Genomic DNA, 144,179 nt, shown 5'->3' with positions numbered 1-144,179 from the left:
GGAAAGTGGAACACAGAAACCAATCCTAACTTACGTTTTGTATCCACTGATCACAAACTTCCCACACAGTCAGCACTGTCGTGTTTTTGGAAATAGGCACTCAGATCCCCTTTATTAGATTTTCTCCTCTTCCACGGTGGAATCTTGTCAAAGGTAACTGGGACAGTTTCTTTGCTGATCTTGATAGCAGCATAAGATGGATTCCTCCTGTTGTTAACAACTACTGTAGATTTGTTGAAGCAATACTTGCCACTGCAAAATGACACATTCTTAGAGGAGTCAGAAAGGAGTATATACCCGGATGGAATGAAACATTTGAAAAACTCTACAGTAATTTTCAAAAGAATGGAGAAACGGATGTTGCTGATGAACTCATGAACAACTTCGATGAAGCCAGATGGAACAAGTGGACAGAAACTATGGATTTAAAACATTCTAACAGGCAGGCTTGGAGCCTCTTAACACGTTGACTGCCAGGACACATAGCAAGAAATGTCCCAGTGGCCAAATAATTTTTTCTTCTATGCATGTAGTAAATCAGCAATAAAGCAAAATTCCAAGTGATATTTCACTTAAGTGTTCAATGTACGTACGAAATACAATAAAAATTCCCAGCACCCCGAGGTACCCCCATGGCCCCACAGAAAAGTTCACTGCATGGTTTTGCCTAGCCCTAGATGGCCAGAGCGGTACAGTCTAGCAGTACTGGAAGCTTGCATTGCTTGATAGTACACATTGTAGATAATAGAGCGAGTCACGATTTGTTTACTAGAGCTTAGGATTACAATCTCAAGGCACTCATTCTTTTACAGTAGGGTGTGTGTGAAATAATTGTGAGATATTTCTAAGTTATTTTACCAGTGAACAGAGAGGTTAGTTATAAAAATGAAACCATTTTCTTCTCAAACTTGGAAGATAATGAACCTAGCTCTTCAGTATGAGAATTCTTGTAAGTAGTGTCCATGTCAAACTGATCTATTGCGATTTGCAAAACAACAACTCTTCACAAAGTTACATATGAAATATATTTATTTCCTACTTACTCCTTGCCAAATGCTTGGTGGTAATGTAAAATGTTGCTATGTTGTCAATGAATGTTGTCAATTTAGAAAATGCAAATACGCTCATGTTTACGCTATATTTATTGCGATAAGCTTAGAAATCAGCTCAGGTATGGGTGCAACAATTTGGAAGGAATCAGTGTGGCCTATTGATTAGGTAAGCATAAGCTTGGGGTGAAAATGGGAAATCACAGAAAACCATAACCAGGTTTCCTGACAGTAGGATTCAAATGCACAATCTTCAAAATCTTGAGCTTTGCGAGTTAGCTAACTCGGCACACCTAAGCGCATTGCTAAACTGATTGGACAAATACTCACATATTGCCAATAAAAGGAGGTTGGATTAATAAAAAATAAATACTATATTTTGGAAACCAAGCACGCCAGGATTTGCTCCGAGCCCAAAGCGGTACGCTAGCATAGCGAATTCAACAGCTCAGTGGTCCGCCGGCCCGCCAGAGAAAGTCTAATAGCAACACCTGTCAGCGGTACTTTGTACCGCCATGGCCTCATGAGACACTCACTCAGTGGTACAATGTACCGCTCTAGCAGCTGACATGTTAAAGAAGTTGGGGAGATCACCTCGAATTCCACAGCCCAAATCTGCTGTATCACCTGATCAAGTTGTCGAATGGATTGCTGGATTGTCTAAAGTGAAAACCCAAGAAAGAACTCAATCGGTTAATAAGAACTAACCTTCATGAAAAGACATAATATTGGTTCATCAAATATTTCTGGCCCTTTCACCGAAGAAGAGCTCCTGTCGGTTCTGAAGATAACAAAGAACCGCAAAGCACCTGGTTTTGATGGCATTCACCTTGAATTACTCAAGCATTGCGAGAAGTACACAAGGAAATGGTTGTTACAGTTTTTCTCAAATATTCTGATTACAGGCACACTTCCTCCAGAGTTCAAACGAACCAAGATTCTGGCTATTCTGAAAACAGGTAAACCTTCTGATTGCCCTGAAAGTTACTATCTAATTGCTCTAATGAGTGTTTGTTACAAACTTCTGGAACGGCTCATTTACAATAGAATAAGCCCTATAAATTTACGATCACTCCCAGCAGGACAAGCTGGTTTTAGACCTAACCTTAGTTGTGAAGACCAAGTTCTTGCGTTAACAACCGACATTGAAGCAGGTTTTGAAAAATGACTGAAGAGTATTGCAGTGTACATAGAACTTACAGCCACTTATAATACGGTTTGGAGAGAGGGAGTTGTGTATGAGTTTTTCAAACTTGAAGAATGCGGAGTAATGTCACAACTCATAAACAACATGCTATCAGAATGATCCAGGAAGTTATGGATAACAAACATAGTAAAGTTAAAAAGCTCAATGATCTGTGCCCTCTCCATTGCTGTTTGATATGTGCATTGCCGATATACCTAGCACTACATCACATCAATATGCTTATGCGGATGATCTGGCAATACTTACTCAGCAATCCAATGTGAATGAGACAGAAGCAATTCTAAACAGAGATCTTGAAATTTTGAGCAAGTACTTTGATAAGTGGTGTTTGATACCTAGCACCAGTAAAACAGAAACCTGTCTCTTTCACCTTAATAACTGGCAGGCAAACATAACTTTGAATATTTCCCTCAATAACTCTCCTCTACCACACAATCCTAACCCCAAGTACCTTGGAGTAACACTATGCTTCAAGAAACATTTAATGAATACCCCTGCTAAGCTGAAGACCAGGAACAATATCATTCAGAAACTTGCAGGTTCTGCATTGAGAGCATCAGCATTGGGACTGATATAGTCTACAGCTGAGTATTGTTCTTCTGAATAGCCCTTATGTTAAAGATATTGATGCTGTTCTGAATCAGACGATACGCACTGTCAGATCTACTCCTCCTTTTTAGGTGCCAGTCTTGAGTCACATAACACCCCCAAGAATACGCAGAGAAAACGACCTAATATGCAAGTTCAGGAAGATAACAATGAACCCAAGTCTTGCCATTCATGAAGACATGGTTGTTAGATATGGACGACTGAAATCAAGATCTCCACCCATTCAAACTGCAAGGAAACTCATCAACAGGAACTTTAACGGTTCTGACGAATGGCAATTGGAGTGGACCAAAACAGCTCCAGATGAATGACAGAACCTCTTTAGTCTCAACATCCACCTACTGGTTTTAATCTCCCCAGACGTACTTGGGTTCTTCTCAACAGAGTCTGTACCAATCATGGACAATGTGGGTCATTGTTGCATAAGTGGGGTATGCACTCCTCCCCTGAGTGCGACTGTGGTGAGAAGAAACAGACAATCTATCATATTGTCATTGAATATCCAAAGAGGTCATACTCCCGTCAGCTGAAGGCATTTCTGTGCTTCTGACTGGGTTGTACAATGGTTAGACAGTTTAGATTTGAGTTTGTAAACTATTTTTTGAGATTGGTTGATTGTTTGAAGTGTTATATTGATTCTTATGTTTTTGAAAGTTTTTATGTTGTTATACAGTAGCCATAAGATAAATAAACTGAAAATCTGATTATGAAATCCCCTTTGTGGTCTGAAACCACAATGGTTTTCATCCAACTTCCTCTCAGCGACTGATCACACCCTCCCTTCCAAGATGCCAGTGGATACTTTGCCAGGTATACTAATCAATGAGATACCTCGATTGTTGTTGCAATCCTTCCTATTCTCTTGCTTATAGATAGGTTAAATTACTGCTTTTGTGCAATCTGAAAGTATCTTACCAACACCCCATGTTAATCTTACAACTCTATGAAGCCATTTCATCCCTGCCTTCCCACTATACTTCACCATTTCAGGTCTAATTTCATCTATTCCTGCAGATTTAGGACAATGGAGAATATTTAAAAACCTTCCCACTTCCTCAAGCGTAATTTTAGCGACATCCTCCTCCGCCCCATGAGCTTGGCTGTTCGCAACACCACTAGGAAGATTTCCTTTTATGTTGAGAAGATGTTCAAAATATTCCCTCCACCTGTTCAGTGATTCCCTGGGATCTATTATGAACTCACCTGAATCACTCAAAACACTGTTCATTTCCTTTTCCCCTCCTTCCTAAGATTCTTTATTACTGTCCAGAACGGTTTCCCTGCTACTTGACCTAGCCTTTCCAGGTTATTACCAAAATCTTCCCATGACTTCTTTTTTGGATTCAACAACTATTTGTTTCACTCTCTTTCTTTCATCTATGTACCATTCCCTGTCTGAAGCCATTTCTGACAAGCCTCCTTTTTACATTTACAAGCTGCTCTCCCTTCATCATTCCACCAGGATGTTTTTTCCCATCTTTACACACAGTTGTTCCTAGACTGTTTCTACTACAACATATCTGTATGCCACCCATTCTATATCCTGAACCAGCTTACTGTCCACTGTTCGATACTTCTCACTAATCATATCCAAGTACATCTGTCTAACTTGCTCGTCCTGGAGATATTTTACTCTTATTCATTTGCAGACAGATTTCACTTTCTCTACCCTAGGCCTAAGAGATACTTAGTTCACTACAGATCAAATAGTGGTCAATATCATCGAAAAATACCTGAAAAACCTGTACATTTCCAACAGACTTCCTGAATTCGAAGTCGGTAAAGATAGTCTATTATGGATCTGCTACAGCTAGCCTCCCATGTGTAGCATTGAATAGCCTTATGCTTGAAGTATGTATTCGTAACTGCTAAACCCATACTAGCACAGAAGTCCAGTAAACGCTTCCCATTCCCATTAGCTTCCATATCTTCTCCACATTCACCAATCACCTTTTTGTATCCTTCAGTTCTGTTTGCAACTCTCGCATTGAAATCGCCCATTAGCACTATCCTATCCTTGCTGTTGCCCCTGACTATGATGTCGCTCAATGCTTTATACAACTTGCCTATTTCATCCTCACATGGTGAATACACTGAGACAATTCACGTCCTAATTCCTCCAATTGCCAAATCTACCCACATCATTCGCTCATTTACATGCCTAACAGAAACTATGTTGCGTGCAATAATATTCCTGATGAACAGCCCTTCCCCTTTTAACACCTGTCAAGTACACTTTATAATCTCCTGTCTCTTCTTTGTTATCTCCCCTTACCCGAATATCACTTACTCCTAGAACATCAAGATGCATCCTGTCTGCTGACTCAGCCAGTTCTACTTTCTTCCATAAACCCTACTAATATTTATAGCTCCCCATCGAATTCTATTTCGTTCACCAAGTTGTTTGCAAGGAGTACATCGCTTGTCAAATGGGAGTGGAACTCTGTTACTTCCATAGGTCCGAGGCTTGCTTAAAATGTTCTGAGCTTGGTAAATTCATGAAGCAGGATGCTACCCTACTTACACATTGTCCAAGTGAGGATCTCTCCTCTAATGGGTTAGGGACCACTGGTGGATTATACAATCTTAGCCGCCTGAGCACAAGGAGGACCATGACTCAGCATATGTCCGAGATGCCCACTCCCATTCCATAGCAACTGGTATCCCGACTCTCAGCACCACTTACTAGGCCACTCAGCCATTACCCAAAGTTCACGAACTACGACACGACTACAGTAACGCACAGCATGAAGCACAGACACACAAAAAAGCACTACTTAATCGCTATAGAAAATGACTGTCCTGTGTTTTTACCTATACTTGCCGAATACTTACCTCATTCTCTCGTTCGACACCTACCTGGAAGAACTTGTAAGCCTCCAGTTGATACCTCCCATTCCCCTATACAAGCATGTGACTATGAAAGTATCCAGGAGACGCAAATAACCATCATGAACATTACTGAATGAATGCACGTTTGCACAACGTACTTGTGCTCCTCTTATTCGTAAGCATAGAAAAATTAACAGAAAAAAATTGTTACGAGGTCTACACAACCACGAGGCTGAGGCGCGTGACCAGTCTCAAGGAAAATAATGGATTGTCAGATAACAATATTTCAGTTATTCATACATTAATCATGCTTACTTTACAGGAGTCATCATCATTCCTTCAACAGTACCATTTTACGTGAATTTTCCACCTACAGATTAAGTAATGCAATCTTCGATTAATGAACGTTGCAATAATATTCATATAAAAACAGAACTGAGTATTTTGGAAAACTCAGAGTAGGACAATTGCTGTAAACTGACAATGTTTGGAGGGACAAACTGAGACAGTGAGATTTTGGAAGTTTTAAGAATTCAGAGGTTGAATATCAGCACAAATCACATACGATACATGTTATTGTTATCCATTTTTAATTCTAAGTTTCAAAGATTCACTTTGATTCAAACTTGACCGAGCAAGTGGCTGTGTGGTTTGCGCCATGCAGCAGTCAGCTTGCATTCGGAAGATAGTGGGTTTGAACCCCACTGTCGGCAGCCCTGCAGTTAGTTTGTTGTGGTATCCCTTTTTCACACCAGGCCATGGTCACTTGCTTCCTGCCCCAAGTCCTTTACTATCATCGCCATAAAACCTCATCCGTGTCAGTGCACCTAAAGCAAATTGTAAAAAAAGTAAAAGTTCACTCTTTGTACTGTGCAACAAATGCAAAGATTCTCAAACAATTGCTTGAAAACAAAAATGCCAAGATCTAGTTTCTATACTCGGAGAGTTAAATATTAGCACAAATTTAAGTATAATATCCACTTTGTTCATGTGGGAGAAAATCCATTCAACCGATAAACAGATTATTACCTACAATAATTTTTTTCAATTTGTTTTACAGCGCACTGACAAGTCTTACGGTGACGATGGGAAAGGAAATGACCGTAGTCTTAGTTATGGGTCAGCCCCACCATTTGCCTGGTGTGAAAATGGGAATTCAGCCTCAGGGCTGTCGACATGTGGTTCGAACCCGCTATCTCCCGAATGCAAGCTCTCAGCTGCGCCACCCTAATCGCACGGCTAACTCGCCTGGCAAATTACTGCATACCCCAGATTGACTGCATGCAGTAGAACAGAATATGTGATCGAACTACTCAAGAACAAGAAATAACTGATTTGTTTGACAGCCATCGCTAGAGCAGTGAGACGTCAGCAATTGTGAAGCAAACCTTTATCTTCACCGAATGGACAAAACATCCAACCACAGGATTGTTGTGTGTAGTCTGTGACGCCTGGTTGTTTACCTATAATTACCAAGATACTTACCAAGGATACCCATTTACATTACCAAATTTCCTGGTTCACCCTCGCCCCATGACACTAATGGCAACGGAACAGTAAAAAGTTAAATACAAAACAAAGTACACAGTTTATATTTTTAAATAACCAACACATTTATTCAAAAGTGAAGTTTACATTTCCTGTTAGGCGAATGTTTACACTGGAAAGTCACAAATGTTACATAATATACAGATAAACCTAGTTGAAAAACACCAAAACATCTTTTTCACCCGGCAGCAGATCACTTGTCGAGGGCGACGATTGGCAATCACCGACACCTGAAAGAAAACGTAAATTAATAGGGTAAAATTATTTCCCATACTCTGGCAATACTAATCATATGTCAAGTCCAAAATGAAATCCTTAATGTATAAAGAGTTGATACAATCCTTAGGTGCAATGAAAGATCAACAAGGAGAAGAAACCGAGGAATGAAGGGGTTAAGACCCATCAAGAAAGGATCATGACAGGTGGGAGTTCCCACTGGAAATTTAAGATCTTTCAGACAATTATCACCTAAGGATTACAAACTTGGCATCTTCTTTAATTAGGTTTAAATTTTCAAATAGGGTTCATAATAATTTATCGGTCCCTACCAGGGAAAACAATCAAGTTGAAAGAAGATAATTATGATTGATTTCTTTATGGAATTGGATTTCAAGGATAATTGGTACAACACGATGAATAGTTACAAAGGGTTCACATTTAACATTGAGCAGGAAATGACTTAAAAGACAGATAGCAAAGTAATGCAAGATACAGTGTGGGTCCGTGCCAGCAGCATACGTTTCTCTGCCTGTTAGCCTGTGGGTGGTGAAAAACCCACACGTTTCTTAGTAAGTAACAAGTGTCAATTTCTGTTGCCACATATAAAAACAATTTACACTATAAAGATGATGTGAAAGAGTCATTTACAAGGAAGTTATTCCCTTGCCAGTGACCATTTGTCAAGGAAGTGGTCCCTTCGAACGTCACAGTAAAACAAACGTATTCAGACATTGATGACCTCAAGAATTTATCTTATCACACAGTTCGAACTGTTCCGTGAACAGGATGATCTCTGCCCGCGCATATGGTGTCCCTTCTACATTGCCGTATTTCTTGAGCACACGATTTCCCGGCATAGCAGAGGATCCCCAACATTCTGTGATACACCTACATTTGACCCAGTTCACGCTTCCACACTATAGCTGCACAGGTAAATCAACACTTCACAACAAGTTTAAAACCTGAGGTAACAGTAGCACACAAGGAACGTCCTTGCAGTGTTAACGCTGGTTTTATTTTCTAAATCTGATTACCATTCTTGCATAAGCCAGCACCCTGTGCTCTTGATAGTAACAAGCTTCAGCAGTTATATACCCTCTCCCAGGGAATACAGGAAGGTGTAATCCCACCATTACCCATCTCCTCCAGTAAGCCAAGATCACAATAGTTTTGATTTTTTAAACATTTTTACGCTTTCATCTACTCCCAGTGTCAAAACATATCAAAACCATTTCCTGAAAATTAGCAATTAAGAAAACAAATATTTTATTTAATGAAAAACCCTTACCACAATGCTGGTTAAGATGAAAACTGAAGGTTTACTTTAACAAGAGAAGCGGTGTGTCAATCAATTCAATTCATAGATTTAAGTTTCAGACCTCATCTAGGACGGGGAATGGCCACAAACATCAATATTCTTTAGCAAAACTTCACACGTAACACAACATAATTCTTACAAGATTTTTGCCCGAGGTGCTATCTCACTTCAAATGAAACCTTCAAGCTCTCCCATCTATTGAAAAGTAATACAAAATACAGAAAAAATAACACCCTACAAACTATTTTCTCACAGCATCATATAGGATAAAGCACATGCACACTTACTTTTTTTACAATTTGCTTTGCATCGAACCGACACAGATAGGTCTTATGGGGAACAGGGCTTGGAGTTGGAAGGAAGGACGCAGCCGTGGCCTTAATTAAGGTACAGCCCCAGCATTCATCTGGTGTGAAAATGGGAAACCACGGAAAATCATCTTCAAGGCTGCCGACAGTGGGGCTCGAACGCAAGCTCACAGCCACTGCACGGCCCAACTCGTTCGGTGTACACACTACTTGGAGGTCGCCTCTCTTTTACGGCCTCATTGGACCACTTCAATACATCATTCTCTGGTCATCTTTAATGGGTTTTGTTTCCAAAATGCCCAGTAGCTTTTCATTTGTTCTGGTCTTTTCTGTCGTTCCACATCTGTAAGTACCCATTTCATTGCATGTCATTTGTCTCTTTTTGGTTTAAATCTTATCTCTATGTTTTTCAGTTTCTCTACATTTGCAGTTTTGTTTTACAAATCATCCTGAGTTATTTGTAGTTCTTCCATATGCTCCCTAATTTCCTAAATCCATCCTACTTGTTGCTTGAGATTCCAGTTTCTCTATAAATTTTCTTGGTAATCTGGTTCCTAACTAATACAAGATTAAGAAAAGCTAGGAAATACCTTACAACCTATTTTCTGTCATTACAGCTTTGAGAATAAAGTAAACACTACTTACAGGTCTTATCACTTCATACACAACCGTCAAGTTTATTCAAGATAAAGAAAAACTAGGAAATTCCATACAATTCAGTACACACTATTTACATCAGGTGGTTTCCTATATGTCTAAAACTAATACAAGATAGAAAAAACTAAAGTACCCAACATTAATAACCATAATTACTGTAGGTTTCAAGTCACTTTTTAACTTATATATGCGCAATATTTTTATGTTAGGTCAAATTGCCAGTGATTACGAATCGGTGATATGCCATTGCCTCCCTCGCAGCTTCCCAAAGAGTAGAACCTGTTGGTAGAGGGAAGCTAGGGGAAAGGTGTGTGTGGCACTGTTTAACCGAGAGGGAGAGGCGATGTGTAGTTATAGACTGTCTTTATGTGTAGTAGAAAATGAATACACCGAGAACAATTCCGGAATAAGTTCATGTGCGGTAACGAATTAAAGATGAATCCTGTACTTTGTAGAACTTTATGTTTAATGATAGATCATACCCTACATAACGGTCCTGCCCGGCATTAATACCGGGTGCCGGTGCCCAAATTCAAAGAATTTGGTAGGGATAAGTATTGCCTTTGCTGGCAGGACATAGTGTTTACAGTGCACTGTGTCTTCTGGTATGGGCTAGAGTAATTTTGTTACTTTCATTGATCTGTCTCTGTCGAATACTTGGCTTTGACAATATGAAAGTGACTGAGGTATGAGTGATGCTAGTAATGCCATTCCTTCTGCAGCCAGTCCCTGCTATGAATGGTGTTAAAATGTTGCTCATAGGGTCGGTTGGTGCATGCATTTCAGTGGGCTTGGCAGACTGATATGTAATAGCAACTTCTGGCGCGGTGAGGAAAGCAACGGGAAACTACCTCACTCCTCCTTTCCCTAGTACGCCTCTTCAGTGATGCCTAGGCCATCTATGACAGCTGATGGCGGAGCTGTTGAGGATGCAACCAGCCTTAGGGCTGATGACTGAACATACACATACAAGTATAACCTAACCCACATTCCAGACCTTTAAGTCAGAGATTACCTCCAGTGGGATTCATTAAAAGCTAAATTTTACAAGAAGAATGAAGTAATCGTCTCTCTCCTTTATTAATGAGGATGCTTGCTGTTTAAAGGGGCCTAACATCTAGGCCATTGTCCTAGTCATTTCCTTGAGAGACTATTGCACTCGCTGCAGTGTTAATTGCTTCTGGCATAGTCTGTGCCCTGGAAGTTTTTTTTACCTTGTGCATTTAAAGTGCCTCTGAAGTTCAATTTTCTTACTAACATTGCTCTTGGTCTGTGGTAAAGTTGCAATATGCTGTTCAGAAGCATTCAGAAGAGGAACTAACCGTTTCAGACTTTGACTGCAGATGTTGTATTGCTCTACATCATTAACTTTAAGGAGAACATTATTAAATTGCCGAGTCAAGTCTGCTCTTAATCTGGCAATATCGACTACTGCAGGCCTACTTATTAATTCACCATTGCCAACTTCATTTAAAATGGCATTTCTTTCGGCAGCAACAATATGTTCTTTGCCCATATTAGCATTTCCTGAAGACTGAATGTTACACTTAGAAGGTGCTAATGTACGACATACCAAGTGTATATGCTTGCACATGTTCCACTTAATGCTTGCATCAATGCAAGTGCAACTAAATTTGTGTATGCAAGCCTTGCAGTGTGTACATGTAATGGAACAACTGCAGTCTGGTTGCACAAGCCTCACGGTATAATATAACTGTGGAACATTTGACGAGGCAATAGCCCAACCACCGTCTCCATTTTCCGATACCAAATTGGACCTCAATTGTAACGATTTCTTATGACGATCCCTAAGATCCCTTAACTTTGCAGTCACTTTTCCTTTCTCTATAACAACCCGACGGTCAAACAATTTAGTTTTAACCAATTGGATTATAGCATGAATTGCTTTGTCTAGTCGTTTTACTGGTTGTCCTTTCAATAACACGTGTTTCAGAGTTCTATGCATTGCCTCTAAATGCATGTTAATGTTAATGCCGGAATTCAATCTGTGACAACATGCCCACGCCTTACAGCATCTTGCATACCGCTGCTGGAAATACAAGCCAAAATCCTTTGTCTCCTCATCCTCCAATAACTGACGTGTAATTTCATCTATCCCGGTGTTAAATGTGGCTTCATCTGTCTCGTGCAGAAGAGATCTCAATCTCTCGAAAGTTAGTTTTTTCTTTTCTGTGTCCTTAATTTTTGTCAGATTTCTTTTCCATGCCATGTGCAAAACAAACGCATATTGGATTCACCCATAACTTCTTGCCATGCATTATAGAACGATTCTGCCATGTCCGACATGAATACGTTACAACTGATCACTCCAGTTCTCTCTTTGATGCAAGTAAAAAATACTCGGAACGTTGCAGAAACTATTTTGCTACCTATAAAAAAGGCACACGGCAGCCCTTGCCTAAGATCATCTAAAACAAGTACCGTAATCATCTCGAACCCATATGCATTCAAACCACGAGTGCTGTCCACACAGATACAGTCCGAGCAAAATTTCTGCAGCAACTCCAGCTGTGCCTCCGTGAATATGGCTAGAAAGAAATCATTTCTCGACAAAAATGGGTATTCAGGTAGGACCACGTTCTGAGGCTTGCAAAACAGAACGCTATTAGATCCCAGCTGTTTCTCTGTTTCTACCCATGCATCCACACTTATTGCATCATTAGGATGTCCAGCAGCATCACTATTTAGGGAGAAAGCCCTTTGGATATTGTAAAGGTCTTGTTTTGTGATTAAGTGCTCTCGCCTGAGATTATCTTTACTTACGGACGATCTTACTTGATCTAAAATATCACCGTGAGACACTTTCATTGCAATTTTTGTTGCTAAATCACTGCGTTCAGCTGGGCCTAAAGAAAGTTTTGCCAGTTCATTTTGGTGTCCTATACGAGTACTGCAAAATTCTACTGCTACGTGCCCATTTTTAAAAACTGCATTAATTTTAGCAGGACAATAACAACCTGTTTTTGAAGTTCCTTGTATTTCTGATTCTCTTTGTCTACTTTCTGGCAAAACATTTGTCCTATACTTCCCCGATCTATGGCAATAAAATGTTACAACAAAAGAATTATCACATAAGAGTCTTGCCCTGTTTGTGTATCACAAATGATGCATTGTCCTTATGCTCAACCTTCTGCTTCCACGTAGAAAATTCTGATTCCGATAGAAATTCGTGACTTTCTGTCTTGATTGTAATATCATGGGCCTCACACACATGCTTCTTGTAAATGTCAAGGTCATAACAATCTTGCTGGCAAATTGCACACTTAAACAGGCACGATACAGTTTCTACTGGATTATATTCACCTCCGGGATGAATATTAGAAATGTGTCTTTACAAATTGAACGCTCTGGGGAAAGATTTGTCACAAAATTGACAGCTAAACAGATTAACTGGCGGGTTCATTACAGGCCTAGTTTCTTGTGGATTATATTCCATTCCAGGATGAATTATAGAAATGTCTTTTCAGATTGTACATTCTGGGAAAAGTTTTGTCACAAATTCGGCAGCTCACGGGAGGTGGCATTTCGTTCACGGAATTTTACCTCAATACAAAAATAAAAATAGCCATGCAGACACAATGGAGTGCTGTAAGAAACGCTACTTACCAACCCTGTGTCAAAATACAGAACACAATAAACACACACAGCGTACAAAACACGAAATAAAAATACTTTCACTGCATTTTCCTAAAAAAGAGGAGGAAAAAAATACTATGTTCAAAAGTCAGAACACATTGAGTACCTGCAACAGAAGAAAGCATCACTATACGTTAAATTACATAACTGGCACCTAATACGAGGCATTACAATCTCTGGATTTTACCGCAAAAAAATTAAAACAACCACGCTCAGAACACGTGGAAATGTGCGAAACGCTACTTCCACCATCTAGAAACAGGGATGATCAGAACACGTGGTGTAAAACTATACTCAAAACTACCATTCACTTAATTTTACCAAAAATAAAAAAATAGCTCTTATAGTAGAGCACTTTAAATACACGAACCCTTCCTTGGCAAAAAATATGAAGTCTGCTCCCACTAACTACGAATTAAACACGGAAAACAGCGATATTCGAAAGTCATAACCTGCAACAGAAGAAAGCATCACTATACGTTAAATTAAATAATGGCAGTAAACACGAGGCGGATTTAAAATAGCCCCGCTCAGAACATGTGGAGTGCAGTGAAACGCTACTGCCGCAAAATAAAAGCACTCGTTAGTACGAACTCTACCCAAAAATACAAAAATGAAAACAGGGATGGTCAGAACACGAGGTGTAAAAGAAATACTTACAAACACACATTCACAGAATTTTACCACAAATAAAATAAAAATTAAGCCTTCGTTCATAAAGCACTTGATCCAAATGCAGAAGCGTTACGGTGGACAAAGTTTCTTCTTCTTTATGGTTTAATGCGCTTCGCTTCAGATTTTTGAATTTTGCTCCCACTACCTGTCCACTACGGTCCACTACTGCGAATTTTGGCTCCTCCCCGTGGTCGGACCAAAGCCTACTAGATACTAGAAGGCCTGGACAGAAAGCCAATTTCTTGCATTAAAAGCGGGGTGATAGTTTTTCTCTTTTCCACCGCTAGGTTCGCGTTTATGTTCTATGGTTTGGCGTTAATTCTATGATGATGTGTGTTACTGCAACATGTTTTATGAGAAGAAATAATATATTAAACTTTATTTTATTCGGTAAGGCCTTACCTAACTTGAAATATGAAGAGTTTTGTAGTTTTTTAATTTATTTGGTCTCACGATTTGCAATATATGGTTGGTTGCTGAGATGCATTTACAGTAACATTTGTTTAGTTATGTGCTTCCAAATTATCGTCAAGGTGGTGGTGGTGATTGTTTTAAGAGGAAGTACAACTAGGCAACCATCCTCTATATAACACTAATTAGAGAGAAAAACTGGAAGGGGTCCGGCACTTCGAAAAATGAAAGTATCGGCCAAAGGAAGACAAGGGCCACGAAGGGCGTGAAAATAAAAGACTCCCTAGCCCTCGGAAACCTAATAGCGTAGGGGTCGACACAGAAATAGAGTTGAGCAAGGAAGGTCGGATAGGATAGATGAAAGTCAGGAGCCTGGCACAAGTAAGTGGAAGAAATGCCAGGACTCAGTTAACGGCCCCGTGGTTGCCAACACAGTCAAAATGTCAGAGCCTCTGGGGCCAATTACCATCAAGTTTCTCTTTCCATTCTGTAGGTTAAGATGGTTTATTGTCGGGCTGAGTGAGTCAGATGGTTGAGGTGCTGGCCTTCCGACCCCAACTCGGCAGGTTCGATCCTGGCTCAATCCGGTGGTATTTGAAGGTGCTCAAATACGTCAGCCTCCTGCTGGTAGATTTACTGGCACGTAAAGTAACTCCCACGGGACAAAATTCCGGCGCCTCGGCGTCTCCGAAAACCGAAAAAGTAGTTAGTGGGACGTAAAGCCAATAACATTATTTATTATTAACATTATTATGATGGTTAATTTTGCGTGCCTAACTGCACATCTGACACAACGAAGAAATATACACAGATATAAATGTTCATCTTTTTCCTAAAGATCCGAGTTTACGGGAGAAATGGAGGCCTGCTATTTCTGGACAGGGCAGCAGAAAAGTACCTCTTCCGGCTCCTAATGATAACTTCAGAACATGTAGCTTGCACTTTGTCGAATCAGATTACGGTGTAAGTACTATGAGGGGAATTCTGCCTCCCCGACAAAGTGCCGATGCAAATTCTTCTTATTAAAAATGTATTAATATTTACAACGTGGGCGTTAGGATATCTCAGAAAATGTAAACTTGTCCGAAAGCTGAAATTCCTTACCTCTCCAAAGTTTAAAGAGACGTTTCAGTGCCGAGACTGTGATCAAGCACACATCACATACGTTATATTTACATATTTCAGGCCTGTCCTTGATAATAATGCAAAGAAAGTGACTAATGACTGTGATTTATTAAACAAATTCAAGAGCAAGCCTCTGAGCAGAAAAGTGTTGAAATTATAGAATTAGGGCAAAATCGGGTCAGTACTTCTATTTAGGCCTATTTCCCTATTCTTTACTCCTTTGTGATAAACAAGTGCAAAATGAAAGAACTCTATGAAGTGTAGTGTGTTCTAAGTTGTTTTGTATATCTATATCTCATTCACACCGGACATCATGATAATACAAATGTATTATTTCGCGTTATTGTATGAATCTTCAATATAAGGATATAGACAGAACATGAGAACAACAGAACATAAACGCGATCCAAGCGGCCATTGCCTGAACTACATCGTTCGCCCAGAAATGTGTCGGCTTGTCCAGGCCTTCTATTATAGCGTAGGCAACGGTCGGACTCCGCCCAAGTCCTCTTGATTCACCTCCACCAATCACGAACTCTGAAGCCACCATAGAAGATAAAGAGCGGTTATATAGGACTACATCACAGACATTGCTCGTGGGTAGAGGAGCAGGGGCTGCGAGTAACGTCACGTGTTCTGACCATCCATGTTTTCATTTTTGGATTTTTGGACAACTGATCAGTGTAGCATGGAACTAACAAGAGAACAGGCTGCAGCTCTATTGCTGCTAAGTGACAATGTTAAAACCAAGTTAAAACGAATGAGAAGTGATATATATCGAATTAATTAATTAAGATCTATTTATGGGGAGTATAAAAACCTTTTTACACAGTTACTTGCAGACGAAAACAGAATTTTCGAATATTTCTGGACGAGTTCGGATACGTTTCATTTTATTTTGTTAAAAATTGAACACAGGCGATGTTCCTATTGGAAAGATCTTTAATTCGCTTATCCCATATCGGAGAATTAAGTTGAACCACTGAAATCAAATCCTCGATATCCATCGTTAACAAAATGCCAAATACACTCAACACGAAAATCAACAGCCTGCGCGGCAGGTTGCCTGAAACCAGGATGAACAAATCATTTCAGTAAACATCTGAGTCAGACCTTAGCCTACAAGGAATACAAAGCCTGCTCACTCGCAGTGCTCTCTTCAGAAAGAGTGTCCGCCTGGCAGTGCGCGTCTTGACCACTGCAGCGCTAGTATACCACCTCATATCAGCACTCGCTAGCATTGCTGACGGGAGTTAAAACCTGCACAAATGTACCTCTACACTATACTTCCTGTATATTATATACGTTACTGAGCAGAATGAAGCAGAAAATAATAAATGTTCACCGTTTATCCCTAGGAGTTCAATTCAGCTGGGGATTTTCATTTCAGATAACACACATAACTGTTGAAATTTATGTCTGTCATTTAAAAGGATATAAGGTCTGCACTAGATATTTTTACTACCGCACCGTAAATTTTCAGTGAAAAGGAAAGACTTTAACCATTTTTCTTGATATTTTCTTCTCATAAATTGTTTTTCTTCTCGAGAATAATTCTCGGCGATACTCATCTGTCATGCCATTAGCGTAGTTAGTGACAGAGGGGCGCAGAAACTTCTGCAGTTGTATTCTGCTTAGTTCCTCAGGATGATCACTTTTCCCACACTGTAGAATAGGATTTTTAGCAATACGTGGCAACAGTATTTCGGTTAATGTTTGTGCTATTTTTGGACTGCACAGCGTTACCGATAACATTTCGTCCTTTACTTGCCCCAGTTTCATCAGCAGTGAAACAAAACTTGGTTTTCGATACCTCAGATGTGAGACCACCTCTGCCTTTGATTTTTATTAATGACGTTAGTTGAGATGGACTCTGGATATTACTAATTTTATCAGCACACTATTGACATGGCATGTGGTCTTCGACAACTCATACCAAATACCCTCCAATATATGCCATTGCAGCACTCGACGGAGCGGTCACTAAGGTTCAATAACTTATCTTTGGTACCACCTACACAGCAGAATAAGGAAATTATTATCATCAGAACAGGAGCAATAATAATGAGTAACCTAATTTTTGCCGTTACAAAGTCTGCGTATTTACTGTACCATACCTTGTCTGCTTATTGCTTTAATCCATAATTCCCTAGTTGACTCTTGGCAAGGAAATTCATGGAAACTACTTCCAGGAATTTTATTTCTAAAGCCTTGTTTACAAAACGGTACGCAGCAGTACACCAGTGTAATATAATTGACGTATTTTAACAATACCCTTTTCCCGTTTTGTCAGTGTGTGAATTAAGCCGAAAGTGTCAGGTTCTAAATCATCCTCAATTTACAAGAGTTTACCCATTTCTCATCTGATGGTAAAATTATATTCTGTGACGTTTGCAGCAAAGAGGTGAGTGATTTTTTTAAAATATATATTTCCCCTTAACGAATTATAACGAATTTAGCAAAATCAACATGGTATTTTCAATAATGCATATTAAGATAAGTAAAACTGCAGATGCCTAAAAGTATTGTAGAGCCTATTTGAGAGTCTGTTTTAGGCAGCTAAAATAACATTTTAGCACCTAAAAATCCGAGGTCTAGTAATCACTATATCAAGTTCCTGTGGTGGTTGGAAGTGTAGTGTGTTGTCTGAATATGAAAGGAAAAGTGTTGGAACAAGCACAAACACCAGTCCCCGAGCCAGAAGAATTAAGTAGACGTGATTATAATCACCAATTCGGCCGGCAATCGAATCCGGGACATTCTGAATCGAAGACCTTCTACCGCCTTACCGACTATCAGCAGAAGAAGTTAAACATAGACAAGAAAATAAAGTCAATAGACACAAAAATCATTAATGTTAATCACTTACCGTTACATAGGTTTACCCAACAGGTACCCAGAGACCATGAACCCTAAAATTACCCTTGGTATGGCAATAAGTTGTTTCAACACTACTAAAGAAAACAAGATGTTCTTTGAGAACAAGGTACATAATATTTTATTTAATAAATAAAGGGTAAAAGTAGACATAATCAGTATAAAATGAATGAATGAACGCACTCGAAAAGAAACTACAATCTACATAAAATGCAAAGGTGATGCGAGAATATAAAATGTTCGGCCGAACGAAAAGAAAATAATATTCTTCCAATATTTCTTAAAAACCTCCCAGAAATTGAGGACTTAGTAACCTGTTTACACTTCAGCAGAGACCATTTCTTTACTTACATTATTCTCTTAATAGTTTCAAACAATTTAATTTACTTTCATTATTATAATTATTATTAATTTGAACAGTACCAGCTACAATCCAGAGATTCCACCAGAATTCAGTACGTATCTCACTGCCAGAGAAAGGTAATAAATCATACCACCCAGGCAGAGTATAGAATAAAACAATTCCCAGAGAAAAATAAGAAGGAAAAAAAAGAAGGAAAAGGCAAGTAAAACAAGTTAATACGCCACCAGGATGTAGAGCCAGCCCAAGACATATAATTAGAAAACGACGTAAAACAGAAACCCACCCATGAAAATAACAATAATAAAATAGTAGCAGAGATCAACCCAACCGGTTACTATGGAAACGTAAACATCCCGTGCGTCCATAGCAACCACCAAAATCAAACAAGAGCAACAATGGTACAAATACCGGAGGGAAATAAACCCCAAAAAACAAAATTAAAAAGAAGCCTAGCAGAATAAATAAAATTAACCAGAATTAGAATGTGGCAGAAAAACATTTCACTGAAATTCAGGCGAAACCTCTCGTGCTCTATAGTTTATAAACCGCGTAGTTACTTTTCCAATTACACATAACTTTCCGAAAACGTTAGATAGATATAAACCAATTTGCCTTTTCAAATTAGAAGAAATATGAAATCATAATTCTTTTTGGAAGTAACCTTCTTAAATTTCACTACCCACGCCGTTCAGAAACAGTTAGGCGATATTATCAAAATACAATAGGGAACCCGAATTAAAGAATGCCCTAACTAAAATCAAAGAAGATGAGGATGGACGCTTTTAGAAGTTTCTCACACCAGGAATCTTGAGACACACCGTTTGTACACCACCTTCAATAGAATCCAGAGGCCAAAGGAATAGAATTTATGAAGAGACTTACATGTTGGCTGAAGCTGCAGAAACACGTTACTTACGTAGAGGTTCAAGCACTTTACACATCATAAGAAAACTAAATAGCTCAGAGGACGTTCAGCTGAAAAGTGTTTGAGAAGATTTTTGAGGGCAAGCCCTCATACAAATGCCATCTATCCAGGCTTCATGTCGCATTTAGAAACCAAATGCCGGAGCGGAGTAATCACACGTCCTTCCTCCATCATACTCAAGGCAAGACTCATGGCGGACCACACCGATAATGAGCATGGCCCCACAGCACGGAAAGCGAAAGTCATAGACTCGCCCACCAACTTAGGGCACGTAATTTTACCAGACCAAGATTAAGGATTGCAAGAGAAAACATTACAGCAATATAATCTCATGGTGACAATGACGAAGATGGTATCAATTAAATAAAGTGGGTAAGGCCACGTAGAAGGTACTTGTAGAATACAAGACTGAAATAATTCTGAATGACACAATTAAAAAAAAAACACAAATGCAGTATTCGAAATATGGTTGGGGAGAGCTAATACTCGTCACCAACGTCACAACCTCAACGCTGACGATTCAGCCAAGGATTCGGACAAAATAAAATCATTATTGAGTTTCATTATTTCTACCAGTATTAACATTCAACTTTCGTAGTAGACGTCACCAGTAAGCATACAACGTGTAGAAATACCGCCAACCGAGGTGTTCATGTGAGGTTGAATTGCAGCGCCTCTAGCGGCAAATATAACATCTATAGTGCGGACAGCTATGAGTGGCTATTGGGCAGGCTTTGTATTCCTTGTAGGCTAAGGTCAGACTACCAGTGCGCAGGCTTCCTGCGCGCAGGTGCATTATGGCCAGTCCCGCTTAGCAACAAAGGATATACTTATACCGACTCGGCGCCGACTGTCTGACTCAGAAAACCAACGTGCACCTTGGACGTACCCTTATGCTCGTATAGCTGAGACGGCGTACCCAGCGGCATTCAAAGAGTTCGGCAAACGTTTGATCTCCCTGGCCACTCACTTGCCTAGTAGAGGGTGATTTATGACGGCAGTGGGCTTTAAAACGGAAGTTTGCATTCCCTTTCAGAAATCCTCACAGCTCTGTTGCCAATGCACCTCTTGTTAAATAGACGTCAGTCTCTCTTTTCAGCTCAGACAATTCACACTTGCTTTGTTCGCTGTTTGAAAGTTTTGGATTATTTCTTTGCTTCGTTAATTAATATTTGTGAAGTGTGTTGTTTTTCACTTCGCTTCACGCAGTAATGAGGAGGCCGTGGGAATCACACCTGGAAATTATCGCATCAGAAAATCCTGAATTAAATCTGCCAGTGCAGGCAAACGATCCTCAACCGAGCACCGGTAACAGTGATATTCGACCGAGTAGTACTGGTTCCGTGTCCGCGAGTGATACTCAGCCGAGCAGCAGTGGTTCCGCGCCCGCGAGTGATACTCAGCCGAGCAGCAGTGGTTCCGTGTCCGCGAGTGATACTCAGCCAGATAGCAGTGGTTCCGTGCCCACGATTGATATTCAGCCGAGCAGCAGTAGTTCCGCGCCCGCGAGTGATACTCAGCCGGGTAGTAGTCGTTCCGCGGAGAAAAGAAAGGCGACTAAAACTTTAAGTAAGCAAAGTCAACGGCTGGTATGTAACGCATACGAATACGTTATGAAGAACAACGTTCGCAATGGTTATATTTCTGAGACAGCTAAAATGTTGAAACTTAACAGGAAAACTGTAAGTAAAATAGTAAAGAGGGGACCTACAACTCCGAAAAAGTGTGGTAATAATAGGGTATTCTTTAATAAAATTGATGATTTTTGCTGTGACTTGGTGAGACGCGAGGTATATGCGTTCTTTACTAAAAGTAAGTCACTAACCGTACAGGAACTGTTAAAACATTTGAAAAATGTGTGTGGCTTTCCTTATGAATAAACTACTCTACGACAGCTGTTGAAAAAACTTGGGTTTTGTTTCCGTATTCTGAAGAAAAAGCACATTGTAATGGAATCTGCTAGAATAGTAGCTTGGCGATATAAATTCATAGACCGTCTCCGGAAGTTGCGTTCCGAGGGATGCAGAGTTGTCTATCTAGATTAAACTTGGTACGATGCTCATGAAATTGTGAAGAAAGGGTGGGATGATGGAACTTGTAATTGCATACTGAAAGCACCAACATCGCGAGGCAAGCGTATTATGGTATTGCATGCTGGAGGCAGTGAGGGCTCTGTTGAGAATTGCCTTTATTTATCGGCTAAAAACATTGGAGACTGCAAAGCTGATAGCCATGACGAAATGACAGCTCAAGTTTTCGAAAACTGGTTTAGGTCTCATCTTCTAGAGAACCTACCACGTGACCGAAAATGTGTAATCGTGATGGACAACGCAAGGTATCATTCGCGGCAGCTGATTAGTTTTCCTTCCATGAACACTAATATTAAGGACATTATTAAGTTTATGGAGTACAATTATCATTCCCGTGCCAAAACCTGTACCCATCAAGGCAGTTATGTTGCAGGAAATCAAACCAGCCAATATCAGTAAAAGGTACGCTGTAAAGGAGATCGCAGCCTCACGTGGACACGAAGTTTTGCGACTCCCTCCATATCACTGTATTTTCAACCCCATGATCTGGTTTCAGCTGAAGACGTATGTTAGGAAAAATAATGTCACGCCAACTTTGAGTGCTAGTGTGTGTCAAGTTCTTCGTGAAGGAGCTAGAACGATCGGTCCTGAGAGGTGGTCTGCTTGTGTTGGAAGCACCATTAAGACAGAAGAGAAGTACATGAAACACGACACGGATAGCAACCAAGATAGATTTGTAATTCACCTAGCAGACAATGACGAGGACGACGAATAGAGGTAAGGTAAATACTGCATTTGTTTTAAAAGTAGCTACGTTTGCTGGCTATTTTTGTCCGAACTACATACTCCGATATTTATTATTATTATTATTATTATTATTATTATTATTATTATTATTATTATTATTATTATTATTATTAATCTGCTTACCCTCCAAGGTTGGTTTTTCCCCCTGACTCAGAGGGATCCTACCTCTACCACCTCAAGGGCAGTGTCCTGGAGCGTGAGACATTTGGTCGCGGGGTACTACCGGGGAGAATGACCAGTACCTCGCCCAGGCAGTCTCACCTGCTATGCTGAACAGGGGCCTTGGTGGGGGATGGGAAGATGGGAAAGGATAGCCAAGGAAGAGGGAAGGAAGTGGCCGTGGCCTTAAGTTAGGTACCATCCCGGCATTTGCCTGGAGGAGAAGAGGGAAAACACGGAAAACCACTTCCAGGATGGCTGAAGTGGTAATCGAACCCACCTGTACTCAGTTGACCTCCTGAGGCTGAGTGGACCCCGTTTCAGCCCTCGTACCACTTTTCAAATTTCGTGGCAGAGCCGGGAATCGAACCCTGGCCTCCGGGGGTGGCAGCTAATCACACTAACCACTACACCACAGAGACGGAAAATTATTATTATTATTATTATTATTATTATTATTATTATTATTATTATTATTATTATTATTATCCCAGTCCCTAGTTCGTGATTTTACTTTTCCTTTGCCAGGCGAGTTGGTTGTGCGGTTAGGGGCGCGTAGCTGTGAGCTTGCATCGGGGAGATAATGGGTTCAAGCTCCACTGTCGGCAGCTCTGAAGATGGTTCACCGTGGTTTACCATTTTCACACCAGGCAAATGCTGGGGAAGTACCTTAATTAAGGCCACGGGCACTTCCTTCCCACTCCTAGACATTTCCTAGCCCATAGTCGCCATGACACCTATCTGTGTCGGTGTGACATAAAACAAATTGTAAAAAATTGTTGCATTTTTCATTTATTTACTGAAAGCGAGACATTGATATTAGCAGCATAAAATTAATATTTTAATGAGCCTACTTTGGTATCAATTTAAGTTTAGTCTTTGTCGAGTTTATTTGCCAATGCCTTCTTTCTTTCTTTCTTTCTTTCTTTCTTTCTTTCTTTCTTTCTTTCTTTCTTTCTTTCTTTCTTCCTTTCAACATCTGCGACCAACGCACGGGTTAAGCACGAAACAAATTATTCTGCGATATTGGTTTGTGCTGTGGTTTATTATCAAGTTTTTATATTTATATTTTGACTTTGGAATAAATTAAATTTTAACATGTTAAAATAATCTACGCAAAATATGACAACATTGCTTTTGACAGAGCTCACTTGCCTTTTAAACGACACGCGTCTCTTGTGTCCAGAGGAAAGGAGCCGACTGTCAACCCTCATTATCACTAGGGCGGGCAGACTGACAACCCTCATTATTACCAGGGTGGGCCAAGTTTTGAGATCAGAAGATACCGCTTGGGTATGCGTTGAGCGTCAGGATTATACGTTTGAAGGACAACGACAATAGCGCACAGCAGCTTAAACGAACTCCTGCAGATGCTTCACCAGAGCAACAAAACAAGGTTTTTGGGCATCAAACTCCTCCTCTGTCCTGATTTATAATCAGTTCCATTTAGTGGTGTCTAGGCAGTAAGATGTTGCTGACACAAATGTCACACTCCATCCTCTCCTCAACAACACGAACCTAGTACCCGCAAATTAGGATTTGATTTCCTGTTTCTAGGTTGATTGTAATATTATCGTCTGGATATCTGAGGTTGTCCAAAATGTCTAAACACGAAGACGTTTGTTTTGTGATATCCGTCACAATTCGTATCACAAGGAATCCACTATCCTCCACTGCTTTAAACACCTTCTGGAAAAAATCCACAGCCTGTTTCCAATCATTCGACCGGGTCAGGAATGGAATGAATGAAGCCCCATCTAGCAGTGAGGATAGGAATTGTGCCGGCTGCCGAAGCCTATCGCACTCCTCCGGGGCAATGATTAATGAATGACAGATGACATGAAATGATATTCGAGAATGTTGCTGGAATGAAATATGACAAGGAAAACCGGAGTATTCGAAGAAAAAACTGTTCCGCCTCTGCTTTGTCCAGCACAAAGCTCACAGCGATGAGAGGCCGGCGGGCTGCCGCCTGACCCGCGGAGGCTCCACCACCTTCTGAGATAAGGTGAAAAGGCACAGATGCCGGAGTAATCCGAGGATATCCAATTTCTTCCTTTATTAGGTCCTTGCCTAGATAAAGCCGACAGCCGCTTTTCCCTTAATTCCTTTCTAGACACTATTTCTTCTTCTTCTTCTTCTTCTTAATCTGTTTACCTTCCAGGTTCGGCTTTTCCCTCGGACTCAGCGAGAGATCCCACCTCTACCGCCTCAAGGGCAGTCGGGGATACAACTGGGGAGGGTGACCAGTACCTCGCCCTGGCGGCCTCACCTGCTATGCTGAATAGGGGCCTTGTAGGGGGATGGGAAGATTGGAAGGGATAGACAAGGAAGTGGGAAGGAAGCTGCCGTGGCCTTAAGTTATCCCAGCATTTGCCTAGAGGAGAAGTGGGTAAACCACGGAAACCACTTCCAGGATGGCTGAGGTGAGAATCGAACCCACCTCTACTCAGTTGAAATCCCGGGGCTGAGTGGACCCCGTTCCAGCCCTCGTACCACTTTTCAAATTTCGTGGCAGAGCCGGGAATCGAACCCGGGCCTCCGAGGGTGGCAGCTAATCACACTATCCACTGCCAACTACCTTGCCGAGATTGACAAAATAGTACACAACATTTGAATATTTCGGGGAAAGAATCTGAAGTTTCAGTTCTACGAAAAATGTACCTTGCACGAACGGAAAGAAACAATTACCAACACCTTAAAATCACTTTTGAAATATCTATAAGCATAATATGATTAATTCATTTCACAGTTCTATACAAAATATCTCTTGTACGAACAGGTGTGACCAGATACGTTTACTCATTGTACGAAATAACTCAAGTTTTCACACACATTCATGCACCAATAACACAGTGCTACACCCACACTGACAGCGAAGATTGTGCGTCTACTGCTGCACTCTTACGGCGACTTGGAGAAATATTTGTAGTCGCGCCTACTAGTGGCATAGAGCAGGCAGTATAAGAGGATCAGCCTCGAGATACTTCCGACAAGCGCCGCTGGAGTTCTCTTTACTGAGCTGTCTCGCCCGCTCATTGCTACACGTTCCAGTACGAAACCTATAAAAATTCATTAAAACCAGTGGCGTATACTGAGAGCTACCAAGGCTATCAGTGAAGCCCAAACCTCAAATGCTAACGATGGGAATGTAAAACACATTATAATGTAAGCATCTGACACACTGTTCCGTTTACAAACCTTGAAAGCAATGAGAAAAAACGCCGGAGACTGATATTGCAGCCCAGACTCTCGACCCTTCCCCTCTACTCACCGCACGCGGCTTGCTGCTGTATGTCTGATAGGCGCGGGAACCGAGGAGGATAGGTGTGCTAGGCTTCGGTCCGTCAGATCGCCACTACTATCAACCACGCGTTAACTCATCGTATATACGTCCTCACCTCATCTTTCTGACTTCGTTATATAGATAACAGAGTGCTGGTATTTCACTCCCATTTACTTTCACATCCTTGTAGGAATACACGGTCAGGCGCTGTTATAGGGGTAATATAGTCTTATTTTTATAGGTAGATCTGCTAAAATGAAATGCAGTCTTTCAGGTTTATTGTTCTCTTTTGTTGGTTGGAATCGAACCCATGACCATCGGTCGGACGCCAACACTGATCTCCTGAGGAAGCCAATTAACCAGTGAACGATGGGTACGACCGCTGTAAAATTCATCCCTTTTATTTAATAATAATAATAATAATAATAATAATAATAATAATAATAATAATAATAGTGCATGACATCTGTATAGGCTTGGTGGTGAAATAATGACGTTAAAATGAATGGCGAAGACGTCACAAACACCCAGTCCCCAAGCCAGGAGAAATAACAATATAAGGGGTTGATTCTGTAAAATGAACCGGGGCCATCGGACCAAAGGCAAGCATTCTATCCATTTAGCCACAAATCCAGACTTTACCATCTCGACTGATTAGGTGTTGAATATTGGCAGTGGCAGCGGCCAGGGCAGTAGCTTGTGAAGCACCCTTGACAACACAGGAGGCTTCACCGTTGGCTATTGGCTGCAGCTCAAAACGCTTAAAGCTTGACGTTCACTAAACCAACTATCGAAAAGGGGTAAATTAAGTCTAGCGGTAGTCCACGTCTTGATCCCAGCATACGCCACTGACTAAAACTAGCAATTTCAAAACAGATGTGAGATAAAAGAACAGACTAAGAGCAGTTGTATGACTTACTTTCTACAAGGTATTCTTACACTTTGCTTAAACGAAATAAGTATTTCACTAAAATAATAAGCAGAGAAGTCTATTAGCGAGTTTGTCACTTCTTCCCGTTTTCTCTAATTCTGCCTCCGTGTATCCGATAAACTGATCGAGATTGCGGTCATAAATAACTTTGGGTTTAATCGCCATCTTCTAAATTATCAGCTATCCTACCTTTCGCTCCACACATCTGATGTTGCGACATTCGTTTTGAAGCTACTGTTTGGAGACCGATGTTATGCCCATTTCCCCATTAGAAAATTCTATATAATTTTTCAGCATCTTCTGATGTGGTACAGTTAGGCAGTGTGAACCATGTTTATCGCATGTTCCACGATTTGATATTTAATTATGTAAATGGCTTCCTTCAGTTTTGTGTGTCAGTCTAATGACGTCCAGTAGGGAGCAGCACACGCTATGTTTTTATCTGTGAGGTCGTTCGTTTTGCTGAGCGATAATTTTTACTCTGTGGAGTTCTTCTTCTGTTCTATGTGGGGCAGATACTAACAATGGCTGCCGCTATGTTTGGTGTGGCCTTTTTATGCTTTAAATATTCATTCAATGTGTTCAAGCCTGGACATTTCACGCTAACTGCTATTCGATTTTACCATTGATAATCACAGGTATGTGATAGTCGGTTTATGTTTAAATTTGGTGACGATTTATTCCCGTATGTTACGGTCGATGGCATACATCTTTCCGCTTCGTCATACGATGTGCTTTGAATGAATGTGTTTGTGGTCTTGTAGTGATAATTAAATAAGTCTCTCTCTGGTTATGATTTGGTGCACTGCGTGCTTTAATACTGCGTGATCCTCATGATGTGCCCCTTGTCTCGACCGCAGGAGATACCAATCCAGGTTGTACAAGGCGCAACATGCCAGTGATGTGAATAAAGTAATGTCCTATTCTAACCTTGTGCACGCCGCACGCAAACATTTGAGTACGTGAGACCCACTGATAATGACCGTGGAGTCATAATTTATGGTTTGTATTTGACTACGAAATCTGAACGGCCGTTCGTGTTTTATTTTCCCGATACCCTGATTGTGTATGCGTGAATGTGGTATGCATGGGAGTTTGGATGTGTGGGGGAGGAAAGGATGATATGTCGATCGACCTGTGTATTTATCTTTCAAATTCTGCGCCTTGTTTGGTTCTCAGCGCAGAGCTATATATTTTATTTATTATTCATGGCTGATGCTCAGCTTGAGTACCCGCCATGTTGGTTTCATATTTGCGCATGGGCGTACCTATTCTATTCTTTGATCTGTCTTGGCTTTGATTGGTCCATGGAGGCTGTGCTCAGTCGCATCTGTCGTTATTCTTATCTGCCTTTTGTTCTCCGGCACGGCTTATTGTTGTGCTAACGTTTCGCATTGTTAGTTGCCTGATGTAATATGTGGTGCAGTGCCTTGGATATTTGAATCCTGGTAAAACGGGCGACCTGGCTGAATATTTTATGATGAAAGGAAGCTGCTGGTATTGTAATAGCGATGTGTCGAGGAGCAGTGAGCATTTTAAACTACGTATTAATATTTTTGAATAGTATTAGCTTGAGTTTTCACGCCATGTTTCAACTATGTGAAAAAGAACAAGGTATGAGTATAACGATTCATTTCCTTATTCATTTTGTGTGATTTTCTTTTCTTGGTTTAATTTTTTTCTCTCATATTTATTTAATAAATCCCCTGTTTAAACCATTTCTCCTTTTATTTCAAATAGATGTAGTCTTGCCCTTGGTACCTGATTACAAGGGGGGTTTTCAGCTCAAGGTTATGTCTGCGCCTTGCCCAGTCGGCACGATCCGGGCCTCAAATATTGTTCCCCATGAATATTTCACTAAGGTATTGCTTGGATCACTGATTTATGTAGTGATAGATGGGAGGGTGTGGCTCAAGTGCAAGGATCTCAAATCTGTATTCGGTAGGTGCTTTCCTATGCCAGAGGACGCAAATTTTTAGCGTCGTCTCTCCGTCTTTCACTCTTTCTTCCCGTAGGATTCAGTTTGTTCTAATAGGAATAAAGCTCCTAAATGATCATTTGTACAATTATTTTCAGTTTGGTTTACTTTTTGGTCAAGTTCAGATACTTTAAATCATTTTTCTGATTTGTTTACCGTATCCTACTTCTCCATATAAAGACTGTTTTCCGTAATCTGGCATTTGAAATGTCATTAATATATATTTAGATTTAACATAGATACTTGTAGCGTTTCCTTTTTTTTTGCTAGTAGCTTTACGTCGCACCGACACAGATAGGTCTTATGGCGACCATGGGACAGGAAAGGTCTAGGAATGGGAAGGAAGCGGCCGTGGCATTAATTAAGGTACAGCCCCATCCTGGTGTGAAAATGGGAAACCACGGAAAACCATCTTCAGGGCTGCCGAGAGTGGGGTTCGAACCCATTATCTCCCGGATGCGAGCTCACGGCTGCATGCTCGTAATCGCACGGCCAACTCGCCAGGTTAGCATATCCTTGACATAGAAACGAGACTTGTAAGTACTTCTTTTCTGTTTGTGGGTGACGTAGATCAGTTATATGCTGAAGATATGGTACGTTCACCGTTATCTGAATCAGAAATTTTACTAAATTTTGATGGCAATACGTCATTTCTTGGAGCTGGAGACTTCCGGCGTTTGACATATTTCTGTTGTGAACAGGATATACACTAAAAACACAAGGAACTTCGTTGGGGAGAATTCGCTTGATTGATATACTTACACAGAAATCTGATGCATTAAAATGCATGCTGCATACTCGATTGCCTGCATTTCTCTCTTAAACCGCAGTCCGAAGGGAAATTATGGAACGTCACATTTTCTTGCTTTTTAGCGGTATCCGAAGTACATAGAGGTATACAACAGTGCACCATACTTTTTAACCTCACGGACACTCACCGACAGACACAATACGCACAATAAATTGCATGAAATCAACACAACATCACAATTACTCCGTACATCACCATGTTAAAGTCCGCCCAGAGCAGAACAGGAACCTGACATCTAGAGGCTAAACCGTGAACTCCGTCGGGCCGTCTTTTCAGCGGCAAATTAGTAGCTATGTTCCGGCATTGTATATCTCGTAGGCGACGGTCAGGGTCGTTCATGATCTAACTAGTTCATTTGAACTTCTTCTCCTTCCGTGAGTCTTATGGGCTCTTTTATTGTTACCCAGTCACTACACTTATTAATAAAAGGAATCACACGCAACAATAGGGAGCTTTGAACACATATACAGCTGAAATTTTTCACATATAGAATAAGATATATTGAACTGATGAACAATGTTAGCAGACCCTACACGGTCAATAATATTGATCAGTAATACTGAGTCAATAATACTGACAGTACGCATCAATATTGTAGCGACCTCACATGATCATTATTACTGTCAATATTTTGGTCAGTACTAGTGCACTTGCTTACCATTGTGGTATTCTCACTTTACAAATAAAAAGTCAATAACCGTCATTACGGAATGAGATTTATAACATGCAATTGTAGTATTCTATCAAAATGGATCGTAAATGACGGGCATGTGTAGCTATCATATTAGCACTCTGCACGAAACGCAGTGTTAAAATTAAAAGATGGGTTGAAGATTAGCTTAGGAAGAGAGAATAGCATTCTCATATGAAGTTTTTGAGGGAAATACAATATACCGAAGCATAAGATAATCAGAACTATCTCCGAATGAGTGAGGGTATTTTTGCGAAATTAATAGGAATGGTAGAGCATTTTCTAATAAGGCAAAATACAAACATGAGGACCTGTTTATCGGTGGCAGAGAGGTGTCTTGCAAATAGTAGAAATTTTTAAGATTTAAAGTTTTAGCTATAATGTCACCAGTTTCCATCAGTACAGCAGTTGTGGAAACATGTGATGTATTGTGTTACGTTTATTCTGGCAGCGTTTCATATAGCTCGATAAACTTCTGAAATAGGCCTACTTGGTGGTCCCACAAGCACCTCTACTTGGCCTTGATGAGAAAGGCATTTGTCGTCCATCGCTGCTCCGTTAATACTGGCAAAAATAATGACGACCGCGCTCACACGGTCAGTATAACTGTCAGTATCCCCACCACTCTATAGTACTGAAGCTCTCAGATCAGGAAATCCGGATTTGCTTCAGTACTGGCCTTCATTCCATCATTCCAGTTCACACACGATCAGTATTACTGTCATTATTTTTTGGTACTGTCAGTTTTATTGACCGTGTATGGTCTACTTTAGGATTGCCAAGTTATTCATAGATCACGCACACAATTCAAACTGGAAGCATGAGCGCACTGTCTGATGGTAGACAAATGAAGCATGAAGGTTACAAAATCTTCTTCGTCTGGTAATTTGAACTGGCTTGTCAGTTTTCACCCCGTTCAATACATAAGTATTAAACACTTCACTACACTATTAACCACTATTTACGATGGTGGATAAAACACTGTACCACAATTTCCGTATGTGCCATAAACTGGGAAAGTCTGAGTAAAGGATGTATAGGGGATCGCTCATGAGGATATAGGATTAATGCAACTATGCGGAAAGTACTATGACCCAATAACATCTAAGAGTAGGGAAAATCAACAAATAGTCATAAGGGTAAAGAAACAGGATAAAGCACATGGACACAAGGTTCAAGTCTTCACGCCAAAGTGATCCATCTTGGCGTCTTATTACCACACGAACATGACCGGATCTACAATTGAGAATAACGATAAGACATGTATCAACAACATTAAAGGAGGTCATTTTGAGGAGAGGAGAATACTAATAGGAGTGTTGACATTTATGGATTGGTCAAGGAATATGTGAAAAATACCGGAAGGGTGTGTTTTTAAGATCGACGTGATAGCCTAAACCCGTAACGCGTGATGTTAGATCTGGTTGACAAATGTAAAACGCACCAAAATACGTGTGGTAGGAATGACAAAAGGTAGTATTGCAACGAGCAGCGCAGGAGCTGCAGTGGCTACAGAGAGAAAAAATAAGAGAAAAAGACCCTACACAAAACCAGAATTGGCGTATAATGCGACGGAAAAGTGAGAAGTGGTCATGAACAAGACTATTGGTGAGCAATGGTTACAAAATCAATTGAGCGTCATCTATAAATTGATTAATAACATGCATGTTGGCGGGGGAGAGGTCAGATAACAAAGAGGCAATACTAGTAGGGAAAGGAATTTTCATCCGTGTAAGACTAGTGAGTAATTTACGACGAGAGAGATAATATGCAGGGCATTGAAAAAATAAATGATTAAGACGCCCGTCTGAATTACCGGACACACAATAAGGCAGATTAACTAAACGAAAACGGAATTTATATTGCGGGGTAAGAGCATGATAGAACCTTAATTGGATAATGTTAGTAATATGACGCCGTGAATATGTACGCTTGGAAAACGAAAGTTTCGTTGGAATGGATTGTTGAAGCTGATAAGTACCTTTAAAACTTGCGGGTTGGTTCCAAACTTCTTGCCAAAACTGGTAGGTAGTTTCTTTAAGACGAGGATAGAAATCAAGGGGCGGTATGGCTACTGTAAGAGGAGGGGTGTGGAGACGGCTGGCTTCTTTGGCAGCAAAATTAGCTTGATCATCGAATATACTTCATTATGATTAGGCAGAGATTCAGAAACCTGGTGTTGGATTGCAAAACTTTCCCAGGAGCAGACGTGGACTCTGACCACAACTTGTTGGACATGAAATGCCATCTGAAGTTGAAGAAATTGAAGAAAGGAAAGAATGCAAAAAGATGGGATCTAGACAAGTCGAAAGAAAAGAGTGTGTGGGATTGTTTCAAGAAACATGTTGCACAAGGACTAAATGAAAAGGCTGAAGGAAACACTATAGAGGAAGAGTGGAGAGTCATAAAAAATGAAGTCAGTAGCGCTGCTGAAGAAATGTTAGGAAGGAAGAAAAGATCAACTAAGAATCAGTGGATAACTCAGGAGATACTAGACCTGATTGATAAACGACGAAAATACAAGAATGCTAGAAATGAAGAGGGCAGAAAAGAATACAGGCGATTAAAGAATCAAGTGGATAGAAAGTGCAAGGTAGCTAAGGAAGAATGGCTGAAGGATAAGTGCAAGGATGTCGAAGGCTGTGTGGTCCTGGGAAAGGTAGATGCTGCATACAGGAAAATCAAAGAAACTTTTGGAGAAAGGAAATATAGGTGTATGGATATTAAGAGCTCAGATGGAAAGCCACTTCTAGGGAAAGAAGACAAAGCAGAAAGATGGCAGGAGCATATCCAACAGTTGTATCAAGGTAAAGATGTAGATAATTTGGTTCTGGAACAAGAAGAGGCTGTTCATGCTGAAGAAATGGGAGACCCAATTTTGAGGTCAGAGTTTGACTGAGCTGTGAGTGACCTCAATAGGAACAAGGCACCTGGAATTGATGGTATTCCCTCTGAACTACTGACTGCCTTAGGAGAAACCAGCATGGCAAGGTTATTTCATTTTGTGTGCAAGATGTATGAGACAGGAGAAGTCCCATCCGATTTTCGGCAGAATGTTGTTATACCTATTCCGAAGAAAGCCGGTGCTGACAGGTGTGAAAGCTACCGCACCATTAGTTTAGTATCTCATGCCTGCAAAATTTTAACACGTATTATTTACAGAAGAATGGAAAAACAAGTTGAAGCTGAGTTGGGAGAAGATCAATTTGGCTTCAGAAGAAATGTAGGAACACGTGAAGCAATCCTGACTCTACGTCTGATCTTGGAGGATCGAATCAAGAAGGACAAGCCCACGTACATGGCATTCGTAGATCTAGAAAAGGCATTCGATAATGTTGATTGGACCAAGCTATTTATGATTCTGAAGATGATAGGGATCAGATACCGAGAACGAAGAATTATCTACAATCTGTATAAAAATCAGTCTGCAGTGATAAGAATCGAGGGCTTTGAAAAAGAAGCAGCAATCCAGAAAGGAGTGAGGCAAGGCTGCAGTTTGTCCCCTCTCCTTTTCAATGTTTACATAGAACAGGCAGTAAAGGAAATCAAACTGAAATTTGGAAAGGGAATCACAGTCCAAGGAGAGGAAATCAAAACCTTGAGATTTGCCGATGATATTGTTATTTTATCTGAGGCTGCAGAAGATCTCGAGAAGTTGCTGAATGGTATGGATGAAGTTTTGGGTAAGGAGTACAAGATGAAAATAAATAAGTCCAAAACAAACGTAATGGAGTGCAGTCGAACGAAGGCAGGTGATGTAGGAAATATTAGATTAGGAAACGAAGTATTAAAGGAAGTAGATGAGTATTGGTACTTGGGTAGTAAAATAACTAACGATGGCAGAAGTACGGAGGACATAAAATGCAGACTAGCACAAGCAAGGAAGAGCTTTCTTAAGAAAAGAAATTTGCTCACTTCAAACATTGATATCAGAATTAGAAAGATGTTTTTGAAGACTTTCGTGTGGAGCGTGGCATTGTATGGAAGTGAAACCTGGACGATAACTAGCTCAGAAAGAAAGAGAATAGAAGCTTTTGTAATGTGGTGTTACAGAAGAATGCTGAAGGTGAGATGGATAGATCGAATCACGAATGAAGAGATTCAGAATCGAATTGGTGAGAGGAGATCGATTTGGCTCAATTTGTCGAGAAGAAGAGATAGAATGATAGGACACATCTTAAGACACCCAGGACTTGTTCAGTTGGTTTTTGAAGGAAGTGTAGGTGGTAAGAACGGAAGGGGTAGACCAAGGTATGACTATGACAAGCAGATTAGAGCAGATGTAGGATGCGGTAGTTATGTAGAAATGAAAAGGTTAGCACATGATAGGGTGGCATGGAGAGCTGCATCAAACCAGTCTATGGACTGATGACTCAAACACAACACACATTACCCACAATGTTAGAATGTCCAGGTACCCATACAAGCGTTATATATACTCCATCTTATTCAAGTTTGTAGAGTAGCGATTTGACATTATATAAATACCAATTTAAAGAGGGGGTAAATAACGTTAATGTCTGTAAAACGCTTTGAGCATATGTATAAACGGTAACTTTTGAGAAGGAATGTTGTTGTGTATAAATTAAAGCTTGTTGGATGGCAAACAAATCAGCAGAGAAAATGGAAAAGAGTAGCCGGGAGATGGAATCGTCAATCCTGCGGGAATTGCAAATAAAGAAAGCAGCACCAGCTCCTTGGGAATGCTTTGAGCCGTCAGTATAGATATTAACATCACGGGCAGAAGGGTTATGCGTAGTTTTTTCAACGGAGGAAAAGGAAGACCGGAATCAGGGGTCGTTTCAGAGAATAAAGATTTATGAGGAATTATAATATTTGGTGTATACTGTAGGCTAGCAAAGGGAATGGAATACATTGGAAGTGAAGGAGTCTTGAGAAGCGAAGTTCAGAATCCTTTTAGGGAAATATAAGCAGTATATATAGCCGGTACTCGTCCTGAACGGGGTGGGCATTGTTGATAATATTCCCGTAAGAGCTGCAAATTCGGTATTATGGGGGAAGACGAAAAGGCAAGACGTTTAAGCAAGTATTTCTGTGCAAGCATGTGCCGTCTAATTTCAAGTGGGAATTCACCTGTTTCTACTAGTAACGCGTTGGTCGGGGTAGTCTTAAGAGCTCCGATGCAGAGACGTAAGGCGTGAAATTGTAAAGTATGAAGCGGCGTAAGTGATTTGACCGATGCAATGTCTATTATATGAGCGCAATAATTCATATAGGTGCGGATAGTCGCATTATATAATGAGGGGGCAGTGTTGGGATCGGCTTCCCATTGACGACGTACGACAGTTTTAAGAACTTTAAGATACCAGTCAGCTTTTTGACATATCGAATTAATATGACGTTGCCAAGTGGGTTTTTGGTAATAGATTACGCCAAGATATTTATGATGAGTAGTAAAGGAAATGCTGTAGCCATCGAAGGTAAGTGGAAAGAGCGCTTATGAGTAAAAAGCATTGCAATAGAAAGCTGAAGTACATTGTCATGAAAGCACGTTTTTACTTTACTCATTAATTCTCTAATCAGTATTCATGTATCATGAGATGTATATAAAACTATGTCGTCCACGTAAATGAGCACTCGGGCATACTGAGAAATTAGGTGTTCTAAGTCACGAATATAGAGTGCAAATAAAATTCCACTTAATATGTCGCCCTGGGGCAAACCGTTACAAGTAGGGCGGCTAGGTAATTGATGACGTGAAGATTTAACTGTTAATGAACGATATGTATATAATATTCGTAAAATGACTAAAAAGGCGGGAGGTAGGCCTTGCGCAACGAGTTTTTCCCAGAGAAGATGTAGAGGGGCAGAGTCGTAGGCACATTTTATATCCAAAAATATTGCAAATGTACTCAGTTTACGAAGCTTGGCATGAAGAATGTCTGTAGTCAAAATATTGATGTACTTCTTCCATTTAGGAAGGCATATTGGTACTTGGGAATTAAATTATAATATTCTATAGTCCACAACAACCGCTGTAGGAGAATTTTTAAGAAAGTTTTGCGAACGATTCCACGATAGCTGTCCGGATCCACTGGAGGTTTTTTAGGTTTGAGAATAGGGATTAGGAAAAACTCATTCCACTGAGGAGGAATATTAGTAGTAAGTAATATATCGTTGTAAAGATGGAGAAGTAGTGACAGTGCGTTCGAAGGTAATAAGCGGAGCATGTGATATGTAATGTAGTCCTGACCTTGGGAAGATCTGGATGCTGAATGAAGGACAGCTTTTACTTCACTTAATTGGGTGGGTTTTAAAAGGGCCGAGTATTGAAACTGTGGATTATAGGTGGGGAGTTCAAATATTGGCAAAGAATAATCAGGGGTCAAGGAATGAACGAAAGCAATGATAGTATCGCGTGGTATGACCCTTTGCGGATGGTGTTCCATAAATGAAGAGGAGACATGTGGGAATTGAGGGAAGATATAAACAGCCTCCACGTGGCATGTCGTTTCTGATTGAAAATGAGTTTGGTTTTAGCAATATTGTGTTTCAGCCGTAAATAATTGTGACAGGTTAAGGGTCGTCGATACGTGCGGAATAAAAGCTTACGTGTTAGTATAAGTTGGTGGCACTCATTATCCCACCAATGAATATATCGGAAAGGGCGGGGGCGGAAGTCACGAAGGGTTTGCGGTGATGATAACTATCAAGATATTGGTTAAGAAGTGTAAGACGGGACTCGTATGTGAAAACGGGTTCTGAGTCGCATCGAAAGTGATATTGGAGGTATGAGGTATATGTCTGTCATCAAAAAACGCATTGATCGAACATTATTTGCGGACAGGGGGGATGAGGGGATTGTACGGGTCTGCCAACACCATATGTAATCCAGATAGGATAATGGTCACTGGTGAATATATCCGAGATCGTTGTCCACGTAAGCATGGTAGTCAAAATTGAACGACAAAAGGTGAGATCAACAGCACTAGGGGATGACCCAGGTAAAGCGATTCTCGTGGGCGATCCATCATTAAGAAGGGTTAAATCATAATGCTGTAAAGGTAAGATGAGATATGAGCCTCGAGGAGTATCATTGTTGCCACCCCATGCTGCATGATGCAGGTTAGAGTCGGCCAAAAAAGACAATATTCGATAAATGATCGAACTGATGGAAAAATTGAGACCATTTTGTGCTCATGATATGGACATCGGGGGGGGGGGGGAACAACAATAAAGATTAATAAGGTGTAGCTGGTGATAAGAAATGCCGACAATATAGGTATGGGGGATGTAATAATGAATGAATAAGGGTTGGTAAGGTATAGAGCGATTAATAAAAAAGGCAGCCCCACCGTATCCTGGGCCGTCATGATTGTAATCTGGTGGTGAAAAGTCTATTTGTGTCGTGAACCACGTTTCCTGCAAAGCAAGAATATGTGTACCGGTGTCATTTATAATTGATTGGAGTCCGTATTTTTCATTGAGGACGCTCCTCGCATTCCACTGAACTATATTGGTCGTAAAAGTTTAAAATGTCACATAAACGATCTCGTAATTAATAGACGACAGAAGTTATGGAGGGATGTTCTCCTAAAGCTTGGATTAGAAGTAGAAGTATGTTTTGTACGTCTTGCAGAAGATGCACTTTTGGCGGTGGACTGGGTGCTCGAAGTGTGATAATGGAGCTATAGGACGAATAACGTCAGCAGTAGGAGTAGAGGGTTGAGGCTGTTGAGGAGGGGGGGAGCATTTACACACACAGGCGGTATACTCGGAATATGTGGTTCTCGAAGAATAGCAATATGGCCAGCTCGATCATACCCAGGCATGTGTGTAGGTCTAGGCGAGTGCATTAACACTTGGGTTAACTTACGCCTCCTCGGATTTTCACCGGGAAGGGAGTATGATTCCATTGAGAGAGGGGGGAAGTGCTACGGATATTGGGTAGGATTATATTCAGGGGGAGAAACTTTTGATTTAGCTTAAGGAAAAGAAATGTTTTCTCTACTCATTTTTTTGACCATTTATCGGTGCTTGTGATCCAGGCATGTGAAGTGTCCCGTTGGATGTTCCCCTCTGCAGTGGGCATATACCCTAATCTGTTCCGTGCACTGGTCTGTAGCGTACTGCATTGAACAGCTGCCGCATCTAAAGGATTGAAGGATTGAGCTCGACACTGCCGTGCGGTATGTCCATATCGCTGGCATTTTTTACAGATAATGGGGGCAAAAATGAACGGTTCTACATCTAAATAGACACTATAGAGTAACACTTGGCGTGGAAGATTTTGAGCTCGAAAAACCGCCTTAATAGAACGAGTGGGTATGTATTCAGTGGTGTCATTGGGAACAACCTTACGATGAAGCCTATGAACGGATTTGACCTTGGGAGTTAATTTCAGGTGCTGGAGAATGCCCTCTTCCGTCAGGCTCTTATCCACTCCACGGATAATACCAACACGAAATATGTGTGAACTTGGTAAGTAGGCACTGGCATGTATGGTTTCAAGTAGATTATGGCGTAAACATTCGTTTGCCTGAACAGCATAACTAAATTCTACCCGCAAACGATTTCTCCCTTTCCGCGTGATAGAATGTACGGACATGTTCTTTTCATGAAAGAGTCAGCCTAAAGCCATAGGATGGAGTTGCCCGACATTTTTCTCAGTTAAAGATTCTACTAAGACGATATATGGCCAGTATTGTTCCCGAGTATAAAATTCCTGTGTAGCGGGAAGTTGGGGCGTTTGACTACGTTGATCAGTTTGATTATCAAGTACTTGCTTTTGAGGAAGCTGGCCAGTAGACTGGTTATCCAAAGACTCATCGTCCATGGGCACTGTAACCTCTTTACCTATAGGCAACTGTAAATTGTCCAACAGGACCTCCCCTCCACTGGAGGCCGCCATCACACGTATTACGTACTGCGAAATGTATACTATAGGTGAGACGCACTGACTGTCACCACAAAGCACATACGAAGTAAACTACGAGGGCAGATCAGAAAATAAGTTGCACTTCCCAGTTATGGCCATTTATTACACCACCTATACAACAACAACACGACTATAACGACATACACTGTAACGTCACTCTTCCACATAGTTTCCAAGAGACTCCAAACATTTCTGCGAACGCACAACCAACTTGTCGATGCCGGATGCATAGAAATTTCCTCCAGCGTTCTGCAACCACTCGGAGACAGTGGCCTTCACCTCCTCATCGGTCTGGAAACGTCGACCACTGAGCTCCGTTTTGAGCTTACCGAACAGATGAAAGTCACATGGCGCTATGTCGGGACTGTAGGGTGGATGTTGCCAGACCTCCCACTTGAAACGCTGCAGCAGTTCCCTTGTTTGGCGGGCCTTCTGAGGTGTTGCGTTATCGTGCAACAAAATCACACCGGCGCTCTATTTCTCCTGGCGCTTCTCTTTAATCGCTTTACGCAACCGTTGCAACGTTTGACAATACTACGCCGCGTTGATCGTCGTTCCTTTCGGCATGAATTTCACTTGCAGCAAACCCTCCATGTCAAAGAACACTGTCGCCATAACCTTACCGTCTGAAGGTTGAATCTTGCCCTTCTTTCGTTGTGGTGATGTGGGGTGCACCCATTCCATTGATGTTCGCTTCGTTTCGAGGGTGAAATGGTGGACCCACGTTTCGTCGCCTGTGACGATTCGCCGCAGAAACCCGTTGCCTTCTGCGGCATAGCGTTTCAAAAATGCCAGGAAGGATTGGAAACGTTGTCCCTTGTGCTCATCGGTGAGAAGATGTGGGACCCATCTTTGACACAGCTTACGATATCCAAGGCCCTCGTGAACAATGGCGAACACACTGCCATACGACATGTTCAGCTGCGTCACTATTTCTCTCAGTTTAGTGCGCCGGTTCTGTCTAATGATCGCATTCACACTGTTGACCTTTGCACGGGTCCTGGACCACAATAAATAAACTTGATATTTCCACCTATTCAATACGATTTTAATGCTGTTATTCAGTTACAACATGTTAAATTTCACAGGACTATTTTCAACGCGTACCTGCGTCATCTTCAGCTATTTTCGGAAAATAGGCAACCTTAAAATTCATGACACGTCTTAAAATGTTTGGTATGAAAACCCATTAAATCTATAATTAAAACCTTGACTCATTAAAACCTATTATGACAAGTAAAAACTTGCATGCCAGTCGTACAATAAAAGTTCATTGGTTAAATGATGTCCTTATGAACAAGCAGTTGTGGAGTCCTTAAATTTGTTGTGCGATTGATAAAATGTTGTGTTCCATTTCACTGCAGTGTGTATACTGCAGAACCATCTCAAAAAACGTGAAGGTTAGTCATATGGATTTTTTCTGGATAAAATCTTCTATGTCCTAGGCCTATGAGGTGGAAACATTAAAGTGGTTTCTTATGATGTTTTTGAAACCAATGTTTCCTGGTTCAATGCGGAACCTGTAAATATATGAAAACGCGGTTAACGATCCAATGTTGAGTGTGTTGTGGCTCTATTTGGCATAATGATGAAGTAATTGTATGTAGGACTCACCTCAAACTGCCGAGGGACGATGCTATTACTAGCCGCGCACTATGAACAGTGAGAAAGCCCTGACCAGGTATGCATGATCGGACGGTGCTAAAGAGGGGAAGTAGGGGTGGGTCGAGACGATGTATGTGGGCCGAGCGTGTGAAGGGAGTCTGGTGGCGTGGACTGCGGTACGAATATTGGGAAAACTTATTGTGTATTATACGTAAGATTGAATTCTTGTTTGGGATTTGAACATTTTTGAATAATGTTACCAGGAAATCGAAGAGAACTTTCGGAATTTCAGATATATCAATGAGGTTGAGATTGGCGTTAAAATATTGGTTCTGGACGTTGCGGACCTGCCTTCGCGATGGTTGTCCGTGATATCCGTGCGTCCGGCTTCAAATTGCTGACACCAACTTACGATACCTTGACAGGAAATGGCCCGCTCCCCATACACAGCACTAATTTTACGATGAATGTCCGTGAAATTCTTCCTTTTGTCACACAGAAATCGGATTGTCACACGCACCTCATATTTGGAGTGAACGTCCGGTTGACACGCCATTGCATTTGGCCGCTATTCACACAATACTAGAGGAGACACCACAGCAACCAGCCTAACAGACGTGTGGGCAGTGTCTTTCCCTTTCTCCGCTGTGCCCACTTTTGCGACGCACAGTGCGCTGCTGCGGCGCGTTAGTGCAACTAACATTTTGATCCACCTACGTACCTACACACGACACAACCTATTCGCTTCGCTGAGCTGTAGGAACTGTAGTTCATTTGAACGACTCTTTTATTTGAACTGGTACGAGTTCGTTCAAATCACTGCCTGCTCGATCTGCATCCGATGGCTGCTTATACTGTGTGCCCATTCCATATTCAAATGTGTAACACGACTTACGAACAATCTGCCGCTAATGGCAGCACCAGACGGCCACAGTTATCGCGTGAATACAGCTAGATAAACATACAAGCAAAATTTAAAATCTGAAACTAACAGAAAAATTAAAGAATTGTAAGTATAAAGTGGTGCTCTAGAGAGTTATAGCTTCAGGACTTTTCGAGAAAGAGATCTCGACGAGCAGGAAAACCTGGAAATTTTGTCGGTATGGTACTTCCCTACATTACTAAGTAGAGGTTTCACGAATTTGGCCACCACAATTTCTGACACAAGTTTCTGGTGTTTATTGTTCCTAAAATACTTTAAAATGTTACACTGGCACAAAGAAGGTAGAACGTAGTTTTATATAGTCTGGAGCAGACTTGCAGATTTCTTGCAGTACGGTAGAGCCGCCTCAACAAATTTCTGTAGCCCCATAATTAGGCCAATAAATCGTGGCTGGGGATAGTGCAGGCCTCCTCTATCCGACTGTCTGATTAAGTTCATCAATGGGGATGCATTAACTGAGGTGGAAACGTTATTCAAGCACGTGCTGCATTCTGTTCTTTCTTCGATTACACGCACTAAATAACCATAAACTAATGCTTTGAAGCAGTTTCCAAAGTGACACACACTGACCCAGGAGGGGTCACAAACATCTTCCAGTAAATCAAGTACATACTCAGGGATCAACACTGGTTCTGTTTCGTCAAGTGCGGGAGAGGATACTGGGGCAGAAAGTTTTGAATTTTGCTTGTGTATAACGTTAACACCATCGGTGGACATTCAAATGCCAGATTTCAGGATTCTCTTTATGGAGTTCTGAGCAACCCGGGAGTCAGTCATGTCATTGCAACATCCTCCCATTCTTATATCACTAAGTAGGCTTCAACTGGATCTCCTGAAAAGGCCCGTGTCAGCACACAAAAAGTCCATTCCGTAGGAGATGAACCATGCAAGAAGAAGTAGATGAAGCAGTAAAAATAACAGCTTGATGTGTTCCTTTGGTGAGTCCCTTTTTATTGAGAGCTTTGGACGCTTCTTGTATTTCTTCAGGATATTGACAGAAATTGTTTCTCAGCCACTGGAAACGCTCGTCTGCTGGAGAAAAGAACATCATTTTGACCGGATTATTTTGCCTCAAGTGCTGGCGTCATGGTCACTGAAGAGTTTATACACAGATTTCATAATTGTAGGGTAGGTTCACCCTCTGAAATATCGACGCTTGCCGTGAGGCGCGATGAGTTTTCCATTAGGAAATGCAAAGCTGCTGTGACTGGCACTTGTATAGCATAGAGTAAATTCATATTTTCAAAGGAACTTGGTTCGACGTGCTTCCTCGTTAAATTCCGGACCAGTTTTACTGCGAAATCCTTCTGAAGACGGTACAGGTCCATTAAGAAAGATGAAGTGATTATGTCATCTTTATCTGTCATATCATGCTCAAGAAACTGAGATCTGATGTTTTTAATAATATGACAATAATCGAAAGACAAATATAGTTGTCGCATGGCTTTGCATGGATGAACTACACAAGACTTTCATTCTCCATCACCAAATTCCTTAAACATTGTATTCGTTCTGTGATTGTCCGTCACAAGACGAATAACATAGAAACCACATTCTTCGACAGCTTTCAAAACCTGCTGAACCAGGAAGAAAAGCTCATCTCCTTGTAATGCCTTCACCATGAAGTAGGCAGCCGGAATTGCATATTACTTCGTCAACCACGGAATCACAAAGTACAACAATTTGTTGGCGAGTTGAGGGTTTGTTCCAATCTCTTCGTGATAGACTCCTTCTGCTTCGACCAGTCCATATAATCTCCTCTTCTTTATTATATAGCAGCCGCTTTTTAATTGCCATCTCGTCTCAAATAAGGGAGCAAACTTTCTCCGGATCATGAAAATTAGTTGCTTCTGTTTGCAGTCTTTCATTTATTAGTGGCGAAATACCAGCTCCACACTTCACCGTCCCCAGATACCTGTTTCATATACTACGTGAAGGTGATAGTATTCATTTTGATCTCCGCCCATATCTTGAAGATAAATGGCCATTTCAACACCCTCACCTGCAGCTTTCTTTATAATGTTCAGTGGTTTGAGTTGCATATTACAATCTTCAGTCTGTTTACTTCATCGGTGTAATTTTTCTTCCAGATCTACTATTTTTTTCTTCATTCCGAATAGCGCAACGCGAAGCCTTTTATTTGTTCTCGTTAGATTTTCCATGCTGCTGTCCTCCAACGTATCAACTTGACAATCAATGTCACACGGTTCGTTGTTACTAGTATTTAGGCCTACCTCTGTATCCGTAACCGGAGAGTCGACTGGAAAGAGTAAGAGAGAGAACCTGACATTAGTATGGCTATAACCATAAAACCTAAACAACTAAATAGGCCCTACTTGCGTAATGAATAATAAGAATAAGAATAACAACAGTATATTGACACGATTTTATACTACTAACAAACGACTCGTAATGGAATCTATGACGGCATAGTATTCTGCTTTGTACTGTCCCCGTCAAATTTGGAGATATCTAGTATATTTCCAACAAGTGGATATTAAAAGTTTTATTGTCTGTCTGGAGCTGTAATTTGTCGTTTGGGAAGTAGTTGGCGAGCTCAGAACCAGTTTTTATCGTCATTCAGAGGGGCGATGTATTGATTGAGATTCGACAAGGCCAAGACAAATCACGTGACATATCCATGCACTACCCTGCCACGCGTGAACGACAGTCAGCCTGATTCCAGAATAGTCTGAGCCAATTAAAGGAGACCTAACGACCAATTACCGTTCTCGTTGGAGTACACGCCTCCCAAGCCGAGAATATAAAAAGCCTCGTTCCGAGTAAATCACTCTCTACTCTCTGAATACCCTGCACACTCTGCACTCTGTACTTGCTATTCTACGCTGCTGTGCGACGCTACGACCACGTGGAGAAATAACTTTCAGTGTAAGCAGACGCCCGTTCTGCCACAATTTAGTGAAATGATTAGCTAACTCCTACGGAGTAAAAATCATCTCAAAATCCAAGTTAAGTGTGACTATCTAGAAGAATAATCAAAATTCTGCGTGTGTTTGTGCCAATATTTACTCTTGCCATCTCAGTTACAGTTTTCGTCTGGAACTCAACAGAAGTCGTCTTGAAAGCCGCAGCACATTAACATGAGTAATTCTGCAATCATCTGCAACTCAACTTCATCGAGGGACCTCGACTACCAAGTCTCCATGGATCTCTAAAATGTGAGGCGTCTCCGGTCATTGGAAGGAAACTGGCCGGGGAAATGCTGGAATGATTGACTGCTACCTGGGATCGAACCTCATCTAAATCTTGAGTACAATTTAATTGAATTTCTGTCTCAGCTTTTGTAAAACTAGAGGTCTTTCTTCTTTAAATCGTAGATCTATTACTTTTGTTGAAGTTAGAAACATTTCATTCTTCCATTTCTTAAGGTGTCGTGGTAGACGAGGCACGTGTCTGAATGAAATTTTGAACCTGGTAGAGTAGACATGTAGTCTGTCTTTGAATGATTTCCCGTGCTTATGAGCTAAAAATCTAAAAATCACTGCCCACGCGATAAATCTACTTTTTTGTGTAATGTTGAAATTTATCGGACTTAAATTTACGTGTACATTTTTTGAGATAGGGTCGAACCTAGTGTCTTTTCAAGATAACTTGTATTCCTTAGGATCGAGTCATCTAATTTTATGATATTTCACGAGGATTGGTAGATGTAATAATCACTTGAGTAATAATAAAAATGACTAAAGATCGGATAAAAGAGAATTAAACGCTCGTGAGCCATAACTTTACAGTAGATTCCTTATATGTGAGATTGAATGTGCTCTGTTCATGAAGTGTCTGGAATATGACCAATCCTGCGGGATATTTATTATGTAATTGAGCGATAGGATGATTTATTTATGATAATTGACTTTTTCTTGTGTTATTGGGAGCGCAAGAGAAATTATAATTAATGGAGCACGTGTTGCGTGTGTATATCACGGATAGGGAATAATAATAATGCGATTGAGGCTCACGGACGCGATAGTTTCAACTTGTAACCCATGTGATGGTAGTGATTACGGATTGTATTGGAATCTTCAATTATAGTTTCAAAAGTTAGATGAATTTCCATCGTTGTGAGAAGCACATTCCTACCCAAGTGATATCTCTAACTTCGATCACTATTTACCCTTGATGATAAAAATAAATTCTGTACACAAATTATCTCCTACTGGATATGACGTGACCTGACCATTCTTAAAAATCAAGAGTAAACTTGCAGGAACAGGATTCGATGTAAATAAAGTATATAAAATACGTGTTTCCCAGTATGAATGAGTGTATGTGTATTTTTCTTGTATCATGTTTGTTCTATTTAACTTGATTTGGTCGTGTACTTGTGGCGACGCAGATTACATTCATCGTTGTGTGCTACCTTAAGAAGTAATTTTCGTGTCCTTAAGGGAAAATTTCATAAGTTTAAGTCGAGGTAGACTAGGAAAGGATTTATTTTGTTGATGAACGTGATTTAAAAGGAAAGATCATCTTGTTATTTTCACAAAGGCAATCGATTTGTAAAGTAAATTATTATTTAACTAGCTCACACGTGGATAACAAAGTATTCCTAACACATTTATATTTGAATTTTGAAATATTTTAAAATTAATTTGAAACGTAAATGCCATGCAAAGATCAGAACAGTTTTAATTTAAAGACTTGCCAAATTATGTATTTTGCATATGTCCATCCCATACTAACCTATGGAATCATTTACTGGGGGAATTCACGATATAGCGAAGTCATCTTTAAGTTACAAAAGAAAATAATGAGAGGAATGGCCGGTGTCGGCAGGAGGACAAGCTGCAAGAAATACTTTAAACTTTATTTTATTTTACCATTGCCTAGACTTTATATCTTCCATACACTTGTACATATGAAGGAGAATGTAAACAGCTACACCATAAACTCTGATGTACATAGGTATAATACTAGAAATAGAAACAGTCTGCACATAGAACCACACAAAACTAAGCTATATGAATCAAGTTTGAGTTATGCAGGAGTACATTTATTTAATAAATTACCAGACTACATTAAGCATATAATTTCTGTTCAAAATTTAAGAAAGAATTATTCAAATTTGTTTCTTTTTTATTCTATTGTAGAATACTTAGCTCTTGAAAATTAACTTATGTATCACTTTCTTCAAAAAATCTGTGCCTCTTTACCACATTGTATATTTCTCTTTATTTATCATGGCATGTATATTACTGTTTTATCCTTTGTTACTGTAAATATGATTATTGACGTGTCCCATATCACTGTATGATCAGTTGGACGAAATAAAGTACAATGCAATACAATACAAGATTGCTACTTAGTTGTCAATCGGACAACGATGTCTCACTTAATAGGCAGGGAAGGCTTTCTTCTCTCGGTGAGCTTCTAACACACGACGTGCACCTCACAAACAGCGTTGCTTACCGAGAACATTCTCCGCGTCCCAAACGCTCAGTATTTATTTAAATGACTTACCCACGCCCGCGAGATTCTCCCAAGGCAGTCCAATTGAAATCCTCTCCCGGAATAGAAATTCTCTCACGGTACTTGAGACAAATACTCATTAATGCACAGAGGTTATGAATATCTTCATGCGGCATATCAAATTGCTCAGAAAATTGTCCTCATTCCTGCTATCGTTTTATAATCTCTATATTCCTCCTGTGGGCAGAGATATCCGTCGAGGTTTATTTCCCTCCAGCCTGAATTCTCCCGCTATTTTTATTGAGATGCTAGCTTCAGACGCTCTAAGTGAAGTAGTTGGCGTGGCTTCGTCTCCCCTTTGTTAAGGCTGGGAGAACACCCCAATGATGACGCTCTGATGTCTTGAAATGCGCACAATGTTGCCTGATATTGCACAATAATATAAATCCTCATGTCATTCCTGTGTGGTCCCATCTGCATAGTATAATTACATGCAAGTCATATATAATGTGTCATAAACTGAATGGTTCATAGTCCCAGGAAAACGACAAAAATAAAATGTTGCCAAAACTTTATTTTTCCAACTGCATGCGACCATCAGATATTATATTTTAATCTCAGCCTCCCTGGTTCATATCTCCACTACTTTCATTCTCTTGGAGTCTATTTATCAGGCCCTCATTCTCTTTCCTTTGCTGATAATATACGTTTAGTAAGGCTAAGAACTTGCGCTGATTACTGTTACATCCTAGGCAATCAGTTTCCTCTCAAAGCTCACTCTTCTCCCGTTGGATACTCCCTGGGATAATAACATTTATTGCTTTTTCACCTCTATCGCCTTATCGTGTTTCTGCAGCTCTCTCATTTTCACCAAGGGACCTTCTTACGGGATGATGAGATCCTCTTCTCCGCCCTCTTCGCTTTCCCCTTCTTCTTCTCTTCTTCTTCTGCTTCTACAGAATATCCTCAATTTTATTCTGGCTTGGACTATAGTAAAGCTTCAGGTCAGCTGAATTGAAGGTTTCTACGATGGTAACATCTAAGCGTTGCCCCTTATAGGCGTTATTCTCATAGCTTTGGATGGTGCGATACGGCCCAATGTACAACTCAACAAATTTGTGATAAAATCGTTCTGAAAAATTTTAGATCGAGGGACGTTTGATTAACACCAGTTCGTTGACCTGTAGAGGACGGTAAAATTTCTTCCGTCGAGTCCTCCTAAGTCGTCGCTCAGCTTGTGCTTTCACGTGTTCGACAACATATCTAATACACATTTCTGGTGATAATCTTGGATCGCTCGGACACGGAATGGCGTCATGCCAGGGCGTCTTGGATGTTGATTATGATGAACTACTGACGGAATCTGTTCTGTAGACTCGTGCTTAGTAGAATTAATGGTGTCCATTATTATCGGCACGACACTAGACCATTTATAATGCTCTCTGGGACAGTAAAGAGATGTCTCTCATTATGCGCTTGTTAGGATTCGCTCCAGGGTGCCTAATACTCGATAAAACGTGCTTGATTTCTAGGCGTTCAAGCTCTCGCTGAAGGTTGCTGACATAAATTGACTACCATGGTCACTTAATAAGTTCTCTGGTTTTTCCAGGGTGGGTATAATTTTGTTTTTCAACTGGTTAATTGCTGCGCGAGTATTCGCTCTTTGGTCTGGATAGAGAGCCACAAACTTGCTAAATAGATCCATACAGACCAATATGAAACGAAGACCTCTAGTAGCACGGGGGAGGGGACCGAACCAGTCTACAGAGTAGGGTTTACGGTGTTATGTGGGAATTAACGGTCGTGGAGCTTGTTTTAGAAGATAAGGATTCAGTTTAACTCTCTGGCAAACATCGCACGTACGAAGTACCTTCTGTACCATCGTCCTCAGCTTCGGCCATACGAATGTCTCCTGTAGTACAGCTACTACCTTATCTATCCCTGTGTGGCCAGTAGAATAATGTGCTACCCAAATGAGATCAATCTGTAAGCTAGGAAGTACCTCTATTCTGAATTTGGTATGATCATCATCTATAAACTTATGAAGAATATTATTAAAATAATGATAAAAAGCAGCCTTTTTCTCTGCTTCAATGAACTGCGGTGTGCCTGCTGTAACTCCTCTCGGAAAAATTTAATCATAATACGGGTGTCTGGGAAATTAATTTGCTCATCCTGAATGTTACGTAAATTTTCCAGCATATTCTGATCGTCCTGATCCAAAACTGTCAAGTTGATGGACACTTCTTCAGCGTCAGGATTAAGACTTAGTGCATCAGCTAACAGATTCATTTTCCCTGGGCAATGTTCTACTGATAAATCAAACTGCTCTACCATAAAGCGCCCATCGACTAACACGTGCATTCGCCATGTCAGTCTCAAGGATAAATGTGAGTGCCTTATGATCGGTCCTTATAACGATAGGAAATCCGTACAAATATTTCCTCCAATGACTTAATGCAGTGACAGTCGCTAACATCTCTAACTCTGTGGTTGTATATTTGATTTCGTGTGCTCGTAGCTTCCTACTCATGAGAGCTAAATACCAGGGGCGGTTTCTCCATAAGGTTGCAGGTTTGCGATACCCCCATTAATTTTGTATGTTTATTTTAGGTAAAGTTTTGTAATTTGAATTACTCAACAACGGTATTTTCATTCAACAAGACAAAACCTTTCAAGAGCCTGAAAGAGCAAATATTGACTACAGGAGATTACAAGCCGGTAACTCTTATTAGATGTTCACTGCAGGACCCGGAAAGTTTGCAGCAGAGAGTCAACCTAGGTAGGATGAAACCTGGGCTGCCAGAGGGGTGCGCGGGGCTGATCGAGGGGTGCTTCTAGGCTGTTAGAGGGGCGCGCGGGGAGAGGAAAAATACAGGCATGGCTTCTTATACATTGCTTAAATGGAGGTTTATTAACCTGGCTCCTCCTACCACGGCCGACTTGATGCGTCGCTCCAGCGAGCTCGTTGCAGCGCAGCGAGGGATCCAGTCGGCCGTGCTCCTACGAAACCAACTATTAGCAAAGTCGCTGGAGACAGTTGGCGCTCAATGAGAGAGTCTGTTAGAGAACAGGGATGTCACCTAGCGACATTGGATGGAAGTTCATCTGTTGGATATATAACTAATGGCTTTAAATTTGAAAATAAATACCGCCATTTCTTTCAGTATAGTTGTGATCTTTGTTATGTGCGTACAAGCTAAGTAGCTTATTGATTTCACTGTGTAAACATTCGTGTCAGCGTGTGTGTTTTTATTATTGTGCGTTTTTATCAGTTAGTGGCATTTTGCCAAATCATGAATTCGATGCAGCCTTTATTGTCTGGGCCGTTTCAGCAACGGACTACCGAAGAAAAATCCGAGGTGAAACGAATGGGTAGGCCCACGCGACCTTTAATTTCGTAACCGGATATAAACCGGAATTAGGCTACCTCAAAGTGTTTCATTTCAATATAGTACAAGAGTTTTTAAATGAAAAAATTACTGGGTTGTAGTAATATTCCTGAAATTAGAAATGTAAAATGTTCGTTTTATTTTTAATAATAAAAAGTATTGTTGATGTATCTGGATTTGAAAATCAGCCGATAATCACATTATATCAATGGTAAAAATTGTGCACCACTGAACTTTTAAACTACCAGCCGCCACTGCTAAATACGACACTTTGTTAGTAGTCTCAGGTGTTTCCTGGTATAGTACTGCTCCAATTCCGACCTCCGAACATCAGTTTTAGTAATAAATCTTCGGTCGAACATAGGAAAACCCAACTTCACAGAGTTTGCAAACAGCTTTTCCGTATTCTGGAATGCCGTTTCCTGTTTCTCTCCCCCTTTCCAGCGATTGTTAGTTGTCAGTAGATCTTGAAGAGTAGCAACAGTGTCCGCATAGTTTAGAAGTTTCTTCTGCACCCTGTTCCATTCATCGGATACTCTGGTGTATGAGGGTTTAAAGCACTCCGTAATTGCCTGGATCCATCGCCTAAGAGTTCTCTGTTCTCCGTAGTTCGAGAGTTAACTTCAGCTTGTAAGACATCTACATCTTCACAAATCTCTAGGCTTCTCCTTCTTCCCGTTATGTGCAACGTGGCCATGTGTCACTTCCTCTGACTTCTTCATTTACGTCTTGACTGCTCCACGTAGTGTCTAGTTTTTAATATTCGTCCCTCATTCATGTCTTCTCTCTGATTCATAACTTGTAGTCTTAGACCTCCGATATTTACCTTTCTCCATCTTATATATGCTCTAGTCTGACTAGCAAACCATCCGTATTTATAAAGCTATTTCTTATTTCGTTGTCGTCTCTGGTAACGACTTTATGGTACTTTTTTCTCCTCATCCCGTTGCGGATTAATTTCTCTGCTATCTGTACATTTCCCGTTCAATCCCTCGTAGGATTCCTTCCGGTCTTCATCCGTAAGCTCGCTTGTATTTATGCAAAAATTAGAGTTCGAGCCTTCATCTATTCTCAAGTGGAAATTGTCTTTAACCTCGGTCAGAGACTCGGTTTCTGCTTTCTCTCCATTAACCGTTTGGGTTACGCCCAACTCATCTCGTCCCACTCTAGACGTCTGAAAATTAATGGGTTCCATGCCCTCAACTGCCATCGCACTCCACTTCATTTCACCGCAGCTGCCATATGTTGTGCGAGGTTTTCTTGTTCTGGATTCATACACTTCTCTGCTATTTGTTTATCTTCCCTATGTGTATCAGTTCCTTCTACCAGTAATTTCCGTTTAGCTTGATTTTCTGCCACTAACTGTTCTACTTGTGTATCGGTGTTCCTTCAACTCGGTTATCTGATTTGACATTCGCCTTTCCATATCAGCCAACTGTTCAGCTATGGGCTTCTCCATGTTAGAGTAGTTTTCTGCCAATTTACTGGTCAACCTATTGGATAACTATTCAGATCCGTACATTTCCCTATCAGACAACCGTTCGTCCACGCGCTGTACGCTACTAGTTATGGCCTTTGAGCATTTCTCCTCACGGGCAATTAAGCGTTCGTTTGCCTGGTTAGTCACTAGTTCCTTAAAACTACCTATTTCTTCTTTGAGCCCCTTCAACTGCTCGTTCATTCGCAGTAGCAACTGCTTAATGCTCAACGAGATATTATCACTTCTATTCATAGGGTCCTATCGAAGAGCCTTTAAGTGCCCACCACAGACATATCCAGCAAACGCTGATAATTAAATTAATTTGCCTATGCAGCTTTTACCAATTACATTATTCCATCAACCTATAAATTCCATGGTTCTCAAATCAACCATACGAAAGCTGCTTAATTTAGAACATCTCTCATTTTGTTACCTAATACAGAAAATACCACAACACAATTTGGAAAATAATACCACAATTAGCCCTTAACTATTGCCAAACGTTCCTAACCGTTACCTAGTCTGGGCTCGACGAATGGACTGTTTACAAACCACTCCCGGTCAAATACTACTCACACTAATTTCGACACGTGCCACCTGATTTAACCATGAACCAGACGATGACGCATCGCAAATACCGACAGTAATACTAGCCATACACCACACATTGAGATCATGGTTATCTCAAGTTACCCGATAACTACTACCCACATATTATTTCGTCATAACCTCGTCCATAAATTTCATTTCTGAAGGAAATTATAGCTATTACCTCTTTATTTAGGAAGCCATTTCACTGTTCCTAACACCCAAAGGATGCATTTTATATTTCATGAAGCCCGACTATAACCGTACAGATCTATTACCAATTACTGGCTCCTCTGTTCAAAGATAATAATAATTTCGCAATGCAACTCACAACTTCGCAACCTAGCGCTACCAAGGCTTACTTATATAATCAATGTAACAATGTTTCCTTGGTCTGCCCTTTTTAGTAGAATATCGGGTTCAGAACTCACCCAACCGGCGCAAATTTGACTATACACGGCAGTGGATACGAAGCTTAGTTGACCCTTTCTTTCGTTAATATCGGGCCTCACTTGACCGTACCAAAATAACTATCCACGGTAGAGAATCTGAAATGTGGCTAGCCCACTTCTCCATAAATATCGGGCCACACTTCGCAGCGCCCTAATAAACTATCCGCGCCAACGAATATGGGGCTTGGCTAAACCCCATTTAAGGTAATATCGGGCAAGGCGTTGGGCGTCGGTGTAACTATGGGCCCTACAATGATCTGGTCGCAATCAAGCTAATGCTGAGAACCTACCAGATGCGCTATAGTGGATAACTTACTCACCAGACGGTGCGTAACCCCGGCACATAGCTTAAATGAAATCTGTAAATACTCTTCTGCATCACAGTTAGCACAGCCGCAAAGTTATCGTAGGTTAAAAACTCGAAAAATATAAATAGAAGAGGAGAGAATCGATCAGGAGTAAGCTAACTACTTAATAAAAGAAATTAACTGTGGGTAGCCAAAATTATAAAAATCACAACAAATTTATTTACACAGTGAGAGATGTAGTTTCACATGTTTCAAATGGTGATACATTTAATTCATTTAAATCTCAAATCCATTGGAAACCAAGAGGTGGAATCCACAATCGCCGCAAGAATTACAGACGGGAAATTTCGCCATCTTCTTCCGTCGATTTGTTTGCATCCAACGTTTCCTCCTTGCTCGTTTAGGTGCAGACAAATCCTAACCGTGATCATATCTCTAATCTCAAACATAAGAACAAATGAGTTACTTCGCACACGCGAATGGCATTTAATCTTATATCAGAATAGATTACACTGCAGGACTTTAAAGTTATAAACACACAAACATAACACAAGACGTGCACCACCCAACGCATGACATCCGAGACACGAATACATAACTCTTCTGGAAAGCATGCAATACCTCAAATTCAACACAACGTAAAAATCAATTAATAATACACAGACTAATATGGGATTTCGAGATGCCTGTAATAGAAATACAACAAAAATGCATACATATTTCTCTTCTAAAAGCCGGTGGAAATAAAGTTAGAACTTCATACCGTGAACAATAACTCCCTTGTCTTCAACTCACTAAAGGGCTGTCTCTCCCCCAACAAAAGTGACGTCAGACTAACTTTCGTTTTTTGTGCCAGACCAAGCAGCAGACAGCAGCCTCCCAGCGCCATCATGAATTCCCTAAGTGATTTACGAGCAGCTGGTCAGTTGTAAACAGGCGAACAGCGAGTCTCCATTCATAAACAACCAGCCCGATTATAGGGACCTAATTACTATGCCCGTCATTATCATAAACTGACGTGAAACTTGGGATAGTAGATATATCACACCCTCGCACTATATATAGAAGTGAGAGATATTATTGTAAGTATAAGTTTTATTACTATTATTATTATTATTATTATTATTATTATTATTATTATTATTATTTGCATTTCAGTTGTATATTTTGTCATTATATCATTATATTTTGCAAGCTGGGAGGTCTCCATATATGTAGTATGAGTAATTTGTTTTGTACAACGGCTGGGAAAACATTGCTGTAATAATTCTGGTAATTTGGATGACTCATGTGTCTATCCCAGTGTTTGATGAGATGTACTTGTTGTTGCCGTCGGGAAGTTCTATGACTCATGTGAAACACCCCAGAGTATGTTATTTTCTTTGGACCAAGAAGGCGTTCACGGCTTGGTCTTGACTCATGATTGGCTGGCCACGATCAATCTAGGCATATCATGCGAGAGGAAGGGTAATGCTGATGTCTATAAAGGTTGATAATACGGCGGGAAACAATACACTGTACGGGAAGGAAATAGTGCTAACACACACGGGAGTGAAACTGGATATACCGTACGGGAGTGACACTGCTGCACTAAACTAGACTCGACTTCAAACGTTGGTGGAACGTACTGCTTTTATGTTTGAGAAAAATGACTGACATACAACTATGTATTGCATCACTTGGTGCTGGCTTTGTATTACATGTTGTTGAAAGCTGGAAGGTGCCCTATCTCAGACTTTCCATAATTTATGCTCAGGAACGACAAGCGTGTGTTGCTCAAATGTATATACCTTTACAACAAGTGTTAAAGTCTGTGAACACTGTATTACGAGGTACAGTATCAGTGTGATTTTATAAGTGCTGATTATGAGAATCGGCAAGTCGTATTCATACAGAGACATGAATGGTTATTATATGCATATATGTGCATTGTTCAACGAACTAACTACAAATGGTGGCTTAGTTCTGGCTTTCGTTTTCCCACTGTTTTCTTTGTTGTTGTCAATATGGAGTCTTCCAGTGATATATTGTGTGTGTATTATATGTATATTTTTATTTGTTGATGAGGTGCTCTTAAACGGATTTTATTGACAGTATAGTTAGTTATTTTAGAATCAGTGGAGTTATTGATGAACCTAGGTGCAGTTCCTGCCTATTTAGTCGTTTTCAGAAGGTTAGGTAAGGCCTGAAGCAGATGTACCAGAACACAGTATTATGTACACGCCCTGGGATATAAAGAATTATCATGCTCTATCTAAATTCGAGGGATCCATTCTGGTGAACACTGGCTCCCATACTTTGGACATTACGATTAATGATTTTTATTAAATATATTTCAAGTATTTTATATACCTTTTGAACCCATGACTTTTGTGCCCTAAGAATATCATGTATTAAATTGTCAATTTAATAAGAAGTTCGATTCTTGATAGCATGGAATTGACACGTGGCGAGAGGGTGATTACCTTCGGTCCCACGTTCTGGGATACGTGACGTCAGTCGCACGTGTCAACGGCGGAGGAATCTTAAGTCATTTTTGTGAACTATTTCAAAGCGCGTGTATATGGCGTGCCCAAGCCAAGTCGAAAATATAGTGCCTATCAAATGAGGTCATTTATCCAACCAATCCAACATGTATAAATTTTAAATGTCCATGAACACTACCACCAGAAATGTAGCGAGTATGTAGTCACCTTCAAAACTCTTGTAATTACAGTTTAGTTAAGTCAGAAAAGTTATAGAAATTTTCTTGGCGGCAAAGGGAGATGCCCGGAGAGAGTGGGTAGCTGCTATATATAAGAATTGACGCCATGACGAAGCCTCTGCATTTTGTGTTACGAAGCTGACGACAGGGGGTTGAGCTGCTCGGTGAAATCGAACGACAAAAGTAGACTAAGTTCAACCAACATATTTCGGCGATGTGGCTGGGGTCTTGACTCCATGTGGAGATAGTTTTCTTGAGTGAAAAATAATTGTACCAGATAGGACGGTCAAAGTACCGAATAAATTCTTACGTGATAAATAAAGTAATTCGTGTGCGGAAATAATTACAGTCCATCGTGTGAGCTCAACAAAAACAAGTGAAGGGCATTTTCTTTCTTTTATGCTTTATTTCCAGGAAACCGGAAGAATAAAATGATCTGTAAAGCCAGAAATGTAGAAATGGCTAAATAAAAATGCCAGGGTCGCAGGTGAGCCCTATGATGAATACTGGCGTGACCACATAAGGTATGTGTCTTACCATCTTACTACCTATTATATCTTGTTTCATGATCTCTAAATATGTGTATTTGAATGGGATATATACGACGCAGTTGGTCATCCCTATGTGGTTTTTGTAAATGTTAGAATACGACTAAAAAGCTTGTTTTGTTTTCCACTTGGATAAATTTTTGAAGTCTTGCGAGTGCCGTATGATGTTGTAAAAATTTTTTAAATAGGGTTTCGAAGTGATATCACGTCCAATGTAGATCGTCATTTTCGAGTGTTTATTGCCTATATTTTGTGATGTCAAATTAAGATGTTCATTCGACGTAAAATTTTTCTGTCTGAAATTTTGACGTAAATAATATAAGAAATCCATAGTTACCCATTTTCAATCGAGTAGAAGCGCGCTGTCGGGTGAGATTATAGAGTGATGAATTTGGTCACGGAGTGAAAGGTTTTTCTAGGCCCATTTAAACTGTGTCTGACTGAAGTAGTATAATAAGCGGGTTATGCGGCCTCCTCCCGCGGGAAATTTGAATTCTGGCGGGAAATTTGAATTTTTGGCGGGAAATTTGAATTTTGGCGGGCGATTTGAATTTGTAAACAAAGCCACGTGCTTTTTGACAGCTGTCATCGACAACAACGCATCGCTAACCTCACTGCTGCCATCTTGACGGGCCTAAACCTCAGTGGTACCAACTTAACCTAACTAGCGCGAGGTAAAGAAAGCCACGTTTTTTTGACAGCCACGTGCTTTTTGACAGACAACAACGCATCGCTAACCTCAGTACTGCCGTCTTGACGGGCCTAAACCTCAGTGGTACCAACTTAACCTAACTAGCGCGAGATAAACAAAGCCACGTGTTTATTGACAGCCACGTGCTTTTTGACAGACAACAACGCATCGCTAACGTCAGTACTGCCATCTTGACGGGCTTAAACCTCAGTGGTACCAACTTAACCTAACTAGCGCGAGATAAACAAAGCCACGTGCTTTTTGACAGCCACGTGCTTTTTTGACAGCTGTCATCCGCCATCTTTAAACTACAGGGCACCGTGCTGCCCTCTTTATCGCAGTAGCTGCAAATTCGTCACCTGTCATCGGCAGTGCTGCCATCTTGGCGGGCCTAAACCTTAGTGCTACCAACTTAACCTCACTAGAGCGAGATAAACAAATCCACGTGCTTTTCGACAGCTGTCGAATTTGTAAACAATTCCACGTGCTTTTTTGACAGCTGTCATCCGCCATATTTAAACTACAGAGCACCGTGCTGCCCTCTTTATCGCAGTAGCTGTAAATTCGCCACCTGTCATCCGCAGTGCTGCCATCTTGGCGGACCTAAACCTTAGTGCTACCAACTTAACCTCACTAGCGCGAGATAAACAAACACACGTGCTTTTTTGACACCTGTCATCCGCCATCTTTAATCTATTGAACACAGTGCTGCCCTCTTTAGCTACTTACCTTTGAAATGTGGTGGCGGATAATTTGAAAAATGCTTTTTGAAAGCAGCCATCAGGAGCACCGTGCTGCCCTCTTCGTGGTGGCGGGAAATTCCACGTGCTCTTGTTTGGAAACAAACTCTCGTGCTTTTTTCTGACAGCAGTCATCCGCCATCTTGCGTCACAAACCTCAGTGCTGCACTCTTTAGCTAGATACCTTTGAAATGTGCTGGCGGCAATTTGAAAAATTCTATGTGCTCTTGTTTGGAAACAAAGCCACGTGCTTTTTGGACAGTTGTCATCCGCCATCTTTAATCAATAGAGCACTGTGCTGCTATCATGCGGGCAATTTCGTCAGCTGTCATCCGCCATCTTTAATCCACAGACCACCGTGCTGCCCTCTTTATGACATGTAGCAGCGGGCAATTTGAAAAGTTCTGTTAGCTGTCATTCGCCATCTTTAATCAAGAGAGCACCGTGCTGCCATGTTTAGCTAGATACCTTTGAAATGTGGTGGCGGCAAATTGAAACATTCCACGTGCTCTTGTTTAGTAAACAAACTCACGCGCTTTTTGTCAGCTGTCATCCGCCATCTTACATCGCAAACCTCAGTGCTACACTCTTTAGGTACATACCTTTGAAATATGGTGGCGGATAATTTAAAAAGAAAAATTCTACGGCAGCCATCTCTCGACGCTAATTGCACAAGATGGTGGCTATACATGACTCCTTAAGGGTGCTTACGCAAGATGGCCGCTATACATAGGTTCTTATGAGACGCCCTTGGGATGGTTGCGCAAGATGGCGGTTGCTCTTATGAGGTGGCTTAAGGGTCCTTGCAGAAGATGACTAGAGACGCCCTAAGGATGCTTGCGCAAGATGGCGGACGCAAGATGGCGGCTATACACGACTCCTTATGAGACGCCTTAAGGGTGCTCGCGCAAGATGGCTGCTGCTCTTATGAAGAAAGCTAGCTTAGAGGCTAACGTGTCATGCTAGTTCGATTCATTAAATTTGGGGGCTTAAATGCAAAATGTGAAATATCTCGAAAACGGTGCATCGTAGAGCAAAACGGACAAAATGTTTTCTGCCCAATACCTCGGTTCGCAGTACGAGGAACAAGAAAAACATAGTCTAATGATGAGATCAACGGTTCGGTTCCTACTTAGGCCCTTTGGCGTTCGCTCTGTTTTAGTTTGTATTGAAGCAAGTCTTCGTAACATGATCAGGTCTAGCTATGGTAGAGAGTATAACGTGCCGTGCAGGTTAGATTCATTAAATTTGGGGCTTAAATGCAAAATGTTAAATATCTCGAAAACGGTGCATCGTAGAGCAAAACGGATAAAATTTTTCCACCTGATACCTAGGTTTGCAGTATCAGGAACATGATAGCATAAGAAAAACATAGTCTAATGATGAGATCGACGGTTCGATCCCTACTTAGGCCCTTTGGCATTGGCAGCTATCTAATTCTACAAGATGGCGGCTATACATAGCTTCTTATGAGGCAGCTTAAGAGCGCTTGCACAAGATGGCTGCTGCTCTTATGAGACGCCCTATGGGTGCTTGCGCAAGGTAGCAGCGACAAGACGGCGACTATACACAGCTCCTTATGATACGGCCTAGAGGTGCTCACACAAGATGGTGGCTGCTCTGATGAAGAAAGCTAGCTTTGCATCGTGCAGGTATCTTTACAGCACTAAACCTCATACCTTTGAAATGTGGTGGCGGGTAATTTGAAAAATTCTACGTGCTTTTTCTTAACAGCAGCTATCTTTAAACAATAGCGGCTATACATAAGCTGTTAAGGCCTCCTCTTATGTCAAGGCATAGCTCTATCGAACAAGTTTAAACCTGCATCGGGATAGCTAGAGTAAGCACGTGCTGCAGTGATGACGTCATTATGCATGTTTAGACTTGCAAATCACTAAAGAAACATAACAAGACTAGAATCGAACACTGCACTCTATGCCGTTAACTTTACCATGTGATCGGAACATTGATTGAAGTGTTTAGAACACTAAATAAGTGATCAAGACTAAAATAGAACACTGTACTCGATACAACATGTGTTTAGAACATGTCAGGGGATACCTTTGTTCTAAGAAGATTAGATTACCGCACATTCCTTGTAGGGCTAATAGGCTAAAGGGCTAATGGGCAAAAGGGCTAATGGGCTAATGGGCAAAAGGGCTAAAGTGCTAAAGGGCTAATGGGCTAAAGGGCTAAAGGGCTAGGGTGCCTCTCCTCTCTTTATCCGGGCTTGAGACCGGCTCTACAACTAGAGGCGGAGTTAACACCCTAAGGAAGGGAGAATGTTGGGAAATAATCTATACGAATATAGCTACTCGATCGACTATATACTACAGATGGATGACTTAGGTGAGGGTAAGCGCTTACTTAATAATACCTACACGACGTAATTCATGCTCTATTTCAAAAATATCTTCTTTGTACTGTGTGTAACCAGCATCATGATAGGCTCTTAGCAGCTGTAAACGTTTTACCAGTACGTTGGGGTCTTTACAGTAGCTTATATCTACATAGGGTAACAGAGGCTCGTTGTGAACTTTGAGTCTATATGCAGACAGTTGATGTGTAGGGACTTGTTTTGATGTAATACGTGCTTCAGCAGTAGCGTTTCTAGGTACAAACTTAACTTGTTTCGATAGCGATGAAGCGTTGAAATTTCCTTCTTCTTTATCTTGCATCTCTTCTTGAGATGTTTGCACTGCGACAGAACGTGTAGTAGGCTTAGGAAATGAAGTAAAATCGTCAAGCTGTAATGGCAATGAAACATTAAGATTTTCTTCTTCTTCTACCTTCCCTTTACTACTGTTTTGATCAACATCATTATCCTTATTATCATAATCATGATCTTGCCTCTCTTTATCTTGAAGTTTGTGCTTAGTAACAGAATTTGCAGCAGGCCTAGACAACAAGGGAGAATTAAAAATCTCTCGCAGAGGTGTACTTTTTAAACATAAATCAGTGTTCGCCGGAATATGGTTGAGCTCTTTGTATTTTGTTCCCGATGAAGCTACATTACACGCGGCTTCATGACGTTGAGCGTTGTATGCGTTCTTGAACTCTCTTCTACAATGTTTGCATTGAAAAATTGTCCTACATGATATCTCATGACGTCTCCTGTGATAGCTTCGGGAAAATGCTTTTCCACACTCTTCGCAAATATACCTAGAAATAGGTTTTTCCATGACGGACTTTTATCTTCTGCTAACAGATTCTTCTTTGAATCTACTTGACATTTGTTACTCTCTACTTCGATGATGCGAACAGCTTAGCGATTAACAGTAAACTAACACAAAAGCGTATAACCAAGGTAGCAACAGTAAGGTTTAAGCCCATCAAGATGGCAAGAGTGAGGTTAGCGACGTTCTGCTGTTGGATTTTAAATTCCGCGCTATAACATGCATAAGGTGGCAGCCTTGAGGTTTACTGCCGTAAAGATGGCAGCAGTGAGGTTAGCGACGCTCTATTGTCCTTCAATGTGAGGTTAGGGTCCGTCAAGAAGACAGCTGTCAAAAAAGCACGTGGCTTGGTTTACTAAACAAGAGCACGTGGCTGTGACGACACGGTCACTTAGTATGCTGCTTCAGCGTGCAAAGTTCAATGTCTACACCTACGTAGTTAACACTCTGCTATGTTCACAAGATTTTTACACATAACTATTCTTTATGTTTTAAGTTCGTGCACATAGGTTATGTTAAGATCGCAGCACACGTACAAGCGATGGTCGCACGATCGCGTAGAAGTTGTTTAGTACGATAATTGATGTATGCATTATCAAAAGGTGATACGTACACGCTTTTAAACCTTGCTATTCTTACTGCTACTATGTTCACAAGATTTTTAAACATCGCTGTTCTTTGTGCTTTAATTTCGTGCGCATAGGTCATGCTAAAGTAGCAGCGCAAACACATGTGAACGTTGTACATTCTAGCGGGATGTGTTAATATAGTTGATGCATGCAAAATCGATAGGTGTTGTGTACACGGTTTGAAACTTAACTATTCTTCGTGCTTTAAATCCATGCACATAGGTTATGCTAAGATAGCAGCACACTCTAGCGGGAGAAGTTTAGTACTCTATTTGATGCATGTATAATCGATAGGCAATGCGTACACGCTTTTAAAACATTGCTATTCTTACTGCTGCTGCTATGTTCACAAGATTTTTATACATCGCTATTCTTTATGCTTTAAGTTCATGCGTATATGTTATACTAAGTTAGCAGCCTACTTATAAGGTTGTCGCACGCTCTAGTGGAAGAAGTTTAATACGAAAGTCGATGCATGTAAAATCGATAGGTGATGTGTACACGCTTTGAAACATAGCTCTTCCTTGTGCTTTAAGTTCGTGCACATGGGTTAGGGATACACAAATGCGACTGCTACATGCTCTAGCGGAAGAAGCCTAGTACGATAGTCGACGCATAAATTCACGCACATAGGTAGCAGCACACAATTGCGATCGTTGTACACTCTAGCGGGAGAAGTTTATTACGATAGTCGATGTATGCAAAATCGATAGGTGATGTGTACGCGCTTTGGAATATAGCTATTCTTTGTGCTTTAGCTTTATACACATACGTTAGCAATACACATATGCGATCGTTGTACACTCTGGCGGTAAAAAATAGTCGATGCATGCAAAATCAATAGGTGATGTGTACACGCTGTTAAACATCGTTATTTGTTGTGCTTTAATTTCGCCGGTATAGGTTATGCTAAGATAGCAGTACAATCTAGCGGAATAAGTTCAGGGTGATGTGTACACGCTTTGAAACATAGTTATTCTTTGCATTTTAAGTTCATGCACATAGGGTATGCTAAGATAGCAGCATAATCTAGCGGAAGAAGTTTTAGTACGAGAGTCGATGCATGCGAAATCGATAGGTGATTTGTACACGCTTTGAAACATGTCTATTCTTTGCACTTTAAATTTATGGGTACAGGTTATGCTAAGATAGCAGCACAATCTAGCGGAAGAAGTTTAGTACGAGATTCGATGCATGCAAAATCAATAAGTAATGTGTACACGCTTTGAAACATGGCTATTCTTTGTACTTTAAGTTCATGCGTATAAGTTATGCTAAGATAGCAGCAGAATCTAGTGGATGAAGTTTAGTGCGATATTTGATGCATGTGAAATCGATAGGTAATGAGTACACGCTTTGAAACTTGGCTATTCTTTGCACTGTAAGTTCATGTGTATAAAATTATGCAAAGATAGCAGCACAATCTAGCGGAAGAAGTTTAGTACGAGAGTCGATGCATGCAAAATCGATAGGTAATGTGTACATGCTTTGAAACATGGCTATTCTTTGTACTTAAGGTCATGCGTAGAGGTTATGCTAAGATAGCAGCACGATCTAGCGGAATAAGTTTAGTACGAGGGTCGATGCATGTAAAATTGATAGGTGATGTGTACACGCTTTGAAACATGGCTATTCATACTGCTGCTCTGTTCCCAAGATTTTTAAACATAGCTAATCCTAATGCAGCTCTTAACGACGTAGAGCTAAGGATTGATTACATGACAGTGACGTCACTGCCACGTGCTCTTGTTTAGTAAACCAAGCCACGTGCTTTTTTGACAGCTGTCTTCTTGACGGACCCTAACCTCACATTGAAGGACAATAGAGCGTCGCTAACCTCACTGCTGCCATCTTTACGGCAGTAAACCTCAAGGCTGCCACCTTATGCATGTTATAGCGCGGAATTTAAAATCCAACAGCAGAACGTCGCTAACCTCACTCTTGCCATCTTGATGGGCTTAAACCTTACTGTTGCTACCTTGGTTATACGCTTTTGTGTTAGTTTACTGTTAATCGCTAAGCTGTTCGCATCATCGAAGTAGAGAGTAACAAATGTCAAGTAGATTCAAAGAAGAATCTGTTAGCAGAAGATAAAAGTCCGTCATGGAAAAACCTATTTCTAGGTATATTTGCGAAGAGTGTGGAAAAGCATTTTCCCGCAGCTATCACAGGAGACGTCATGAGATATCAAGTAGGACAATTTTTCAATGCAAACATTGTAGAAGAGAGTTCAAGAACGCATACAACGCTCAACGTCATGAAGCCGCGTGTAATGTAGCTTCATCGGGAACAAAATACAAAGAGCTCAACCATATTCCAGCGAACACTGATTTATGTTTAAAAAGTACACCTCTGCGAGAGATTTTTAATTCTCCCTTGTTGTCTAGGCCTGCTGCAAGTTCTGTTACTAAGCACAAACTTCAAGATAAAGAGAGGCAAGATCATGATTATGATAATAAGGATAATGATGTTGATCAAAACAGTAGTAAAGGGAAGGTAGAAGAAGAAGAAAATCTTAATGTTTCATTGCCATTACAGCTTGATGATTTTACTTCATTTCCTAAGCCTACTACACGTTCTGTCACAGTGCAAATATCTCAAGAAGAGATGCAAGATAAAGAAGAAGGAAATTTCAACGCTTCATCGCTATCGAAACAAGTTAAGTTTGTACCTAGAAACGCTACTGCTGAAGCACGTATTACATCAAAACAAGTCCCTACACATCAACTGTCTGCATATAGACTCAAAGTTCACAACGAGCCTCTGTTACCCTATGTAGATATAAGCTACTGTAAAGACCCCAACGTACTGGTAAAACGTTTACAGCTGCTAAGAGCCTATCATGATGCTGGTTACACACAGTACAAAGAAGATATTTTTGAAATAGAGCATGAATTACGTCGTGTAGGTATTATTAAGTAAGCGCTTACCCTCACCTAAGTCATCCATCTGTAGTATATAGTCGATCGAGTAGCTATATTCGTATAGATTATTTCCCAACATTCTCCCTTCCTTAGGGTGTTAACTCCGCCTCTATTTGTAGAGCCGGTCTCAAGCCCGGATAAAGAGAGGAGAGGCACCCTAGCCCTTTAGCCCTTTAGCCCATTAGCCCTTTAGCCCTTTAGTCCTTTTGCCCATTAGCCCATTAGCCCTTTTGCCCATTAGCCCTTTAGCCTATTAGCCCTACAAGGAATGTGCGGTAATCTAATCTTCTTAGAACAAAGGTATCCCCTGACATGTTCTAAACACATGTTGTATCGAGTACAGTGTTCTATTTTAGTCTTGATCACTTATTTAGTGTTCTAAACACTTCAATCAATGTTCCGATCACATGATAAAGTTAACGGCATAGAGTGCAGTGTTCGATTCTAGTCTTGTTATGTTTCTTTAGTGATTTGCAAGTCTAAACATGCATAATGACGTCATCACTGCAGCACGTGCTTACTCTAGCTATCCCGATGCAGGTTTAAACTTGTTCGATAGAGCTATGCCTTGACATAAGAGGAGGCCTTAACAGCTTATGTATAGCCGCTATTGTTTAAAGATAGCTGCTGTTAAGAAAAAGCACGTAGAATTTTTCAAATTACCCGCCACCACATTTCAAAGGTATGAGGTTTAGTGCTGTAAAGATACCTGCACGATGCAAAGCTAGCTTTCTTCATCAGAGCAGCCACCATCTTGTGTGAGCACCTCTAGGCCGTATCATAAGGAGCTGTGTATAGTCGCCGTCTTGTCGCTGCTACCTTGCGCAAGCACCCTTAGGGCGTCTCATAAGAGCAGCAGCCATCTTGTGCAAGCGCTCTTAAGCTGCCTCATAAGAAGCTATGTATAGCCGCCATCTTGTAGAATTAGATAGCTGCCAATGCCAAAGGGCCTAAGTAGGGATCGAACCGTCGATCTCATCATTAGACTATGTTTTTCTTATGCTATCATGTTCCTGATACTGCAAACCTAGGTATCAGGTGGAAAAATTTTATCCGTTTTGCTCTACGATGCACCGTTTTCGAGATATTTAACATTTTGCATTTAAGCCCCAAATTTAATGAATCTAACCTGCACGGCACGTTATACTCTCTACCATAGCTAGACCTGATCATGTTACGAAGACTTGCTTCAATACAAACTAAAACAGAGCGAATGCCAAAGGGCCTAAGTAGGAACCGAACCGTTGATCTCATCATTAGACTATGTTTTTCTTGTTCCTCGTACTGCGAACCGAGGTATTGGGCAGAAAACATTTTGTCCGTTTTGCTCTACGATGCACCGTTTTCGAGATATTTCACATTTTGCATTTAAGCCCCCAAATTTAATGAATCGAACTAGCATGACACGTTAGCCTCTAAGCTAGCTTTCTTCATAAGAGCAGCAGCCATCTTGCGCGAGCACCCTTAAGGCGTCTCATAAGGAGTCGTGTATAGCCGCCATCTTGCGCAAGCATCCTTAGGGTGTCTCTAGTCATCTTGTGCAAAGACCCTTAAGCCACCTCATTAGAGCAACCGCCATCTTGCGCAACCATCCCAAGGGCGTCTCATAAGAACCTATGTATAGCGGCCATCTTGCGTAAGCACCCTTAAGGAGTCATGTATAGCCACCATCTTGTGCAATTAGCGTCGAGAGATGGCTGCCGTAGAATTTTTCTTTTTAAATTATCCGCCACCATATTTCAAAGGTATGTACCTAAAGAGTGTAGCACTGAGGTTTGCGATGTAAGATGGCGGATGACAGCTGACAAAAAGCGCGTGAGTTTGTTTACTAAACAAGAGCACGTGGAATGTTTCAATTTGCCGCCACCACATTTCAAAGGTATCTAGCTAAACATGGCAGCACGGTGCTCTCTTGATTAAAGATGGCGAATGACAGCTAACAGAACTTTTCAAATTGCCCGCTGCTACATGTCATAAAGAGGGCAGCACGGTGGTCTGTGGATTAAAGATGGCGGATGACAGCTGACGAAATTGCCCGCATGATAGCAGCACAGTGCTCTATTGATTAAAGATGACGGATGACAACTGTCCAAAAAGCACGTGGCTTTGTTTCCGAACAAGAGCACATAGAATTTTTCAAATTGCCGCCAGCACATTTCAAAGGTATCTAGCTAAAGAGTGCAGCACTGAGGTTTGTGACGCAAGATGGCGGATGACAGCTGTCAGAAAAAAGCACGAGAGTTTGTTTCCAAACAAGAGCACATGGAATTTCCCGCCACCACGAAGAGGGCAGCACGGTGCTCAAAGATGGCTGCTGTCAAAAAGCATTTTTCAAATTATCCGCCACCACATTTCAAAGGTAAGTAGCTAAAGAGGGCAGCACTGTGTTCTATAGATTAAAGATGGTGGATGACAGGTGTCAAAAAAGCACGTGGATTTGTTTAACTCGCGCTAGTGAGGTTAAGTTGGTAGCACTAAGGTTTAGGTCCGCCAAGATGGCAGCACTGCCGATGACAGGTGACGAATTTGCAGCTACTGCGATAAAGAGGGCAGCACGGTGCTCTGTAGTTTAAGGATAACGGATGACAGCTGTCAAAAAAGCACGTGGCTGTCAAAAAGAACGTGGCTTTGTTTATCTCGCGCTAGTTAGGTTAAGTTGGTACCACTGAGGTTTAAGCCCGTCAAGATGGCAGTACTGAGGTTAGCGATGCGTTGTTGTCTGTCAAAAAGCACGTGGCTGTCAAAAAACACGTGGCTTTGTTTATCTCGCGCTAGTTAGGTTAAGTTGGTACCACTGAGGTTTAGGCCCGTCAAGATGGTAGTACTGAGGTTAGCGATGCGTTGTTGTCTGTCAAAAAGCACGTGGCTGTCAAAAACACGTGGCTTTGTTTACCTCGCGCTAGTTAGGTTAAGTTGGTACCACTGAGGTTTAGGCCCGTCAAGATGGCAGCAGTGAGGTTAGCGATGCGTTGTTGTCGATGACAGCTGTCAAAAAGCACGTGGCTTTGTTTTCAAATTCAAATCTCCCGCCAAAATTCAAATTTCCCGCCAAAATTCAAATTTCCCGCCAGAATTCAAATTTCCCGCGGGAGGAGGCCGCAGAACCCGCTTATTATACTACTGACTGACAATAAAAAGATCTAGTAGAATTTTTCAGTCATTTCGTGAAAATCAGTTATTAAAATACGATATCATTTTATGCGAAGTTATTCATTATTAAAGCACTGAGCGTTATTATACGTCGTGGATTCTAGTAAGGATTTTATTCCAGTTCTTTGTCGGTGATAGTCGTGAATTGGGAAACAGAGGTAAGTTTTGTCGTGTGAGTCGAGATGAGATTTGTGAACCAGGTTGGGGACCTGTCAATGAAGCCGGGACTTGTGGAAGCCCGAGGAAGATTTTATAATGTTGGGAATGGAAAGCAATATACAAGAATCCGCCCTGGTAGTAATTTGCGACGTGTATAGTTATTGTGGGCGTCTTAAAGTATAATCTATGTGCATTTTGTTGGTTAGAATATCGTGTTTGTTTAATTATGACGGCGGAGTTTAAAAGGGAGCATTCTGCGGGTCTAGTCAGGTAGAACGGAACAGATGTATCATGTAACTTCCAAGCAGGCTTGGGCGAGAGGCCGTCAGCTGATAGGGGAACACAGCGGGGATAACGGGACATGCAAAATGTGTTACGCGTGGAATTGAGACTGTATTTCTCGGCAGAACGTTAAATGTTGGATTTAGTTGAAATTTTCATCCGGGAATAACCTGAGTGTTATTAGACACTGTAATTTTGTTTAATTGGGGACGTAATGGACATTTGATACGACGGACTTAGAGTATAATGAACAAGATTAGCCAAATCCAGGGTTGTCCAAAATATAGAGCGATGGTAGTGGTGATTGCTTGTCTGTGAGGTGTGCGCTAACTTTATAAAATGTTATGACGACATATGACATCGTAATTATATGGCGAGTTGCTTTTGGTTTGTACATAGATTATAAGGGTTATCCAAGTGTTAATAATGGCTAGGGTTAGATTAGATTTAAAGTGTGAGGTTATGAAACAAGATATAAACGGGACATGAATGATGTAATAGTTCTTTTCCAGCCATAGGAATCAACAGATAAACATCACAGGATTAAAATTTTGAGTCACAACTGCGTAGAATTTGTGAAGGAAATAGGAAGGAGATAGAATATGTTGTCCTTTTGGATTTCATTAAATGATTTAAATTTATTTAATTATTAAATTCAGTGAAACCGCATTTTGAGATAACTTTAAATCAAGCGAATAACTTGGAGATGCATTCTGGAAATCTTAGTTTATTTTCTGGGGAATGTGTAAATATTAACGTAACGATTAAGGGGACATATCCGAAGGTAATGGATTTTACTGCCACAAAGTATTGTGAGCATTGCTATTGTTGTATTATTTGACTTTGATTGGTTGTGCAGTGAATATGCTGGGTATAGTAAAGTGGAAACTTTGGTCATCAACCGATGTAATTTAATTGTGTTTAGCCTTCAGCTTAGAAACTTGGATGGTCTTGGGGTTATCAACCTCAGTGACTTAGATTAGGGCCATATGCCACTGTAGCGTCATTTCCCTTGCGGTCATCATCCACAATGACTTTAAAGTAACTTAGAAGTTTAGATGTCGGTCCATGACATGGACGCAGGTCACATCGATTCAATTAGGGGTCCATGCCGTATCACCACTGTGTGGCACACACCGATTGGACTGCCTTAATTATAACCAGAGTCCAGAGTTCGTGTTACGAGGGCTGGATCATAACGAATCACTATGATGGTACATGTAGTCTCACATGGAAACCGAATTTAAGGATTTCCAGGCTTTCCTTTCTTTAATAAAAAATGAGACAATGGTTTCTAGTAAGAATGCCCATCAGGCAGACACGTCCGAGGCTCACACCAGTGTTCTAACCTTCTATGTAATAAAAATGTTTGTGGTGTCCAGTGGACACTATTAATTTCAATGATACCGTTGACAAATCAGTATGCTTCAGAATTTCATGAATAAATAGGAATCTTTTAAACAGACCTTTCATTCGAGTAGACAGATTAGAATCAATGAACCCCGCCTTATTCCTCAGCAAGTAACGACAGTAAAATAGCTTCCAACGTGGTGGCTTGAGTCGCTTAAGAGAGGGCCTAAGTACCTCGAAGGAAGAACTACAAGTTAGGTTGGTTGACATCAGTGAAATGATGACCAATTGTAGGATTATTATTCGTTGGTCGATCAGTAAACTGGCGCCAAACGTAAGGGCTTAAGTCACGATCACGATGAGGTAACTTGAGTCACGATAACGATAAGGATATTTTGGAAAAATCGTGTACTAGAGGAAATGAGAAATAATGTTGAGACTATGCCACATTATGGATGCTAAAATCGTGCGCCAGGGTTGAGAGTGAACTCGAAGAAATAGATAAACGCCCGATGAGTAAGGCTAGGAGATACAACTATGAGAAAAATTTATCTACTGAATGAAAAGTATAATTTAAGTACGTGTTAGAGTAATTTCCCAAAATTTTGAATACTGGTTTGAGTGTTTTGACTGATCACTTTGATCAAGTGAACATATAATTTCACATTTTTACTAAATAAATTTTTAGAGAATGTTGCATTAACAGTGTGATGTGTTAGATAGGAGGACGTTGTGATGTTTATCGTTGTATTATTATACGCCGTGGAAGTCGCGGGCTCACCGATGACCTATCGTTTTCTGTTAAATACAGTATGTCTATGCAGGAGGGAGAATTGGCCCAAGGGCAGTTGTTCCAAATGATGAAGGACTTAAAGGAGAGTATGAAAGTTATAGAAGCTGATAGGAACGACTTAAGTGAGAGTGTAAAATCTATTAACAATGAGTTAAAAGGTATGAAGGAAGTCGTAGGAACCATTGACAATAGGTTGGAAACAGTGGACAATAAATTAGATAGTGCGGATGTAGAATTAAAAGGTATGAAGGAAGTTGTTCGAAATGTTGACATTAAAGTGCAGAACACTCAGGATAGTTGTAAGGAAGCTAGCGTTGATATTAGGAAGGACATTGGTGACTTTAAACATGAAATTAATCAGCAGTTCATAGAAACTCGCGAGCTACATCGTGTTCTCAGTGAAAATCAGGACATAATTAGGGGAGACCTTGATAGGCACGTCAACGAAATTAGGGAACTACATAATCAGTTGATGTCAGATCAAGCTGAGCTTAGGTCCGATCTGAAGACAGAGGTAGAGAAGTTCAACATCATGCGTGAAGGCGACTAGTCAAAGGTCTTCACAGCGATGAATGAACATAAGGAAATGTTGTTTAAAGAGATAGCCGTCGTAAATACCAAAGTAGACCAGGTAGCCGAAGACGTCAAGGTAACTGTAGACCAGCGTATTGAAGCCATTGACTTGAAATTAATCCAGATGAATAAAGAGGATATAAGGAAATCATATACAACTCAGGAAGAAACGGCTAGGAATATTGAGGAGCTACAAGCAGATATTGAGGAACTAGGAAAGGATCTAGGCGATACAAGGGTAGACTTATCGAAACAAAGACACCCAAGATAAGGTCATAACACTGAGCGACGAGTTGACATCTGTTCATGAGGCTCTTAAGGGGGAAGGTAGCGCCCAGAAATTAGAACTGGATGGGTTAGTGAGCAATATCGTAGGAGTCCAAGCGAAGATAGATGAAGTGGTTAATAAATCTCGCCGCACCTCAGATATGTCGTTCAGTTGTCCTAGCAATACCAGCAGTACCATACATCTTACAGGGAACGGACACTTTGACAATTCTACCCATTCTCAAGGGCAAAACGTCACGAACGTCATAAACATGATTCGACTTAAGGAAGATCAGCCTTAGAAATTCGATGGCAGTGGGACCCAGACGCCGAAGGGTTTTCTTAGAGAGCTCAGAGAGTTTATCCGAGATAATAGGATACCTGAAGAGGGGCAACTAAGGACTGTGGAACGGTACTTAGACGGAGTTGCTTCGCATTGGTTCAAAGGTTTCCGATATAGCTTTGACACGTTCGAGGAATTTCAGACAGCATTTTTGGGGAAATTTCGAAATTCTGAGATTCAGCAGAACCTAAGGCTATAATTATATAGTCGCCGGTATAACACCGCGGGACCGCCTATATTCTCATTATACTTTACCGAAAAATTGGTTAAGTTCAAGGAACTGGAATCAGCTCCAAGTCAACAAGAATTGGTTCAGGCTATCCAGAAACAGTTCCCACCGGATGTCCAGAGGATATTAATTGCTGCGAAGGTCAAAACCCCGATGCAGGCGGAATTGATATTGCGACAGCTGGACAAAACCCATTCGCATCAATCAGCACCGCGAATAGTCAGGCATTCAGAGCACCAGGTGAATGTCGCGTATCACAGCCAGGAGAGCGCGCAAGATAGAGAAGTTTCACGAGCACCTAGATACGAAAATGGAGGGGCGAGCGTTCGACACCAGGCCAAACTAAGGTAGGAAAAACTGGGAACAGAATAGATACCATCATGAAGAGTGGGACAGACGCCGAGAACAGTGGAGAAGGAACCAGGGTCGATACCAGGCGAACTCAGATCCATGACGAAGGAACCCACGCGGGAATGAAGGCAACAGAAGATGGAATGATTATGAAGATTCCAGACGTTCTGAGAGCTGGCACGGGCCTGAGGAGAGAAGGAGAGAGGGAGACCAGTATTTGAGAGAGCTGAAGTCAGGTACCGGACAGGACAAATGGAAGGACAGCATCCAACGAAGGGAAGTCAACACTGACTGTGTAGGAGCTCAAGACATGTCCCATACTGGAGCTACACGAAAGACATACCACCAGGATATGGAATTAAACCCTAACGCGCCTCATTTCGACGAAAGTCTGAATTCGTCAAATGAGCGGGGGCCAAACGCCAAATTTCCAGTAGTGGTTACGAGACAGTATTCCCGCACACAGCCTGAATATTGTAACGGTTCAAATCCCGTTACAAGATGATATATGTATTTTTATTATTGTATGATTTTATCGGTATTATTATTATTATTATTATTATTATTATTATTATTATTATTATTATTATTATTATTATTATTATTATGTTAGTATTATTATTAGGTTATCTGTGATATTATTACTATTATTGTAATTATCAGTCTTATTCAATTCGATTTTGCAATTGCCTGTTGCTTGCAAGATTGTACTTAGATGTATGCATATATACGTATGTGTAGAATAACACTCAATACCTGTACAGTGAGAATTGTTGTATATATCAGAGATTGGATGTGACGTTGGGACATTGTGCAGGATTAGTGGAGATTCTGCCAAGTCATCGCCGCGCCATGGCTATGTCATCGTATTTATTTAGCAATGCGCTCACGGAGTCAGCCGCCTCCGGGCTATTTCACCACTGTATTAATATCTGTCGCGTAGGTGGGAGTATGTCATTGTTATTTCTGGAGATTACGTAGCGGTGTCAACCAACGTCTATATAAGGTGGATGCATATTGTAGTGTCAGTCATTAGTTATACGGATGCAGTACAGTGAAGTAGTCTACTAGATCAAGAGGCCTTAATTGGTCAGTCAACCAGTGTGAACGAGAGATGGTGAAGACTCAGTGAGCCATTATTGGTCATTGAGAGAGTGAGACCAAATGGTTGGTCCGTCACTTAGTGGAAGACACGGACGCAAGGGCTTACCATGGAATCAGAGAGGGCAACCCTGGACCTGCCAAGAGGTCATACCATATTGACTTACAAAGAAGTCAGATGATATGGAGAAGAAGCAGCCACAAGGATGTATCACCAAGTTAGGCGTGACACATCTACAGTAAACACCAGATCAATGGATTACGTCGTAATTACACTCAAAGTGTTGAAGGTACAGTCAAGTGAATCAGTGAGGGAAATATTTCGTATAAATTGTTAAATGTCCGGTCAAGAAGAATTCAAATTCATGCCTAGTTTCTTTCAGTTGCAATGTCATAATTTCATATTCTCATCTGTTTTATCGCAACAAGACTCACTATTTTTTTATATATTATTTAAAGAATATATATTGTTCTATCAAACGAATTCATAGTTTCATTTCATTGACAGTAAAATATCTTAACCTCAAAATTAATGGGGAAACCGAACGCCAATCTCCTTTTCCCAGAACTTATATGCTATGTTGTCAAAAGTAAGCTTATTACCCCACACCCTAGAGATAGTCAATAGTCTCATTCTATTATTGCTGTACTGAGTGACAGCTGGCGCCCTTCAAATAACGTATGTGTAAGTAAGCAGGTAACAAGTAAGTGTGAGTACAAGGTTCGACGAGTGTGTATTTTATTTAATGAATGTTAATTTTTATAATTTCCATTTTAAATGCAGATATTTCAGATTTTCAAGTAAAATGCAGTTTTATATATATGTTTGTAAAGACAGTCAGCGACTCAGGAACATCTTAGAATGTGTCGACGCAACGTGGGACTCGAATAAATTCAGAACTTGGTCTGAATGACAGCATATCATAGGTTTATTTTGGGAGAGTATGCGCATTTAAGCCAACGGAATTATTACCGGTAAATTTCAGGACTATAATTTTGTGATATATATTTGTATTTTGGGGATATGTCAAGGGATTTGAAGAGGGAAATTAATTTGAGATCGCGTACTATCACTAGTGAACCAATGATGGACAAGGAAGACAATAACAAGTCATGTGACGACGAGGTCATTGCTTCTGAGGACATCCAAGGTGAAATTCAGAGTAGGGAACAGGTGAATACGATGGAATCTTCTGAGTTAATTCAGGAAAGTGCAGAAATTGAGAAGCACACTGAAACTCAAAAAGAAGTCCCAGGGGGGATGAACCAAGATCAATTTTCCTTGCTGATGGCCACAATAATTAGTAGTAATGAAAGTCAGAAACGAATGGAGGAAAATAATAAAGAGATGAAAGAATTATTTAGTAGTAGTAGTGAAAATAATAAGAAAGAGATGAAAGAATTATTTAGTAGTAGTAGTGAAAATAATAAGAAAGAGATGAAAGAATTAATTAGTACTAATAATGAAAATTGTAATAAACAGATTAACTCTCTAAGTAGTAAAATCGAAGAATTGATTAATGGTAACAGTGCGATTAATGATAAAATAGATGCGCTAAGTGAATCACTTAATTCTAAAATAGATACTAAGATAGTAGAGGTAACTAGTCAAATATATAAGTTAGAAGATAAGGTAAATAAAGAGTGTGTTGACCTTAGAGAAGAAATGAAGTTGAATCGGAGCGAGCTTCATACTCAAATTGAGCATGTCAAAGGAATATGTACGAACAAGATCGTACTGTTAAGTAATAAAATTTCGAGTAATCAGGAAGACATTCATGAGGTAGTCGAGAAAAGATTGGACAAAATTTACAATGCAGTTAGGGAAGATACGAGGGAACAGATTAGTAGTAATAAACAAATTGAAAGCAAACTTGTGGAGGTCACTGAACTACGGAACGAACAGGAAACGCTATCACAGCAGGTGAGAGAAAGAGAGGAAGAATTGAAGGAAGAAGTGAGAATAGAGGAAGAGAATGCTGAGAGAGTAGCGGTAGAAGAAATTTTGAGTTGCCAGGAAGTGATACGGCAGGAATTTGCAGGTGAGTCGGCGGGTGAGGTGATAGTAGCGAGTGGTATGTACAGTAGGGATTGTGATTTAACCAGGTTTTCTGGAAAACAGTTTAATTCTATAGAATTTGTGAAAATAGTTGAGAAAAGATTTGCTAGTAAGTTGAGGAATAATAATACTGAATGGGAATACGTGCTGGAGATTTTGTCTAATGTTTTTATCGGTGAAAGTAAAATATGGTTTCGAGTATACTGGGATAATAGGTCTAATTTAGGAGAGTTTAAAGTGTTCATTGACAGGCTTTGGGAAGAATGTTTACAGAGGCGAGAGAGAGAGCGCATGATGTCTGGTAAAAGTAGTATAGTAGAGAGAGGGGGGAAAATGTTAGCCGTGTATCAGAGAAGAGGTAGTGATCATGATCCGCAGAGGATTAATAGTTGTGTTGATGGTGATAGTGGTCGGAAGAGTAATCAGAGAGAATTGGAAGATGGGAGGCGTATGTATTTGAGTTGTGAGAGAGAGTATCAGAGGAGTAATCAGAGAGAATCGGAAGATGGGAGGCGTATGGATTTGAGTTATGAGAGAGAAGGTCAGAAGAGTAATCAGAGAGAATCGGAAGATGGGAGGCGTAAGGATTTGAGTTATCAGAGAGACTATGATAGTCTTAATATGAATGTTATTCAGGTGTCGTTGTCGAGCCCAAGTATTTCAGATTCACAGGGAATCGGGTAAATTAAGTGAACAGTCCAAAGGTAGAAGATGAACTGGTATTTAGTATAAGTAGTTATGTAGTGAAAGTAGATTTCAGAGTACAGTGTGATTGTGATATAAGTAATGTTAAGTGAGATATTTAAGTAATGACGTAGTCGTAGATAATGAAGTAATTAATGGTAGTAGTAAGTTCGACGTAAGAAGTGTTCTGTTAAGTGATGTAAGTACTTGTAATACCGAGTATGTGATGTAAGTAGTGAGGTAGTATCTCCGATGATGGAAATTGTGATGTGAAGAAGGTACTATTTTATAACAGTCGTTGGGTACGTCACAGTGAGTAAATAAGATAATAGCGGTACCAATCATAAGTAAAGATAATTGTAAGTTTCAGCCACGCCTTGTTGTACCAAAACTTGTGTATTCAGTTATTTTAGGGGCTGACTTGGTTGCAAATCATGGAAGGAGAATAGACTTTAATTTAGGTAGTGTGTGTTTGTTCTGGGAGTAATCTAGCAAAGAAGTAAGTGTTAATTATGATGGTCTGAGGTAAGTGTTTGGTAACGTGTGTTCTTTGAAAGATATGAGAGATAAGTGAAGTTGTTCCTAGTGAGAGGAAATGTTAAGGTGTGTTACGTGTCTGTACGACTAGTATCCGAGGGATAGTCGGTATGAGACAGTGACGTGAGGTAATTTGAGTGAATTACAGGAGGAGTAATTGTGTTCGATGTTAGGTAAGCATCGAGATGTATTTAGTGGTAAGTGAGGAAGAACACGTATATGAACATAAATTTGTAGTACATGACCATTCATCGTTTGTGGGAGGTAAGTAGTATAATTGGACAGTTCGGGCGCCACCTCCACCTCCCGCGGGAAATTTGAATTTTGGCGCGAAATTTGAATTTGTAAACAAAGCCACGTGCTTTTTGACAGCTGTCATCAACAACAACGCATCGCTAACCTCAGTACTGCCATCTTGACGGGCCTAAACCTCACTAGTGCCAACTTAACCTCACTAGCGTGAGGTAAACAAAGCCACGTGTTTTTTGACAGCCACGTGCTTTTTGACAGATTTGTAAACAAAGCCACGTGCTTTTTGACAGACAACAACGCATCGCTAACCTCAGTACTGCCATCTTGACGGGCCTAAACCTCAGTAGTACCAACTTAACCTCACTAGCGTGTAGTAAACAAAGCCACGTGCTTTTTGACAACCACGTGCTTTTTTGACAGCTGTCATCCGCCATCTTTGAGCACTGTGCTGCCCTCTTTCGTCACCTGTCATCGGCAGTGCTGCCATCTTGACGGGTCTAAACCTTAGTGCTACCAACTTAACCTAACTAGCGTGAGGTAAACAAAGCCACGTGTTTTTTGACAGCTGTCATCCACCATCTTTAATCTATACAGCACAGTGCTGCCCTCTTTAGCTACTTACCTTTGAAATGTGGTGGTGGGTAATTTGAAAAATGCTTTTTTGACAGCAGCCATCTTGCATCGCAAACCTCAGTGCTGCCCTCTTTAGCTAGATACCTGTGGTGGCAGACAATTCCACGTGACAGCAGCCATCTTTAATCAAGAGAGCACCGTGCTGCCCTCTATGTGGTGGTGGTAAATTCCACGTGGTCTTGTTTGGAAACAAACTCACGCGCTTTTTTGACAGCCGTCATCCGCCATCTTTAATCACAGTGCTGCACTCTATGTGGTGGTGGTAAATTCCACGTGCTCTTGTTGGGAAACAAAGCCACGTGCTTTTTTGACAGCTGTCATCCGCCATCTTTGAGCACTGTGCTGCGGGCAATTTCGTCAGCTGTCATCCGCCATCTTTGAGAACAGTGCTGCACTCTATGTGGTGGCGGTAAATTCCACGTGCTTTACAAACCTATGCGCTTTTCTGACAGCTGTCATCCGCCATCTTTAATCCAGAGAGAACAGTGCTGCCCTCTATGTAGCGGTGGCAAATTCCAAGTGCTTTACAAACCTATGCGCTTTTCTGACAGCCGTCATCCGCCATCTTTGAGAACAGTGCTGCCCTCTATGTGGTGGTTGTAAATTCCACGTGCTTTACAAACCTATGCGCTTTTCTGACAGCTGTCATCCGCCATCTTTGAGAACAGTGCTGAACTCTATGTAGCGGTGGCAAATTCCAAGTGCTTTACAAACCTATGTGCTTTTCTGACAGCTGTCATCCGCCATCTTTAATCACCGTGCTGCCGGGTGGCGGCAAATTCCACGTGCTCTTGTTTGGAAACAAAGCTTTTAATCCAGAGAGAACAGTGCTGCCCCGGTGGCGGCAAATTCCACGTGCTTTACAAACCTATGTGCTTTTTTGACAAAAAAAATTCTGCTCTCGAGATACTTACCGAACTATACTTACGAAACTGCTCATCACCTTCTTTCTTCTTCTATGAGTAATAAACAAAAACTCTATCTTGCAAATAAGGAGCGGGAGGAAGGTGATACCTAACCTAAAATAAAAGAATATGCTAATTCTACATTATTTATTTACATCTTGTATGTACAAGTTTTATCTTGAATCATTTTACCCCAGTGATGTTTGCGTACTTCTCGATGCAATTCTTGAATGTACAAGTTTAAACTTGCCGTACTACACTCTCAGCGTACCTCTTTGTGATGTAAGACAGCGTAACGTAAGTACACACACCTCTAGCATAATGTTTATGTAAAGTAGTACTTATCAATACTACTATGCCCCCAGGCTAGCGTGTTGGTAGAATTTGGGATGACAAACCGTTTACAATCATCGCTATTAAGGGCTACCTTACTAATTAAATGAGTGTACAACTGGTGCTTCTTGCTTCTAATGATAGACATTTGCTTATGCAAAACAGGTGGATTACTTTTAATGCAATTGTTATAGTTTTCAAAACTTAGCTGATTCTGAACGACATTCTTTTTAACCCCCTTCAATCTCTTTATTTGTAATTCATTTAAGAGTTTTATGCAATATGACTTAGATTTAGTACCTACAAATGAATCGATAATATTCCCAGCACATTCATCTTTCATTTTACCTAGAACCTTTTTGTTCACTAGCGGTAGATGATATTGATTATCTGCAGGATAGTTACTTGTATCAAACCTACCCAAGTCAGGCTTTATATCATTGTAATAGTCATCAGTTTTGATTTGATAAATAAACGAATCGGTATCTGTGTAGAGCAATTGCGCATTATGCGCGTACTTCTTCATCATATAATCGTAATGGAATTCATACATGAGTGTTTTAGCCAATTCAAGTACTGCAAAGCCGACGTAGGTAGGTTTGTCATACTTAACCTTGACACGATTCATCTGTATAATAACTAAATTCTCGTGTATGATGGTGCAGCTGTGGAAATTTGGTTTACTTATTAAATAGTTAGCACCATACCTTTTCTTAATATTATCCCAGTTTGTAATCAATTTTACATCAACGCGTTTGTCAACATTCTCCATAGTCTTACCAAACACACTGTTATTCATGAGCTTGTAGAAATCTTTTTCAAACTCGTTAACCGCATTCGTTCTTAAATTATTGTTCAGATCGATATATGGCTTTAGCCACGGTGACTGATTAAATTCTAGTACGCGATGAATTTTGGATAACTTCAAACCATGCTGCAAACACTGTTTTAAATTTCGGTAATGAATGATATACTTAGATTTATCGCATAAATTAGCAATGAGCATTTTCGTCGTTGATGCAATGTACGGGGGCTTCATATTTTCAGGGCAGAACGGTAGGTCATTATGAGAAGTGTGTAACTCTTTAGGATACTGTAAGTCAACTTCGAGGAAAAAACCTTTATCAGCTTCATCGCCTAGGGCGTGTAGCTGTAAAGCATCAATTTCGCACTGCGTCAGCCAGCGGAAACCACTCACCGGTAGATGCTGACTCATCGCCCACCCATACTGATTATTAGCATCCAGATAAACGATATACTGAGATTCCTGACTAGAATCGAAACTCGGCATGTACTTATTATTAGCCCTCGAATATCGTCCGCTGCACTGACTCATACCGCCTCGAATGGATGATTTTATAAAGTGCACAATATCGATATCGGTTAGCAGTTCTAAATTCACACGCGTGTATTTTAACATCGCGTCCCAACTTAACCCAGGTGCAGTAAAATACTGACATGGGTCAAGGCTGTAGGTGTTCATGCAAACACAGCGAAAATTTTCAAAAACATCAGCTAACAAAAGTACATCTGTCTTTAAATATAAATCGGAGTATTCACCCAGCGTTTGAATGTGGAACTGCTCCCAGATATGTTGTGCATGTAAATAGTCATCATCACTAATATCTGCTGAATTCAGCGAGCTGTAAAAGGATTGTTTCGATGGTAAGGCACGTTCTTCGAGGCGGTCTAAGCAGTCGAGATATTCGTAACAAAAAACACCCTTACGCCGAAGTAAATTAAACTGCGCTTCTTCAGGGAAAACGCGTCGAATTTCCGTAAATTGTTCAGGCTGTAAATGACTAGAAAGTTTATCGAGGCTACTCGCCATAAAGCGAAACGAGTCAAGGAATCTCAGTTTTATAGAATGCTCAGCATCTACTTTTACAGACTTTGCAAACGCAATGTACCGCTCTTTATTCTGAGGGATTATATCTACTTTTTCATCTGAAGCTCCAAATTGTGAAATGATGAAATGAGAGTCGTAACCAGATAAGTTATGAAAAATTACAGGGATAAATTTAGGAACTCTATACTTAAGATTACAGCTATAATGAGCGGCACATCTGTAGAAACCAGTTAAATGATCATGATCAAAAACTTTAGGGTCATTTTCGGAAAATTCCCCATCACAAATGCTACACTTTGTAGCACGTTCATGATCATTTAACTGAATTTCGGTGAGTGGCTTCATAGGAATATTACTATTCAGAATACGACCGAGACGAACTGCATCACTTTCAAGTCTTTCTAAAAATACTTTAGCAGCATCATGTCCTCGATACAGCTCTAACTTGTTAAGCGTACTATCGTAACTACACTTGATGTAATACGCGAAGCTATACGGGACATGCATGTGCGTAGTATTAGTGAAAGAGTTGTCAGGATTAGGTGAGCATGTGTTGCATGGCGTGAGGATGGCTTCAAAGTCTGCATAAATCGCGAACGGTACCCACATCTGCTTATGAAAATTTGTAAATTTTAAAACATTATTGCCTGTAGTAGGTATCTCTGTACGTACATGATTGCAGTCATTCTTGGAATGCTTCGTTAACTGATCTTCATTTCTGAAATACTGCAAGCATCCATCACATAGCCACTTTTTACCATCATGTTTTGACAACTGACTGCCAACAAGTCTACTCAGATTTTTAATCCAGCAAAAGCGGCTATTCTCACTGTTTTCAATATAGAGTAAATTAACATGAGTACTCTTCTTATTACATGTATAATACAGAGGACCTACTACAGACTTTTTCTCTACACCATACACATTAATACTAATGTTATTTAGTTCCTCAAAGCGCTTAATATCCTTTATCTGCACAGGAAATTCTATACTGTCGAAATTTAGCTGCGTTGAATAGTGTGGATACGATGATGTTCTATTCGCTACATTCCGTTTCACAGGATTTAAAGCTGACATCACCGCCCAAGCAAAACATGCTTCGTCATTGTTTTGGATGTTTACAACAGCTTCTTTTCGCTGAATCCATGTCGGCAGCTCAATGTGCGAAGATCCACGCATAGGATTGTACTTATTGATGTTAACTTCTAGATACATTATTTCAACTAAAGCCCACCCTAATTCCTTTTCCTGAAATTCCTCGCTCTTAGTTGAAATAATGTTAGAGACATCCCTAAGTACATCACCAAAATTAGTCGACTCACTTATGATAAAATTCTTCGTATTAAATGATTTAATGTCCGTTATTTCGGATTCATCCGTGCTTTTAATGTACAAGGCGAAAAGTTCAAAATTAACTTTAAATAAACTATGATTGGACAAAGATTTAGCAAGAAGCTGTTGTACATCCGGTTGAACGCAATTTAAAAAGTTTGAAGTGCTCTGAAACTTTTGACTGGTGCGAATTCGGTAACTAGCAATCCTACTTTTAAATGCTGTATTAATTTCCTCGATGTTTGCGTTACTACCACTTCTACACGCATTATTTTTATGCGCATTACTCCGTAAGTGCCCCTGAAAATGCGAAGATGGAACATCAGTGTTACAGTGCTCGCAGTGAATAGTTTGAAGTTCATGATTTTTTCTAGGTTTTTTACTACTAGTACTTTCTACAGCTACATCAGTAGCTGCACGCTTTTTCCCTACTACTACCTGAGGGCAAGTAGATATTTGATGTACCTCTGCTAAGTGAGCCTGGTATTGCTCTACATTAGCGAAGTACAGCCCGCAAACATCACATAAAGCAGATGTTATGCTAGGGTGTTTTGATTTCATATGGCGCATGAAGTTATCTCGCCTTGTAAACGATGTCTCACACTGCTCGCAGGTGAACGTAGACGCTTCTCCATGTTTGATTTGTAAATGCCGTGTAAGGGCATCTCTTCTTGTAAACGTTATATCACACTGCGAGCAGGGAAACATCTGAAAAGAGAACAACCAATAGAGATTAGCCTAAAGTTGCGATGTTCAACCTATAGAGGTCGGACATGACTGTGAGTTTGAAATTATACGATTAACCTCTCCTATGGCATGCGGATTAAAGAAAATAACTATTTATCAATAGACTAAAGTTACGATGTTTTAGAAGAAACCAAGTTTCAGCCTGTTGAGGGCAGACATAGCTATGTACGCACCTCGTCTATAGCGTGAGGATTAAAGAGAACAACTATTTATCAATAGACTAAAGTTACGATGTTTTAGAAGAAACCAAGTTTCAGCCTGCTGAGGTCAGACATAGCTATGCGTGCGTGTTTGAAATTATAAGATTAACCTCTTCTATGACATGCAGATTAAAGAAAATAACTATTTGTCAATAGACTAAAGTTACGATGTTTTAGAAGAAACCAAGTTTCAGCCCGTTTAGGGCAGACATAGCTATGTGTACGTGTTTGAAATTATACCACGTCTATAGTATGTTGATTAAAGAGAACAACTATTTATGATTAGCTTAAAGTTACGATGTTCGGAAGAAACCAAGTTTCAGCCTGCTGAGGTCAGACATATCTATGCGTGCGTGTTTGAAATTATAAGATTAACCTCTTCTATGACATGCAGATTAAAGAAAATAACTATTTGTCAATAGACTAAAGTTACGATGTTTTAGAAGAAACCAAGTTTCAGCCTGCTGAGGTCAGACATAGCTATGTGTGTGTTTGAAATTATAAAATTAACCTCGTCTATAGCATGAGGATTAAAGAAAATGACTATTTATCAATAGACTAAAGTTACGATGTTTTAGAAGAAACCAAGTTTCAGCCTGCTGAGGTCAGACATAGCTATGCGTGCGTGTTTGAAATTATAAGATTAACCTCTTCTATGACATGCAGATTAAAGAAAATAACTATTTGTCAATAGACTAAAGTTACGATTTTTAGAAGAAACCAAGTTTCAACCTGTTGAGGACAGACATAGCTACGTGTACGTGTTTGAAATTATACCACGTCTATAGTATGAGGATTAAAGAGAACAACTATTTATGATTAGCTTAAAGTTACGATGTTCGGAAGAAACCAACTTTCAACCTGTTGAGGGCAGACATAGCTATGTGTGCGTGTTTGAAATTATACTACGTCTATAGTATGTAGATTAAAGAAAATAACTATTTGTCAATAGACTGAAGTTACGATGTTTTAGAAGAAACCAAGTTTCAGCCTGCTGAGGTCAGACATAGCTATGCGTGCGTGTTTGAAATTATAAGATTAACCTCTTCTATGACACGCAGATTAAAGAAAATAACTATTTGTCAATAGACTAAAGTTACGATGTTTTAAAAGAAACCAAGTTTCAGCCCGTTGAGGGCAGACATAGCTATGTGTACGTGTTTGAAATTATACCACGTCTATAGTGTGTTGATTAAAGAGAACAACTATTTATGATTAGCTTAAAGTTACGATGTTCGGAAGAAACCAAGTTTCAGCCTGCTGAGGTCAGACATAGCTATGCGTGCGTGTTTGAAATTATAAGATTAACCTCTTCTATGACATGCAGATTAAAGAAAATAACTATTTGTCAATAGACTAAAGTTACGATGTTCGGAAGAAACCAAGTTTCAGCCCGTTGAGGTCAGACATAGCTATGTGTGCGTGTTTGAAATTATACCACGTCTATAGCGTGAGGATTAAAGAGAACAACTATTTATGATTAGCTTAAAGTTACGATGTTCGGAAGAAACCAAGTTTCAGCCTGTTGAGGGCAGACATAGCTATGTGTGCGTGTTTGAAATTATACTACGTCTATAGTATGTAGATTAAAGAGAACAACTATTTATCAATAGACTAAAGTTACGATGTTCGGAAGAAACCAAGTTTAAGCCTGTTGAGGACGGACATAGCTATGTGTGCGTGTTTGAAATTATACCACGTCTATAGTATTTTTGTATCAGGGGTATTTCACAATTGTGAACCGTATCGGGAAGTGTGCATATTCTTATAAATTCAGGAAGAGGATATTGTCGGTATTTGTAGTATTATATATGTAAAGAAGTACTTCACGTGAGATTTGTTGAGATAAGATTAAGATGATTAATTTTTGTAAGAAACTGGCAAAATTAAACTAACATATATGGATTTGCGTGTGAACCAAGTGTCGTATTGGTGTATTGGAAGAATAAGTGCTACATTGTTATGTTCTGTGTGACAAAAAACGGAGAACAGGACATTGGACAGTTATCTTCGATAACAATATGCAAGAAAAGTTCTCATGTAAGTGAATTTTCACAAAATATTTTGATATGTTAAAAAAAGGAGAAGAATGTTGTATATTGATTGAAAATTATTTGTGTGTGTTAAATTAAGGGCTATGCTCTTGTGAATTGTATGAGAATGGGACACTGGACAGTTACTGCGATGACAATGTGCGAGAAAAATTCTCATATATGTGATGTATTACAAAATGTATGGATGCTGAAAAAGAAAATTATTGTTGTATACTCATTTAAAGTGTTTATATGTGTCAGTGTTATATATATATATATATATATATATATATATATTATGTTGTTCATAAATCAATCGATTCTTTGTTCTTCGATTTATTTATGAGGGAGGCGAATTGTAACGGTTCAAATCCCGTTACAAGATGATATATGTATTTTTATTATTGTATGATTTTATCGGTATTATTATTATTATTATTATTATTATTATTATTATTATTATTATGATTATGTTAGTATTATTATTAGGTTATCTGTGATATTATTACTATTATTGTAATTATCAGTCTTATTCAATTCGATTTTGCAATTGCCTGTTGCTTGCAAGATTGTACTTAGATGTATGCATATATACGTATGTGTAGAATAACACTCAATACCTGTACAGTGAGAATTGTTGTATATATCAGAGATTGGATGTGACGTTGGGACATTGTGCAGGATTAGTGGAGATTCTGCCAAGTCATCGCCGCGCCATGGCTACGGCATTGTATTTATTTAGCAATGCGCTCACGGAGTCAGCCGCCTGCGGGCTATTTCACCACTGTATGTAATATCTGTCGCGTAGGTGGGAGTATGTCATTGTTATTTCTGGAGATTACGTAGCGGTGACAACCAACGTCTATATAAGGTGGATGCATATTGTAGCGTCAGTCATTAGTTATACGGATGCAGTACAGTGAAGTAGTCTACTAGATCAAGAGGCCTTAGTTGGTCAGTCAACCAGTGTGAACGAGAGATGGTGAAGACTCAGTGAGCCATTATTGGTCATTGAGAGAGTGAGACCAAATGGTTGGTCCGTCACGTAGTAGAAGACACGGACGCAAGGGCTTACCATGGAGTCAGAGAGGGCAACCCTGGACCTGCCAAGAGGTCATACCGTATTGACTTACAAAGAAGTCAGATGATATGGAGAAGAAGCAGCCACAAGGATGTATCACCAAGTTAGGCGTGACACATCTACAGTAAACACCAGATCAATGGATTACGTCGTAATTACACTCAAAGTGTTGAAGGTACAGTCAAGTGAATCAGTGAGGGAAATATTTCGTATAAATTGTTAAATGTCCGGTCAAGAAGAATTCAAATTCATGCCTAGTTTCTTTCAGTTGCAATGTCATAATTTCATATTCTCATCTGTTTTATCACAAGACTCACTATTTTTTGATATATTATTTAAAGAATATATATTGTTCTATCAAACGAATTCATAGTTTCATTTCATTGACAGTAAAATATCTTAACCTCAAAATTAATGGGGAAACCGAACGCCAATCTCCTTTTCCCAGAACTTATATGCTATGTTGTCAAAAGTAAGCTTATTACCCCACACCCTAGAGATAGTCAATAGTCTCATTCTATTATTGCTGTACTGAGTGACAGCTGGCGCCCTTCAAATAACGTATGTGTAAGTAAGCAGGTAACAAGTAAGTGTGAGTACAAGGTTCGACGAGTGTGTATTTTATTTAATGAATGTTAATTTTTATAATTTCCATTTTAAATGCAGATATTTCAGATTTTCAAGTAAAATGCAGTTTTATATATATGTTTGTAAAGCTAGTCAGCAAGTCAGGAAACTTTTACAATATGTTTCTCGCGACGGCTGGATAGTAGCCCAGATTGACTCCTGGATTATACAACCGGACGACTTAGTGGAAGACCACCTCAGAGAGGAGGTTAGGATAATAAGAGAGCTACCAATTATAAATGTCAGAATATGCAACTTTAAAGTGAGCTGTTTATTGGATACAGGCGCCAGCATCAGCTTAATTTCACAAAATTTTTTTAATGAATTGTCTACTCGGAAGAAATTGCCAAAAATTCCCGTAGCAAATATCAAAATCAGAGGAGTCATTCCCGACAAAACTGCCATTTGCAAAACGCAGACATTTTTGGATTTGCAGATAGGAGACATGACATTTTCGCATCCTTTTGTCGTAATTTCGGAGCAACACTATAATGTTATTCTTGGAGCATACTTCATTTGTGAAAGTAACGCCGTCATCGATTTAGGAATGAGAGAGGATGGCGGACCGGCATTAGTAGCTCTAAGCGAAGAATCATTGGGTCAGAGTGAGAGAAGAATGTGTGAGGAAGAAATCCATTTCACTACCGTTTCTAAGGAGCTAAAAGAGGAGATAGGACAGGGAACAGAAGAGGTCAACCACGAAGAGTGGGACGTCCTTGAGATTGAATTGGGAAAGGCTGTAGAAGATTTGAGAAATGAGAAAGTAACCGAATGCCCAGGGACTGCTGAAGAGAAAATGAAGTTGAGGGAACTACTTCTCAAATATCAGGATGTATTCGATTCAAAGCCAGGATGCTTTCCTAATTTCAAATATGTGTTGGCTGTAAATAGTTGGGAGCCGATCAAACTTAGGCCGTATCCCATTCCCGAGAAACATCGCCAGGAGGTTGGAAAAATTATTAAAGATATGGAAGAAAGTGGGTTGATTTCCAAGGCAAATACACCATTCGTTAATTCCTTAGTTACCGTGCAGAAGCCCGACGGGTCCCTGAGGGTATGTTCGGATGCGAGGGCGGTAAATGAGAGGCTAATCCCTGAAAATGATAGAGCACTTCCCGTTAAAGAAGTTATTAGGATGTTTAGGGGCAATCGCCGCTTCACTAATATTGATCTGACTTCGTCGTATCATCATATAATGCTCGATCCGAAATCCAAATTGTTCACTGAATTCCTGTATGACCAGCAAACGTACGTTTATAATCGTCTCCCGTTTGGAATTAAAAATGCCGGTGCAGCTCTCATACGCGCCCTAGATCGCAACCTCACCGAACAAGTTAAGGCCGTAACTACGCGCTATGTCGATGACATATTGCTTTCGTCGAAGGATTTCGATGAAAATCTTCGTCATCTCGGGTTGCTACTTGAAATTCTCAGGGTTGCTGGTTTTAAGATCAACTTGAGAAAATCAAATTTTGGGCAGCAGGAAGTTCTCTTCCTAGGACACATCATTGATGGTGAAGGAGTACGCCCTAACCCAGTGAAATTGGAGGCAATTGACAACTTTCCAAGGCCAAGCAAGGCAAAGAACGTCCGACAGTTCTTAGGTATGAGTCAGTTCTTCAGTGATCATTGTAAAAATTGTACGGAGGTTGTGGCTCCACTGCAAGATTTGCTGGTAAAGAACAATCGATGCAAATGGTCTAGGGAACATGAGATTTCTTTTCGGGATACTTAGGAGATGTTAGCTAGAAGTGTGAAACTAGGGTACCCGAATTTCGATAAGACCTTCATCTTACAAACTGATGCTTCCACCGTAGGAATTGTTGCAGTTTTATACCAAGAGGAAGAAGAAGAACCCAAGAAGAAGAACTACTTGGCATTCTTTAGCCGTAAACCTAGGAAGCACGAGCTAAAATACAGTGTCACTGAATTAGAAATGCTTGCAATTGTTCAATCACTGCAGCACTGGAGAAAGATGATTTTTGGATTCCTTATAACCATTAGGACGGATCACAAGGCCTTAACCTTTGTGATGTAGACGGTAGTTGCTAGCGAGAGAGTAGCCAGGTGGGCGCTGTTTATTCAGCAGTTCGATCTGACCATCGAGCACTGTCAGGAATGTATAATGTCCTGGCGGATGCCTTACGTCGAAACCCAAACGATGACGAACATGAGGTGAACTTCGTGGAGTTAACTGACGAAGACAGAACCTTTCTCAATGAGCTGGCACGTTTACCAGAATGTCAAAGACAAGACCTATTCTGTGGCAGGGTAATTTCGTTTTTGAAGGGAGAATTTCCACATGACGACCCAGGACGTGGAGTTGGGAAGCTTGCTGAGAGCTATTTGTTTGTCGACAACACCTTGTTGAAATTCATAGACAAGGATCACACTAAATCTCGAATTGTTGTACCACCGCCACTTAGGAAGGGACTTATATATCATGCCCATAGGATAACCGGTCATGGTGGGATTGACAAGGTCACCTCTACCCTTCAGGAAACGTTCACCTGGGTTCATCTATGAGAAGACGTGAGAAGCATTGTAATTACATGTGACACATCCCAGAGGGTTAAGGCGAACCCGTACCTCATTCGACAGGCACCGATACCTCTCTTACCAGCTAAACCTCGTGAACTATTCGCGATGGATATTTACGGAGTCCTTCCCAAGTCACGTATAGGGAATAGATATGTCTTGGTAATCGTGGACGTATTCCCTAAGTTCACGTCGTTATGTCTATTACAGAAGGCGAACACTAAATTGGTATTAAGAGCTATAAATAGGACCATAATTCAACTATGGGGAAGCCCATGGTTTTATTAACGGACCACGGCAAGCAATTTACATCAGCTCAATTTCAACAGGAGTTACAAAGGCTTGAAATTCGCCATATTCTTAGTTTAGTTCGCCATCCTGAGGGAAATGCTTCAGAGCGAATTATGCACGTCATCGCGAAGTTCTGTCGGATTTTCTGTGCTCAAGAGCATGGAGATGGTTGGATGTGTTACCTATCATAGAAGATTGCGTGAATAAGACCATCCACGAATCTATAGGGTGCGTCCCAAATGTGGTTCATTCCAATATTTACCCTCTGAGACCATGGCACGCAGTGGTGAAGTGTCCGAGCGACCCACGGCCGACTCAAGCGATGTGCATTGAAGAGACAGCTAGGTATCTTCGTCAGCAAGCTGACCGACATTTGAGACGCGCCAAAAATAAGTGATTTCATCGGCCCTTGAAAGAAGGCGAATATGTGCTTGTTCGTAAACCCGCTCTACGCGAAGTTTGCACCGTTGTATATGGGTCCATTTAAAGTTATCCAGAGTTTCCGAAATAATTCCTATAAAATCCAGTCGTCAGATGGACGCTCTGAGGCTATTTTCAATGCAGCAAATTTGCAAGTTTATCGCAAACCTGAAGATATGGTAGTCCAGGAAGTCAACCTCATTGAAATATTGGAGAATCAAGATGTAGAACCGCTCGAAGAAAAGAAGGATGACCCACTGAAACGATGTAGGGAATGTAGGCAAGTCACAGACTCTGTGATATTGAGAGCATTTGAGGAGTATTGGAATCTTACAGAGCAGATCTGGATAGAACAGCGAGAATTTGAGGAAGGTTCTGAGGTGGAAGACTCTGACAGCGAGGAAGACTTTGACGGCGAGGAAGGAATAAATATCTCAGTCGAAAATTCAGTGGAGAACTACTAGGAAGCTGAAGGCATCAACCAACATCCGTACACCAGGAGATGAGCAACTGCATAAGAGAGAAGAAAGGAATTTATCTTCAAAGGTCATGTTTCATCAGACGTCGAAATATGAAATTTCACCATCTGGATTGTTTTAAAGGAAATTCCTTGTCACTGTGCGAAAGGATTTCGTGTCTTGTGGAAAATATGAACCCATGACATTTGTGCCCTAATAATATCATGTATTAAATTGTCAATTTAATAAGAAGTTCGATTCTTGATAGCATGGAATTGACACGTGGCGAGGGGATGATTACCTTCGGTCCCACGCTCTGGGATACGTGACGTCAGTCGCACGTGTCAACGGCGGAGGAATCTTAAGTCATTTTTGTGAACTATTTCAAAGCGCGTGTATATGGCGTGCCCAAGCCAAGTCGAAAATATAGTGCCTATCAAATGAGGTCATTTATCCAACCAATCCAACATGTATAAATTTTAAATGCCCAAGAACACTACCGCCAGGAATGTAGCGAGTATGTAGTCACCTTCAAAACTCTTGTAATTACAGTTTAGTTAAGTCAGAAAATCTATAGAAATTTTCTTGGCGGCAAAGGGAGATGCCCGGAGAGAGTGGGTAGCTGCTATATATAAGAATTGACGCCATGACGAAGCCTCTGCATTTTGTGTTACGAAGCTGACGACAGGGGGTTGAGCTGCTCGGTGAAATCGAACGACAAAAGTAGACTAAGTTCAACAAACATATTTCGTCGATGTGGCTGGGTTCTTGATTCTATGTGGAGATAGTTTTCTTGAGTGAAAAATAATTGTACCAGATAGGACGGTCAAAGTACCGAATAAATTCTTACGTGATAAATAAAGTAATTCGTGTGCGGAAATAATTACAATCGGTCGTGCGCGCTCAACAAGAACAAGTGAAGGGCATTTTCTTTTTTATGCTTTATTTCCAGGAAACCGGAAGAATAAAATGATCTGTAAAGCCAGAAATGTAAAAATGGCTAAATAAAAATGCCAGGGTCGCAGGTGAACCCTAAGATGAATATTGGCGTGACCACATAAGGTATGTGACTTACCATCTTACTACCTATTTTTTTGTTTCATGATCTCTAAATATGTGCATTTGAATGGGATATATACGACGCAGTTGGTCGTCCCTATGTGGTTTTTGTAAATGTTAGAATACGACTAAAAAGTTTGTTTTATTTTCCACTTGGATAAATTTTTGAAGTCTTGCGAGTGCCGTATGATGTTGTAAAAAGTTATTAAATAGGGTTTCGAAGTGATATCACGTCCAATGTAGATCGTCATTTCTGTGTGTTATTGCCTATATTTTGTGATGTCAAATTAAGATGTTCATTCGACGTAAAATTTTTCTGTCTGAAATTTTGACGTAAATAATATAAGAAATCCATAGTTACCCATTTTCAATCGAGTGGAAGCGCGCTGTCGGGTGAGATTATAGAGTGATGAATTTGGTCACGGAGTGAAAGGTTTTTCTAGGCTCATTTAAACTGTGTCTGACTGACAATAAAAAGATCTAGTAGAATTTTTCAGTCATTTCGTGAAAATCAGTTATTAAAATACGACATCATTTTATGCGAAGTTATTCATTATTAAAGCACTGAGCGTTATTAGACGTCGTGTGTTCTAGTAAGGATTTTATTCCAGTTCTTTGTCGGTGATAGTCGTGAATTGGGAAACAGAGGTTAGTTTTGTCGTGTGAGTCGAGATGAGATTTGCGAATCAGGTTGGAGGCCTGTCAATGAAGCCGGGACTTGTGGAAGCCCGAGGAAGATGTTACGGAGTTTTCCGTGGTAGTTAGAGGTGAAAGAAGGTGCTGGGATGATCAGGTCTCAACTTACGAAATTAAAGTTAATTAAAAATTTAACAAGGTTATATTTTCTTTTCATGATCAGGAAATAACAAATATAACAGGTACTCAGTAGCCTAGCAACTAATCGAAAATGTACATTTACAGTGTTAGAGGATCTGGGCTCCGAGAGCCGGACACATAATTCTTGAGCAATTAGCCCAACTTTAGCCAGATACCAGGTTTGACGAAGGGGCAGAAAACCACAATCATGCCCAGGAGCTCTTGCTCCCTATTACTCAGTAAAGCCTGCACGAGGCACACAGAAATCAAAATTTTTTGGAAGAGCAACCCGCTCTCATAGTTCCAGCCTATCAAAGGCCACACCAAACTCCACCTTCAAGCTGTCCTCTAAGGACATAAACACAGGGGTAAAAATACCCAACCTACTGAGGCCGATTTAGTAAATAAACAGGAAAATTACAAGGCCCCAAAATACAAACTTGAGCGGAGGCGTAACTAGCACTCCTAATACACTTCTTTAAAACCTACTTGGCACTAGGCCACTAATGCAAGGGCTAATCCCATACTAAATAGGTGACTTATATAAGAAAACGATTTACATTACATTCGAAGGGAAGAAACGGTTGTGAAAATAAGTTCACCTCAAACCAATATGAGTGGGAGCTCGAGAGGGTTAAGCACTCTCTATCCCAATATGTAGTTACAGAGGCAGAATTTAAACCAAAGTCTTTTACATTTTAGGGGAAAGTTACCTGGTAAAAGATTTCGAACCCGCCCCGAGGGTTAAACTGCTGAGCTGGCAAGAAAATAAGTTATAAAACGGCCATTACCTGGTGGTTAAACTGCTGCCCGAAGAAAGAGGCGCTTCCCGCCCCCTACTACATAATTTACACAATGATAGATGTTACTGAAGTGGCGCAGAGACCCGAAAAACAGAAGTTTATATACCCTCGCGGAACATTCGAGACCTTTCAGGAATGACAACACCCGCCCACAATCATTTTATTGCACGGCCAAAAGATTACATGTCAAAACAGAGGAAGAAAACCAGGATTGGTGGGAAATTAATTACAAAAATTACTCATTGGTCGAATTCAAAACAGGCGGAAGGTGAAGGGTTATACAGCCAACCTAAACAATGACTGAAAGAAATTTAACAAAGAGCAAACTTATGAACCAAAAATGTCTCCAAAACACGGTTCTTTCACTTCGCACAAGAGTGCATGTAGTCCTTCAGTAGTGCCATCTAGGAGAGAATGTTCACAGTTCTTACTACAGGCAAAACAAAAATACATCGAAAACGACACAGTTCAGAACTCTTCAAAATTTACAAGTAGTGACATCTTCTGAAAAACTTGAGAATTAGCACTTTAGTTAAAGTTCAGGCTTCCTCCAGTAGAGGAGTTTCAACTGGCGCAAAGTTTGAATTAGCGGAGGTGTACCGCCCGGTACAGACCTCCCCCCCCCCAAAAAAGTCCCTCCATGGGGAAACACAGAAGAACGTAAACTTTTGTTTTAAAATAGGGTCCAAGTTATGATGTTGATATAGAAGTTAATTGCATAAGTATTTACAACCAAATTTTCTTAAATGATTGGTTCCAGTTTCAAAATTCTTTGTAGTTATTTTTGATGTAATGTCTTTATGCTTGTAGAAGTTAAATTCAGAAGGAAAAACTTTTAATACTTGAAAGTGAAGGAAAATTTCCTAAGTTGAATTCAAAACTGTAGTAATTGTTGATATTAAATATCCATGTAGCTGATTAACTATATTCAAGGTCGATTAAGTTGGACGGCCAGACCAGCCGCTGCTGCTCTTGTCCAGAGGAGTCCCCTCGGACCATTCGAGTACCCTGAGATACCGCTCGCCCGCACTATGAGCGGAGTGGTGGTGTTGAAGCACGCCGCGCCCGCGGCGAACATACAGGTCGCGGGCAAGTAGCAGGTTGTGCGCCGCACATCGGCCTTGGCCGGGAAGAGTACTCCGGCTCGCCGTACACTGGTTGGTCTCACTGGAGAGAGGCGGGCCCTTACGCAACCTCAGTGGCGGTACGGCGCCGCGCTGCTGCGGGGGCGCTGCAACATTAAGATTTCGGCGGCAGAATTTGTTGGACCATAATTATTTTTAGGGTACAATCTTGTGGTGAGGTTGAGGGGCCAGCGGCGTGGAGATATTTATTTCATATAAATAGCCACTGTGTGTTGTTGAGCAGGAGACGGGAGCGTAGTAATGGCCATGGTAAGGACAGGATGGCAGTTTAACTGGTCGGGGGAGTTTTTACAATAAATGCATAAATACAAGGAACCTGACTCCAAGGGCAGAAGGCCTGAAAATGAAACTAAAATATAACCTTCCGAATTATTTCAAAAATGTTAAAACAATTATAAATGCAGCTACGTTGCCGCGGAAGTTACACAGGTTTCACCTGCGACAGGTGAACCCTAAATATCCTCTCGGTGGCTGGATTGCTTAGCAATAAGGTAAAGGGTGTAAGGAAATCGAGAATAATACACGGCCCATGAAATCTGGGGGCAAGCTTGCCCGCGGGAACAAAATTTTTGACAATCACCTGGTCACCTACCTTCAAATTGGTGGGTCTACGTCCACGATCATATCTTTCCCTAACTTTTTCATGAGACACTTTAAGATTGGCTTTAGCCTTCTTCCAAAGATCTTTAATATTATCTGGATCTATTGTCTCGGGTAGAATGTCACTCAGAGACCAGAGGTTAGAGAGCGGCGTGTTGGGAACAAACTTGAACATCAGAGAAGCTGGAGTAAATTTATGTGATTCATGAACCGCCGAATTCAGAGCGAAAGCTAACCAATGCAGGGACGTGTCCCACCTGGAATGGTCTTCATGATGACAAGCAATAAGAGCCGACCTGAGATTACGATTGACACTTTCGGCAAGAGATGATTGGGGATTGTACCGGGCGGTACACCTCCACGCCGCTAATTTAAAATGTGCGCCAGTTGAAACTCCTCTGCTGGAGGAAGTCTGAACTTTATCTACGGTATTAATTTTCTACTTTCTCAGAAGATGTCACTATCTGGAAATTTTGGAGTTTTTGAACTGTGTCATTTTCGATGTATTTTTGTTTTACCGGTAGTAAGAAGTGTGAACTTTCTCTTCTAGAGGACACTACTGAAAAAACTACAATGGTGCACCCTAGTGCGATGTGAAAGAACTGTTTTTTGGAGAAATTTTTATCTCAAAAGTTTGTTTCTTGTTAAATTTCTTTCTGTTATTGTTTAAGTTGGCTGTATACCCCTCTCTTCCCCCTTGTTTTGTATTTAGCCAATCCCGAATTTCTTTAATTAATTTCTGACCAATCTGATGTATCTTCCCCCAACTTGAATATGCTGCTTATCCCGAACCAATAAAGTGATTGTGGGCGGGTGTTTTCTTCCATAAAACGCCTCTAACTTTCCGCGAGAGTATATAAACTGCTGATTTTAGGGTCTCGGTGCCACTTCTGTTCCATCTTTTAGTGTGTAAAGTACATAGCAGGGGGCGGGAAGCGCCTCTTTCTTCGGCAGCGGTCAACAACAAGGTAATGGCCGATTAATAACTTCCTTCTTTGCTAGCTCAGCAGTTTAACTCTCGGGGCGGGTCCGAAGTTTTTCCGTAATGTAACCTTCCTTAAAATGTAAAGAAACTTAGTATCTATTCTTTTTAAACTGCATATTGGGATAGAGAGTGCTTAACCCTCTCGAGCTCCCACTCATATTGCTTTGAGGTGAACTTATTTCTCACAACCGATTCTTCCTTAATGTAATGTAAATTGTTCTTTTCTAACGTCACCTCTGTAGTATGGGATTAGCCCTTGCATCAGTGGCCTAGAGCCAAACTAGGTTTTGAAACAAATGCATTAGGAGTGCAGATCGCCTCCTCTCAAATTGTTATTTTAGAGATCATGTAATTAACCTTCTTCTCATTTAATAGACCTCAGTAGGTTGGGTATTTTACCCCTGTGTATATGTCCTGAGAGGACAACTTGAAGGTGGAGTTTGGTGTGGCCTTTGAGAGGCTTAAGGTTTGAGAGCGAGTAGCTCTTTCTTGAAAATTGAGTGTTGTATGCCTCGAGGAGGCTTTTCTGTGTAATTTGGAGCAAGTGCTCGTGATCATGAATGGGGTTTTCTGCCCCTCTGGTAAAACTTTTTTTGGAGTAAAGTTGGGCTAATTGCCCTAGAAGTGTGAATTCGGGGCTCGAAGCCCAAATACTGTAAATACTGTAATTGCACCTTTTGTTGCTTTGCTACTCTGTACCTGCCGTACTTGTTATTTCTTAATTTTGAAAAGAAAATATAACCTTGTTAAATTTTACATTAACTTTGATTCCGTAGTTTGAGACCCGTTCAATCCCGCACCTTCTTTCACCTCTACCTACCGCAAAGACACGGTAACAAGTGGTAGCAGAGCGTGGTTGAATGGGTCTCAATTTAGCCCCTTTTGACGGCTAAACATTGCTTTGATTCAAACTCTAACAATTTTCTCAGTTGCTGGAATTTTCTGATTTTTTCAAAATTGTTCTGTCATCATGCCCGGCCCTCGCGATGTTCTCCATCTTAACTATTTGCGCAAGGAGGAGTTGATCTATGAGTTAACTATCAGAAATGTGCAATCTGGAGGCACGGTTGCGATAGATACCAACAAGCTTAGAGAGTCCCTTGATTTGCCCATTTCAATCCCCAATTTGGGAGAGAAAGAAACTGACGACTCTCTTTCCACGATCACCGAGAATACTACTGGGCTAGCATCGGTAGTTAGTTTTTTTGACGAAAATGATCCTTCTCCTAATCAAATTAAGCGTGTGCAAGCCAGGCTATATCATTTTTCAAATAGAGTTAACGATCTGTTGTCTCTGAAGCTGAACGACGTTCAGAGGAAGGAAGCTAGTACGTTGCTTGAAAGTATTTCTGAATTATCTAGCAAGGTCACTCAATTGTTAAATGGGGAAGTTCCTCCCAAAATTGATCAACCCACCACGATGAATGTAGGTAGCGAGGAAGAGCCTCCTAAGGGAGAAGCCAATAGGATAACCGTTGCTGCTCAAACTATCTCTGCCCCATTGGACAACGAGTCTGAACGCCGTGCATCGTTGAGTAATATACGTTCTGAATTAACTTCCTTGCCATTGAAACCTTTACCTACTATGTCACCCGGGTTTAGCAGCTTGCCTCATCCATTGGCAATGTTGCTCAGAGGTATCTCTAAGTTTTCCGTTAATACCACCAGTGACGTAATTTCATTTTTAAGATTTTTAGTTGAATTTCAGGATCATGCTCTTGTGTTTTCTCTTTCTCCATGTCAAATTTTGCAAATTATCTATCCCTATGCAATAGGTATTCTCTCAGACAAAATAGTTAGAGCCATTGCCGAGCAATCATCGATTGAAGACTTCCACGCCCACTTGCTAGCTAACTTCATCCCGGCCAGGTCAAGGTCCTCCCTTATTCAGAAGTACTATTATCGGGTACAGCGCTTGGATGAAAACTTGGCAGATTTCATCCAAGATATTAAGTTCTATACTAGGGTGTTTGCTCTTCACTTCCCTGAGGATCAGATTGTACAAGCTATTGTGGAAGGAATTTCACCATCCTATAGGTCATATTTGTGTTTCGCGGCGTGCCCGCAAACCTTCTCTGAACTTGAAGCATTGGCCGTCTCAGCGGAAGGAGTTAGATACGCCGACTCTTTGCGTGTCGCGAAAGAACCCCCTCCCTCTTTTAGTAATCTTCGGCCTGCACCTCGCCGACCAGTCACACCCCGTAAATGTTATGCTTGCGGGTCGCCCGACCATCTGCGCAATAAGTGTCCACTGATCAAGTCGAGTGGGACAAGGAATGGGGCTGGTTCATCACAAGGCTGTTTTAAATGTGAGGCTTTCTCACATATCGCCAAAAATTGCCCAAATTCAAATAGCACCCACTCCTGCTCAACTTCTGGTGCAAACTCCACCTATGCCAATAATAAAAAATGACTAGTGGCTTCGGCTGAGTCGACTAATCCCTCTTCCCGAGGCTCAGCCCCTGGTAAACAGGTCGAAAATTCAGGGAATGTTCTATCTTCAAATTCATCTTTCGAATGCCCCAAAGAATGTCTTAGGATTGCGGCGGATACCCCCGCACCTGTTCCTTTTCTTAAGATTGAGTTAAATAACGAGTCTATAACAGCTCTATTAGATTCAGGCAGTGTTTGTTCAATTATTTCGGACCAATGGTATTCAAAATTGAAATCTGTTTGTAAACTACCTGACTATGTCTCATCTCCTGTTCAATATGTTTCGGCTAATTCATCTCCATTGGAAATCCTAGGTTCTGTAAATGTCCAAATTCGTATTTTTAAATTTACATGGAAAATCAAATTGTTTGTGGCTAAGCACTTGTCTTGCCCCATTATATTGGGAGCTGACTTCATTTCTTACACTGGTCTTGTGCTCGATCTCCAGAGTAGGTCGTGCACATTCAAATTTGCGTCCAATTGTAAAATTCCCTTGTTAAAGTGCAATTCTGTATCATGTTCATCTATTTCGCCTACCCAGGATGAGATGTTGTTAGACCTTAGACATCTACCTGAGGAGCAGGCTGATAGTATTCGTAAATTATGTCAGTCATTTCCAGAGGTGTTCTCGGATACTCTTGGTGTTACTGCCCTTATTGAATACAAAATTGAGGTCACGGATTCGATTCCTGTCCGTTTTCCACCATATAGGCTATCTCCACCTAAAATGAAGGCATTGAAAGAAATCATCGATCAAATGTTGAAGGATGGTATTATTAGGCCCTCTAAATCGGCGTATTCTTCGCCTATTTTTCTAGTCCCGAAACCCCAAGGAGGCTTCAGGCCTGACATTGATTATAGGGCTCTCAATCGGAAGGTGGTGTTGCAATCTGTGCCCCTTCCTGACCTTCATTCTTGTTTTTCATGGTTTCATAAGGCCAAGTTCTTTACTATCTTGGACTTGAATCAGGCCTATAATCAAATTCCTCTAGCGGAAGAGTCTAAACATCTTACAGCGTTTGCCACGGACTGGAATTTATACGAATACAACCGCGTGCCTTTCGGGCTCCCCACGGGAGCAGCTGTACTCACTAGGCTGCTAGATAGGGACTTCTCCGACATCAAATTTGAGTACTTGTATCACTACTTGGATGATGTCGTCGTATTTTCGGAGACCTTTGAAGAACATCTAGATCATCTGCAAGAAGTTCTCAATCGCCTTCGTAAGGCTGAGTTAACTGTCAAGTTGTCCAAGGTTGCCTTTGCTAAGCCATCTATGTCATTCCTAGGGCATATTGTGTCACCTGATGGTGTTGCAGTCGATCATTCTAGAACACAGGCCATCCGTGATTTTAAACCTCCCAAGGACATCAAAGGTATCGCCAGGTTCATTGGCATGGTGAATTTCTTCAGGAAGTTCATTCCTAACTTCGCTAATGGAGCGGCGCCCTTGAACCTTCTTCGTAGGAAAGGCATCAAATTCGAGTGGGGACCTTCTCAACAAGCCGCTTTTGAAGATCATAAATTAGCTCTCTGTAATGCCCCGGTACTTGCTATGCCTGATTTCTCGAAGAAATTCATCGTCCAAACCGACGCGTCGTCGTCAGCAGTAGCTGCAGTCCTTCTTCAAGAGACTGAACTAGGGAGGCGACCCATCGCCTATGAATGAATGAATGAATGAATTTATTGAACTGAACATAACAGGCTTTCGCCCAGTTACAATGTTCCAATAAAATAAACACTCACAGACTATAGCTAGACACTAACTACTTACTACTTAACTACTTCTAAATCTACTTTGTAGCATCTTGCACATGGGCGGATCGCCAGCTCCACATGCAACACACCACCTAACTAAACTAACTACTTTACTACATAAATATACTACTTAACTACTTCTAAATCTACTTTGTAGCATCCTGCACATGGGCGGATCGCCGGCTCCACATGCAACACACCACCTAACTAAACTCACTACTTTACTACATGAATATATACTAAATCTATCCTAAATCTGTCTGGCCGCGACATCACCCCTGGTGAGGAACTGCTACCACCCTTCCCTGGGATGTCACGACCAGACATGTCTCATGAGGCTCGGAAACCGATACCTCATGGACCCTTTAAGCTGTCAATGTTATTTCCTCACCACTCCTTCCTGTAACAACCCACATGTGTGCGGATTGCCTAGCTCTACATGTAGGCTGTCACACCTATATTTCACTGCCGAGACGGATTCCATAACTCGGCTTATCTTTCACTGTCTCATTGACAACTTAATTCCTCTAACCTAACACTATTCACTACTTAACTCTACTTTACTGTTCTGTTCTGTTCGTGAAGTTGATTTGGGCTCGTTATTTCACCCAGACACAATACGGTATTATATTTGTACTAGTTCTACACACGCACACAATTTCAATAAAGTAGTACACCAATGCAGTTGACAATGTGTTCTGAGGACGAAGTACTTGAAGATTGAAGGAAGTAGACCATGCAGCAGACTCACAATATGGGTTCAAAGCACTTCAAAGTAGTTCAGGAAAAGACGTATCACCTAGACAATTGAGAGTGAGGAAATACGTATACAAGACTAGGAGATATAGGAAAAGAACAGGGACACAAGGTATACTAATCTTCACGCTAGAGTGGCCGTCTCAGCGACTTCTACAAAACATACACACCGGGCCAACATAACTCTACTTTACATGTGCAGACGTACCGAATCAACACTTTAGCTTGAGATAGGTCAGGCCTATCCCCGCCTCTTCCAACTCTACTGTACGTCAGCAGCCAAAACAAAACAAACTAACAAAACCAAACTAAAATAAAACCAAAATAAAATAAAATAAAACGGGCAGACAAACAACCAACAATCACATTAGAAGGTAGCCAAAACAAACTAACTAACAAAACCAAAGTAAAATACAACAGGCGGACAAACAACAAACAACCTCATTAGAAGTAATACGGTACGGCTTACATATCAATGAACTGAATCTACTAATTAGAAATATACAATACCTAAGAAACAAGGGAATAAAACTGAACAGATATAAAAAACGAAAATAATACTAAACTTATAATTATTGTCGCCCTTAGTTATTAGTTATAATGTTCCATATCTGTGAATCAAAGTTGTTTTATGTACATACATGATTACAAAACTTCGTTATTATTAACCCATACAGAGATGATACTTCAGAGATAACTACTTTCCGTATGTTTTCTTCTACTGACTATAATGATTTTAAACTTCTTATTCAGTGTACGGGTAACTGGTCGATTTGGAGTCTCCCTCTTCCAACTTCGGTCGTCCGAAGTAGGAGAGCCGAGACTTGGTTCATCCTGAAATACTAGCATGCATTCCTGTATGTGTAGCTTAAGTGTCCCATAATATCCTTTCAACCATGTGTACTCGTGCTAATTTCGCTGTTTCATTTTTTTTCAGCAGCATGTGCCCCTTCCCTCATGCACTAATTTCATTTTTTTCTCCCACAAGCTTTTTATAATTGTGAATAGTTTTGATAGTTTCCCTGGCCTTCTCCATTCCCTGTTTATTAATTTGACAAGAGTATAGTACTCAGATTCTCTTTCCATTTTATTTATCTCTTCCGCTTCCAAGTATTTAACCCGTAATGCTCTTGTACTTTCACACTGTCTCAAGAAATGTGCATTTCCTAACTCCTTTTCACACAATAAACATGTATTTGCAACTTCTGTAAATGCCTTATTTTTATAAACTCCCATCAACCACCATATCATTCCCCTGTATTCTCTTTTGGTTAATTTATCATGTATTATTTTCATACCTGGGTATATATTCATGAATTCCTCCAGAGTTCTCCGATTATTACCCTCAGCTCTTAGCCTTTGTATTTCTATATCTGCTACCCTCTGTGCCACTCTCCCACAGACTTTTCTTTCTTCTAAATCGTTGTCCCAATAGTTCCCCATCCCAATTCCTTCTAGTATTTTCTTTAAGTTGCCCGCCCAGTACCCATCCTGATACCTCATTTGGTGTCGGTAAGCTATATCTAGAATTTCTCCCCCTCCTCCCCTTTTTAACCTAAACCAATATTTTATTAATCTCTTAATTATATCCACTTTTATATTAATGTCAGTACACATTAATCTTACTCCACTATTCGCTGTACATATTGGTAAGCCTGTAATTATTTTAATAAATCTACTAGTGACTGAATCGAGCATTACTATTTCCTTTTCTGTGCCCCATACTTCTGAACCGTATGTCATTTTAGATTTAATCACAGCATTGTATACATTTCTTTGTACCCTAAAATCAATATTAGGCATCCTGTTATCTAATATTCTTATACTAGCTAGGGCTGCTGTACCAATCAGTTTTGCTCTCTTGACGTGTTCAGACCAATTTCCATTTCCTGATATGATAATTCCTAAATATTCTAACTTATTAACTACTTCCAGATTTACTCCTTAAAGATACCATTTTTCCTTTTTTGCTAATTTGTTCCCGTTTTTGCACACCATTACTCTAGTTTTCTGTGCGTTAATTTTCATATTCCACTCTTTACAGTACTTCTCGATACCATCAATACTTTTTTGCATTGCGTTAGTGTGAACAGGAGTATGTCGTCAGCAAAGACAAGACCAGGAATATCCTGATTTTCTAAACACGGCAGTGCTAATCTTTCCTCAACTTCAAATTCTAGTATATCATTAATGAACAATAAAAATAAAATCGGTGACAATTTACATCCCTGTTTCAAACCCATTTTAGAAATAATATCTCCTACTACTACTCCTTCTTTGACTCTCACAGTACACTTTACTTCAGCATATATCTTTTCTATAGCCCTTATCATTTTACATGACACTCCTACTTGTCTCAATCTAGTAACGACTGCCCCCCCTGTTCACAGTATCGAATGCTTTTTCTAAATCTATTGATGTAATATAGAGCTTTCCACGTTTTTTCTTTACATATTTGTCAATAAGAGTTCTCACAATAAAAACATTATCTGGTGTTGTTCTCCCTCTTCTGAAGCCACTTTGAAATTTCGAGATGATTGAATGTCTCTCTGCCCAGTTCCTTAGTCTATTTGCTAGTATACCCGTATATACTTTCCCCAATGTATCTAATAAGGTTATTCCCCTATAGTTTCCTGGATTTAATCTATCCCCTTTATTTTTGTATATAGGGCATATAATCCCCTCTTTCCAAGCTTTTGGAAATATCCCTTTCTCGAATATCTTATTGAATATCTTTGTCAAAATTTCCAACATGCCGCTTCGTTCTCCCACCTCTTACCAAAATTCATATGTGATACCTGAAATAGCTCCTGATTTTCCTTTTTTGGCTCCTTGTAACAGGTTCCTTATTTCATGAGTCGAGATAGCCTCATCTAATTCAGGCAGAGTGACACTCAAACCCCTCGAAACAGTAATCCCCTCATGCTGAGCTCTCCATTTGTCTTCTTTATTTAATAATTTCTCGAAATACTGGACCCATGTACTATAACTTATATTGGTCCCCCCAGAGCCCGACTTCTTCTTTGTTATTTGATTTATTTTATCCCATACTTTCCTACTGTCATTGTCCTTACACTTTTTATTTATGTCTGCAGCCATCTTTTGTTGCCATTCCAACTTCGTCTTTCTTAACAATTCTCTGTATTCTTTCCTTTTTTTACAAAATTCGTTTCTAGCTACTTGACCACCATCCACCCTGTATCTCCTAAGTGCCTTCATAACTTGTGACTTTTTCTTTACACATTCTGGATTATACCATCCACCTCTTATCTGCGTTTTACTTAGATTTTGCCTCATACCTTTTCCTGCCATTCCTATTAAATTTTCTATCCTGGTTAGGGCTTCCTCCACTCTATTCTCTTCTATCAATTTTACAATACCTATTTTCCAAATCTCAAAATTTTCTCCATTGAAGTACTCTCTGAATTCATTTCCTAATTCTTCTCTCCAACGATACCTAGCTATTTTCCTCTCCTGTACGCTATCGTAAACGATCTCTTGCGCTCCTATCTCTTGAATAATTAATTTTATAGATACTGGCATATGATTTGCCTCTGCCCAATCCTTAATGCTTATCTCTTTGATAATTTGCAAACTATCCCTACAGCATACAACTAGGTCAATTGTACTGCCCCCATTTTCTACTATATAGGTTAGTTTTCCACTCTCATCTCCAAACCACCACCCATTCAATATATAAAGCTCCTCTACCGCGCATAACTCTAGTAGTTTTTCTCCATTTCTGTTACATTCTTTATCCTGGCTATTTCTATTAACTAGTAATACCCCGTCCTCAAGTTGACTATAAACTGGTTTCTTGTCCCCTATCCTCGCGTTAAGATCGCCCATAATAATAATGCTTGCCTGATCATACGTACTTCTCATTCGTCTAATTTCTGTCGCTAAATTCTCAAAAAAACATTCTGCGCAAATGGGGAGCTCAAAGGTGGATTATATATAAAAGCTATACATATTTCATTCCTCCAGTTGACCCTATCTAATATTCTTATCCAGATTAATTCCTTAAACTCAGATTCTAACAGCTGTATTCTATCTTTTAAGTTGTTTTTGATAACCACTGAAATTCCGCCCGATATCCTTCCTCTATTGGATCTCCTTGATCCATATTGACTCCATACGATACACCCTTCTATCTTTAAGCTTTTCTTGTAATCAGCCCAAGTTTCTACAAGCCCAAGGATGTCCATTTCTTCCAGTAGCTCTTTAAAGTCTTCGTTACCTATTTTGCTCCATACTCCTTCAATGTTAACACATGATACCTTTAACTCTAGTTATTTTTTACTTCTATGTTCTAAACTTCCTGACTTACTTCTAGTTATTCTAGATCTTTCCACTTCCATTATACTTCCCTCCGGAGAGCAAATAACGTCCTTCTCAGATAGTTCTTCTGTGAGTTTTAATCTACTACCTGAACCCATCCCCTTCTTCTGAAAAAAGTCTTTTAGACTCACTGACCTACGCCTGGAAGTATCCTCAGCTCCTCCAAGCGGCGCCGCTGTTGACATCCGGCTCGCCTCGTCGTTCCTCCCACTGTTATTTAACTCCGCTGGAAGATCTGACGTAGGCTGTTGAATCACCTGCCCGGGGTTATCAACCCGAGCATCGCACGTATACTCTGGAATCTCTTGTGTCATCACTCCTTCACCATGCACTTCCGCTGATGACCCAAACTGCTTACTTCGTTCCTTAAACATATCACCCAGATCACTGACCGTCCACGTTCTCGCCCAGGTATCTCCCATCACATGCAAGCGGTTTCCTCTTATAAATGCTCGTAGATTCGATTTTCTTGCTTGTCGTAAATGGAATTGTAGAACTCTTTGCTCTTGGAGGCTGTTTCTGTCCATATCCCTTTTTATCCAAATTCTGCTGCCCTTCAAGTTCCTCGCACTATTCAAAATTCGGCTTGCCATTAATGAGGAAACAAACTTAATTCTAACCGGTCTTCTTCCTCTATTCTTTCCCATCCTATACACATAATCTATCTCCCTTTCGGTACACTCAATGCCTAATTTCTCTCTCATTAGCTTAAAGACTGAGCTCATCAATTCCATCTTAGATTCTCCTTCCGTTTCATCCAGTCCGTATATAATAATATTTCTTCTCTTCTCCTCCTCCGTTCTTCTGCTATCTCGCAATTGAAGTACCTGTACTTGTTCTTCTAGCTCCTGTATCCTCTGATTTATTATAGCTCTTTCTTCCTTGTCTTCTCTTATCTTCGCCTTTATTTCTGTTAGATCTTTGGTTATGCTTTCCTTCATATCGTTGATTTGTTCGAACTGTGCTTCGAACATTTCTTTGGTCTGGTCAGCCTGAGAAGCATCGCGGACAACTTCCTTGATTTTCTCAATGTCCTCCCATGTCAATGGGCCTGGGTTCATCTCGACGCCTCCGATGACTAATAGAGTAGCCACTATAGCTGCCGCCATCAACAGTTCTGTCAGTCCTATATCTTTATTAAATCCTAATATACAATCCGTCTTGATCCACTTGACCCGGTTGTGCCATCGCCCTATCACACTCCTATACTGCTGCACTGTTACGCCCATATTGCTTTTCCTGCACTTCCGCACCGTTACCACGCACGTCTGCTCACTAGCTCAGCTCAGCAAAGACTGCATCGCCTATGCATCTAGGACTCTATCGGCTCAAGAAGCCAAGTATTCTATCTATGAGCTCGAAGGGTTGGCAGTCTTATTTGCCTTAGAGAAGTTCCGTCTCTATCTGGAACATGTCAAATTCGACCTGGAGACAGATAATCAAGCCTTAAGCTGGGTCTTAGGTAGGCCGCGTCGTACTGGTCGTATAGCCCGTTGGGCCATCCGTATTTCTGCCTTCCAATTCGATGTCCGGCATATCAGAGGTACCGAAAATGTTGTTGCTGATGGACTCAGCCGTATGTTTTCCAACGACGTTGAGAACCATGAACCGGTCGATAGTTCATCTCCTCCCGAGTCCATGCTATCTGATGTTAATGCCATCTTAACAGATGCTCCCATGCTCTTTAGGGATATTGAGAAATATCAACGTGAAGATCCAGTGCTGGCTCCCATTATGGAAACCCTTTCTTCTGGGGAACATGTTGTCCCTTATGTACTGAGGAATGGTGTTTTATGTTGCCCATCGAGGCATGATAAGATGATGAAAGTTGTAGTTCCAGCTGTTCTTGTACCTATGATCTTCAAGTACTATCATGAAACCCCACTGGGGGGCATTTAAGCATCTTTAAAACCCGTGAAAAGATTCGCGAAATGTTCATCTGGAAAGGCATGGACGGTGAAATCCGTGAACTAGTAAAGGCTTGTAAATCTTGCTTGGTTAGTAAACCCACCATGTCTACCAAGGTAGGCCTTTTGTCTTCTCATCAAGCGTCGCGCCCAATGGAACGCCTGTATATCGATTACGTAGGACCCTTCCCCTAGTCAAAGGGAAATGCCAACAAGTTCATCTTTGTATGCGTAGATGGTTTCACAAGATTTTCCTGGTTATTTCCGACTAAGCTGGCTACCGCTCAGTCCACCATTACTTGCTTAAATTCTATTTTGCCTCTTTTGGTCCGTGCCAATATATTGTGTCTGATAATGCTAAGGCGTTCACATCAAATCTTTTTCGTAAATTCTGTTTTGACTTGTCCATCTCTCATGTAACTACTTCTGCTTATTACCCTCAACCATCTCTGGCTGAACGGGTTAACCGTAATCTCAGATCCGCGCTTATTGCTTATCATCATGAAGATCATTCCAGGTGGGACACGTCCCTGCATTGGTTAGCTTTTGCTTTGAATTCGGCGGTTCATGAATCACATAAATTTACTCCAGCCTCTTTGATGTTCAAGTTTGTTCCCAACACGCCGCTCTCTAACCTCTGGTCCCTGAGTGACATTCTACCTGAGACAATAGATCCGGACAACATTAAAGATCTTTGGAAGAAGGCTAAAGCCAATCTTACTGTGTCTCATGAAAAGGTTAGGGAAAGGTATGATCGTGGACGGAGACCCACCCCTTTGAAGGTAGGTGAAAAAGTAATGGTCAAGAATTTTGTTCCCGCGGGCAAGCTTGCCCCCAGATTCCATGGGCCGTGTGTCATTCTCGATTTCCTTACGCCGGTTACGTTGTTATTAAGCAATCCAGCCACCGATAGGATATTTAGGGTTCACTTGTCGCAGGTGAAACCTGTATAATTTCTGTGCTAACTTGCCTCATATTATCTTGAAAGGAATATGAAGGTTATATTTTTTTGAGTTTCACTTTTAAGGCTTTCTGCCCCTTCTATAGTATTTTGTTTTATATGTAAGCATGTTTGTGAAACCTGCCCCGAACCGTTAAACTGCCATCCTGTCCTTGCCACGGCCATTACCACGCTCCCGTCTCCTGCTCCACTCTACACTGTGGCTTAATTAATGCCATGGATATCTGCACGCCGCTGGCCCCTCAACCTCTCCACAAGCCTGTGCCCTCAAAAAAGATGATGGTCCAACAAATTCTGCCGCCTAGTTTTAATGTTTCAGTGCCCCCGCAGCCGCGCGGCGCCGTGCAGCGACTGGGTTAGAGGAAGGGCCCCCTCGACCCCAGCGAGGACGACATGTGCACGGCGAGCCGGAGCTCTCCTCCCGGCCAAGGCTGATGTGCGGCGCACGACCTGCTACTGGCCCGCAGCCTGTATATGTTCACCGCGGGCGCGGCGTGCTTCTACACCTCTGCTTCCCTCATAGTGCGGGCGAGCGGTATCTCAGGGTACTTGAGGGGCCCGGGCGGCCTCCTCTGAATGCAAGCCGCAACAGCCGGTCTGGCCATCCAACTTAATCAACATCAACTACATGGACAGTTACTATCAGCAATTACTATACCTGAGAATTCAACAACAATATCTGGTGGACTTAGAAAATTTTTCCTCAACTTTAAAACTAAAGTTTTCCTTCTGAATTCAACTTCTACAAACATAAAGACTTTACTTCGCCAGTCACAAAAAAAAATTTGAAACTGAATCAAACCACATTAAGAAAATCTTATAAATACTTCTGCAATTAATCTCCATATCAACATCAAAACTTGGACCTTGTTTCCAAACAAATTGCATGTGTCACCCCTGGAGGAACTTTTGGGGGGGGAGGTCTGTACCGGGCGGTACACCTCCACGCCGCTAATTTAAAATGTGCGCCAGTTGAAACTCCTCTGCTGGAGGAAGTCTGAACTTTATCTACGGTATTAATTTTCTACTTTCTCAGAAGATGTCACTATCTGGAAATTTTGGAGTTTTTGAACTGTGTCATTTTCGATGTATTTTTGTTTTACCGGTAGTAAGAAGTGTGAACTTTCTCTTCTAGAGGACACTACTGAAAAAACTACAATGGTGCACCCTAGTGCGATGTGAAAGAACTGTTTTTTGGAGAAATTTTTATCTCAAAAGTTTGTTTCTTGTTAAATTTCTTTCTGTTATTGTTTAAGTTGGCTGTATACCCCTCTCTTCCCCCTTGTTTTGTATTTAGCCAATCCCGAATTTCTTTAATTAATTTCTGACCAATCTGATGTATCTTCCCCCAACTTGAATATGCTGCTTATCCCGAACCAATAAAGTGATTGTGGGCGGGTGTTTTCTTCCATAAAACGCCTCTAACTTTCCGCGAGAGTATATAAACTGCTGATTTTAGGGTCTCGGTGCCACTTCTGTTCCATCTTTTAGTGTGTAAAGTACATAGCAGGGGGCGGGAAGCGCCTCTTTCTTCGGCAGCGGTCAACAACAAGGTAATGGCCGATTAATAACTTCCTTCTTTGCTAGCTCAGCAGTTTAACTCTCGGGGCGGGTCCGAAGTTTTTCCGTAATGTAACCTTCCTTAAAATGTAAAGAAACTTAGTATCTATTCTTTTTAAACTGCATATTGGGATAGAGAGTGCTTAACCCTCTCGAGCTCCCACTCATATTGCTTTGAGGTGAACTTATTTCTCACAACCGATTCTTCCTTAATGTAATGTAAATTGTTCTTTTCTAACGTCACCTCTGTAGTATGGGATTAGCCCTTGCATCAGTGGCCTAGAGCCAAACTAGGTTTTGAAACAAATGCATTAGGAGTGCAGATCGCCTCCTCTCAAATTGTTATTTTAGAGATCATGTAATTAACCTTCTTCTCATTTAATAGACCTCAGTAGGTTGGGTATTTTACCCCTGTGTATATGTCCTGAGAGGACAACTTGAAGGTGGAGTTTGGTGTGGCCTTTGAGAGGCTTAAGGTTTGAGAGCGAGTAGCTCTTTCTTGAAAATTGAGTGTTGCATGCCTCGAGGAGGCTTTTCTGTGTAATTTGGAGCAAGTGCTCCTGATCATGAATGGGGTTTTCTGCCCCTCTGGTAAAACTTTTTTTGGAGTAAAGTTGGGCTAATTGCCCTAGAAGTGTGAATTCGGGGCTCGAAGCCCAAATACTGTAAATACTGTAATTGCACCTTTTGTTGCTTTGCTACTCTGTACCTGCCGTACTTGTTATTTCTTAATTTTGAAAAGAAAATATAACCTTGTTAAATTTTACATTAACTTTGATTCCGTAGTTTGAGACCCGTTCAAGCCCGCACCTTCTTTCACCTCTACCTACCGCAAAGACACGGTAACAGGGATAAAAAGCAGAAGTAGTCACATGAGATATGGACAGATCAAAACAGAATTTACGAAACACATTGGATGTGAAAGCCTTAGCATTGTCGGACACAATATATTTACACGGACCAAAAGAAGCAAAGATTGAATTTATACAAGTAATGGTGGACTGAGCGGTAGCCAGCTTAGTCGGAAATAACCAGGAAAATCTTGTAAAACCATCTACACATACAAAGATGAACTTGTTGGCATTTCCCTTTGACTAGGGGAAGGGTCCTACGTAATCGATATACAGGCGTTCCATTGGGCGCGACGCTTGATGAGAAGACAAAAGGCCTACCTTGGTAGACATGGTGGGTTTAGTAAGCAAGCAAGATTTACAAGCCTTTACTTGTTCACGGATTTCACCGTCCATGCCTTTCCAGATGAACATTTCGCGAATCTTTTCACGGGATTTAAAGATGCTTAAATGCCCCCCAGTGGGGTTTCATGATAGTACTTGAAGATCATAGGTACAAGAACAGCTGGAACTACAACTTTCATCATCTTATCATGCCTCGATGGGCAACATAAAACACCATTCCTCAATACATAAGGGACAACATGTTCCCCAGAAGAAAGGGTTTCCATAATGGGAGCCAGCACTGGATCTTCACGTTGATATTTCTCAATATCCCTAAAGAGCATGGGAGCATCTGTTAATATGGCATTAACATCAGATAGCATGGACTCGGGAGGTGATGAACTACCGACCGGTTCATGGGTCTCGACGTCATTGGAAAACATACGGCTGAGTCCGTCTGCGAGAACATTTTCAGTACCTCTGATATGCCTAACGTCAAATTGGAAGGCAGAAATTCGGATAGCCCACCGGGCTATACGACCAGTACGACGCGGCCTACCTAAGACCCAGCTTAAGGCTTGATTATCAGTCTCCAAGTCGAATTTGACATGTTCCAGATAGAGACGGAACTTTTCTAAGGCAAATAAGACTGCCAAACCTTCAAGCTCATAGATGGAATACTTGGCTTCTTGAGCCGATAGAGTCCTAGAGGCATAGGCGATGGGTCGCCTCCCCAGTTCAGTCTCTTGAAGAAGGACTGCAGCTACCGCCGACGACGACGCGTCGGTTTGGACGATGAATTTCTTCGAGAAATCTGGCATAGCAAGGACAGGGGCATTACAAAGGGCTAATTTCAGGTCTTCAAAAGCGGCTAGTTGAGAAGGCCCACACTCGAATTTGATGCCTTTCCTACGAAGAAGGTTCAAGGGCGCCGCTCTATTAGCGAAGTTAGGAATAAACTTCCTGAAGAAATTCACCATACCAATGAACCTGGCAATACCTTTGATGTCCTTGGGAGGTTTAAAATCACGGATGGCCTGTGTTCTAGAGTGATCGACTGCGACACATCGGGCGAAACAATATGCCCTAGGAATGACATGGAAGGCTTAGCGAAAGCTACTTTGGACAACTTCACAGTTAGCCCCGCCTTACGAAGGCGATTGAAAACTTCCTTTAGATGATCTAGATGTTCTTCGAAAGTCTCCGAAAATACGACGACATCATCAAGATAGTGGTACAAGTACTAAAATTTGATGTCGGAGAAGACCCTATCTAGCAGTCTAGTGAGTACAGCTGCTCCCGTGGGGAGCCCGAAAGGCACGCGGGTGTATTCATACAAATTCCAATCCGTGGCAAACGCTGTAAGATGTTTAGACTCTTCAGCTAGGGGAATTTGAATATAGGCCTGATTCAAGTCCAAGATGGTAAAGAAGTTAGCTTTACGAAACCATGAAAAACAAGAATGAAGGTCAGGAAGGGGCACAGATTGTAACACCACATTCCGATTGAGAGCCCTATAATCAATGACAGGCCTGAAGCCACCTTGGGGTTTCGGGACTAGAAAAATAGGCGAAGAATACGCCGACTTAGAGGGCCTAATAATACCATCCTTTAACATTTGATCGATGATTTCTTTCAATGCCTTCATTTTAGGTGGAGATAGCCTATAAGGTGGAAAACGGACAGGAATCGAATCCGTGACCTCAATTTAGTATTCAATAAGGTCAGTAATACCGAGAGTATCCGAGAACAATTCTGGAAACGACGGACATAACTTACGAATACTATCAGCCTGCTCCTCAGGTAGATGTCTAAGATCTAACAACATCTCATCCTGGGTAGGCGAAATAGATGAACATGATACAGAACTACACTTTAACAAAGGGATTTTACTATTAGACGCAAATTTGAATGTGCACGACCTACTCTGAAGATCGAGCACTAGACCAGTCTGGGACATGAAGTCGACTCCCAATATAATGGGGCAAGACAAATGCTTAGCCACAAACAGTTTAACTTTCCAAGTAAATTTAGAAATACGAATTTTGGCATTTAAGGAGCCTAAAATTTCTAATGGAGATGAATTAGCCGAAACATATTGGACCGAAGACGAACAATAGTTACGAAGTTTACACACAGTTTTATATTTGGAGTACCATTCAGCCGAAATAATAGAACCCACACTGCCTGAATCTATAGAGCCGTTATAGGCTCATTATTCACCTCAATTTTAAGAAAAGGTACAGGTGCGGGGGTATCCGCCGCAATCCTAAGACATTCTTTATGGCCTTCAAAAGATAAGTTTGAAGCCTGAGTTTTCCCTGAAATTTTGGTATGTTTACATAGAGCTGAGCCTCGGGAAGATGGATTAGTCGACTCAGCCGAAGCCACTAGTCACTTATTATTATTGCAATTGGTGGAAGTTGCACCAGAAGTTGAGCAGGAGGGGGTGCTATTCAAATTTGGGCAATTCTTGGCGATATGTGAGAAAACCCCACATTTAAAACAGCCTTGTGATGAACTTGCTCCATTATTTGTCCTACTAGATTTGACCAATGGACATTTATTGCGAAGATGGTCAGGCGACCCGCAAGAATAATAGTTACGGGGTGTGACGGGTCGGCCAGGTGGAGGCCGAAAACTACTAGAGGCTGGAGGGGGTTCTTTCGCGACACGCAAGGTATCGGCGTATCTGACTCCTTCGGCCGATACAGCCATAGCTTCTAGCTCAGCGAAAGTTTGCGGACGCGACGCAAAACACAAGTATGAACTGTAAGGTGGTGAAATACCTTCTACAATGGCCTGTACAATCTGATTTCAGGGAAGTGAAGAGCAAACACCCTGGTATAGAATTTAATATCTTGGATGAAATCTGCCAAGTTTTCATCCAACCGCTGTGCTCGATAATAGTACTTCTGAATAAGTGAGGACCTTGCCCTAGCCGGAATGAAGTTAGATAGCAAGTGGGCGTGGAAGTCTTCAATGGATGATTGTTCGGCAATGGCTCTTACTATTTTGTCTGAGAGGACACCAATGGAATAGGGGTAAATTGTTTGCAAAATTTGACACGGAGAAAGGGAGAAAACGAGGGCATGATCCTGAAACTCAACCAAAAACCATAATAATGAAATTACGTCACTGGTAGAGTTAACAGAAAACTTAGAAATACCTCTGAGCAGCATAGCTAATGGATGAGGCAAACTACTGAATCCTGGTGACATAGTAGGTCGAGGTTTAAGTGGTGGAGATGCTAATTCAGAACGTGCATTGTTCCACGAGGTACGACGCTCAGATTCGTTGTCTAATGGGGCAGAGATTTGTTGAGCTCCAACAGTTTTCCTATGGACTTCTCCCTTAGGAGACTCTTCCTCGCTACCTACATTCGCCTTAGAGGGTTGATCATTTTTGGGAGGAACTTCCCCAGTTAACAATTGGGTCACCTTACCAGACAATTCGGAAAGATTTTCAAGAATAACACTATCTTCCTTCCTTTGAATGTCATTCAACTTCAGAGAAAATAGATCGTTAACTCTATTAGAAAAATGAAATAACCTTGCTTGCACACGTTTAATTTGATTAGGAGAAGGGTCATTTTCTTCAAAAAACTAACTAGAGATGCTAGCTCAGTAGTATTATCATTGATCGTGGAGAGAGCGTCAATAGTATAATTGGATGGTTCGGGCGCCGCCTCCGCCTCAGGGCTCCCAGGGGCCCCTCCGCCTCCGCCTCACGGGAGGCTCTCCCAGAGGCCCCCTCCGCCTCCGCCTCACGGGGGGCCCTCCCAGAGGCCTCCTCCGCCTCCGCCTCCCGAGGGGTTTCCCAGAGGCCTCCTCCGCCTCCCGCGGGAAATTTGAATTTGTAAACAAAGCCACGTGCTTTTTGACAGCTGTCATCGACAACAACGCATCGCTAACCTCACTGCTGCCATCTTGACGGGCCTAAACCTCAGTGGTACCAACTTAACCTAACTAGCGCGAGATTTGAATTGGTAAACAAATCCACGTGTTTTTGACAGCCACGTGCCTTTTGACAGAGAACAACGCATCGCTAACCTCAGTACTGCCATCTTGACGGGCCTAAACCTCAGTAGTACCAACTTAACCTAACTAGCGCGAGATTCGAATAGGTAAACAAATCCACGTGCTTTTTTGACAGCTGTCATCCGCCATCTTTAAACCACAGAGCACTGTGCTGCCCTCTTTATCGCAGTAGCTGCAAATTCGTCACCTGTCATCCGCAGTCCTGCTATCTTAACGGGCCTAAACCTTAGTGCTACCAACTTAACCTCACTAGCGCGATATTTTAATCGGTAAACAAATCCACGTGCTTTTTTGACAGCTGTCATCCGCCATCTTTAATCTATAGAGCACAGTGCTGCCCTCTTTAGCTACTTACCTTTGAAATGTGGTGGCGAATAATTTGAAAAATGCTTTTTGACAGCAGCCATCTTTAATCTAGAGAGCACCGTGCTGCCCTAATTAGCTAGATATCTTTGAAATGTGGTGGCAGGCAATTCCACATGACAGCAGCCATCTTTAATCAAGAGAGCACCGTGCTGCCCTCTATGTGGTGGCGGCAATTTGAAAAATTCTACATGCCCCTGTTTGGAAACAAACTCACGCGCTTTTTTGACAACCGTCATCCGCCATCTTTAATCAACAGAGCACAGTGCAGCCCTCTTTAGCTAGATACCTTTGAAATGTGGTGGCGGCAAATTCCACGTGCTCTTGTTTGGAAACAAAGCCATGTGCTTTTTTGACAGCTGTCATCCGCCATCTTTAATCAACAGAGCACCGTGCTGCTATCATGCGGGCAATTTCGTCAGCTGTCATACGCCATCTTTAATCCACAGAACACCGTGCTGCCCTCTTTATGGCTACTACCTTAAGCACGTAGTAGCGGGCAATTTGAAAAGTTATGTTAGCTATCATCCGCCATCTTTTATCAAGAGAGCACCGTGCTGCCATCTTTAGCTAGATACCTTTGAAATGTGGTGGCGGCAAATTGAAAATTTCACGTGCTCTTGTTTGGAAACAAACTCACGTGCCTTTTTGACAGCTACCATCCGCCATCTTTAATCAAGAGAGCATCGTACTGCACCCTCTAGTTGAAATGTGGTGGCGGCAATTTGAAAAATTCCACGTGCTCTTGTTTGGAAACAATGCTACATGCTTATTTGACAGCTACCATCCGCCACGTTTAATCAAGAGAGCACCGTGCTGCACTCTCTAATTGAAATGTGGTGGCGGCAATTTGAAAAATCCCACGTGCTCTTGTTTGGAAACAATGCCACATGCTTATTTGACAGCCGTCATCCGCCATCTTTAATCTATAGAGCACAGTGCTGCCCTCTTTAGCTGAAATGTGGTGGCGGATAATTTGAAAAATGCTTTATGACAGCAGCCATCTTTAATCCAGAGAGCACCGTGCTGCCCTCTTTAGCTGGATACCTTTGAATTCCACGTGACAGCAGCCATCTTTAATCAAGAGAGCACCGTGCTGCCCTCTTTGTGGCGGTGGCAAATTCCACGTTCTCTTGTTTGGAAACAAACTCACGTGCGTTTTTATGACAGCTGTCATCCGCCATCTTGCATCACAAACCTCAGTGCTGCACTCTTTAGCTAGATACCTTTGAAATGTGGTGGCGGCAATTTGAAAAATTCTATGTGCTCTTGTTTGAAAACAAAGCCACGTGCTTTTTGAAAGCTGTCATCCACCATCTTTAATCAATAGAGCACTGTGCTGCTATCATGCGGACAAATTCGTCAGCTGTCATCCGCCATATTTAATCTACAGAGCACCGTGCTGCCCTCTTTATGACATGTAGTAGCGGGCAATTTGAAAAGTTCTGTTAGCTGTCATCCGCCATCTTTAATCAAGAGAGCACCGTGCTGCCATCTTTAGCTAGATACCTTTGAAATGTGGTGGCGGCAATTTGAAAAATTCTATGTGCTCTTGTTTAGTAAACAAAGCCACGTGCTTTTTTGACAGCTGTCATCCACCATCTTTAATCAATAGAGCACTGTGCTGCTATCATGCGGGCAATTTCGTCAGCTGTCATCCGCCATCTTTAATCTACAGAGCACCGTGCTGCCCTCTGTAGTAAGGGCAATTTGAAAAGTTCTGTTAGCTGTCATCCGCCATCTTTAATCAAGAGAGCACCGTGCTGCCATCTTTAGCTAGATACCTTTGAAATGTGGTGGCGGCAATTTGAAAAATCCTATGTGCTCTTGCTTAGTAAACAAACTCACGCGCTTTTTGTCAGCTGTCATATGCCAACTTACATCGCAAACCTCAGTGCTACACTCTTTAGGTACATACCTTTGAAACATGGTGGCGGATAATTTAAAAAGAAAAATTATACAGCAGCCATCTCTCGACGCTAATTGCTCAACATGGTGGCTATACATGACTCCTTAAAGGTGCTTATGCAATATGGCCGCTATACATAGGTTCTAATGAGACTCCCTTGGGATGCTTGCGCAAGATAGCGGTTATACAAGGCTCCTTATGAGACGCCCTAGAGATGCTTGCTCAAGATGGCGGTTGCTCTTATGAGGCGGCTTAAGGGACCTTGCACAAGATGGCTAGAGACGCCCTAAGGATGCCTGCGCAAGATGGCGGACGCAAGATGGCATCTATACACGACGCCTTAAGGGTGCTTGGGCAAGATGGCTGCTGCTCTTATGAAGAAAGCTAGCTTAGAGGCTAACGTGTCATGCTAGTTCGATTCATAAAATTTGGGGCTTAAATGTTAAATATCTCGAAAACGGTGCATCGTAGAACAAAACGGACAAAATTTTTCTGCCCAATACCTCGGTTCGCAGAATGAGGAACAAAAAAACATAGTCTAATGATGAGATCAACGGTTCGGTTCCTACTTAGGCCCTTTGGCATTCGCTCTGTTTTAGCTTGTATTGAAGCAAGTATTCGTAACATGATCAGGTCTAGCTATGGTAGAGAGTATAACGTGCGGTGCAGGTTCGATTCATTAAATTTGGGGCTTAAATGCAAAATGTTAAATATCTCGAAAACGGACAAAAAAATTTCCACCGAATACCTAGGTTTGCAGTATCAGGAACATGATAGCATAAGAAAAACATAGTCTAATGATGAGATCGACGGTTCGATTCCTACTTAGGCCCTTTGGCATTGGCAGCTATCTAATTCTACAAGATGGCGGCTATACATAGCTTCTTATGAGACAGCTTAAGAGCGCTTGCACAAGATGGCTGCTGCTCTTATGAGACGCCCTAGGGGTGCTTGCGCAAGGTAGCAGCGACAAGACGGTGACTATACACAGCTCATTATGATACGGCCTAGAGGTGCTCACACAAGATGGTGGCTGCTCTGATGAAGAAAGCTAGCTTTGCATCGTGCAGGTATTTTTCCAGCACTAAACCTCATACCTTTGAAATGTGGTGGCGGGTAATTTGAAAAATTCTACATGCTTTTTCTTAACAGCAGCTATCTTTAAACAATAGCGGCTATACATAAGCTGTTAAGGCCTCCTCTTATGTCAAGGCATAGCTCTAACGGGATAGCTAGAGTAAGCACGTGCTGCAGTGATGACGTCATTATGCATGTTTAGACTTGCAAATCACAAAAGAAACGTAACAAGACTAGAATCGAACACTGCACTCTATACCGATAACTCTTTCACGTGATCGGAACATTGATTGAAGTGTTTAGAACACTAAATAAGTGATCAAGACTAAAATAGAACACTGTACTCGATACAACATTTGTTTAGAACATGTCAGGGGATACCTTTGTTCTAAGAATATTAGATTACCGCACATTCCTTGTAGGGCTAATAGGCTAAAGGGCTAATGGGCAAAAGGGCTAAAGGGCTGATGGGCTAAAGGGCTAATGGGCTAAAGGGCTAAAGGGCTAAAGGAGCAACAACCTCATCGACCACTATAAGCAAGAACGCTTGTACTTTGTTAAGTGTAGAAAATTATTCTTTATTTGTAAATGGTTTTATATTCAGAACAGGACAGCTGTCTTCTTGACGGACCCTAACCCCACTTTGAAGGAGAATAGAGTGTCGCTAACCTAACTGCTGCCATCTTTACGGCGGTAAACCTCAAGGCTGCCACCTTATGCAAGTTGTACCGCGGGATTTAAAATCCAACAACAGAACATTGCTAACCTGTCTGCTATCATCTTGAAAAGTTCAGTGTTCCAAACACTAGTTAGAAAAACGTAACTCATCGCAACTCGGGGATTTTCTCAGGTAAGCCGTAACCCAAAGTTTCCATTCCTTGTTCTGAATATAAAACCATTTACCAATAAAGAATCATTTTCTACACTTAACAAAGTACAAGCGTTCTTGCTTATAGCGGTCGATGAGGTTGTTGCTCCTTTAGCCCTTTAGCCCATTAGCCCTTTAGCCCATTAGCACTCTAGCCCTTTTGCCCCTTTGCCCATTAGCCCTTTAGCCTATTAGCCCTACAAGGAATGTGCGGTAATCTAATATTCTTAGAACAAAGGTATCCCCTGACATGTTCTAAACAAATGTTGTATCGAGTACAGTGTTCTATTTTAGTCTTGATCACTTATTTAGTGTTCTAAACACTTCAATCAATGTTCCGATCACGTGAAAGAGTTATCGGCATAGAGTGCAGTGTTCGATTCTAGTCTTGTTACGTTTCTTTTGTGATTTGCAAGTCTAAACATGCATAATGACGTCATCACTGCAGCACGTGCTTACTCTAGCTATCCCGTTAGAGCTATGCCTTGACATAAGAGGAGGCCTTAACAGCTTATGTATAGCCGCTATTGTTTAAAGATAGCTGCTGTTAAGAAAAAGCATGTAGAATTTTTCAAATTACCCGCCACCACATTTCAAAGGTATGAGGTTTAGTGCTGGAAAAATACCTGCACGATGCAAAGCTAGCTTTCTTCATCAGAGCAGCCACCATCTTGTGTGAGCACCTCTAGGCCGTATCATAATGAGCTGTGTATAGTCACCGTCTTGTCGCTGCTACCTTGCGCAAGCACCCCTAGGGCGTCTCATAAGAGCAGCAGCCATCTTGTGCAAGCGCTCTTAAGCTGTCTCATAAGAAGCTATGTATAGCCGCCATCTTGTAGAATTAGATAGCTGCCAATGCCAAAGGGCCTAAGTAGGAATCGAACCGTCGATCTCATCATTAGACTATGTTTTTCTTATGCTATCATGTTCCTGATACTGCAAACCTAGGTATTCGGTGGAAATTTTTTGTCCGTTTTCGAGATATTTAACATTTTGCATTTAAGCCCCAAATTTAATGAATCGAACCTGCACGGCACGTTATACTCTCTACCATAGCTAGACCTGATCATGTTACGAATACTTGCTTCAATACAAGCTAAAACAGAGCGAATGCCAAAGGGCCTAAGTAGGAACCGAACCGTTGATCTCATCATTAGACTATGTTTTTCTTGTTCCTCATTCTGCGAACCGAGGTATTGGGCAGAAAAATTTTGTCCGTTTTGTTCTACGATGAACCGTTTTCGAGATATTTAACATTTAACCCCCAAATTTTATGAATCAAACTAGCATGACACGTTAGCCTCTAAGCTAGCTTTCTTCATAAGAGCAGCAGCCATCTTGCCCAAGCACCCTTAAGGCGTCGTGTATAGATGCCATCTTGCGTCCGCCATCTTGCGCAGGCATCCTTAGGGCGTCTCTAGCCATCTTGTGCAAGGACCATTAAGCCGCCTCATAAGAGCAACCGCCATCTTGAGCAAGCTCTCTAGGGCGTCTCATAAGGAGCCTTGTATAACCGCTATCTTGCGCAAGCATCCCAAGGGAGTCTCATTAGAACCTATGTATAGCGGCCATCTTGCATAAGCACCTTTAAGGAGTCATGTAAAGCCACCATGTTGTGCAAGTAGCGTCGAGAGATGGCTGCTGTATAATTTTTCTTTTTAAATTATCCGCCACCATATTTCAAAGGTATGTACCTAAAGAGTGTAGCACTGAGGTTTGCGATGTAAGTTGGCGGATGACAGCTGACAAAAAGCGCGTGAGTTTGTTTACTAAACAAGAGCACATAGAATTTTTCAAATTGCCGCCACCACATTTCAAAGGTATCTAGCTAAAGATGGCAGCACGGTGCTCTCTTGATTAAAGATGGCGGATGACAGCTAACAGAACTTTTCAAATTGCCCTTACTACAGAGGGCAGCACGGTGCTCTGTAGATTAAAGATGGCGGATGACAGCTGACGAAATTGCCCGCATGATAGAAGCACAGTGCTCTATTGATTAAAGGTGGTGGATGACAGCTGTCAAAAAAGCACGTGGCTTTGTTTACTAATCAAGAGCACATAGAATTTTTCAAATTGCCGCCACCACATTTCAAAGGTATCTAGCTAAAGATGGCAGCACGGTGCTCTCTTGATTAAAGATGGCGGATGACAGCTAACAGAACTTTTCAAATTGCCCGCTACTACATGTCATAAAGAGGGCAGGACGGTGCTCTGTAGATTAAATATGGCGGATGACAGCTGACGAAATTGCCCGCATGATAGAAGCACAGTGCTCTATTGATTAAAGGTGGTGGATGACAGCTGTCAAAAAGCACGTGGCTTTGTTTCCAAACAAGAGCACATAGAATTTTTCAAATTGCCGCCACCACATTTCAAAGGTATCTAGCTAAAGAGTGCAGCACTGAGGTTTTTGATGCAAGATGGCGGATGACAGCTGTCATAAAAAAGCACGTGAGTTTGTTTCCAAACAAGAGCACGTGGAATTTGCCACCGCCACAAAGAGGGCAGCACGGTGCTCTCTTGATTAAAGATGGCTGCTGTCACGTGGAATTCAAAGGTATCTAGCTAAAGAGGGCAGCACGGTGCTCTCTGGATTAAAGATGGCTGCTGTCAAAAAGCATTTTTCAAATTATCCGCCACCACATTTCAGCTAAAGAGGGCAGCACTGTGCTCTATAGATTAAAGATGGCGGATGACAGCTGTCAAATAAGCATGTGGCATTGTTTCCAAACAAGAGCACGTGGAATTTTTCAAATTCCCGCCACCACATTTCAATTAGAGAGTGCAGCACGGTGCTGTCTTGATTAAACATGGCTGATGGTAGCTGTCAAGTAAGCATGTAGCATTGTTTCCAAACAAGAGCACGTGGAATTTTTCAAATTGCCGCCACCACATTTCAACTAGAGAGTGCAGTACGATGCTCTCTTGATTAAAGATGGCGGATGGTAGCTTTCAAAAAAATTTTCAATTTGCCGCCACCACACTTCAAAGGTATCTATCTAAAGATGGCAGCACGGTGCTCTCTTGATAAAAGATGGCGGATGATAGCTAACAGAACTTTTCAAATTGCCCGCTACTACGTGCTTAAGGTAGTAGCCATAAAGAGGGCAGCAAGGTGTTCTGTGGATTAAAGATGGCGGATGACAGCTGACGAAATTGCCCACATGATAGCAGCACGGTGCTCTGTTGATTAAACATGGCGGATGACAGCTGTCAAAAAAGCACATGGCTTTGTTTCCAAACAAGAGCACGTGGAATTTGCCGCCACCACATTTCAAAGGTATCTAGCTAAAGAGGGCAGCACTGTGCTCTGTTGATTAAAGATGGCGGATGACGGCTGTCAAAAAGCGCGTGAGTTTGTTTCCAAACAAGAGCATGTAGAATTTTTCAAATTGCCGCCACCACATAGAGGGCAGCACGGTGCTCTCTTGATTAAAGATGGCTGCTGTCATGTGGAATTGCCTGCCACCACATTTCAAAGATATCTAGCTAAAGAGGGCAGCACGGTGCTCTCTAGATTAAAGATGACTGCTGTCAAAAAGCATTTTTCAAATTATCCGCCACCACATTTCAAGGGAAAGTAGCTAAAGAGGGCAGCACTGTGCTCTATAGATTAAAGATGGCGGATGACAGCTGTCAAAAAAGCACGTGGATTTGTTTACCGATTCAAATCTCGCGCTAGTGAAGTTAAGCTGGTAGCACTAAGGCTTAGGCCCGTTAAGATGGCAGCACTGCGGATGACAGGTGACGAATTTGCAGCTACTGCGATAAAGAGGGCAGCACAGTGCTCTGTAGTTTAAAGATGGCGGATGACAGCTGTCAAAAAAGCACGTGGATTTGTTTACCTATTCGAATCTCGCGCTAGTTAGGTTAAGTTGGTACTACTGAGGTTCAGGCCCGTCAAGATGGCAGTACTGAGGTTAGCGACGCGTTGTTGTCTGTCAAAAAGCACGTGGCTGTCAAAAACACGTGGATTTGTTTACCAATTCAAATCTCGCGCTTGTTAGGTTAAGTTGATACCACTGAGGTTTAGGCCCGCCAAGATGGCAGCAGTGAGGTTAACGATGCGTTGTTGTCGATGACAGCTGTCAAAAAGCACGTGGCTTTGTTTACAAATTCAAATTTCCCGCGGGAGGCCTGTGGGAAGGCCCCTCGGGAGGCGGAGGCGGAGGAGGCCTCTGGGAGGGCCCCCCGTGAGGCGGAGGCGGAGGGGGCCTCTGGGAGGGCCTCCCGTGAGGCGGAGGCGGAGGGGCCCCTGGGAGCCCTGAGGCGGAGGCGGCGCCCGACCCATCCAATTATACTACTAGCGTCGTCAATTTCTTTCTCTCCCAAAGTCGGGATGGTAATAGGCAAATCAAGGGAATCTTTTAGTTTATTGGAGTCGACTGCGACCGTGCCTCCAGATTGAACGTTTCTAAGAGATAGTTCATAAATTAATTCCTCTTTACGCAAATAGAAAGGATGAAGAACCTCGCGAGGGCCGGACATGATGACAGAACAACTTTGAAAAAGGAAAAATCAAAAAATTCCAGCAACTGAGAAAATTTTTAGAGTTCGAAAGCAAAGCAATGTTTAGCCGTCAAAAGGGGCTAAATTGAGACCCATTCAACCATGCTCTGCTACCACTTGTTACGGAGTTTTCCGTGGTAGTTAGAGGTGAAAGAAGGTGCTGGGAAGAACAGGTCTCAACTTACGAAATTAAAAGTTTATTAAAAATTTAACAAGGTTATATTTTCTTTTCAAGATCAAGAAATAACAAATATAACAGGTACTCAGTAGCCTAGCAACTAATCGAAAATGTACAATTACAGTGTTACAGGATTTGGGCTCCGAGAGCCGGACACATAATTCTTGAGCAATTAGCCCAACTTTAGCCAGATACAAGGTTTGACGAAGGGGCAGAAAACCCCAATCATGCCCAGGAGCTCTTGCTCCCTATTACTCAGTAAAGCCTGCTCGAGGCACACAGAAATCAAAATTTTTTTGTATGAGCAACCCGCTCTCAAAGTTCCAGCCTATCAAAGGCCACACCAAACTCCACCTTCAAGCTGTCCTCTAAGGACATAAACACAGGGGTAAAAATACCCAACCTACTGAGGCCGATTTAGTAAATAAACAGGAAAATTACAAGGCCCCAAAATACAAACTTGAGTGGAGGCGTAACTAGCACTCCTAATACACTTCTTTAAAACCTACTTGGCACTAGGCCACTAATGCAAGGGCTAATCCCATACTAAATAGGTGACTTATATAAGAAAACGATTTACATTACATTAGAAGGGAAGAAACGGTTGTGAAAATAAGTTCACCTCAAACCAATATGAGTAGGAGCTCGAGAGGGTTGAGCACTCTCTATCCCAATATGTAGTTACAGAGGCAGAATTTAAACCAAAGTCTTTTACATTTTAGGGGAAGTTACATGGTAAAACATTTCGAACCCGCCCCGAGGGTTAAACTGCTGAGCTGGCAAGAAAATAAGTTATAAAACGGCCATTACCTGGTGGTTAAACTGCTGCCCGAAGAAAGAGGCGCTTCCTGCCCCCTGCTACATAATTTACACAATGATAGATGTTACTGAAGTAGCGCAGAGACCCGAAAATCAGCAGTTTATATACCCAAGCGGAACATTCGAGACCTTTCAGGAATGACAACACCCGCCCACCATCATTTTATTGGACGGCCAAAAGATTACATGTCAAAACTGAGGAAGAAAACCAGGATTGGTGGGAAATTAAGTACAAAAATTACTCATTGGTCGAATTCAAAACAGGCGGAAGGTGAAGGGTTATACAGCCAACCTAAACAATGACTGAAAGAAATTTAACAAAGAACAAATTTATGAACCCAAAATTTCTCCAAAACACAGTTCTTTCACTTCGCACTAGGGCGCATAATTGTAGTCCTTCAGTAGTGCCATCTAGGAGAGAATGTTCACACTTCTTACTACAGGCAAAACAAAAATACATCGAAAACGACACAGTTCAGAACACTTCAAAATTTACAAGTAGTGACATCATCTGAAAAACTTGAGAATTAACACTGTAGTTAAAGTTCAGGCTTCCTCCAGTAGAGGAGTTTCAACTGGCGCAAAGTTTGAATTAGCGGAGGTGTACCGCCCGGTACAGAAGATTTTATAATGTTGGGAATGGAAAGTAATATACAAGAATCCGCCCTGGTATTAATTTGCGACGTGTATAGTTATTGTGGGCATCTTGAAGTATAGTCTATGTGCATTTTGTTGGTTAGAATATCGTGTTTGTTTAATTATGTCGGCGGAGTATAAAAGGAAGCATTCTGAGGATCCAGTCAGGTAGAACGGAACAGATGTATCATATAACCGCCAAGCAGGCTTGGGCGAGAGGCCGTCAGCTGATAGGGGAACACAGCGGGGATAACGGGACATGCAAAATGTGTTACGCGTGGAATTGAGACTGTATTTCTCGGCAGAACGTTAAATGTTGGATTTAGTTGAAATTTTCATCCGGGAATAACCTGAGTGTTATTAGACATTGTGTCACGCTCCATGGATAAATGGTTAGCGTGCTGGACTTTGGTCAGAGGGGTCCCGGGTTCGATTCCCGGCAGGGTCGTGAATTTTAAACTTAATTGGTTAATTTCGCTGGCACAGGGGCTTCGTGTATATGTCGTCTCCATCATCACTTTATCCTCATCATGACGCGCAGGTCGCCTACGGCGTCAAATCAAAAGACCTGCACCTGGCGAGCCGAACATGTCCTCGGACACTCCCGGCACTAAAAGCCATACGCCATTTCATTTCATTAGACACTGTAATTTTGTTTAATTGGGGACGTAATATGCATTTGATACGACGGACTTAGAGTATAATGAACAATATTAGCCAAATCCAGGGTTGTCCAAAATATAGAGCGATGGTAGTGGTGATTGCTTGTCTGTGAGGTGTGCGCAAACTTTATAAAATGTTATGACGAGATATAACATCGTAATTATATGGCGAGTTGCTTTTGGTTTGTACGTAGATTATTAGGGTTATCCATGTGTTGATTATGGCTAGGGTTAGACTAGATTTAAAGTGTGAGGTTATGAAACAAGATATAAACGGGACATGAATGATGTAATAGTTCTTTTCCTGCCATAGGAATCAACAGATAAACATCACAGGATTAAAATTTTGAGTCACAACTGCGTAGAATTTGTGAAGGAAATAGGAAGGAGATAGAATATGTTGTCCTTTAAGATTTCATTAAATGATTTAAATTTATTTAATTATTAAATTCAGTGAAACCGCATTTTGAGATAACTTTAAATCAAGCGAATTTCTTGGAGATGCATTCTGGAAATTTTTAGTTTATTTTCAGGGGAATGTGTAAATATTAACGTAACGATTAAGGGGACATATCCGAAGGTAATGGATTTTACTGCTACAGAGTATTGTGAGCATTGCTATTGTTGTATTATTTAACTTTGATTGATTGAGCAGTGAATGTGCTGGGGATAGTAAAGTGGAAACTTTGGTCATCAACCGATGTAATTTAATTGTGTTTAGCCTTCAGCTTAGAAACTTGGATGGTCTTGGGGTCATCAAACTCAGTGACTTAGATTAGGGCCATATGCCACTGTAGCGTCAATTTCTTGCGGTCAAAATCCACAATGACTTCAAAGTAACTTAGAAGTTTGGATGTCGGTCCATGTCATGGACGCAGGTCACATCGATTCAATTAAGGGTCCATGCCGTATCACCACTGTGTGGCACACACCGATTGGACTGCCTTAATTATAACCAGAGTCCAGAGTTCGTGTTACGAGGGCTGGATCATAACGAATCACTATGATGGTACATGTAGTCTCACATGGAAACCGAATTTAAGGATTTCCAGGCTTTCCTTTCTTTAATAAAAAATGAGACAATGGTTTCTAGTAAGAATGCCCATCAGGCAGACACGTCAAAGGCTCACACCAGTGTTCTAACCTTCTATGTAATAAAAATGATTCTGGTGTCCAGTGGACACGATTAATTTCAATGATACCGTTGACAAATCAGAATGCTTCAGAATTTCATGAATAAATAGGAAACTTTTAAACAGACCTTTCATTCGAGTAGATAGATTAGAATTACTGAACCCTACCTTTACCTCAGCAAGTGACGAAGAACCCGATACGACCCAAGAGACAGATCTCATGAACTTTGCTAATAGGTAAGAAAGTAGGTATCCTTCAATATGGACCAAAAGGGTTCACTATATATTTTTAGATATGATACTTTATTAATCTTTGTTAGTATTATCGAATTGTTAAAAACTATTACATTTATTCTCATTATACATTGTGTGAACCCAGCACATAAATTAATGCATTAATAGAGCTCTACTCAGGGTATTGATAATCATTATTGCCCATGCACTTTCCTGCATGCACATATTCTCATTTCCATACCTGACTACCTGCAATAGATATCATATTGACGCTTATTCGTGCTTTACTCACACAAACTTGCCGCTATCACATCTCAACATCACTGGGCTTATTAAACAAATACTTCTCGCCTGTGATTCACTTTCTACCGGTATGTATGGTGGTTCTACTCGAGTGCCTGGCCCGGAGATGCATTAAAGGGAATATTGCGAAGGTCTTATAGCTTTATATCTGACAACAAGGACACTTATGTCTAAACATGCCTCATGCATTTCTAACTAGGCCCTAAGGCACAAGGTCTACCTATAAAAATTCTTAGACTGCGCAAGTCTTTTAATTAATGAGGTATTAACAACCATTTCTTCCAATGAATGATAACCTTACGTACATAAAAAAGAGACACAAACGAAGTTGTAATCAAAGATTAAACCACCCAAAAACTAAGTTACCCAAATCATAAATAACTTGTCCTGAGCATAACGTATGTACAGGTGCCTGAGGGCACAAAGTACTATTTACAAATTAGCCTGAGGAGCGTTACCTTACATTTTTCGATTTGCGAACCTACACTACCCCTGATTCGTGCCTTTAAGTTACAATTTGTCTGATTTTCATCTGTGGTTACACTTAGCGACCCTTCGTGACGGGCATCAGTTTAGTGATCCATGTTAGTGCTGGTGGTAGAAGGCAGCGGTCCTGGGTTCGTGATCGGCGATATCACGACGGTCTTCGCTCTTCGACTGGAACCTCGTACTGATGACTGGATAGACCGTACTGACGGACAATGCCCAAACTTGATTGTCGTCTCCTAGCAGCTTATGGCGTTCTGACTGGACGTGATGACCACCGCCAGCGGGTCCTGGATCGTTGTCTCCCTGCGGCGAAGGATGTCCCCGTTGAACTGCACGTTACGCCGGTACCCGGCGTGATGAATCAGTACTGGCGGGCGAATTCTTGATGTAAGACAACTGTAAAGAACTACCGTATTATTATACAGAACTAGTTAGATGCGTATATCCCTTTCTTGCCTTCGAATGCATTCCTGGTAGCTCCCTGCCTATCGTTTGAACTGCTATTCGTGACACAGTGCATGTGAACATCACATACAAATAAACTGCAGTATGACGTAGAATATTTTAAAGCAATTGATGTGATACTGTTACTTCGAGCCTACACCGACTTAGAACAAGTTAGCATCAGACTACTGTATATTCAACTCTACGTAGAGTATTAGTGGCAAGGAAATGTTTCTAAGAAAAATCATTTAAATCAATTCACTGTTCAAAATTCAGATCTATATTTTACAAGATTGCTACTTAGTTATCAATCGGACAACGAAGTCTCACTTAATAGCCAGAGAGGGCTTTCTTCTCTCGGTGAGCTTCTAAAACACGACGTGCACCTCATAAGCAGCGTTGCTTACCGAGAACATTCTCCGCGTCCCGAAAGTGCAGTATTTATTTAAGTGACATACCCACGCCCGCGAGAGTCTCCCAAGGCGGTCTAATTTAAATCCTCTCCCGGAATAGAAATTCTCTCACGGTTCTTGAGACAAATACTCATTAATGCACAGAGATTATGAATATCTTCATGCGGCATATCAAATTGCACAGAAAATTGTCCACATACCTGCTATCGTTTTATAATCTCTATATTCCTCCTATGGGCAGAGATATCCGTCGAGGTTTATTTCCCTCCAGCCTGAATTCTTCCGCTATTTCTTATTGAGATGATAGCTTCAGACGCTCTAAGTGAAGTAGTTGGCGTGGCTTCGTCTCCCCTTTGTTAAGGCTGGGAAAAACACCCTAATGCTGACGCTTTGATGTCTCAAAAAGCGCGCGATGTTGCGTGATATTTCACATTAATGTAAAGCTTTATGTCATCCTGTGTGGTCCCATCTGCATATTATATTCACATGCAAGTCATATCTAATTGGTTATGAAAAGAATTGTTCACTACCAGATACCTTTTTTCAAAACGGTATATTCCCCTTTCCGCATTCATTACTGATTGGAACCTATACGAGTTCTTAAGGTTGCCATTTGGCTTATCGAGTGGTGCTGCCGTCCTTAGCAGACTGTTGAACTCCATCCTCTCAGAAAAAAATCATGTTTGTGTTCAACTATTTGGACGATTTCGTAATTTTTCTAACACCTTGGATGAACACATGGGGCACGTGAAGGAAGTTTTAGAACGTCGGAAAAATCCGGACTTTCCTTGAAACTATCCAAAGTTGCATTCGCTAATCCGACTATGTCTTTCCTTGGGCATATGGTTTCCTCCGATGGGAACTCCATCGACCACTCTAGGTCTCAGGCTATCGGAGATTTCCAAACTCCTAAGGATGTCAAAGGCATTGCACGCTTTGTGGGGATGGTAAATTTTTTCCGTAGGTTCATTCCGAATATTGGCGAGAACGCTGCTCCTCTCAATTATCTGCGACATAAAGATGTCAAGATCTCCTGCGGTCCCTCCCAACCAGAAGCTTTGAAACTCTGAAGCTCACTCCCATGAATGCCCCAATCTTAGCCATTCCCGATTTTAATCGCCGTTTCATTGTCCGAACAGGCGCCTTGGGCGAGGCCATCGCTGTAATTCTACTTCAAGAATATGATGAGGGTCGTAAGCCTGTAGCCTATGTTTCTAGAATTCTAGCCAACCTAGAGAGTAAATACTCTGTATACGAACTGGAGTGTCTTTCAGTTCTGTTTGCTCTCGATAAATTCAGGCCTTTCATCGGACATGTAAATTTTGAAATAGAAACTGACAATAAAGCCCCCTCGCGGGTATTAAATCGTCCCAAGAGAGTCTGTAGGATCACTAGATGGGCTTTTCGATTTTCTGCTTTCAGTTTCAACGTTAGGCGCATCAGGGGAACTGAGAATGTCATCGCCGACAGCCTAAGTCGGATGTTCGATGGTGGTAATGTGACTGAAATAAAATCCGATCCTGCAAATCTTGAAGTACATAACATGATTGGTGTTAGTGCCATCCTGTCTGACCTTCCCTTAATATACAATGAACTGAGTGATTGTCAAAAATCAGACCACGAAATAAATTAAATTGTTGATAAAATTAAAGATGGAACTGAGGTAAAACCTTACACTCTCTCTAAGTGTATTCTTTGTTGCAAAAGTCCGAACGACCATCATTTTAAAATTGTTGTCCCTAAGGTCCTCGTTCCGATAATTTTTTGGTATTACCACTGTTCTCCTGTGGGAAGGGGTCATTGAGGTATATCCAAAACCAAGAAAAAATCAGACAGTTCTTCATCTGGAAAAAGATGGACAGTGATATAAGAACTATGGTTGATTCTTGTAAAACTTGTGCAATTAGTAAACCTATTCTGAACAACCGTGTTGAATTATTGTGATCTTCGCTGGGCTCTCGCACTATGATAAGACTATTCATTGAATACGTAGGTCCTCTGCCTATGTCTTCATTATGGAATACTCATACTATTGTAGCCATTGTCGCATTTTCTCGTTTCTGTTGGATTTTTCGTACTGGGTACAGTAATTCTCGAACTACTACCAGCTGTCTGAATTCTATTTTTGCATATTTTGGCCCAGCCACGTACTAAGTTTCTGATAATGCCAGTGCCTTCACTAGCCTTTCATTCTAGAAGTATCTCGCACATCACCATTACTCCCTATTGTACCAACCCTTCCTATGCTGAGAGAAAGAACCGCAATCTGAAGTCTGCGTTGATCGCATATCATCACGATAATTAAACGAAGTGGGACTCTTGTTTTCACTGGTTAGCCTATGCTTTATGTTCCGGGGTTTATCGTGGATCGCAGAAATGAAAGAAGGTACCGGAATGAATGGGTCTAACTACAATGTCAAAATTAGTTCAAAACTTAACTTGAAGTATATATTTTAAAAATTCAGAAATTCACAATTTACAGGTACAAGTAGCCAACATTAAACCAGTCTAGGAACGACAAAATTGGTGGTATAAACAGATTATGGGCTTCAAGCCCTCACTTAACTTTTCCTGAGCTCCTAGCTCAAATTTAAAAAAGAGCACAAATTTTATATGCAACCTTACCAATTAGTAAACCAAACATCCAAATGAAAAGCACAAACATCAAGAAGAAAACAAGCACAATACTTACCGTAAGGGCAGTAGCATAAAATATGAAGCGTGGAAGGCAAAGGCGAGAATAAAAAGGCCAGGGTCTTACATAACTTTGACAGGTTGCCAGGTAAATATTGCTAACTACTAAATGACACACGAAATAAATTTAAAATGAAGAAAATTTACTATGTAAATTTGATTTGAAAATGGTATAAAATAAGAACAATAAATATATATATTTCTTTTTCCAAAAATTTAAAATGCAATTAAACTTAATGAGAGAAACAGTATTTTAAAATAAAATGGAAATTAAGATGAAATGAAGCTTACATAAAATTAACATTGGCTTCCACCAAAATCAAAGTTTGAAATTCATAACTAACGCGTTACCATATGTACAGAAAGATTAAAAATTTAATCTTAAAATTTGGTTGCAACCGATATGCAGGCCCGCGATATAAAATCTGTTTCAAACTAAAATTTGCTACACTACAAATAAGAGGACACACGCCCCAAAAAAATACACACCAAAGATTATAATAATAATAATAATAATAATAATAATAATAATAATAATAATAATAATAATAATAATAATAATAATAATAAATCAGTGGCTCCAACCGCGAAAATAATAATAATAATAATAATAAATCAGTGGCTCCAACCGCGAATAAAAAAACACACAATTACAGGAAACCAGATTAAATAATAATAAACAAGGTGGACAATGATCCCAACCAAATAAGAAAATATCAAAGGAAAAGATACACAGTGCGTGCCCACACAACAACAGAACTCGGAGCACACCCCAGGACCAACATTTACAGACGCCAATCCATCATCTCATTATAATCATCAAAGCCACCAAAATTAATAACGTGTCATCAGATAAGATTAAAAAAGGATGACCATTACATAATAATCCACAAAGGCAAGGAACTCAAACAATGGATAGATGTGACAAGTAAACGTTAAGAGAATGGCATACATTAAATTAAATGTCGAACAGCAAATTTCAATTTTTCACAGGTTCGACCTTACCATAAATAATAATAATAATAATAATAATAATAATAATAATAATAATAATAATAATAATAATAATAATAATAATAATAATAATATTACTCCCATGGGTTATAGTAGGAAATTACATTTACCTATTTTTAAACAGTACGCCAACAGCTTAGATCATTTAGAATGGAGGGGGCTTTGGATAACGCTAAGATGCATACATGAGGTGTCACTTAATTAACGTCCCGACAATGCAAATAACGATCTGATACAAATTACAAATTGTCAGCCAGCAAACGCAAAAGCAACACAGTAGGAAGGCAATTCCAAACAAAGAAGAAAAATAGGAAGGAAAATACACATAGAATAATAATAATAATAATAATAATAGTAATAATAATAATAATAATAATAATAATAATAATATTCACGACGGAGGTAATAATAATAATAATAACACCACCAAGAATGGGTAGGCAAACAAGATACGAACCACAACACAGTAAGTATAAACAGCACCCACGAACTACAGCCTCATACACGCATACCTAGCGATTCCAAGTTCCCGTAAAACTTTGTTACATACTTTTACAAATTTAAATCCGATCCGTTACAGTAAATTGTGTTACCAGACGTTTCGAAGATGTGCTCCTTGGCCGCACGAGGTCACTTTAATAATATACGGTTTACAGTACTTACTTGGGTAGAGTTAAGATATCCAACTTACAACACATTTTGCACATCCCACCTAGTTAACGGTAAACACTCATATGAAGTTTTCTTCTTACACCAATAACAAGGAATTAAGGCTGGAGCACAATGAGAAATATTTTTAAAAAATTAAAGGGCATAGCCCTGAGGTTGTCGAAGTTATTCTCCAGAGTCAAGCTCCATTATTAAAGCGCTGCGATCCCGCAACGATGTCACTTCAGCAGCTCGGCTTAACGTAGCCATGTTGAATACTCAACCACAAGAGAGCGACTGGTCTCTCTCACAGAGAAGGCGGAAGTGGCAAAATTCCCATGATTCAAAGCGCGCACCGCTGAGGCGCGCAGAAATCAAAACGGCAATTCAGCGAATCACATTAGTCCAGCCAAATGTCCAGCAAATACGTAACAATTAGGGATATAGTTTTGAATTAAAAGCTGATGGTAAATTCCACAGTTAGGCAGCAGTTCCAACAATGGCCGATAATGTAGATAACGGCTCGATACGCAAGCAGACATGCCAGATAAATTTAAAAAATCTCGTAAATGTTTTGATGTTATAATTCAGTTATGTCCAGTGAATGTTAGTTCCCATTTTCACGTCACATTATACAAGGGCAGAATTCCCCTAATGCATCAAGCCTCCTCAGAGGCACTTTTACAACACTTGAAAAAGAGCTAACGTGCTGTCAGTTTCTCAAGCCTACTCAAGGCAACACCAATAAATCTTACACTCCTTGGCCTTCCATGGCCCAACTTACAAATTGAAACAGGGCTATCTCGTACCCAAACTATAGGGCCTTTGCGGAAAGAACAGGTTAAGTAAATGGCTCGAAACACAAACTGAATGGTGGTGTTCAGTGTTCCTAGACAATGAAAACTTAAAAACTTAGGGGGCACTAGGCCGGTTAAACAGGGGCTATTCCCAAACTACTGAGGTGACTCGTATAAGGATAAATTAATACATTGCGGAAAGGAAGAAGAACAGTTACAAACGTAGTCACCTCAAACCAAGATGAAGTGGAGCTCGAGAGGGTATGTCATTCTCTATCCTAGATTTACAATTACAGGTTTTATGAAGTTATTACATTAGCCGTGAGAGGTTACATTTTCAGAAAAGTAGGTTACATAGTTGATGACTCGGACCTTTCCCTCGGGTTAAACTTTTGATCGAGCAAGAAAGAAAGAAAGATGTTATGTGGCCATTATCTTGTAGAAGTTCTAGTAGCTGACGAAGATGTCTACCGCCTCCTGCATGACACACACACACAGAGTAAGATGACGATCAATTGGCCAACAGACGTGAAAATCCGCAGATTATAAACCCTCGGAGAGAGTTCGAGACCATTCAACATTAAACAAGCCACACCTTCTCATGTTTATTGGGTAATTTGAAAGTTACATACAAAATCGGAGAATAAGGCTGTGATAGGTTTAAAATTAATTACAGAAATTTTGGAATGGCTAGATTCAAAACCGACGGAAAGAAAATATAAATATTGCCAACCCAAAAATAAATGAACATAAATTAGTAAAAACTTATGAATAAAAAACTTCCTTAAATCAAAAGTTCTTTCACTTCGCACCAGGGAGCATGATCATAGTTTTTAGTAGTGACATCTATGGAAGAACGTCCAAACTTCTTGATGAATGGCAAACAAAACAAGTAGAAATATAGTCGGTTCAGGAAACTTCACCATGACAAAATTACATCATATTTTAGTGGTGATATCTTCTGAGTAAATTTATAAGTTGCTCTAGTTCCAATTTCACTGTTTCACCAGTACAGGAGTTCTTTTAGGCGCTAGATTTAAATGCGCGGCGTTGGGGTGTACCTCCCGGTACACTTTCAATTCTACCTTGCGCGAATCTCATGGTAAAACTCCTACGTCCCTCATGTTCTGCTATACCCCTTATCCTCCGATGTCCAATATTCTTCGTATTGAGGATCTTTTGCCTGATTTATTTACACCTAAAAATGTTCATATAACTTGGGATGAAGCTAAGAAGAAATTGGCGGTATCATACGAGATAGTCAAAAATAGGTATAACAAAGGTAGAAAATCAAGTAGGTTGAAAGTTGACGATCAAGACTTTCAAGTAATACCCCATCAGTAAGGCCGTCAATAAGTTTTCAGTTAAGCTTGCTCCTAGGTATCAAGGCCCCTGTACTGTGTTACAGTTTCTGACTCTAGTATCTGTGTTGGTAAATGATCATATTGCCAAACGAATTAGGAGAGTGATTTGTCCCAAATTAAGCCTGGTTGATGTGGGTGTTCAAGGAAGTCTCACCTACGTTGGTTTGTCTAATGTTGGTATTGAGTTGTAATCTTCATTGCGGATGATTTGGTCGTGCCAGTCTAAATTTGTAAAGGGAGCTGCACTCCTTTATTCCTTAAGTTTATGTTGCACGTTGGTGTCATGCTTGTGCGTGCACTTAACTTGGGTATGACGACTACCATATCGGATATACAATCAACCTTGTGTTACTAAGTGATGTTATTCAATTTCCTCCTATGTACTGAGTACGTTTAGTAAAATTTGTAATTAGTAATCCCATAAATTATGTGAATTTTGTATGTAATTATCTGTCCCGGTGAAAAAGAATCATTTATTCTTTATTCTTTCTGTCTTGATTATTATTATTATTATTATTATTATTATTATTATTATTATTATTATTATTATTATTTTTCTCTCGATCACAGTAAACAAATACCAAATTGATCCGTTGAATGAGAAAAATAACAGCGTTCAACTTTAGCCACACACTCAAACTTCTACTAACTTTAAGACAAAAAGACATAGTTAATATGCATACAATGAAAGAAAAGAACACCAGAGATTATAGGCAAAGGCAAAAAGAAAAGAACACCACATAAAAACCTACTGTCCGGCCGAGTCATCACCCCTGGTGAGAAGAAGGCCGCCCTCCCGATGATGACTCGACCGGCCCTGCCCGTGGAGACCTCCTGAAGGCCCAAGATCTAACCAGATGACAATGTTTTCCCTCTCACCATTCCATTTCTAAACGTACCCCTTGGACATGCCATGAAGTCCGTCGGATACTCTGGATATGTGACTCCCTCTGATAGGGTCACCCAGTAGTCATCCTCAGTGCTTTCATGTAATGGCCCGCCTAAGTATATTTGTCCTGGGCCCTTCCCCGCCCCGACTTCCTACGGGTGAGTCCTCCTCACCCTTGTCCCTCTTTCCTTGCCATCCACACCATCATTTCTCTATACTTCTCCTGCACCACTTTCCAGCATAAAATTCCCAGCCAACTTCCCTTACCACTTAAAAATAAACATACAATACCACATATGCAATCCCGGAGCAAGACTACGCCTTCTACCTAACTGTCCTTGCCGACACGGCACATTCCATCACCGCCATTGTTTTTCTGCTTGACCTACTTCGGATTGCTAAGTCCAGACAACCTTACCTCACCAGCCTTGTCTGTGTTTACATTATTCATCTCCTGTTGAAACTTCATTCTTGCTTCATCCTTGCTTAACCATGCTTGATCTAATTTAATACCAAGCCATACTCTACGTTAAATTTGCCATCTCGTCCACCAAACCACAATTCGCCAACTCTCACAAATACACATAGATCCCTATGTACTACTTCTCTAAAATACAATATAGTTAAAAGACATACCTCTACCATCATTTCACCAACTCCACGTTATAGCAATGGATACACAACACACCCCTCCATCTCCACAATTCCACCACAGACAGATTTACATATTACAACAATACATACACCATCACTTCACCCTAATTCTCTAACACCCCATTTCCTCATACCACACACACTTCATCTCCCACACCACTTCTCAACATCCAGCCAACTTCACTTGCCACTTCCTCGATCCTTCATTCAATATCCACACATATTCATACTCCTTGGACATGCCATGAAGTTCATCGGATACTCCGGATATATGACCCCCACAGGGTCACCCAGTAGCAGTCCCCACTGCCTTCATGCCACGTCCAGCCTCTAATGAATAATACTTCGATACCTAATATTCATCAATATCCAATACTACAACCCTATACCATCACATCTCCATCACCACATTTCAACCTCCACAATCATAACTCTACTCCCTCTCCACATTCACACATTTCATTATAGCAATGAATACACCACACACCCCTCCATCTCAACAATTCCACCACAGATAGGTTTACATATTGCAACAATACATACACCATCACTTCACCTTACTTCTCTAACACCCCATTTCCTCATACCACACACACTTCATCTCCCACACCACTTCTCAACATCCAGCCAACTTCACTTGCCACTTCCTCGATCCTTCATTCAATACCCACACATATTCATACTCCTTGGACATGCCATGAAGTTCATCGGATACTCCGGATATATGACCCCCACAGGGTCACCCAGTAGCAGTCCCCACTGCCTTCATGCCACGTCCAGCCTCTAATGAATAATACTTCGATACCTAATATTCATCAATCTCTAATACTAAAACCCTATACCATCACTTCTCCATAACCACATTTCAACCTCCACAATCATAACTCTACTCCCTTTCCACATTCACACATTTCATCAATAACTAACCATCCACAAACTCCGCATTATACATCCAATTACAACATTCCTTCTGCATCACCACATTTCAACCTCCACACTCATAACTCTGCTCCCTCTCAACACTCACATATTTCCTCACATATTTCATCAATAAATAACCTTACACCAACTTTTCATTATACATCCAATAACAACATCACTTCTCCATCACCACATTTCAACCTCCACCATCCTAGCTCTACTCCCTCTCAACACTCACATATTTCATCAATAAATAACCCTCCACCAACTACACTTTATACATCCAATTACAACTTCTGTCATCACTATTCAATACTCTAATGTTTTTTACTTCGAGTAATCACACCCCCTTCATTTCCACATGTACCCCACATGTCTGTCAATTTTTTATTCCTTCCGGCTTCTTTACCACCTCTCTTGGCCGCCGTTTCATCGCTATCTTCACTCTGTTGACTTCCTTTGCCACCAACTTCAGCTCCCTTCAGTTCCTTTAAGCTTCTGCTCCTCCCTCTGCTCCTACTCAGATCAAGACTCCCCCAGGTTGCCTCTCACCTTGCCTTTTTCCCCTGCTCTTCTCTTACTTTTCTGCCTTGACTTTCCTGCCTTTCCTCTTCAGTGTTTCTGGTCACATTTTCACTTGGTACCTCTCCCTGCTTCTGATCCCACAGTACACTGTTACTTTTAATATTTTGCCTATCTTCCCCACTGATCGCAGCACTTCTCTCTTTTTCGTCTTGTTTTATCTTCCTTTATAACTCCATCAAACTACTCACAGTCCATATTCTCTTCCAGTTGCTGCCTGACACCACTAGTTCTTGACCTTTGATAGTTGCTCTCAGCCCCTGATTTATAGCTAGAATCCTGTGCTTTGTAAGTATTTTTTCATTTCTAATCGCCTCTCTTCCCACGTCTCTCTTAATCCATATTTTTCCCACTGCACATTACCCGCATTGCCTATCACAGCATCAGCCATCAGCGTAGAAAACAGTTGGACTTTGATAGGCCTGTTGCCCCTAAATTCTTCCCACTCTCTGCACATCGTCAATGTCCACTTCACTAAAATTAACTTTCATTTTCCCCTGTATTAAGTCCACTACTTTATAGGTTGTAAGCACTCTGTCTTCTCTCCGCTCCTCCGGCACACCATATATGAATAGGCATTTCTTCCTTCGATTTAAAGTTTTAGCCACCACTTCTGCTTTCAGTTTCTGCGTCTCCTCTTCTAATCGTCCTATTTTTTCTCAATGTTGCCACTTCTTCTGCGTTACTCCTCACTTGAGATGTTATATCGTCAGTCCTTTCTCGTATTCATGCCTTCATTTTCTCGAACTCCCTGGTTTGTTCTTGTATCAAATTTCTCAGTTGCTCAAAGGGGCAGGCTTCTTCAACCACTTCTTTTACAAGGCTTCTGAATTCTTAAAAGTCTGCCCATTCCTCATTTCTACTAGATGTCGGACCTGGGTTCAGCTCGACCCCCAATCCATAGCAACATCATAACCACCGCCGCTGCTAGCAATGATTCTCCTTTAATCTCCATATCCATTTTACACCCACCTGATTTCGCTTCTTCTTTCTTATTTCTCTCCTGCCATCTTCCTATAGTTGCTCTGTATTGTTCAACTCCAATCATTGTCGTTACAACTCCACACAACCTTCCAGCACTCCACACTCTCTCTCCATACTCCCAATCCCGGGACCCTCCACGCAATACATCCGCTCTCGACCGTGGCCTAAAGCTGAACTGTGAAAAAGAATCGATCCCCTGACGTTTCATTACTTATTCTCGAGGGTTGTGCTTCGGTAGTGTGTAAGCTAATTTACTTTTGGATTATTTTCCTTGTGTATGATTTAATTGTTTTTCTCCCCGCTTATAAGTTTGCTGGATTAAGTTTGAAAACCTACTCATTCTCCTAAGTTCTGTAAGTGTATCGCATTCTGATCTAATATTGAAGTGTTTCATTGTGATGTATGCTTCTTGATCGGTAATTTAGACTGGTTGCTACCATACGATTGTGTACCGGTGCTAGTTATTAAGTGGTGAATGCTCATTGCATGAATGGGTTTCATTTTTGATCCGTTTTAAATAGCTAGTATTGGTTGCTTCGTTTTTAATACCTAGTGTTGGTTTGTGAGTTGTTTGGTGGTGGTCTGTGCTATTTCATCTATGTCATTCCTTTGTGGGCTGTGCTCTTTCTTGTTATGTTCCTCAATTAACCTAGATATATGGTCTTATGTACTGCTGTAAGTAACTGGTGGTGTATGGTTTACCTTAAGTATTATTATCTGTTCAAGAAAAACATTGTTATATTGGAGTTGCGGTTCGCATGTGGTGTTAATTGTGTAGAAACTTATCTACATTGGTGTTTGTTGTGGCGTAGTGTAGTAAATGATCTTTTACCGGAGAAGTTTTCCTTCTTTTAACCTCGCGGTTGTATTCTGATCCTGTGTTTGTATTGGTTATTAATGGTCCGCGGATTCGATTAGGGTTAAGTTTAGAGGCAAAAAGGTTTCATGGCATGTTGTTGAGGATGGTGTTATTCTTTTATCACTTCGGGCGAACGCATGTATCTCGGTAGCCATTTTGACGTTTATCGTTTTTGTTGTCTTAAATGAATAGTTACGGCTCTTAGGTAGGGCAGAATTTTGCCTTTGGAATCTCCTCTGCGTCCCGGTAGATTTCTCCATTAAGTATTTCGATGTATCTGCAACTCGTACGGATTGATATCATTTGGTAAGGGAAACTTCTGTTATTCCTAAATGTTCGCTTCTTTTGTCATCATGTTTCCCTGCATAACTTGTCGTTCAGATGGTGTCTTGACTTAATTGGTTCCTTTAATTGGTAGCATTATAATGTTCATTTAATTTTAACGTCCCAACCTATGGCCGTTTTTCCTCAGTAGAATGTTGGTGTCTGTTAATTCTTGGTTTGTCATCTTACCGCTCTGTGAATTTTCTAGATAAGTATGGGATTATGTGACCCCTTTGGTTACACACAAACACAAATGAACAAGATGATAACAATTATAATTAAGGCAGACTAAAAATGTTTAGACGAAATCAAAAATATTGAACACATCCGCACGTTTTGCACAAGAAAACAACAAAGAATAACGATCAGATTGAGCAACATGGCAACTAAGGAAAGATGTAAAAAACGGCTAGGACCATTCTCAGGCGGTGAAAGGTATTGGCAGTGCTGATGAAGCGAAATCATTGGTGATTCAAATTAAATACAATTTACTTAGTAATTATGATGGAAATAACATAATTTGCGATGGTGACCAAAATAATATTACACTAGGAAATCGCAAAACAATAATAACAATAATAACGAAAATTTACACGGAATGAACAAATTTCAGTGACGCTAATTTACATTATTTCAGGAAGGAACTTTACACTGAATATACAAGCTTCACGGTGCAAAGTTTAAGTAACATTACATTGCAAAGGAAGAAAACACACACACACAAGGAAGGAACGGAAAGCTCAACATTAAAAACATTTATCTTAGAACAGAGCTCCTTTAGGAGGCACCCTTATCAAAAACTCTTCTGGAAAAAGGTGCTCGTCCTAAATGAGAATATCCTAAGAAGACGCGGATTTACGAGAGGCAGCCCCGAGGGGGAAATTTACAATTTTCATTATAACCAAAGAAAAAGGGAACTGAACATTTTATATTTTAACAAAATTTAAGAAAACAAAAGAAAAAGGGAACTGCCTCTTAACAAACATGTTATCACTCGCTGCAAGAGCTAAGTCATGCGAAATTGCATCTGGTGACTGAGAGAAAAGCGAGTAAGCTACGGCGTTAAAGAGAAATTAAACTGAACACTTCATTTGAAGATCACAAGGAGAAAAATGCAAAAGCCAAGTGCTTACCTTAGTGGGGGGTCAAGAGACCCGTCACCTGGAGAAGGCAACCTCTCCCTTTGGTGGTCAAACAATCAAGACGGCTTGGATGGGCTCGGCTCTCGCCAAGAATGCCGCTGGCGGAAGTGGTGAAATCGCGAAACAGCCAATGAGCGCCCCGCAGATTATCTTGGCGATTCCCAGTCGGAACTGAAGCTTTTTTGATTATAGGGTCTTTCAGTAGTGTTCCTGCCATCGTCATTCTCTTATCGGGATTTTTCTATCGATCTATCTCATTATCTACCGTTTATATTTTATTTAGCTGTTCTCCTGGATGTTAAGAAGAGGTATCTCCCTTCTGATGGGAGACAGACTTGATCTGCTGATGTCACTTATCTTTAGTCCGGGTTGCATCTAGGACCTTGCGTTCAACCGTTAGTGTATGGGTAAGATCTTGCTCCCTTGATTCCTGCTGGTCGTCTAACCTGAGGTATTCCTTATCGTTTTAATTTGGTTGGATGTCCATCGTGAACTGCATCTTGTGCGTTTCGATGAAGTTAGTTCGTTATGTCGCATCAGATGATTATCCATCCTGAGGTTCTCCCCTAAACCTTTTCTGTCCTGGTATTTCCATGGTGGATAAGTTAGTCATGTAAAGTATTAAAGTTCTTCCATCTATATGTGATTTGTGGATTGGTGTCGATTGACGGACCTGTTGTTGATGACAGAGAACTCGCGAACCCACCATCTTGAAAATATAAGAGGCCTCCAACTGTTTTTCCCATGGTCACCCTTGCTCAAATACTTGTTAAACATAAATAATTGATTTTGATTGTTCTCTTAATCCTTGCTATTCTGTGACTTGGTAATTGATTTCTGCAATTGTTCACTATATTCATTATTATTCTGCCAAGTTATATAGTGATTATGCATATGTGGTATTAAGACATTCCGGTTTGAAATAGTCTTTTAAAAGGAATGGTAATTTTGGTTGCAAGTATGTAAAATTTTAACGGCTGATGGACATCTGATGTGTTAGTGTTGCAACTCTTATAGCCATTACTGGTGTTTCAAAGTGTTTTCTTGGTTTTTCAATTGTGCCAGGATGTTTGTTCTGTGTTGAGTATTTACTTAGTCTATTTCCAGTTATGTTGACTTACTGGACTTCCAGTTAATTGAATTCTATAAGAGTTTGAATCTCTAAGATGAATTTCGTGTGATGAATTGTGCATGTATTTGAAAGGTACCACTTGGATAACTATAATTTCTTGTTTTAGGTGTTGACGTAAAGTTGTAGATGTACGCTCATCTAGCGTGAATGCTACAGTAATTTTGAAACTGATCTGAGGAGAAGCTTGAGTTTAATTTCCTAGTTGGTTGTTTCTCTACTGTATTCGAAGCAAACTTGTCTGCTAACGTGCTTTTAATTTTAGTGTTAAGCATTTGTGGTTATGTTTTCTTGTGGTTTTTATTGATGAATATGTTACTTATTCTTAAGATTAATTAATTCTAGCTTACTTTTGCTGAGTGTTCCTAATTCCTTATTTGTGTGCTTCACACTAATGATGCACTTTAGTTTTGAGTAAATTTTTATAATTTTATGGTCCATGCTATCCCTCTGAGGTAAGCTCACCGATTTTGCCGTCACTTTCTTCTCCCCGTCTCCTTCGTTCATCCTTTCCTTTGCAAGTCTTGTGTTCTTTCGTTTGTACCGATATGGCTTATGTCAAAGATAATCTTGATAATGGCACTCCCTTAATAATGGGAACTCAATAACTCGAAATTATGTTTATTTTAAGAAAGTCATAATTTCTACATTTGGATGTGTAGATGTTTGGTGGTTCCACTATTGGCCAATTTGAATCATGTTCTGGTAGAACAGTCTTATAGTAATGGTGAAATCTTGGTTCGGAAACACACAAGAAATTGCAAATTAATTTTTTGGCAAATAAATTTTGTGCGCGATTGTTGTGATGGTGACGGAACTCATCAACCATATATGACCAAATTACGGACTACTCACAGTTTCTACGTTTGTGTATGTGGTGCAGCTCGTTTGAATTATACTTATGCACCAGCTGGAAAGAATGCTTTGGCTGTGAGCCTCTGTCTGCTGCTGTTCTCTCCCGACGGGAACTTGAACTTCCTTTCCCTTTATCTAATCTATTGCGCAGCTCGCTAACGCGCCTCCCTGGCGAGAGTAGTCTGCCTGTTTTTGCTGAAGCGAGCAAGCAGTTTGTCAACTATGAGAATGGAGGGCAGATGGACGCTTTTCCCACGGCTCGCTGAGTATCCAGCCGATCCGGTGGATCCTGGATGATTTCAGAGATAAGACGGGGTTCATTCCCCTTGAAAAGTTTTCATCTTCTTTTGGGATTAGTCCAGGAACACCGTCACCTTTGTATTTGATTCA

The sequence above is a fragment of the Anabrus simplex genome, chromosome 2, assembly GCF_040414725.1.
Source record: "Anabrus simplex isolate iqAnaSimp1 chromosome 2, ASM4041472v1, whole genome shotgun sequence".
NCBI classification, from domain to species: Eukaryota; Metazoa; Arthropoda; class Insecta; order Orthoptera; family Tettigoniidae; genus Anabrus; species Anabrus simplex.
Note: the sequence above shows the minus strand (reverse complement) of the source record.